The following is a 144,179-nucleotide window of genomic DNA, read 5'->3' as shown; positions in this document are numbered from 1 at the left end:
TGCGACAGATGGCGACTCCACTGGGGAATTTTTTTTAGAGAGTCAAGCCATTTAACTATATGTGCGAATTCAATGTGGTTTTTCTTTATGTTTTTCTTCCCTTTTTCTTTATCTATCTTTGATATTTGAATAATCGCATGTGAGTAAATAACTGTTGAATATTGAACCCTAGGGTAGACAATATGTTTATATCTGCCTGGGAATTTTTCTGGTTGTTTTGCAGGTGAGGGTTTGGGTGTGCATAATTTTCTCCCTTCACACACACACTTTCGGCATATCATGAGTGGGGCCCTATACCCGGGTCTGAGCGTAGCTTAGAATTAGAGGAGTTGTGTAGCGGTGTCACTCTGGGATGTACTTCCTGTTTGGCTATCGTAAGAACTCCAACTAGAGTCTGTTCTCTTCATTTGTGTCTTCACACCTAGTTGATTACTCGACTGTTGTGGAGATGCTATGAAGGGGGCCATAGCTCTAGTGACCGTCGACCTTTAAGTTTAGGGAACCATCCTGGTGAGATTGCATATGGTTGACCTCGAATCCGAAGCGTTGAACCTTATCTAGGGCACAAAGGGAGATGTGTGCAGCCTTATAATCCTCATTGTTTCTTAATAAAATCCAACACCTTGTACATATCTTTATACCGTTTTTATACACCTTTTTCTTTTCTTTCTTTCTTTTTCTCATGCATTTTTATGGTCTTGTCACTGGTTCTAGTCAGGAAATTATAAATTTGTGACTAAGCCTTTGAGATAAAATGGAAATTAACATGAGATCTGAAGTCAAGGGGGGTTCAAGTTCAGACATTTTAAAGGAAAGGATAGCCATTGAAGTAAAGGAGGGTAATATGGATGGCCTGAGAGAACTGCTGAAGAAAATGGAGACAACCCAAAAGGATGCATTCAGGAAGGAGTATGGGAATTTGTTGAGCCTGTTAGAGGTGGAAGTTCAAACACCGGCCATTACTCTTTTAGCCCAGTCTTATGAACCACCATTGAGATGTTTCACTTTCTGGGATTTCCAATTGGTGCCTATGGTAGAAGAATTCGAGCAAATCTTAGATATACCTCTTGAAGGAAAAATTCCCTACAACTACCTTAGGCAGTATATCCCTATCTTACAGATAGCGAGAATAATGAAAGTTCACCCTATGCAGTTGGAAATTGAGGTCACAATCAAGGGTAAAGTGAGGGGCGTTCCTGAGGGATACTTAGAGGGATACATGCATCGTTTGGATGAAGAGGAAAAGTAGGAAACATTTATGGATGTATTGGCTCTTGTCCTCTATGGTGTCATGCTTTTTCCCAACGTCAAGAATTTCATCGACTACGCCGCCATGAATGCATTTGTGGGATACAAAGTTCGCTCTAAGAATCCAGTCAGTATTGTCCTAACTGAAGTTTCCAGGACCCTTAGTCAAGGTTATGAGCCATGCAGAAAGAAGATCTCTCGCATAAGTAAGGCGATTTTGAATGCCACATGTCACATGGAGGAGTTATTGCGGTGTAAACCGAAGATGAAAGGGGCAAATGAATGAGTGCAACTTTATGCAAGCTTAGAGGAGGAAATTTTTAAATCGCGTGTTTTCTTGGCGGCAAAGATCGTGTATCACACACCGTTGAGGGAATTACCCTAATGTCCCCCTCATGGGTATCCGGTGTTGTGTGTTGCTTACATCCGTGTGTCAGTAAAAAAAAAATAATAAAAAAAAAAAAGAACTTTTGGGTATCCTGTGAGAGGATCGCTAACGCCTGCATCTCTGGCCACATTGCAAATCTTATGAGGAATAAACCTTTGCTAAAATGCTTCATCAAGTTAAGAACGCTTGGGGCAATGTTGTTCGCTTCAAGGGAGACCCAAGATAATGGACTTTTAATAAAGGTTCCCTTAGCCAATGGATCACAGAGAGGGTTAAGACAGTCAAGTTGTCATTCAATGTAATTTCTCCAGACCCGAATTGTGAAGAGCAATTTCACACTACTAAGCAACGTGTGAAAGCAGCAGTGGGAAAACTAAATAAGGAATGTTGACATCGAGCTAAAAAGGAGACATAAAGAATTGATAATTCAAATGAAGAGGCATATTGTTGAGCAAGGACAAGTTACAAAGAATTGGAAGAGAAGTCTCTCACAGCTAGCTTCCCTTGCCAATGAAGCCATTGAAAACGTCCCTAAGTTCTTAGCTGATGCTGAGTCTGTAATGTCAATCATCAACCCGCCTAAGGGGATTGAAACATTCCTCAATTGCTGCAAGAAACTGATAAGAGAAATGAAGAATGTGATGGCTAAAGCCTGAGGTGGTTGACCAAGACTTCTTGTGTCTCACGTTTTGGGAACTTCTGAATGATGAACCGCCTTATGGACTCCGTTTCGTGTTAATTTCCAAATTATACCAAGGCAAAATTTTCACAGCTTTATAATTTCTGACTAGAGTATTTGAACTACATTGTCTCTTCTTTTTCTTTTCATTTTCATTTTCATTTTCTTAAATTGTTTCATCTAAAAAAAAATATATACCTAAACATCCAAGATACCCTAAAGGACTTGAACCAGTTAATAAATCTTGGAGAACCAAGGAGAAATTCAAGATGGGATGAAAGTCGATATCCAACAACTGAAGGGATAAATAAGCCAAATCCTAGAGGCTCTGAATGCCTTACAAAGCCCTGGAGATTCGTGTGCACCACGACTACAATACAGAGTCCGAGAGGCCTAAATTTTCTCCTCATATGGTCTTCCCCTACATTACACTTCACCCTTGGGGGTGGAATTGAGGCATGTTCACACTCAAAAGGCAGAAAATAACGCAGTGGAAGGAAGAAACAAGCTTAGGGCAACCACTTTCATGGTCCCTGCAAAAATGATTCAGCCCAATGTAGTGAGCAAGACAATGACAAAGCAACCCGAGTTGAAATCTTCTCCTCATGTCGTTATGCCAATGGATGTTGAGGTTGACAAATGTAAATTGGAAATGCTGGAAAAGGGCAAGAGTCATAGAAGTTGGAGGAAGCCTTAACTTTGAAAATGTTGCAAGGCTATACTTAGTCTCAGAGGTGGTGATACCTCCCAAAGTTTAAATTACCTGGAGGGATCACTTGTCTTCAGAGCCATCTCATGATGTATGAAAAATTTTTTTCACGCATGTGAAGTTGCTAATTCATTTCTTCTAAGGTAGATTGGCTGGCATGACACCAAACTGGGGCACTCACCTTGAACAATCGTGCATCCGGTCTTGGGAGGATTTGGTGGATGCTTTCTTGAGGCAGTACAAATATATCAGGGATGGGGCACTTGATTGATTACAACTGCAGACCTTAATGAAGGAGTCTAAATTGTTCAAAGAATATGCCAAAGGTGGAAAGAGACTGTTGCTCAAATGAAGTTTCATGAGAGTGACAAGGAAATGGTTCCCATATTCCTCAATACTCTGTAATCACCCTTCTGTGAGACCGTGGTGAGCAGTGTTTCCATAAGCTTTACAAACTTGGTGATAATCAAATAAAGAATTAAAATTTGTGTGAATACTGAAGAGATCGCTCAAGGTCCTACCATGGCAGTAAATGTGAACAAGTCTGGTCTAAGCTTGGGATAAGGAGAGAAGAAAGAGCTCAATCACATCCCACCGCTCAAATACCGTTGGCCTACCCTTTGAAACCGTTTTGAGGAAGATTGGAGACTAGACCCAAACTCAACTTCCTACCAAGCTGTCAGGTAAAAAATGTTTGATCAAGAGAAAAGGCCTATGAGTTTCACTCCTATCCATATGACTTATGCAACATTTCTTCCATGTCTTCTGCATAAAAAGGCGTGGCCTCTACTTGTTACATGAAGCCTTTAAAGCCTCAATACCTCAAGACTCATGATACATCATACACAAAAGGTGATTACCATGGAGTGGCTATCGGTCATTCCACCAAAAATGATGGTGGTTCAAGCACAAAGGCAAACTTTGATTCATTCAAGACGATTAAATTGTGAAGAAAGTCAATCCAACATTGAGGCAAGGCTTGAGAATGCCTCCACAAATGCCATGAAGAAATGAAGTGGGCTTTAAGATCACACAAGAAATCATAAGTCATTGTACAAGTGAATTTGATGTTGTGGAGTGTCTTGCTACTGGGAAGTATGCTCATTGGTATCACGTCTTCATCCATGACTTTGGATGCGAGCATTCACTACAGGGTTTCTCCAAGTAGTGCTGGAAATCGAGTCCTGAAAGGGTATCGTGGAAAAAGGGAAAACAAAATTGAAAAAAAAATGAAATAAAGTCAATCTTGAGTCACTTATCTTTCTTGCAAATCGTCAAACTTTTGTTTTTCGAAAATAGAAAAGAAAAAAAAAATGATGGATAATCAAAAGGAAAATTGGGATGTCAAGTTTTTCTAAGGTCAAGTGTTTAATCAAAAAATAACAATTTGACGCTTTCTCCCGAGACGTTTGTGCGCATTTTGCTTGAAAACCTTCACCCTTCACTGTTCCAAAATAAAGGATGTTCCCCAACAAACACTGTCACTGCCCTTAGTAATGATGTAAACCTTTACACTGGGGCAGATTGGCCTGGCCAAAATTTTCCTTGCTTGTGCTAGTTGGGTGATCCCTGAACCCATTGAGACAAATAAAAGAATTTTCAAAAGGAGAATAAGTCCACTAGATTGAAAACCCAAAAGGGCGGTCTAGAAAGAAAAGGAAAGGGAAAAATCACTCATGTTGAGGTCATCTAGTCGTAGAATTAATCTTTTGAAAAGAAAGCAATCAGAGTTCAAAATGATGTGTGGCCTTCTTTCTTTATCTAAAAAGCAAAAAATATATCCATTGTCATCCCGTTTGAGCCAAAAATAAATCCTTTTTCAAAATTATTCCCAAGCAAGGGTTGTCATCAGTATGAGTCAACTTAGGAAGCAGTTGAAGAGCACTCAATGATCAAACGGAGGAATCCTTCAAAAGGGTAACCAAAAATAAAAAAAAAAAAGAACAAAAAATCACAAAGTGATGATGAAAAAATAAAAAAATGGAGTTCAAGAAAAGCAAAGTGCTCAAAATGTCAAATAGTTGACACAATGCCAGATGACAACCCTTGCTTCAAAAAATGTATCCGACAAACATTTATTTGGGCCTTTATACCCCTTCCTTTCAATACCTTCTAGCCCTAGCCACATTACAAGCCTAATAAAGTCCACGCAGATTGAATAATGTTTGCTCAAATTTTCATAAAGCTTAATTTTGCGATAAGACAAAATGACTTGCAATATAGCCAAAAAAAAAAAAAACAAAAACTTTGAAAATGAAAAAAAAGAGAAAAAGTAATGTCTCAGGAAGAAGGGATCTCTTTGCCAACTAAGGAAAAGCATGCAAAAGAAAATCAGACCAATTAGGGTCATCCTTTTAGCTTATCCTTTTCATGCCCACTACCTCTTCCAGGTAAGAACCCATACCCGAAAAACTGGGGCAGATTTGTGAATCTCACGCGAATTCTTCGCCTTGCAACTCATTGACCCATAATCCCAAGACTGGAACAGCTTTGCGGGTCTTACATGAATTTTTCACCTGAACCATCATGGATCTAAACTTAATGCTCATTTTCCCAAACACCAAACCGGGGCAACTTTTAGGTATCTCGTGTTTTGCTTTGGCACACACATACTACATATCCTTTGAGGATTGTAGAAGGTGACATGCTCGCATGGCTATCCCATTCTCTTCCAAATCATTCTAAACAGCTCTCATTCTTCACTTGCCAGTAAATTCAAGCATGTGTGCACTGAAGTCTCGAAAGAAAAGTCAAAATGTAATTATCTCAAACTTTAGACCTCGAGATATATGACATTCCTCTCTTTCACAAAATATTGAAAATAAGAATAAGTATGATGATTGCAAGAAAGATGACTGACTCAAGCAGAAAAAACAAACGAAACACAAAATAAAGCAAATGTTTTCCATATGTGTGCATTCATCCATCAAAAGAAAATCTTTTGGATCGAAACCCTCTTCATTCATATGAATGGTTGTCGAATCCTTCTTCAAAAATACAAAAAGAATAACATTATGGTCTTCTCTTCAAGTCATGCTCTTTCTTGTTGATCTTTTTTTTCTCTCATTTGGGGTTTTGACACCCACATCTATACACCCTGTTCACCGCTCTTAAGTTAGGGTTTCCACATTCTACCATGGTCTTTACACCTTGTTTCTCTTATCCTCATATCAGGATCCTTTCTTTGGGAATAATCACTGGTGCCTTTTCAAAAATCAAATTTCTGTCAAAAATTAAAAAAAAAAGAAAAAGAAAAAAGAAAAAAAACCATTTCACAAAATTACAAATTACTAGAATTTCAAAATTTGAAAGCCCAGTTCCCACACTGGCCCCCAAGCCCAGTTTCCATATTGGCCCCAAGCCCAGTTTCCACACTAACCCCCAAGCCCAGTTTTACCTGGCCCCCAAAGCCCAGTTCGCCTGGCCCCCAAAGCCCAGTTTCCACACTGGCCCCAAGCCTAGTTTCCATACTGGCCCCCAAGCCCAATTTCCATACCGGCCCACAAAGCCCAGCTTGCCTGGCCCCTTAAACCTAGTTTTGTCTGGCACCCTAACCTCAAGTTTTTCTTTTTGCATTTCGGCCCTCTGTAAGACAATGGTCGAACCCAATGATCACTCTCATTTCATTCATCCACAGGGTTTGTACACCCTCCACGAGGTTAGTACACCTCACATCATTCATCTATAGGGTTTGTACACCCTCCACGAGGTTAGTACACCTCACATCATTCATCCACAGGGTTTGTACACCCTCCACGAGGTTAGTACACCTCACATCATTCATCCACAGGGTTTGTACACCCTCCACGAGGTTAGTACACCTCATATCATTCATCTATAGGGTTAGTACACCTCATATCATTCATCCATAGGGTTTGTACACCCTCCACGAGGTGTGTACACCTCGTTCCCCTCAAGCACGGTTTTGGTTCAGCGTTTCAAGCCCAGTCTTGTCTGGCGCCTCTAGTTTTCTGTTATCGGCCCTCTGCGTGGCAATGGTCAGATTTTAAATTTCTATTCTGTGAGTTTGGCCCTCTGCGAGGCAATGGTCAAATCCAGGTTTTAGTTTTCTGTTATTGGCCCTCTGCGTGGCAATGGTCGGATTTAAATTTTCGTTCTGTGAGTTTGGCCCTCTGCGAGGCAATGGTCAAATCCAGGTTTTAATTTTCTGTTATCGACCCTCTGCATGGCAATGGTCGGGTTTAAATTTCTGTTCTGTGAGTTTGGCCCTCTGCGAGGCAATGGTCAAATCCAGGTTTTAATTTTCTGTTATCGACCCTCTGCATGGCAATGGTCGGATTTAAATTTTTGTTCTGTGAGTTTGGCCCTCTGCGAGGCAATGGTCAAATCCAGGTTTTAGTTTTCTGTTATTGGCCCTCTGCGTGGCAATGGTCGGATTTAAATTTTCGTTCTGTGAGTTTGGCCCTCTGCGAGGCAATGGTCAAATCCAGGTTTTAGTTTTCTGTTATCGGCCCTCTGCATGGCAATGGTCGGATTTAAATTTTTGTTCTGTGAGTTTGGCCCTCTGCGAGGCAATGGTCAAATCCAGATTTTAGTTTTTGTTACTGATACTTTACTTGGCATTGGTCATTTGGCATCGTGACTTGAATTATTTTGTTCGTTTTCTTTCATGATTGAAACCCGGACAAAATTAGTGTCTTTATCTTTACTTAGCTTTACTTAAATAATACGAAAAGATTAAATTTTCATATTATTTAGTAATATCTAAGTAAAGAGGGGCAGCTGTCAACACCCAATTTTGTCCGGGTTGAAAAAATGTGTTTTTATTGGCTTTTATTTTATTCTATTTTTTATGTATTTAGATTTTTTGCTTTTAATTTTTTCTATTTTATTTCTTATTTTCAATTTGTTTTAATAATGTTAATTAATCAAAATAATTGAAAAATTGAAAAATAAAATTAAAAATAAAAATAAAAATAAATAAATAAATAAATAAAATAAAATTGGAAAAAAGTAAAAAAATAGAAAAAAGGGAGAAAACGTGAAAAATGGTATAGGAGACGTGTCTCAGCAGGGGAGACCAGGTTGTTACAGGGGAATATTTTTCCAAGATTTTGGGGGAGGATTTTGTTGGATGAGAGGGAGAAAAACGGGGAAAAGGGGCACACGAGGAAGATCCATCATTGGGGAATCATCATCCAGATTGGCACAGGCAGAGAAAACAAAAGGCTAGAGAAGGTCACCGGATACAGAGCGATAGCAGCAGCCATAACTACAGGTAAGTCTCTGTTTCACCTGTGCATCCAGACTCATCATGTATGCTTACTGCATAAGCTCCATTCACCCTTATCCCGTCAGCCCATGCACCATTATCAGGATGATCTATCCCACTCATGCTCATATGCACACTGCACTCATCGTTTCCAATACCGAATAGACGGAAATCAATCAACATTAAACCAATCAGAAAATAATAAAAAAATTAGGGGAGGCCGAGAAGGAAAAATGGTGTTGCGGAGGGCTTTCGGCATTCGAGAAAATCCTCGAATGGGGAAGAAGAAGAGTAGTGTTGGTGGCACCGGTGAGGTTAGTGGCGCGATGGCGTTGAATCCCGGAGGCCTGGAACTGTTGAGAAGGAATCCGGTGACCGTGGAGGTGACTGAGGAGGTAGACGAGGGTAGGCATAAGGACATTATCGTGATAGTGGTTGTGTTGTCGTAGAGGTTTTAGCAATGGTGAAGTTGATGTTGATGGGTGATGATGGCGAATGGATCGGAGATGAAGGCTGAAGAAAACCCTCCCCGAGAATCGCTGATTTTCGAAGAAAGAAGATTGGAAACGGTGGCGTCGTGGCTGGCGGTGGTTCTGGTAGCGCGAGTGGTCGCCGGTGAGTCCAAGGCGTGATCTGGTTGAAGCGACGGTGACCGGCTCTGGCAGAGGTGGCAGTGAGTTCATGGTGCAGAGCAGGAGACCTTGGGTCTCTAGAGAGGTCATGAGCTAGAGAGTGGGAATGAGGATGAACCTCCTGAACCCCTAGAAAATTCTAGGTTAGAAATTGACCATGTGGGCTGGGCCCAGAATGGGCGTACGTCCGGGAGCCTTGGGCCTCTTTTGGAACGCTCGTTATATAGCGTCCGTTCGCCATCTCCCCAATACGAACGCCTCGTTATCAAAACCAACGAGTGCTCGTTATCCAAACGAGCGAACGCTCGTTATCCTTAAGCCTTTTTGACCGTTCGTTCAACATTCTCACCAATGAGCGCTCGTTCGCCATCTCCCCACAACGAATGCTCGTTACTTAGCGCTCGTTCGCCACTTCCACGGAGAACGCTCGTTACTTAGCGCTCGTTCGCCACTTCCACAGCGAACGCTCGTTACTTAGCGCTCGTTCCCCACTTCCACAGCGAACGCTCGTTACTTAGCGCTCGTTCGCCACTTCCACAGCGAACGCTCGTTACTTAGCGCTCGTTCACCACTTCCACAGCGAACGCTCGTTACTTAGCGCTCGTTCGTCACTTCCACAGCGAGCGCTCGTTACTTAGCGCTCGTTCGCCACTTCCATAGCGAACGTTCGTTACTTAGCGCTCGTTCGCCACTTCCACAGCGAACGTTCGTTACTTAGCGCTCGTTCGCCACTTCCACAGCGAACGCTCGTATTTTAGCGTCCGTTCACCATCTGCCCAATGAACGCTCGTCATTCAGCTCACATTTCTAAACGTCTGTCCGTTATGTTCCCCAATGGACGTTCGTCCTCTCCCCCAACGAACGTTCGTTGTTCTGAATCTCTTCCCAGCGTCCGTTCGGCATTTCCATTTCTTTTGTTTGTTCATTTTATTTTCTTTTATTTTTTTATTTTATTTTGTTTTATCTATTTATTTTAGACATTTACTTATCCTAAAATATATATTTAATAATACAATATTGATAGTTTAAATAAAAAGAATTTATAAGAATATTTTGAAAAGGTTTAAGCACACGTGCGACCGCTCGCGTAGGCCTTGTGCTGAAAATCTTTTCCTTTTATTTTATAAAAATTAAAAATCAAATAAAAATATTTTGAAAAGGTTTAAGCACACGTGCGACCGCTCGCGTAGGCCTTGTGCTGAAAATCTTTTCCTTTTCTTTTATAAAAATTAAAAATCAAATAAAAATATTTTGAAAAGGTTTAAGCACATGTGCGACCGCTCGCGTAGGCCTTGTGCTAAAAAACCTTTTCCTTTTCTTTTACAAAAGTTAAAAATCAAACAAAAATATTTGAAAAGGTTTTAAGCACACGTGCGACCGCTCGCGTAGGCCTTGTGCTAGAAAACCTTTTCCTTCTTTATTAAAAGTACTAAAATATTCTCAGCTACAAGTAATCTCTCTGAAAGAACTACGTAACCCTGATTTCTCATTTTGAATGAGAATACGTAGGAGCAAGGTCAATCCTTGTCGGGCCCAAAAAACTAAAAAATATATTTTGTTTATTTAGAATTTTATTTTAGGGACTAGTTAAACATTTTGAAAACCACATCATATTCGTGCATTTAGTTAAAGGTACTGCCTTCGGGCAGGCGTTGTAGGGTGCTAATACCTTCCCTACACGTAACCGACTCCCGAACCCAAAATCTGGTTTTCGTGGACCGTGTCTTATTATTTTATGGTTTTTCCGTAGTTTTCCAGAATAAACTATGGTGGCGACTCCAAATCTCTTTTCAAAACCCGTTTCTTTTTGGATCGTCGTCCCGTCGCGATTCCGGTTGCGACACTGTGCAACAAACAAAACCATATAATTTTACATTGTTTGGGAATGATGACTATCAGCTGCTAGTACGACCTATCACGAAGGACAAATAGTTATTTAACTTTAATAATGAACTTTTGCATATAACAACACCTACCCATCAATGTATGGCACAAGGTATACGTCTCTTTTTGACTCATCCATCCATGTTTACCAATAATGTTGCCTGTTTTCAAGTGTGTTACCAGAAGGTTGAATGGTTTGAGGTTCAACAAATCCGTACATGGAAGACCAACCTTGGTCTACAACGATTGTGTCCATGTACCTAAAACAACAAAGTTAAGTTGTTAGAAACTATAAGAATCTAAATAAAAGTAATATGAAAGAAAAAATTAACTATCTTACATGCACCACAGTTGAATAATGGAAATATTCAACATCCTGTCTCCCCCAATCACCTCCAATGCATCACACTATGTGATAAATACTGGCATAAGGGGGGAAGACCAAATACTCTCAAATCCCAGTATAGTTCTAATGGTGCTTTCTTGATCCTGGGTAATCTTGTCATTAGCTTTGATAGAGGATCATCCTCCGCTTCAGCCATGTCATCATCTTCATGTATGATTGTATCATGAATCGGCTGCTTCTAAGGACGTGTGAACTGAAGATAAGAATTTCATCAAAGACTTATCAACAAATATGTTTAAACTTCACATAGAAATACTAATAAAAAAGACATTATACCTATGGAGTAGCGATGTGTGACATGATCAATGCTCTAGGCCAGACTATAAATGATCCTATGGCCTCCCCCACAAAATTAATTTCTGGAGTGGGTACAGGCACCTGAGCTTGGGGATCCCGAATCTCGTCAATCGTCACACGCACGTGGTTGGTAATATGGGAACACCATGAATAGTCTGCCCTCCCTCAAGCACTCGTCCCACAGCCACAATGCGTGGGGGATCCCCATTAACCAACAGCTCATATTGACTGCTATACTGAGTAGGTTCTACAATAGAGCATGATCCTCTAGTTCTGAAACGAGGTGTTGTGGGAGTTTCAGCGGTCCCCATGTTGCCTTGCGTCATAGAATGCAGCTTCTCTTCAAGCGCTCTTTGTATTTCTTATAGCTGCTCCATGAATCGTTGCTCCATTGATCTCATGTTTTGGTTGAGTCTTTCCTCCTACTGAAGATCCATCTACCTCAGTGCCTCCTGACTCATTAATTGAGTGGTTTTCTGTGTAGGGCCAAAGTAGTCACGAAGACCAATCGCCCCAGGAACTCCACGTACACATCCTGGGTGCTCGGGCTTTCCAATGGTCGTTGTTAGAATGTCATCCCTACCTTGGCTAGCAAATGTTCCCTGAGTCTGCTGCTCAACCAACTCATCCTGCACATAAAAAAATTAAGTTACTTAGAAGACATGCTGTGATAGATACACAATCAAACAATGTTTAAAATTTGAACTTACAATTCTTTGTGAGATAAAGGCAGCTAGGAAGATGTCATGTTCCCATCAGATTTAGTCCGAGCAGCCTTCCACAGCTCGTACCTAGCAGGTGTAGGTGTAAGGTCTAACGACTCAAGTCCCAAGGCATCCGCTCTAGACTTTCTCATTTTCTTTTCCAGTTTTGCATAACCACCTCGTGATAACAAGTATGGTGCATCGTTTAGCCTTTGTCTTTCTTGGACGGCTAACCTTTTACCCTGTGAAATCATGCATATAAATAAGTGTAAAATCATAAAAACTCAATGAAAGACTTTTCAGATGTTAAGAAACTTACCTTCCATTCCTCAGACTCTCTAGATGCACGAAACTGTATCTGATCCTCCTCTGTGAAGGTATAATGCTGACATGGATTTCCATGTTGTCTGTCTCCAAAGACATATAGTCGTGTTAGCCTTGTCTTGAAATCCCTCCATCTTATCGCTATATGCGATAACACTTTCTTTCCAATTTGTATTGTGTTTGGAATATCATAATGTTGCTGTTTAAAACAAAAAACATGTTATTAATAAGAAAACATGAAAGAAATAAGTATATCAAAATTCTTTAAGTAAACATACCTGAATATCTTGCCATAAGAGGTTCTTGTCGACCTCTGGGACGTCATATCCCAAGTTGCATGAAGGATAGAGACATGGCTTTTTGCTAACTTACTTAGATAACTCCTAAACCTATCAGCATTTGGCCTTGATGCCTGACATGATCTGGGGTCAATGTCAACGTGTTTCCTCTGCCCATCCATGCGTCCGGATGTTACATCTGCCAATCATGTGACGCCTCGACCACGTCTGGTCTGTCTCGATCCTGAGTCTGAGGCTGACATACCTGAAAAATTATACAAGGTTAGTAATAATTCAATTATGATGAATATACATATAAAGTCAATACAAAAAATATCACAACTTATTAAGATATTGTTTTTTCCCAAATCCCTTCATTGTGATCACTACAAATTGCTTGGATGACATCGGCAACGTCATACTCTGGGTCTTCAATGGGTCTAGATGCAACAGATGTTGTCTCATGTATATCAAGAGAATCGTCATCATCATGTCCATGCATGCTTTTTCCTTCTAAAACCATTGACGATTTTTTATTCACTGGATCATTTACGTAGAATATTTATCTTGATTGACTAGCCATGATAAATGGTTCATCAATGTAATTCATCTTGTTCAAGTCTACCAATGTGAAACCAAAGTCATCTGTCATGACACCAGAATTTATATCAACCCATTTACACTTGAAAACTGGGATTCTAAAAGTGACATAATCAACTTCCCATATTTCTTGTATTATTCCAAAATAACTGATGGATGTTGTGATTGGATTTTTGTCTTTAGAACTAGCAAAGTGCACAGCCTCAGCTTGTAGTGTGACGCCACTATTTTGAACACTACTTTTGTCATCTTCTACCTTTGTCTGAAAAGAAATATTATTTATATAGTACCCACCATATATAATGACATTTGTGTTCGGCCCACGAGATAACCTCAATAAACTTTCAGAAACATGTGGAGTCGCATAAATCTTTTTCTTAAACCATTGTAAGAAGGTTTTCACATGTTTATTAAGATGCCATTTTTCACTAATTCTTGGGTTTGCTGCCTTTATTTCATTAACGTGGTCAGAAATGTAAGGAATCACATCAACAATGTTGTTTAAGATGTACAAATGATCTTGGTCAACTTTTTTTCTGCTAACACTTTGAATTCTCACACCTCGAACACCCTTATGTTCACATTTTCCTTCATATCTTCTCTTGGGAAGACCCACGGGTTCATAAGATGGCATATAACTTGAACAAAATTCAATGGCTTCTTCTGCAATGTATCGCTCTATGATTGAAGCTTCTGGTCTATACTGATTCTTGACATATCCCTTTAAGATCTTCATGTATCTTTCAACTGGGTACATCCACCTTAAGAAGACCGGCCCACATATTCGAATTTCTCTGACTAGATGAACAATCAAATGTACCATCATATCAAAAAAAGAAGGTGGAAATTACATCTCCAATTGACATAGTAGTCTTATTCCTTCATTTTCCAATTCATCTAAACCTCAAGGGTCAACAACTTTCTTGCAAATGGCATTAAAGAACAAACTCAAACGTGTCAGAATACCCCTAACAGAAGGATGTAATATGCCTCGAATAACAATAGGTAATAATTGTTGCATCAATACATGACAATCGTGAGACTTTAAACCAACTAACTTCAACTCTTGAATAGAAACAAGGTTACTAATATTTGAAGAATAACCTTGTGGAACCTTCACACTTCTTAAACAGTTACAAAAACTTTGTTTTTCTTTTTTAGAAAGTGTGTGACAGGCTGGGAGTAGATAGGTGCATCTTCCTATTATCTGTGGATGTAACTCAGACCGGATTCCCATGTCAGCCAAATCTTGTCGTGCTTTTATTCTGTCTTTGCGCTTCCCTTTGACGTTTAATAAAGTTCCGATAACAGTGTCACAAACATTTTTTTCAACGTGCATCACCTCAATACAATGTCTAACATCAAGTTCACATTAAGATGGAAGCTTAAAAAATATTGATCGTTTCTTCCAAATGTATTTTGGAAAGGTACTTTTATGATGTTTTCCAAACACAATGTCAATGTTTTTGACTTCGTTGTACACCTCTTCACCATTCTGGGGTCTGCACACAACCTCATCCTCAACACTTCCATTAAATGCTTTTGACCATGCTTACGAGGAAGAAATTTTCGATGTCTTGTATATACCGTCTTTTGACCATGCTTCAGTTGAAGGTAACTAGTGTTTTCTTCACATATGGGACATGCAAAATGACCTTTAACACTATAATCGCTCAAGTTTCCATATGCTGGGAAATCATTTATAGTGCAAAACAACATTGCACGCAAACAGAGTTGTTCCTCAACATGTGAATCAAACACGTCGACCCCTTCTTCCCACAACAATTTCAAATCATCAATTAAAGGTTTTAGTAAACATCAATGTCATTTCCAAGTTGTATAGGACCCGATATCATCATGGACATCAACATAATTGGCCATGAACTGTGTTTGCTACTTAAGTTTCCATAAGGATTCATACCATCAGTTGCAAGTGCAAGTCTTAAGTTTCTTGGATCTGCACCAAATTCTGGAAATTTTTCATCAATCTTTTTCCATTGTGGTGAATCAGCAGGGTGTCGAAGAAGATTATTGCACTTTCTTTCGTCAAAGTGCCATTTAAGGTTCTTTGCATCTTCTTTAACAAAGAACATACGTTTGAACCTAGGTATTATAGGCAAATACCACATCACCTTAGCAAGTGCACCATCATTATCTTCATTAGCAGTGTTTCTGTCAAATTTCTTTTTAAAATGGGAGAAAACACATATTGGACAATACTTTAGCGAAGCAAACTCCTTTGTGTACAAAACACAATCATTAGGACAAACATGTATCTTTTGATATTCAAGACCCATTGGACATAAAAATTTTTTTGCCTCGTAATTACGAATAGGTAGAGTATTATTTTCTGGAAGCATCTCCTTCAACAACTCCAACAACTCGATGAAACTTTTATCGGTCCATCCATTCCTTGCTTTTAAACTAAACAACTTTAACGTTGCAGACAGACATGTAAAGTTCGAGCATCCTGGGAACAACAGTTGCTCTGAATGATTTATAAGAGAATCATACAAATTAGCTCTTCCAAAATTATCTTCATCGACATCACGTATCATGTACTCTAAATGATCACTCATCCATTCTTCCACATTATAGACGTCCCCCCCCCCCCCCCACAACGGATGTTTAAAGGATTGACAGGGTGGTTGAAAAGTTAACTTTTTCAGCCACTTAAACGTCCGCTAGAGGGGCCCCGACGTTTATAATATTATAGACGTCCGACCCCCCCACAACGGACGTTTACAGAACTGACAGGGTAGTTGAAGAGTTAACTTTTTTAGCCACTTAAACGTCCGTTAGAGGGGCTCCGACGTTTATAATATTATAGACGTCGGGTGACTCCCACAACGGACGTCTACAGTCCCATTTATTTACGAATATGTCATCGGTCAATTATTTACGTTGGTGTTTTCGTGGACGGACGTCTATTGGATGACGTTAAAGGGCAATTCTGCACTAGTGTATAACTTTAATTTAAATTATTCTTGATCATTGGATTACTGAAGATAAGACATCATTAACTCAGACAAATTAACGTGTGTAATGATCTTTATTAGATAAAGATTAAAAGTTCACACTTTTTAAATTACACACATACAGAGAGATATATGATCAATGAAGTGACTCAAGGATAATTCCTAATGATTAATATTTATTTGAATTTTCCATAAAAAATAATTTTGAAGAAATATATAATTTCCTTGATTATCATTAAATTAACAAGTTATTTATTATACTTTAATTAATATAAAACATCTAATAATTATTCATTATGTAAATCAAAATGGTCAATATATTACTACAAATCCGTAGAAGTTGATACATTAACTGTTATCCTTCTTAAAAACAGAGAAACTTGATTGAATATTTTATCAATAGTGGAATCAAAAGAAAGAAATAAATAATAATATAACATTATCAAAACAAATATTAACATATATACAATAATATAAATTTATTATTCATATAATATCTAAACAATCTTGTAAATATACTATATTCAATTTTCTAAAGACTAATTACCACTTGTCTAACTTATGATTTGTCTTTTCTAATTATCTAAAGTGTCTTCTTATTGATAGCAGCTAACAACTTAAATTATGAACATGATAGCTTCTTAAACCCTCCCACAAAATTTGAGGATTGTCCCAATCTCACATGATTAACATAAACCTTCACTAATTTTTCATCACATAACAAAATCTTAGGGGAAATATAATTACTACAATATACTTGTTTTAGTTGGATTAAAACACTTAATATATTAAAAACATAATAACATTTCAATATAACTTGAGATATTTTAGAGATCAAAACAACGTCAATAACTTAATCTAAATTAGTGAAATCAATCAAATACACCTTTTCAATTTTAAATTTTATCATAAATTTTTTTATCACCTAAGTTTTATAAATAATCCATACAAAACAACGCTTCTCATTAAATCATCAGAATCCTCAAATAATCCAAAAAAACAAAACATTGAATAACTCAATTTAAACTTCATCAGCAAAAACAACTAACATTTTTAAAGTATTTATTATTGGCTTTTAGCTATTCAAAATTGTATTATCACAATATCTTTTTTTTTTTCAAAATACTTAATCAAGTTAACTTTTTCTTTACCTTAAAATTACGTCTTTTCATAAAAATTACTCCAAAGACTTAGAAAAGTAAAAAACATCCTAACTTTTTATATCATAATGAATCTAAAATAGTAGAAATTCATTTATTTGACCCATGTTTTAAATGCAACTACAAACATTATACACGGAAAAAAAATAGAAGACTAGAGATATTGTAAAAAAGAAAGACTTAAGACTAAAATTTGATCAAGTCAATTGTCATATATTTTATCTTCTTCTATTATGTGTGCTTAGATCCCAAAAAATATTAAGAGAAAATGACATAATTTTTTTAAAAAAGATAAATTTATTTTAATTATATACAATCTTCATAATTTTTAATAAGAGAAATATTTTTTATTCTTCTAATTTAAACTTCTTTCATTTAATTTATAAAAAATAGTCATCACAAATGGGACTAAAAAAGTAACATCTCTTCATTTTCTATTAAAATCTCATAAAATTTTAGACTTAAAAAAATATAAATATAAAATGATAATAATTATTTAATTTAGTATTTGAATATAATTTTCTTATACTTTAATGTTTGGAAGCACTTTTTTTTTTGCAAAAACTAAAATAATGAAAAATTAAAATATAAGAAAAATAATTAGCTGAATTTTCTTTTCCCTTAGCAATATAACTTCAAATTAATATAAACTATATTTATAAGTAGAATCAAAATTTGGGGATAATTTTAGATGAAATCAAAATTTAAAGCGAATATTTAAAAAAAAACTGTTAGCAAAATGATGAAGATGAAGTTTTGATGATGTCCAAATCAAGTCAAGACCAATCAAGAATCAAAATGATTTGAAGATTTGTATTGTGATGGAAAACTTTTGTAATACTCTTAGAAATATGTATAGGACTTAGATCAGAAAAAGAAAAGTGTTTTGTAAAATTACTATAGTAAATCATTGCAACAAAACACTATAGTACTATTCACATGAATAGTGACACTATTCACGTGAATAGTGACGATTAACGGTAAGAGTATCGCACTTAACACGGACGTTGGAGAAACTAGTAGTTGAAGAAACTAGCCGTTTATGACCATTGAAGAAACTAGCCATTTATGACCGTTGGACAAACTAGTCGTTTATGGCCGTTGGAGAAACTAGCCGTTAAGTTTGTCTTTTAGTGAATGGAAGAGCCTTTGGATGAGTCTATAAATAGACTCTCATTTCCTCTCAAGAAACAACTTGAGAAACTTAGAGAAACTCTTCCCTTGTGCTCAAATACTCAGAAACTCTTGAGAATTGTGTGCTCTTGCTCAGTTAAGGAAACTCTGTCTGTAGAGTTGGTGAAATACTGCTACGGTGATAGAGGAATAGCTGGTTCATCCTTGGGGTGTCTAAGGAAGTGTTCGGAAGAGGAAGTCATCCTTCGTGAAGTATTCGGAGGAAGTGTTTCATCCTTTGTGAAGATTCAAAGGAGGTGTTGGTTCATCTCTTGTCGCATCAAGAGAGGTGTTTTCTAAACTTTTATAAATTGTATCTGTGTGATTGTAGTTTGTAATTGTTTTGTGATTAGTGAATTGTTTATCTTGTTTTGAGATAAGCGACTGGACGTAAGATTGGTAAGATCCGAACCAGGATAAAATCATCTGTGCAAATTTCTCTCACCCTTACTCTATTTAATTGTTATTATTAATTGCTAAGTAAGTTTAATTGAGTAGAAATTTTTAAGGCACACGTTTTTAGTAAGAACCAATTCACCCCCCTCTTGGTTTGTTGTTCCACGCTAACCCATCCGCTGCAGCCACTTCTGACAAAAACAATATTGCCCAAATATTAATTAAGATGGAAGTAGAATTATAAAATTAACTCATATGATTAGTAAATAACTTCATTTCTTAATCACGTAGTTAGAGGTTTAATCTCTATTCTGTGTATATAAAAATAGTTTTATTTAGTTAAAAGAGGTATTCATATTTTTTTTAAAAATAGTTCTACAGTCTTCTTTGACCAACCGATATCCTAATTTCAAAGTTGAAATTTAAAGTTGACCTTCAAACTATTATAGCCATTAAGAAAGAATTAAATTATATTGTATGATTTAACAGTTGAATTTATAAATAATAACTTTAAGAAAAAAAAAAGGTGAGGGTGTGATGTTAATGGATCATTTACATATTCCAATTTATTAACTAATCACATTAATAATCACAATAATTACACCCGATAATGACCAAATTTAGACTTTTAAAAGTATTTGTGGGTATTAATATTAATTGATTTTTCTATTATTGCTAATCAAACCTAAATTGACTAACGAATACAATTTAAATTTATTTTACCACGAATATTGTTATATTTATAATCATTAAATATATGTAATTACTTATTATTAAGATTTGACTCAATAATAATTTGTATCTTTGTTTACCATTTTAAAACTTTAAGATAATTTTATTGATAAGTTTTTTAATTATTAATTAGCTTTTACTCTTAACTACCTTTTCAATTTTCAACTACCTTTCCAATTTTCAATTACCTTTCCAACTAATTTAAGAAAATATAATATAAGGAGAGTTGAAATGTCTACTATAACTAAACAGTGAAACTTATGGTTTATTATACAATTCTAAACATAATAATCACAAAAAACATACATAAAAAAAAGTTAATATTTACAATTTGAGAAATAATTATAATACATGTTTCAAACACTAAGAAAAATAATAATATATGAAATAATGACACCATTTATAAAGAACTATAAAACTTTTCAACTTGTTTAATGGAAATGATGCTTTAATATTTGCAAACTAATATTTAAAATAATTGATTAATAACATTTGTATTATTCTATATGAGGGAATACTATTATGAAGAGTTATTTATATATACAATTTTTGTTGCTATTTTAAAATTGATATATGTGTATGGGGTGAGAGACATGTTTATCATTTCACATGTACAACTTTCATTAACTTTAAACTTAATCTTTATTTTGTGCACCTTCTTTCTCTCTCATGTACTATTTATTTATTTGATGTTTTTATATATGAATTCATAAATTCTTCTATATTTTGGATGAAATTTGATGATTAGGTTAATGCATGTAAATTTATATAATTAAATATTTGTAGTAGAAAATGACACCTTGAACCTTTTAAACATAAAAAAAGATAATGAGAGATAAATTTGTTTAATTTTAAAAAATAAATAGAGAGAGATCTGATTACCTTTTTAATAAAAAAAATGCAATTACATGTTTTCTTTTATTATATTTTCTTTAACTAAATATCTCATCAAAATTATTTAGAAGACCCTTCCAAGACGTATTTGCCATTAATGGTTTCAAAATTACTAGTAAGATTGACTCATTATTGTATTGTTTTTTTTTCTTCAATATCTATGAAGATGTTATATTGGAAAAGTTTATACTTAATTTTCTTTTCAATATTTTTATTTTAGAAATCTTAAAAATATTGCTGAACAATAATTTGGAACTTGATAAACATTTTTATACTTTTAATCAATAATTAAACTTATTTAATTCACAATGTGCATAAAAATTCTTCTCAATCTTAAATTAATTTTTTAATTAAAATAATTTTAGGAGTTCACAAAATTAAGTTTTTAAATATTGTAAGAAACTATAAAATATAATATTAAAGTTGGTAGTGTATTAAAATAATGAGACCGAAAATTTTATTTTAAAATAATTCAATAATATAAATAGAATTTTTTAAATTCGTCTCATTATTTATAGTTGTCAAAACAGGTAACCCGGCTTGACCCACCATGGGTTGGTCACTTAGTGAGCCAACCCAACCCGGCTCATTTATTAGCGAGCTAAAAAAATTTGAATTCGGCTCGACCCACCACGGGTTGGTGGATTAAACGGGTTGACTCACTGGCTCACTCAATTATAAGATTTTTTAAAAATTAAAAAAAAATTATATTTCTTTTAAATTCAAATCTAAATAAATTTTTCTCTAAAATGATGTTAAACTTAAAAAACAATTGAAAAAAAAAGTATCATAAATCCAAGCGTAATCCAAAACCAAGCACAAAAGGCGAACAAATAAGATTTTAACATTGATAATTTTTGTATCACTTGTCCATTTATAATATTAAGGTCTTGAATAGATAAATCTATAATATTTTTCTCTCTTGAAACATCTTTTTCTTTATCCCCATCTACAATATAATAAAAAAAATGCTAACTAATAATATTGAAACATAAAATAATAAATAATTAAACTAAATTAAGTGGGTTGATGAGCCAACCTAGCTCATCATGAGTTCAACCCGGATGAGCCAGGTTCTAAATGAGTCGGGTTAAAAATTAACCCGCATAAAAAAATTACATTTTTTCAAACCCAACCTGGCTCGAACCCGTGGTGAGTCAGGTTGGCTCGCGGGTTACAACCCATTTTGATAGCACTACTTAAAATACAATTTATGTCTCTAAAACCCTTTCTCTTTGCTTTCTCTCACTTCTCTCTAAAAATCCTAACTCCTAAGTCATCCATTTGACAATCAGGAGGTGTCAAGACAATCACGGCGACGAGGTCTACATTTCTAGCCACTCAATTTCTGTTATAGAGTAAGTAAGTGATGAGTGAATATTTTATTCACTACACTTATCTTATTGTGCTAGAAATAATCAGGGAATTATGCTTAATTGTCCAATATTTTCCCGTTTTTCATAATTGTACTTAATTTGACAGATAATTCTTATTTTGATTAATTTGAATTATCTATGATTAATTATTTACATTATTAATTCTAGGGAAATTATTGGGTAATAATTTGTGGGACTAACTTCTTTTTTGAAGCAATTAATTAGAAGCTCTTGGATTTTAAGTTGGAATTAAAGGAATGGTGTCACTGTTTGAATGGTAACACTGAGTAAATTATTTTGAGAGTGAAAATCAAAAATAGAAGTATGCATCTCGGCTGAAATGACAATTAGACCAATAGTGAAGGTTTATTTTTAAGGTGCAGCCCAAGATTTTATTTTGTAAAAATGCACTTAATTTTAGACACAAAGTCCAAGATGCCACAGCTTACACTTATTCACTTTTTCATATTGATGTGCATTTTCTTCTGACAGCTCGCGGCCACCACCCAATTATAAAAGGCAATTGCATTAAAAATGACTAAATGGACCCACATGGATAGACGGCAAAGAAGAGAATATGGATGGTGGTTTGATTTCACACGCCACATGCATACACATGAGCTATCACATGGAAGCATTAAAACCGTAGAACTACTGATTTCATTGGACTGGAAAGAATCACACGCATAGCAGCTGCCACAACCAACACATCACACGGTCCAGCAGTTTGGATGAACACGATGGCTTCACGTGCACTGCCTGGAAGAAACGCTCCACTCTTGAACGTCCAGAGGCAGCAACAACAACGTCCAGCAGTTTGAGATGGTCCAACTTGGGAGAGCTCACGGCTGGGAAAGCCACCACATTCACGTTGATTCTAGAGAAGATGAGAGAAGGAAATGATGATGAGAATGGAGAAGACAGCAGCTGGAAATAAGGAGAGCTGCACCGTGAAGAAACTAGGAGAAAAGCAACTCACAACCAGCAAACAACACCCAAGGAAACGAGAAGCAAGGAGGAAGCTAGAGGTGTTGCGGTCTGCTCATTTGGAAGAAGCGCATGCTGGAGTGCTGCACGCCGCACACTCATCTCACGCACAACAGCTGGTCACAGCCTTGATCTAGCAAAGGAGCTCACGTCCAGGAAGAAACACACTACACATGCATGATGGAGGGGCCTACCTAAATATGAAAGAAAGAATAATTTAAAAAAAAAGTGTATTAGTGGGATATTCACGGATGGAAGGGCCAAATAGAGACAAACATCTCTAATTACGAAAAGGTGGTGTCGTGTGTGTATAAAGAGAGGGCCGAGAGTTGAAGCTAAGGAGGAGGGAGAGTAGGGGGCAGTAGCGTAGGAGTAGATTTAGGAATAGGAAATAGGGGTGCTTTCTGAGAAGTTCAATTTTCATTTTCTCCTCCCCTCTTGGGGAGGTTTTGCTTGTTTTAAATTTCACTTCAAGGATTGAATTTTCCATTCTGCATTTCTCAATCAATGTTAGTTGAATTTTATTTTCAAGTGTTGAAAGTTTGGGTGAATTTCATTTCCAGTTCAGTGCTTTTAATTTTATTGTCTCTTCTATTTTTACCGTTTAATATTTTCTAAAACGTTAAAATTCTATCAATGTATTTTTCTGGTCATCTTATTTTCAGACGTTGTTTTTACCGTTTATTTTTACGGATGCTTTTGGTAAATTTTAATTACAATGATTTTATCGTTTCTGCATAATTACTGTTCCGTTTTTACTGTCTTTCATTGTTCAGTTTTTATTGTCTTTTAAATTTATTTCAACATTTTTTAAATTCTGTGTTATTTAATTTCTAGTCAACTTTAATTTTCCGCACAAAACCTAAAACACAAACACCCCCCTCTTCGTGTTAAATCTAAGACTGAACCACATAAATTGGTCCTTGAGAGACGACCTAGGAGTCAAATCCTAGACTATACTGCATTAATTTCGTGTATCAAATTTGTATGACCGCGACAGTCGTATCAGTAAGTTTCGACTCCTTTTCCCTCTCTTTATCCTAATATGTTTTTTGAAGAAAGAATGGTCATTGCATGTGTGATTATGTTTCTCCTATCCATTCTTGGTTAATCTAGAGTTCTAAGGACTCTATCTACTTCCAATTTAATGTTTCATAGGTTCGTCTAGAGATTCTTTGCGTGTCAATCAATCGCCAGAACATTCTTTGAGTCAGGCAATTTATTATTAGGTGAGGGAAGCTATACTTTTTATTATAATTATGTTTGTAGCTTGAATTTAGTATTTATATGAATGATAAGATGAATTTTATGGAATTGGGTGATTGTTTGAGAATTATGCGTTTTGAACGAGGATAAATGATAATGTGATGTGTGTATATCGGGATGGTGTGACTTTGATGAATCATAATGTTATAATTGTGTGTGATGAAGATGTTTTGGTTTTGAAATTAAATTAAAAGTGTTTAGGTTAGAAATGGTCATATTATTGAGTTTTAAGGCTAAAAAGGGAGGTTTTGTTGGGTGAGTTTGAGAAAGAAAGGTTGAGGTGAGGAAGCATATATCTAAGATTTGTCATGAGGTAATTTGAGACTTGTTAAAAGTGTAGTTATGAGTGAAATTGAGGGTGCTAACAAGTGTATTTAGGCATGGTTAAGCAGTTTGTAAATTGATATGGAGATTAGAAAGTGTAAAATTGTGTTTGGGTTGCTTATAGGAGTGAAATTGGGTTTTAATAGGTCATTTGAGTTACAACAGTGTTTTATAGTTTTCTTAAGGTTTTGAGGGTCTTAGGGGTCTTTAGAAGTTGTAGGGTAAGTGGGAGAAGCAATCCAAAAAGAGTTAAATTCTGCTGATAGCGCTTGAGCGACCAAACTAGGCGCTAAGCGCCACCATTCCGAAGGCGTCAACGTTGAGCGTTAGTTTTCTGGCATTGGGCACCAACATTCCAGTGGCTCTAGCATTGAGGGGCAACTTTTGGGCGTTGAGTGCTACCACACTAGTTGTGGTCTTTTTTTTATAGGTTTTGGAAATATCAAATTTGGGGTTCTGGGTATCAATTTTAGACGTTCTTTAAGTCGTTTTAGAGGTTTTGAACCCTTCCAAAGCTGTTAGTGAGGGTTTCAAAGCTCTTTTCCTTGCCTAGTGAGATTATCAAGTTGCTATGAAGAAAATTGTGTTATTGTGTAATTTTAGTGACTTGTTTGGGTGTTTATGATATTTTAAAGTATGATTAATGTTTCTATATGGTGTTATACAATATGAAAGTGAAGGAATTTATATATATGGTTTCAAAGTGTTTCAAAGTTGTGAAAGTAAGTTCCAAGGTAGAATTTTTTGTTGCGGTTTCAAGTGTGGTTAGAATGAATGCAGGTAACTCAGTCTTGAGGATTTTCCTGACACTCTAGTGGTCATATATCTCAAATAGAGAGGTTTGACACATGTGGTGAGAATAGTAGGGGGTATTAGTCTTGGGTGCTTCCAGTATGATCCAAGGCGTGGAACAGACTAACCTTGTGAGTGTGGTAGGGTGAAACCTATTGACAATGGCTTTGCAAAACAGTAGAAGCCACCACAAGTGCATAACCTGTTATTGCTTGACATTCATTCTATGTTTGGATAGTCGGTATATATGTGTGTGTGATAAGTTATAAATGATTATTGTCTTATTTTGTAATATATCTTACCATTCTGCTTTTGTTTGTGTTTTGTATGTTTTGTGTTCTCTTCTTTGCTAGTTAGATAATTTGTAAATAGTTTTGTTTAGTTATTTTGCATATAAAACTTACTTTATAGTTATTTTGAGATGACTATAAATAATATTATTTCTTTTTTGTCAAATGATGTATTATATTAAATATGTGATGATTATTATACAGTATGAATTTATATTTTAGGAGCACTAGTACACTAAGAGGATACTGCACCGGTTACTTTTGCTTTTAGGCACCGGTTCTACAACCGAGGCATATACCGACAAGGTAAAAAGATTAAACTTTATGCCTCGGTTATAGACCGGGATAAAATGAGACAAGAATATGCCTCGGTTCTTAGATAACCGAGGCAGTAGAGTGTATTTTTTTTTTATTTTTCGTACTGACTCTCGTTCACGGTTCGTTCATTTCTCAGTTCATTCATTTCTCAGTCATTCTCTCATTCACGGTTCATTCATTTCTCAGTCATTCTCAGTTCATTCATTTCTCAGTTCATTCTTCCAATTTCAGCTCCCAAAATTTCTTCCAATTTCAGCTCAAAAATTTAAAACAAAGGAGAAAACTGTAACAGGAATCAATCAGTCCATACTCAATCAGCAACACAATATCATCAATGTCCAAAACCAGAGAAGCAATATCATCAATGTCCAAAACCAGAGAAGCAAAATGCACAAAGCAAAGGGCATACCCAAATCAATGTCCAAAGCCTTCTTCCCTTCCCTTTCCTTTCTCAGTTCTAATCAATCTATTTCCCTCTCCTCTCTCAGATCCCACTCGCAGTCCAACAATCACCCCTGTAATCCACCTGCGCCGCCGCAAGACCCTCCGCATGTTCCTCGCCCGACGCCGATTCCATCCCCCGCCGCAAGATCCCGCGCCCCTCCCCGAGGCCCGCGTCTGCTACAAGCTCAAAGACCTCTTCGTCTCCTCACCTCCGCCACCCCTTAACGAAGACAAAACAATCTTCCATCAGCAACAACAGCAAAGAAAAGAAGAAGAAGAAGAAGAAAACAAAGATCTACCTGTGGAACTCATCCCTAACCGCCCTGAGCCTCCGCCTCCGCACCGGATCTCCCTTCCGGGGCGCTCCGCCGCAGCTCTCCGCCCGGTATCCTTCGTCTTCCGCTACCGGTTGCTGAGAAGAGCGTGGCGCCGCAAGATCCCCCGCTCCTCCCCTCGCTGCAGCCACGTCCTCGCCGCAGCCTCGTCCTCGCCGCAGCCTCGTCCTCGCCGCCGCCGCGTCCTCGCCGCCGCGCGTCCTCGCGTCCACCGTCGTCGACGTTGTAGGAGAAGAGGAAGAGAAGAAGAGGTGGTCGCAGCAGGAGAAGAGAAGAGAAGAGGGGAATAGGAGGAGAATTTTGGGGAAAAGTTCTGATAAATCTCGATTTAAGGCCCGTAGTCGAAGCCAATATGCCTCGGTTCTATTTTCCAACCGAGTCCGTATCTTTCGTATGTGAGGATTAGGCCTCGGTTCACTCTGAAAACCGAATCAAATTCTTTTTCAGACACCGGTTATCTAATAACCGAGGCATATAATGCTTTTAAAATTACCAGAGTGCCACCGCGTTTTGATAGGCTTCGGTTCCGTAAAAACCGAGGCATAATGTCCGAGTTTAAAACGTCATTTTTTACTAGTGGAGGTTACAAATATAATTATGACATGAATTGAAATAATATTATTCAAACAAGTGAAAACAGATGTGTTGATTTTTTTATTTTATAAATAATTTATTAAAAATAATAGTAAAAATAAATAATTTATATACAATTTTATTATTAAATATTCTTTGTTGTAAATAATTATTTGAATTAAAGAAATAATTATGAAAAAGATAAAATAATAAAATATCTGTTTTAATTTATAACACAACTAAATTTAGATTAATAGTTATTTAAAGGATAAAAATAGTAATGTAATTATTTTAATTTAAACTAACGATTAATTAAGAGATAAGATTGAAAAAATATGTAAACAAAAAAAAACTTACAGATAATATAAAAGATAACGTAATTAATTTATATATATATATTTTTGCACTAATAGTTTATAATTAATATTACAAACATATATTTATTAATTTTTAGATAATTTATTAACAAAATTTAATTTACATTGTTATCAAATAATCACAAACTAATGCATTATTCTCCTTCTTTTATCGTAAGATACCTAATTCACCAACGGTCGACCGGTAACCCGGGCGACCTGGCGACAGTTAAAACTAACAGTAAGGGTACGCAATGACGAGCCCTCTTACGGTCGTAGTGTAACGATCATATGTACGTCGAACACATCGTGATGCCAGTCGTTAAGACGATCGCATCATAACTGTTACATGTTGATGTCGACCACTTGGTGATCGATAACCAAACAGTGATGTCGCGACATATAGCGCTCGCACGACATCTCGTATGTTTGTGTCGATGCACAAGACGGTCGATATATAATGAGCGATATTTAAATTAGCAGTTTTAACATAAATGGTTTAGCGGTTAGAAGTAAACAGTTACGAATATTGGTCAATGCCACGAATCACGGGAGTAACTGACCCAGTATCAAACACGATCTAGCAATTACAACTTCCAAATAGTCAACTTCGGTAACTGACCGAATTTTCAGGTAAACGGTTTATTTTACTGTTTTAAATGTGAAAAGCACAGAGGAAAAAAAGCTATGTTTTCCCTTAAGAGAAATTAAGAGAGAAATTATTCTTCTTCTTGATCACTTTTGAACTGAAAAGATTCAGTACATCCCTTGTCTGACTTGAGCGTCGGAGTGCCTTTGCAGGTACCCAACCCATTTTCCCCTCAAAGAGCATAACACATGAAGAGAGATATCACAGTAACACATCACAGGAAGGAGCAGTTGAGGTTTGTTAGGTTCGTATCTCGGTCTCCATATCCCTACTGAAACATTTTGGCGCCCACCGTAGGGCCCGAGATTTGATATCCCAACGATGACCACCGGAGCAATGGAAGACTTCAACACTCGCGATTTGATCAAGCAGCTGCAGACACAGATTGAGGCACAAGCACAAACTATACGGGAGCAGCAAGAACTCCAGCACAAGCAGGCTGAGGAGCTGGCGGCACTGAGGGCGTAGCGCCCACTGCCAGAATTGTCAGCCTCAAATCGGCAAGACGATAATGAAGGGAGCCACCATGGAGGACTGTCTGACCCTTTTGGCGGGGGGAGGAAGGGGCCTACTTCCATACGCCTCTCCAACATGCTCCCATTCACGGAAGCCATCATGCAACCGCATATGCCAGATAAACCTCCCCTAGCGTTAGAACGCTATGATGGCTCCGCCGATCCCGACAATCACCTACGCAACTTTATAGACGCCATGGCGTTCTACACAGACAATGACCCCGTCATTTGCAGAGCTTTCTCCTTATCCCTTAAGGATGAGGCCCTAGAGTGGTTCCACACTCTTCCACGGAATTCAATAGACTGTTTCACAACAATCGATACTTTATTCCGAAAGCAATACGCGACCAACAGAAGACCGGAGATGATTACTGCTGAGCTTGTGAATACCAAGCAGGAGAAGGATGAAACCCTAAAGGCTTTCATGCAACGCTACAACGAGACGGCCCGACGTGTGAAAGATATCAATCACACCTTCATCATCAGCAATCTACCTTCGTGCTTAAGGCCGAGGTATTTTGCGGAACAGTTATATGCTAACCCGCCAACATCTATGGAAGAACTGCAATCCACAATTACAAAGTTCATCCGCATCGAAGATCTCCGGAATTCTAGAAAGAAGCAGCAGCATGATAACCCCAATCACGATGCAAAGAAACCCGAAAAGCGATCGACCAACGACTATAAATCAGACCGAACACCCCGAAAAGAGTCAGGGTGGACGTCTAAGTACGATCGTTACACGACCCTCAATGCACTGAGAGCAAAGGTGCTCGAAGAGGCTTTGCACGCCGAACTTTTAACCGTGCGGCGAAAAGCTACTCCAAAGAACACGGACAGTAGCAAGGTCTGCCGGTTTCACATGAACCATGGGCATGACACGGAAGAATGCAACATGGTGAAGGACGAACTGGAGCGACTCATCCGAGCAGGCTACCTCCAGAACTACGTCAAGGATAGAATCTCCACTAGAGCTACAACTCCTCACCGTAAGGATCCCTCCAGACGGAGTCCCGAGCGATTGCCTCCTAGGGATGACCGACGCCGTAGGCGATCGCGCAACCAACCCCGGCGGACGGAGAGAGAACGTTCAGTCCGAGGCCGAATCGACACCATATCGGGTGGTTTCGCTAGGGGGAGTGTCATCTTCCGCCAGGAAACGACATCTGAGACAGCTAAAGGCGGTGCACATGGTCGATCGACAGCCTCGGTCGATCCCTGATATCACGTTCACCAATGCAGATTTCCATGTGCCCGACCCTGATCATGATGACCCCATGGTCATCACTGCCAATATAGCTCGGTACGACGTCAACAAGGTTCTCGTCGATCAGAGGAGTTCGGTCAACATCCTGTATTGGTCCACCTTCAAAAAGATGGATCTATCTGATGACCTCATCGCCCCTTTCAACGAACAAATCGTAGGCTTTTCAGGGGAAAGAGTCGACACCCGAGGGTATCTCGACCTACAAACGCGACTCGGAACAAGTCGGGAGGCACCAGAACTTAGAGTCTGTTTTCTGTTGGTCGAAGCCAATACATCATACAACGCCTTGTTGGGGCGGCCTTGTTTGAATGCATTTGGAGCTATCGTGTCCACCCCTCACCTGGCCATGAAGTTTCCTACGGAGCGCGACACTATTTGCACTGTAAGGGCGGATCAGCGAACGACTCGACAATGTCATGTTGTCGGGCTTAAAGTCACCCCTTTTGTATCAACCAGAAGGGCGAGAGGAGCTGAACTAACGGCGGTCGAATTGGACCCCCGAATCAATGTAGACGAACGTCTCCATCCGCAAGGCGATGTCAAACTCCTTTCATTGACAGCAGACGCGTCCAAAACCACAACCATTGGCGGGGACCTCGCTTTGAATGACGAAGAGGATCTGGGACGTATGCTACGAACCAACGCGGACTTGTTCGCGTGGACGGCCGCCGATATGCCAGGAATCCACCCCGGAGTCATGGTCCATAAATTGTCTATCTTCCGGGAGGCACGACCTGTCGCGCAAAAGAAGCGACGGTTCGAAGAAGAGAAGCACAAGGCCATTCAGGTCGAAGTCGAGAAGTTGATGAACGCCAGTTCATTAGGGAGTTAACTTACACTACGTGGTTGTCGAACGTAGTCATGGTCAAGAAGTCGAACGACCAGTGAAGAATGTGTGTCGACTTCACCGACCTCAATAAAGCGTGCCCTAAAGACTCGTATCCCTTGCCTAGCATCGATCGGTTGGTAGATGGAGCTTCCGGCCATGTTATACTTAGCTTCCTCGACGCATACTCGGGATACAACCAAATCCCCATGTACGCACCTGATCAGAGCAAGGCAACCTTCATTACCGAACGCGTTAATTACTGTTATGAAGTAATTTCGTTCGGCTTGAAGAATGCAGGGGCTACGTATCAACTCCTGATGGATAAAGTTTTCCACCATCAGATAGGACGATGCATGGATGTCTATGTCGACGACATAGTTATTCGGAGCCATTCTGTGGAGCAACATTTGTGGGATTTAAAGGAAGTGTTCGACCAAATCAGAAGGTACAACATGCACCTTAACCGTTCCAAATGTACCTTCGAAGTCCTGGCGGGTAAGTTTTTGGGTTTCATGCTTACGCGTCGAGGCATCGAAGCTAACCCAGACAAATGCAAAGCCATACTCGACATGGCTGCTCCAAAAACTCTAAGGGAGGTACAACGTCTAGTGGGTAGGCTCACAGCCCTGTCTCGCTTCATTCCGAAGATAGCCGAACACATCAAGCCCATCCTAAAGAACATGAAGAAGGGCACCACACGACACTGGGACGATGATTGTGAAACAACATTCAGCACTGTCAAGCACATTCTCACCAGCCCTCCAATTACGGCTAGGCCGGACGCTGGATCCGACTTACAGCTATATATTGTAGCATCCCACCAGGCTATCATTGCTGCCTTAATACAAGAGGCGCCTTCCCTCAAGCTTATATACTTCATCAGCCGTACGCTGCAGGGGGCGGAAGAAAGATATTCTCAAATTGTGAAAATTTCGTGTGAAGGCAAGAAGGTTGAGTGATTTCGCAAAAAGCAGGAAAACTAACACCAGCAGAAGGATGACACTCTTAGGTTTTGGTAAACACAACGCGTCTTTTCATCTTCGTTTCGTATTAAAGAAGCCAAGAAAGCAAGTGCATCAAGCGCCGTCAAATCAATTCCAATCCAGCGGCTCTAATTTCCTATCTCTTCGCTTCCCCAAAAAAGCGGGAAAACCCTAAAAATTTTAACGTCAAAATGGTGCGTATCGTTTCCCCAATAAAGACACTCAACGTCCTTTAGTAAACTCGCAAGCAAAAGCTACGCTCGTTTACTCGGACTCGGGGGGCATGTACCGTAGGATACCTAATTCACCAACGGTCGACCGGTAACCCAGGCGACCTGGCGACAGTTAAAACTAACAGTAAGGGTACGCAATGACGAGCCCTCTTACGGTCGTAGTGTCACGATCATATGTACGTCGAACACATCGTGACGCTAGTCGTTAAGACGATCGCATCATAAAGGTTACATGTTGATGTCGACCACTTGGTGATCGATAACCAAACAGTGATGTCGCGACATATAGCGCTCGCACGACATCTTGTATGTTTGTGTTAATGCAAAAGACGGTCGACATATAATGAGCGATGTCTAAATTAGCAGTTTTAACATAAACGGTTTAGCGGTTAGAAGTAAACAGTTACGAATATTGGTCAATGCCACGAATCACGGGAGTAACTGACCCAGTATCAAACACGATCTAGCAGTTACAACTTCCAAATAGTCAACTTCGGTAACTGACCGGATTTTCAGGTAAACGGTTTATTTTACTGTTTTAAATGTGAAAAGCACAAAGGAAAAAAAAGGTACGTTTTCCCTTAAGAGAAATTAAGAGAGAAATTGTTCTTCTTCTTGATCACTTTTGAACTGAAAAGATTCAGTACATCCCTTGTCTGACTTGAGCATCGGAGTGCCTTTGCAGGTACCCAGCCCATTTTCTCCTCAGAGAGCATAACACAGGAAGAGAGATATCACAGTAACAGCATCACATGAAGGAGCAGTTGAGGTTTGTTAGATTCGTATCTCGATCTCCACATCCCTACTGAAACATTTCTTTAAAAGTAAATTGGAAGACATATTTTTTTTTGGAAAAGTATGAATGACACAACGTATATCCTATCTCATAAATGTTAAAGAAATCCTTCTAAACACTCTATATCTTATAATTAAGTTCCACTTTTAATTCTATTTAACATGTAACATCAGTAATAATCGAGTATGTCAAATCTCATAAATTTTAAAGAAACCCTTCAAAATTTTGTATCTTCAGTAATAATCGAGTATGTCAAATCTCATAAATTTTAGGTTTAATCATTCACTAAGTCCCTATTTTCGCATGGAATCTCAATTTCATCCCTTTCTTTCTGAAAATATCAATTGGGTCCCAATTTTATGAAAATTACAACAAATCGATCCTTTCCGTTAATTTGGCTGGACGGCGTTAAAAAATTTGATGAGTGAATGCTGAGATGACGAACGAGCGCTTGTCCACCAGCGAACGAACGCTCGTCCAGCAGCGAACGAACGCTCGTCGACCACCGAACGAACGGTCGTCCAGTGTGGAACGAACGGTTGTCCAGCAGTAAGAGGTCGACGAGCGTTCGTTCTCTGGTGGACGAGCGTTCGTTCGCTGCTGGACGAGCGTTCGTTCGGTGGAGGACGAGCGCTCGTTCGTCATCTCAGCATTCACTCATCAATTTTTTTAACGCCGTCCAGCCAAATTAACGGAAAGGATCGATTTGTTGCAATTTTCATAAAATTGGGACCCAATTGATATTTTCAGAAAGAAAGGCACGAAATTGAGATTCCATGCGAAAATAGGAACTTAGTAAATGATTAAACCTAAATTTTAAAGAAACCCTTCCAAATTTTGTATCTTATAATTAAGTTTGACTTATAATTCTCTTTAAGTTATAACATCAGACTTTACATAAATTTGAAATATAGTATAAAAGTAAAATAATTATAAAGAAATAAACTTTTATATTATTTGAAAAAAAATAAAATAAAAAATATAGTGTCAAATAAATATAAAATTTCATGTGTGTTAAAATATTATTTCTCTTATAAGATTAAGACAAGTTTACGCTATGATATTTTTCCATGATCTTAGCCAAATGATACTTTCATCATTTATTTTCCTTTTATATTGTAGTCCTTATCTGCGAGAAAAAAAAAATAAAATAAAATAATTATAAATTATAAAGTGTTTGGATCATCAATCCAAAGAGATATACTTTCAACATTTATGAATATCTAACCAAAACATGATGAAGACATTGGATGGTGCCTCTAACATCCCGATTATTTAATAACCAATATTATATAATATAGACGTCAACATCTAAATAACGAGAACAGTCGGAGTATGACGTGTAATTAAATGCGAAATTACAGTCATCCAATTAAAAAGGAATGAAAATTTAAACTTAACAGTTTAAATTATTGAACACTACAAGTGTTTGATTAGAAAAGTTCCTAGCAAACTAAACCGCAACCTCGGTATCTGCTAGCTCTTGCTCCAAAGGAATCTCCTCTACCACCCCTGCTCCCATCCAAGTGGATGATCATCGCCAAAGAAACATACCCAAACAGCACACTGATAATGCTAAATTATACCATATTTTAAGCATCATTTTAATGGCAAAATCAACTCCTTTCTTATTTATAACTTGCTTAATCCTCTTGTTTTGTCTTATTTTCTAAATAATTGTGTTTTTGGCTACTTTGATGTACTTTCATCAATAATCCCTTATTTTGTAGCTAAAAATGAGCTTGGAAGACTCTCCAACAATGTCCAAGGCTGAACCAACCACAGAAGCAAGCAGATCTGCACAAAATAGAAGAAAACACAATGCTGCTGCAGAGACTCACGCCGGGCGCCTACTGACCTGGGCGGCGCCGGGCGTGAGGTAGCTGACCCATGGCGCGCCGGGCGTGACAGAGGGGCGCCGGGCGCGACTTTTTGCGAGAAGCTCGCGCCCGGGCGTGAGAAATGGGGCTTGGGCGCAACATTTTCCGAGAGGCTCGCGCCCGGGCGCGACTGACAGCGGGCTCCCGGGCGCGACTTTTGCTGATGTGTCAGATCCAGCTTATTTAACCCAGAAACGCGAAGGGGTTTGGGTCTTTGGTTCTTTGGAGGTGCGATTTCACGGCTGGAGCTCATGGAGGGCGTGAGGAGCTTGTGGGAACATCTCCTCCTCTTCCTTTGGGTCTCCTTCTTCTTCCATCTTCCATGTTGTAAGCTTTAGGGTTCTCCATGGAAATGGAGAACCAAATTCATCTTTGTTGGGATTAGTTGTAGCCTTTGAATTCTTGTGTAATTGTTGAATGATTTGAATATATATATGCCTTTTCTATCAATTGCTAGTATTCTTGTTTCCTATCTTAAAGCTTACATGTAATGGGAACGTTCATGGCTTGATTTTGGGGTTTTATGGATTATGGGAACGTAAGATGAAACCCGGAATTGAAATAGGAGTCCTTGTGGGTCATTGATTCTAGGAATGGAAGATGATTCACATGTTGTCTTAGATCCCAGCTCTTTAATGCGGGTTTTGCTTGTTAGATTGCCAAGGAATTGGGGTTTGATAAGGAAAACCTAGGCTTTTTCACCTAAGGAATTAGGGCTAGAGTGTTTTAGTGGATTGACTTTAGTAAATTGATAGAGAGGAGATAAAATTGGTCATACACAAGAGTGCATTGGTGAAAACTAACCTTAGCAATGTCATTTCATACCATTTCTTGTCTTTTCCATTTCCAAGTGCCTTCAATACCAAAGTCCAACCTTGTAATTATGTATGAATTTAACATTTCTGCACTTGTTTGTAAATTGATGTTATGTTCTTGAGTCTATATGAGTTATTAATCGCACAATTCTCTAGTATTACGAGTCTCTTGGGAAAACGATACCCGGTCTTACCGGTTTATTACTTGAACGATTCAGTGCACTTGCCGAAATTGAGCCCAACAAGTATTTTTTGAGCTAACAAGTTTTTAGTGCCGTTGCCAAGGATTTGGGGATTGAACCCGAGTCCTAGCAACGGCTAACAAGTTAAATTGGGCCTCATCACACACAACACAAACAATGCAAGGGTGAGCTAGATATAAAAAACATGTTAAACAAATAGCACAGTTAATTCATGTTATCATACATAGATTCATATAAAATAACAATTAAAGCATACTCATTAAACCACAATTCACACACTCACACGACATGTAACATGGTAAACTGACATCACAAGACTTGTTACTTTATACCCCGACTTGTTCCTTTATAGACCGACTCGTCCGGATTAGAATGATTACCGAGCTATGGCGGGTCTTGCACTCGTGGTGGCTTTATGAAATTTGGGCACTCCCGCCCTGGCACTACCGCCTTATGAAACTTTGGGCACTCCCGCCCTGGCACTACTGCCTTGTGAAACTTGGGCACTACCGCTCGATGGAACTTTGGGCACTCCCGCCTGGCCACAGTCACGAGGTTAATCCGTTATCACTCACCTTGGATCATATGGAAGCATCCAAGACTAGGACCTCCTGCTACTCCTCACCACATGTTCAATCCATTCTACATGAGAAGAAAGACAATTGGAGTTTCAAGATGACCCCCAAAACTGAGCTACCATGTAATCATTCTATACAACCCCAAAACACCACCATGTATCCTCTCCTTGAGGATCATGGAATTACGTCCATGAATCATACTGTTACTTTGAAACTTAACCCAAGTCATGAATAACCAGATATCACCATACCATATCATTAATAACCTCAATTCTTCATTTAGCATGAAACTCATAATCAAATCATATACAACCATGATTTCAACAGTAATTAACCATCCAAACATCATTCTCATATCAATTTGCAATGTCAAACCAATCACACAACATTTCCATATCAAATAGATATATCTAACAACTCAAAACAATGTACACATAACACATTTTCTTTATAACACTTTATTACCCACATAAATATAACTCAAACAGCTTTGAAACCATCACCAACAGCTCCGGAAGGGTCAAAACCCCCAAAACAAACTAAAGAACGTCCAAAACGGACATCCAGAACCCCCAAAACTCCCAAAAACAAAATCTGCAGCATGCTGCTGCGTTCAGTGGCACCCGGCGCGAACTGCACCAGACCGAGGTGCGCCCGGCGCGACCAAACGGCGCCCGGCCCCATATCAGTTGACAGTTTCGGCCAAAACTGTCCAGATCTGATTTCCAGCAAAGATTTGATAGTTCTAACATGTTTTCAAACATATTTGGAGTCTAATATCACTCCACAATCAACCATAAACATCATAAACATCAAACCATCCATTTACTCATGCAAAATCAACTCTTTAAGTGCATAGCCTCATATTTTTCTGCATAATTTCTACCAACTTTTAATCACTCAAACAACTCCCAAACTGAGTTCAATCCATCCCAAAACAGTTTACACACATCACCAATTCATCAATCATCACAAACAGATTTGAATTTGCACTATGCTTAAGTGAGTCTCCCAAAACTCATCACTCATACTACTCATCAAACCATACTTATAAATTCCATCATTTTCCACAACATAAAACTTTTATAACATCAACATCTTAAATCCTAACTCACCATACTTTCATCTTATTAAAGATTTCCACACAAACCATCAATTCATCCATCCAAAATTCATCAACCAACCAAAATCCCCAATTTTCGTATTTGATCAAAAGGAAGGTAAAACCATCATGTTTCTCATCCCATTTCACAACCCAATCCACCAAAAACTTCATATACATGTATATCAACATGCTAGAACGAAAATCCACCATTAATCCAATATATTCATCAATTTTTCATCATAAAGTTCATACAAATTTCATATATCAAAGTTATAGCAAAAACCCATTTGATTCATCTTTTTACCATCAAAACATACTCAAAAACCATCATCTAAGAATAGGACATTTCCAATCCAAGATCTCACAACAAACATTCACATCCATCCCATTCAAACTAATCATTTGTTCAAGAAGTATGATTTTCGGATTAGGAAAAAGCTAAGGGAAAACCACCATGTTCTTCATCCCATTTCAAGAACCAATTCATCCAAAACTTCATATATATATATATATATATATATATATATATATATATATATATATATATATATATATATATATATATATATATATATATATATATATATATATATATATATATATATATATATATATATATATATATATATATATATATATATATATATATATATATATATATATATACAAACACATTAGAACGAATTCTCATCATAACTCCCATCATTCAATCCATTAAAACTCATCACATTTCGCAGAACTTTCATCAAACAACACATGTGCATTTTTTTTCCAAATCAAAGTTAGCTCCCCTTACCTCTTGAAGACTTTCATGGAACACCTTGAATCCATCTCCAAAGGATTTGTAGCACCTTGGCCTCCTTGCAACTCCAGAAACTTTGAACTCCACCTCTCTCACGGATTCTGCAGCAAGGACTTCACTCACACAAGTGCAGAACCCATTTCCTCCCTTCCCACACTTGTAGATCTAGATCTGCCCAAGAGACATCATGGCCCCCTTGATCCACAAAGAACCACTTAAACAATGCAAAAGAGATCTGCCCACGCTCCTCTCGGACCCAAGGGACCAACATTATGGGTCTGGAGCATATACCCTAACTTTCCACGTAATCCCCACATGTTTTAGATCCAAAACGTGCAAACTGACAACGCTCGCGCCGGGCGCCCCACAGAAAACGGCGCCGGGCGCCATCCCCCGAGACAACACATCTGTCACAACTTTGACAGTTTGGTTGAACCCCTTCCCAAAGTCAGAATTAGGCATATGAGTACTCGAATCGAAGCTCTTTGAGTCTACTATCCAATAAAAGAAGAATCAACTCAATTGATATTTTCTACAAAACGTTATAATTAAAATAGTAAACCATGTCAAACTTTGACAGCATTCTATTTTACATTATAACTTAAATTTTTTACAATTCGGTAAATTCTTAAACTTCTAGGTCTTACAGTGCCTTACCTCAATTATTTGCATGCCAAACCATGACTGTGCTTTTAAAGTAAAAACGAAATATAATTTTAATCAATAATTTAGGAAAAAAAACAGATTTAAACAATTTTTTATTATATTAAATTTATTAATAAAAGTATATATATTTTTTAATTTATATAATTGTATCTCTTTGAATTAATTTTAAACTTTGATATTATAATTTTTTGTTATTCAGAACTCAATTATTTGGATTTTATTTAATTAATACTCTTTATAATATGTCCTCCACTGTTAATATTCTTTTATATCCTAACATATTTGCAATCAAGTGGACATAAAATAATTTTTCATGACCATTTAACAATAACTTTTAATTGTGATTGACGATTTACAAGTTGTTAATATAATAATCTACTTCATTTTTATCATAATATTCTACCCCATGTCTGTTTTCCTTTCAAACATTTATTTTAACAATATAAAACATTTATATATAGGAAACTAAAATAGTTTTGAACTAAGAAAATCCAAAAACAATTATTAAAATGCTCAAAGCACATTTAAATCTTCAATAAAGGTTGAACATATTCTTTATTCTTATATATATATATATATATAATGTATAATGTAGAAAATATGTAACCACATAGGATTTCATAATCAACAGAAGATTCATCTACTCAAGTTAATAGTTCAATATTTCATTTGAATTCAAAATGGTTCTTCCCTTCAATTAGCTCAACTTCTTAGCCAATGACTTATGATGCTTTCGTATTCTAGAAAGTTAACTTTGATTTGAAATCAGAAAACAAATATTCTAATACATGTTACAGTTTAAATTAAAAGGAGTTCTTTTCTTCAAGTAACTCAAAATTTTGGCAATTGACTTTGAACAATTATATGTACATAATAAACACATATGATATGTATAATATTATCATAAGTTCCTCTCACTCACAATCTCCATACCTTGGGGCCTTGAATTCTGCACTATGATTACTTTTTTTATTCAAAAATTGCAACCCTAAATTGTCCTATATGACTATAGTTGACATATCATTTCATTACTCAACAACCCTAAATGTCTTCTTATTGATAACTTAAATTAATCAACATGATAATTACTACAATATATTTTTTATCATCATACTTGTTCTATAGTTGGATTAAAACACTTAATATATTAACAACATAATAACATTTCAATATAACTTGAGATATTTTAGAGATCAAAACAACGTCAATAACATAATCTTAATTAGTGACATCAATCAAATACACCTTTTCAATTTTAATTTTTATCACCTAATTTTTGTAAATAATCCATACAAACAACACATCTCATTTAATCATTAGAATCCACAAATAATCCAAAAAAACAAAACATTGAATAACTCAATTTAAATTTCATCAGCAAAAACAGCTAACATTTTTTAAGTATTTATTATTGGGTTTTAGCTATTCAAAATTGTATTATCACAATATTTTTTTTTCCAAAATAGTTAATCAAGTTAACTTTTTCTTTACCTTAAAATTAGGTGTTTACATAAAAATTACTCCAAAGACTTAGAAAATTAAAAAAATCCTAACTTTTTTTATCATAATGAATCTAAAATAGTAGAAATTCATTTACTTGACTGTTTGCCTGCAGTTTCGCAGCAATTTCTGCTTTCATTAATGAGCTATGAAGCACAGACCTGTTATACCTTATGCATTATAATATGAAGATATTGTGTAATAATAATAATAATAATACCTTATGCATTAGAATATGAAGATATTGTGTAATAATAATAGTAAAATAATAATAATAATAATAATAATAATAATAATAAATAATAATAATAATAAATAATAATAATAAATAATAATAAAAATAATAATAATAATAATAATAATAATAGTTTAAAAAAATCTTTAACTCATTATTGTCCGTGGAGAAACTCGATAAAGAGACAAGGCTTTAATTAGAGGGAATAAATAAGAAGTTGTAAATAGGATTTCGTGATTATAATAATCACAATTCTTAGAAAACATTTTTGTAAGAAGCTTCAACGAAAAAATCACAGAAAGAGACTGCAAAAACGAAACGCGTTAACTTTAGAATTCCACACAATAATATGAAGACACTGTGTTTAATATTATTTGATGTTTGTCTTACTTCATTTTATCTCTCTTTCCTTTCTCCATAAAGTCAGGCCACTCCCTTACTTGCCCTAATAACAACTATCTCTCACTTTCCCACTAAAATCTCAAATTCCTTATCATGTCCGAGGGTATGACCGTGTCTGACCCAACAGCCCCTATCGGACCTTCCGTCGTGTCCGACGCCATCATCCATCACACCCCTTCTTCGTCTCATTCATACGATGTATTTGTGAGCTTCCGTGGTGAAGACACGCGCAACAACTTCACTAGTTTTCTCTTTGGAGATCTCCATCGAGCAGGCATTGTTGCCTTCAGAGATGACGAATGTATCAAAAAAGGTGATTTCATAGCACCCGAGCTTCTACAAGCCATTCAGGGCTCTCGACTTTTCGTTGTTGTCTTATCAAAGAACTATGCTTCCTCCACTTGGTGCTTACGTGAACTCGTAGAGATATTTAATTGCTGTGAAACTTCACCAAGACCTGTTATACCTATATTTTATGATGTTGAGCCTACGACGGTGCGCAACCAGAAAGGATGTTATGAGAAAGCATTTGCAGAACACGAAAACAGATTCAGAGAAGACAAGGTAAAGATGGAGGAAGTTCAAAGATGGAAAGAAGCTCTCAGAAAACTGGCCAATATCTCTGGTTCGGATATCGGAAATAAGTGAGCACTCTTCTCTCTCAATTCAATAATTAGTAACAATTGATTTGGTGACAAATCTATCTTTATTGATATTTGGAAGTGCTTCACAAAAATTAAACTGCGGTGTATTCTGCATCTTTTTAGCTATTTTTCTTATAGACTAATCACAATATCTTATAGTTTTCTAAGACTTTCTTTATGGTAATTATGATTTGTGTTGTCATTATATAAAAACAGAGGTAATTAAGTCCAAATATATACTAATTTAATGAACATAATAGTTTGACAGTTAAAATTTTTTACGTTATTATGTTATCCTAAAAATGTATATACTCTTTTTCATGTTCTGTTCATGATGTCTTGCCTTCGTTTCATTTAAATTTTCAGGCCACAAAATGAACAGATTGAAAAAATTGTTCAAGAGATAATAAATAATTTGAGACCAAAATTTTTAAATCTTCCAAGGGATCAACTAGTTGGGATAGAGGATCGAGTTCAAGACTTAGGAAATATTTTGCGTTTCGACCTCAATGATGTTCGAGTTGTCGGAATAAGTGGGATGGGTGGCATAGGAAAGACAACTCTTGCTCGGGCTTTATACGAAAGAATTTGTCATCAATATAAATATCGTTGTTTTATTGACGATGTAAGCAAAATATTTCTAGATTCTCGTTCGATGGGCTTACAAAAGCAATTAATTTCTCAGACTCTAAATGAGAAAAGTGTAAAGATTTGCAATGTTACTGAGGGAACATGTTTGGTGCAGTCCAAACTGAACAATGCTAAGGCACTCATAGTTTTTGACAACGTTGATCAAGTTCAACAACTGAGGATATTTAGCGGAAATAGAGACAATTTGTTGCGAGAATGCTTAGGTGGAGGGAGCAGAATCATCATAGTTTCTAGGGATGAACAAATATTGAAGATACACGGAGTGGATGATATTTATCAAGTTGGACCGTTGGAACGGAATGATGCTATCCAACTATTTTGTAGAAATGCTTTCAAAGTTAATTACATTTTGAGCGATTATGAAAAGTTGGCAGATAAGATACTATCACATGTTGAAGGCCATCCCTTGGCAATTGAAACAATTGGATCATCTTTGTTTGGCCGAAGTTTGTCACAATGGAAAAGTGTATTGGAAGGGCTGAAAGAAAATAAAAGTAAAAATATTATGGATATTTTGCGCATAAGTTATATTCAACTGGAAGAAAAATACAAACAAACTTTTTTAGATATTGCTTGCTTCTTCAATTCTTATGATGAAGAATGTGTGAAGGAAATTCTAAATTTCCGTGGATTTCATCCTGAAGATAGCATACAAGTTCTCATTGATAAATCACTCATTACCAGAGATTTCTATGATGGGATGACAATAAAAATGCATAGCTTGCTAGTGGATTTGGGCAGGTGTATTGTTCGGGAAGTATCACCTAAAGAGCCTATAAAGTGGAGTAGGTTGTGGACACGCAAAGATCTCCATGATGCTATGTCAGAGAACGAGGTAAAATTTACGTGTTTGATTATAAATTTTAGATTGCAATTATTTTAGAATTTGTAAATACTTCAAAACATACATCTAACAATGTGCCATGTTATAGGCAACTCGAAACCTTGAGGCAATAGTTCTTGAAGATGACCAGGAGAGGGATGATGTTGAAATCCCAGGTATGTAAACGTTGTATTGTGAAAGAAGAAATTCCTCTGTTTTATTGAATGAGAAACTGCCTAATATTATCATAGACTATTCCACAATTACAAAACTGCTTCTAAATTTACGGAATGATGCAACTGATTTACAGATGAAACAATCAAGGCGGATGGTTTATCAAAAATTAAACACCTGAAATTGCTTTCTGTTCGGTACGTGAACTTTTCGGGAAGTCTCAGTCATCTTTCGAATGAGCTAGGATATCTTGTTTGGTACGAATATCCGTTTGAGTGTTTGCCTCAAAGTTTTCAGCCACACAAACTAGTTGAGTTAAGTCTGAATGGGAGAAGTATTCAACGACTGTGGGAAGGCACAAAGGTAGTGTAAATTAATTTTTTATTTGTACTTCTTTTAAAAATAAAGAAAATAAATGACAAACTTTTTATTTTTAATTCCTTTATTCTTTGATTAATTTTTGGAGAAAAGAAATTAAAGAAAACCCAAGTGTCATTATTAATTTTGTTTTCTTTTTTTCTTTGCCCATCTATGTAGCCGTTACCCAATTTGAAGCGTTTGGATCTCGCTTTTTGCGAAAGTTTAGTTGAGATGCCAGATGTAGCAGAGGCCCTAAATCTTGAATGGATAAATCTTGAAGGATGCGTAAAGCTCCAAAAACTCAATCCATCGATTGGGAGTCTGAGAAAGCTTGTTCTTTTGAATTTGAGACACTGCAAAAAACTAGTAATCTTATCCAATACTATATTGGGCCTGAGTTCTATTAAATATCTGGATGTCTGTGGTTGTTCAATAATAGATAGTATTTGTTTACTAGATGAAACAAGGAACACAGAGCCCTCCTCTCCTCTCTCTTATTTGTGTGAACTCGATCTAAGCTTCTGTAACTTAGTTGAAATTCCTGATTACATTGGAAAGTTACGTTGCTTAGAGAGCCTAAATTTAGAGGGAAACAATTTTGTTAAATTGCCTAACCTCAAGGACCTTTTGAGACTGTATTATTTAAACTTACAGGATTGCAAGCTATTGAAATACTTGCCTGATCTCCCTTCACGAACTGTCTTGCCCTTAGAACCTTCCACGCTGTCGAGATTCTCATCTTCAATACTTGGTTGGCCTGATTTATTATTCAGTTCGAATAGAACAGGATTAATCATTATCGGCTGCCCAGAATTAGTTGAGATTGAACAGTGCACTACAAAGAGTTTTTCATGGGCAATTCAAATTCTTGAGGTGTGGATGCTCTTTCCTTCCTCTTGCTTTTTAATTTTTCTTTTATCTAGGAGAACAACTACTAACCAATAACTCTGCTGGTACCAGGCGACCTACCACCACGGGACCGACAAATGTCTATTCCCAGAAAGTATCATACCTGGAAGTCAAATACCGAGCTTGTTCAACAATGAGTTTGTGAACGTGGACATAGAATACCTGGACAAAGAAAACGTAACCGTTGATCCACCTCCCGTTCCGCATGACAATAATTTTATTGGTGTTTTGTGTTGCGTAATATTTCGTCTAGACCATAAACAAAATCCAATGAATTTTAGAAGAGATCACATGTGGTTACATTATGAAAACGTTTCTATTCATATTCATCCTTATCCTCCTTTCCTTTTGAGGTCGATTATCTCATTGTTGGGTTACAAGGGTTTTGTTACGGTGGATGTGAAGAAAGTTCAGTATCGCTGGGTAAATGAACAAGACCTAATTAACCTCAAAATGACGCATTGTGCAAATTTGACAGCTCGGAAGCGCAAGATTTCCGTAATTGAGGAAAACGGTTAGGTACCGTATTTAAGTTGCAACCCATCATAATGAAGAATTGAAGACTTTATTGAACGTGGAATGTGGAAGTATGATTTGCTACCATCTAACCAGAGAGGCACAGTAGAAGCAGAAGTAGCACTGAGTTCAAATTTTCCTTGAATGGAAAATGATACTTTAACTACCAGTTTAACAACATTTTATGTCAGTGATCCACATGGAAATTAAATTAGAAAAAAAAAATGACGTGGAAAGAAAAATGGTGACAGAGTTTCAAGTATTAGGGTTTCATTTGTCATTTAAAATTGGATTATGAGACAACCTTATAAAGAGAACCCTAGAGAAAAGGACTTCCTCTCACCAGTGCCGCTCACCGGGTGAACATTGTTCGACCTTTGAAGATTTGATTGCAATGACCACCTAAAAAGTGAGCGTTTTCACCGTTTCGTAGTCGTTTGACAGTTCATTTGGAACTCTTTAGTTGTTGTTCGGTATGTGTTATTTTTGTTCTACTTTTTTCCACCATTTATTGGTTTTATTATTTTATGGGTGTTATTGATATATTTTTTATCCTTGTTTGGTTTTGGTGTAGTGTCATGGAGGAACTTGGTGAAGCTTCTCATACGAGGAAGAAGGTACGTAGGGTTTTGTTAATTTTGATGTGTTATCATAAATATTTTTACTTTAATGGACTTGTCTGAATGTATTAACACTGATCTCTCATGTTTTTCAGCTTGTGGATCTTTCATTATTATCCAATTGATTAGTATAAGTATGCATATATAAGTGTTTGATTATGTTTATTTAGTTTTTTCTGCCCTCATTCTCTGGTTTTATATCTTTCTCTGGAAATTCAAATGTTAATTTTTTTATTTTATAGGTGTGTTCTTAGTCACCCTGATGTTGTTGCCCTTGAAGAATGGATTAGCACAAAAGGTTTTTTCTCTAAGGAAAGCTTTATCCCAAAATTGCATATTCCATGTGATGAAGAAATTCATTTTGCAAATGAGCTAATAGACATTAACTTCCAGTGAGCTTTGGATGATCAGTTGAAAATATGTCAGTCTAAAATCCATGCAGACCAAGGTATGAGAAATACCCATGTCTCAAGTAGTTTATAATTTCTTGCTGATAAAAAACGTAGTTTATACTTTACCTCGTCATCCTGAGCAAGATAAATTATCTGAGTTCCCTTTTGACATGACATAGTTAAAATCTGGTGATCATGATGCAGACATATTGGGATGGTAGTGTTGCGTAAGGAAGTTCTTAATTGTTATATTGAATGTGATTTGTCACGCAGGGATGGGAAAGAGCACTTGAAAGTGACTCTTCTACGTATTGAATCAACATTGCAAGGACTTTTTTCATGTTTGCCTGACTTTGTTCCAAACTCTAGAAATGGAATGAATGAAGATTCAAAGAATCTATTTTTAATTGTTGGGGCAACAGGTTGTACTGTTGGCAGTATTGCTATGAGAGAAAAGACTGTTGAGATTATACATATAGCCTGCAAGTAAGGATTATGCTATGCTGACGTACATTGTTTCTTTAACTTATGTTGATGTTCACAAATCCTGATAATTTTTTTTTATTAAGAGATATGTCCATGGAGAAAAAAAATCAGATGACAACATTCTGTTGATACTAATTATTCGCATCATTGATGCTTTAGGAAACTATGGTACCAACTTCTGTGTCTGAATAAGTTCAAATATTACTCTGTATAGTTTTGTATATGCACCGGCTAATTTTGTTTCATTCCCTTTTCTTCCGCAGAGTTTGGAATTTGTTGATCAACACTACTTTGGCTTGCAATAATTCGGTATATTATTCACTTATTATTATTATTATTTTATTTCATTGTCTATTTATTTGATTCTTTCTAATTTTTCATTAGTATACTAAGTTTATTTATTTTTATTATTTACCACTCAATTCATAGCTATTGAAAATTTGTTGGAAACACATATTTTAAAGTTATGCTTTTTAATTTTAAGATCTATTTGCTTCTTCTTTTGTTTTACATTTTCACTTATTATTAGAATAAAAGTTATAATTAATAATAACTACAAAAACACATTTTTCCAAAACTGTTACCGTCCAAATATTATAACGTAATGGTATATTAGTCGATTTAACTTCTATCCCTAAAATAATTAATATACAATACAAATTCATTATCACATCACATGCAATTATTTTTTCGAAAAGATATAGTTTATGAAGTGATGTTCTTTAGTTTGAGGATCTTAGTAACATATTTTTTTCGTAGATTTAGATTCGTATTTGTGTTCTGATGATGTAGAGTAAGTTATGCAATAGTTAAAAATATGATATGACATCAAACAACTTGACCCATAAAAGTACGCATGTGATAGTTTTATTAATTTAATTAAAAATGAATAGCAAAATTGGATACTAGATGAAATAATACACTCAAGTAACCAGGGATAAATACGTGGATTTAATTTAAAACTGTATATTTATTATAGTGCTATCAAAATAGATTGGAATCCATCAATCTGACCCATCACGAGTTTGGAACGGGTTGGTTTGAAAAAAAAACGAACTTTTGATACAAGTCAATTTTGAGTTTGATCCACTAGAACCTGACTCACCCAGGATGTATTTGTGGTGTGCCGAATTGGCTCGTCAACCCTCCTAATTTTGCTTTTTTGTATTTATTTTATTATATTTGAAGTTTAAAATAATTTTGAATTGTATTATAATTTTTTATTTTGAATTGTTTTTGGAATTTAACTTATTTTAGATTGAAATTTATTTGTTGTGTTCTTCAAATGCAATTATATGTTTTACTTTTTTATCAGTTTTGATGTGAATTTTTTTTATATTTTGCAGGTTTGGTCTTGTCATCATTTTGTGACATCAAACTCAAGGTACAATAGTCAGGTAACAAAATTCTCAAGGGTGTTAAATTGGATTGATATCAATATTGGTGAGAATTTCATCAGAAGTGTTTTGGCTAAGGTGGTGAGTAGTTGGTTATTTGAGGAATGTGTTTGTCGAATGTATTGTATATCATTTCCTTTTTTAAGTAATGAAATTTGTTCATTTGTTGAGGTTGTTGTTGATGTTGGGGTCTCCAAAGAAGGGCTTTCTTATGTTATGGTGAAAGAAGTAGTTCAAAAATATGGTGTACAATTTAAGAAGCAAAATACAGTACAGAAGTAGTATTCATAATGTAAGAAAGTTGCTTGAAGAGAAACATGAAAATCTGGGTACAAAAGGTGTGGACAAAGCGTTTTATGAAAATGAAGATCCTTGTCAAAGTATGTCGATTCAACATGATTACCAAAGTTCGGGGTTTGAAGGTCACATTGAAATGAAGGAAAACACAGCTATAAAAAAGAAGGGCATTACCGAAGGTCATAATCTCTCAAAAATAGCCAAAAACCGTCGATAATGACCTTTTACCGACGGTTTATTGACGGTCAGATTACCGTCGGTAAATCCCTTGTCGTTAACATTTATCGACGGTCTTTGCCCCTAAGCCTTCGGTAATTACTAAAGGACAAAAGCCTGTGCTGAAAAAAAAGTATAAACTCAATCTAGAACCATGGATCTAGCAACAAACTTACATTTTAAATGTTACTTACTAACAACCATGTCTACACTCCATTCATACAAATGACGATCCATTCCCATTTTTCAATAACTTTAATTAGAAGAGAATATTGAAGGCAAACCTCCGGGGCCATCTAGAATGTTGTTCCCTTGCATGATTTAACATCATTCAATTTGATTTCCTGAAAAACAATAAGAATAACACAATATTAGAAAATGGAAAGATAAACAACAGAAGATTGTTCATAAATGAAAGCTCGATAGGAACAAAGCCAAGTCATGAACTGAGAGCTACCTTCGCTAATCCAAAATCTGAAGCTTTCGCATCCACCAATATATTTGCACATTTAATATCCCTATAATCAATGGAAATAATTAGGTAATATATACAAAGATTTTTCATGACATTACATTAATGAAATAGAAATACAGAAAACAAAGTTATAGAAAATATGAGCATACTGCAGAACCCCCAGAAAAGAAAACACTGATAGTTAAATTTCCAATACCAAACCCATATGTGACATGTACACATTCAACCTCTCGATCTTAATCTTGTGCAATATCGATTTCTGATATAATATATAAACATCCATCCTTAAAAGCTACTCCACAACAAAAATATCAAGATACATAATGGCACTAAATGGTGTTAATTTGAGGCAAGAAAAGAATAGACATGACAATAGTTGGGTGAGAAATACTCTCATTTTTCATTAAGGGGGTATAAATTGTCATGTATATATTCTAAGGGATATATCTCTAGTAGAGATTTCTCGAAGAGTATATCTCTGGATATTTCTAAGGGATCCTTTAGTTACAAGCTCAATAAAGATATACAGATTTGATGCGTCCTGCAATAGAAAACATAGTTTAAATTACAAATACAGATTTCACTAGCCATCATATAGAATCAAATATAATTAATCAACTCTCAAAAATATATTGTACGGATAAGTAAATTGAGAAAGAAATCTAGAAGAAAAATATTGACATGAGGTTAATAAACTGATAAAGTTAATCAACTCTCAAAAATATATTGTACGTCATTGCAAAAGATAGCACTATATTTGGGTAAGAGAACCTTTTTCATTTCAGCAAAGGATTTTCATTAATGGAAAATGATTGAGGTCATTTGATTCAACAAAATGTTTTAAGTTTTCATTTTCTTTCCTATTGTCAAAGTTTGTACAGGAAACAATGTAAACAGATAACAATTAAATGTTGCTTCCACTTTCATATCGCAACTTTTGGAAAGAATAAACAAAATGAAAACAAGGTGTTACTTTGTAATTAAAAGTGAAAGAACTAAACAAAAATAAGAAACATTTTTCACAAACCAAAGCAATATAGAGAAGAGAGAAATCCCTTCTCACTTGTTCCAATTGATATACATTTTGCCTTCCCTGATTCCCCTAATCAAGTAGTGAAACTTGTTTTACATCAAAAAAGAATCCATCTCTGCAGTGGAAATCAGAACATATAAACAAATTAACAAAAGGAATGCACGAGCAGTTAACACTTAAGTAACTTCTAAAAGACACCATAATGGGATCAAATATCAAACCCTATGAACTTCAATTAATTTAGAGTTTTGCAATAGGTGCTTTGCTGGGAAACCAACCCATATAATGAAGCAATTTGAACGCAAGATATACAAAAGGTAGTAGATGATAACTTAACTAAGTGGCCTAATAAACTTAGTTTGACCATTCTATGACAAAAAAAATAGTCATATAATGCTTATGGGTATTTCCCAATCCGGAAGAGCAACAAAACAAATATGTTTTAGCATCAAAGAGTTATGACAGTTTAGGAAAGTCCCAACAAGGGCTCCATATTAGAGGAAAACTTAAACCATAAAAGCCACATACGTAAAATAATATAATCTAGAATATTTGGCAAAGAAAAAAGTTAAATCAATACTAACTATGTTTTCCATTGCTTAAAAATCAACAACCCAAGGAGTAATGGCACGAGCCAACACATGCAAGAAAGGGATGCACTAATCATAGTCTTTTTCAATAGATTGTTAAGCAAAAGTACAAGATAGTTTAAAAGTTCTATTATATATGTTCATATATCATCCTGATTCTATTTGCATGTTTCCTTATTTCCTTAATTTATTTAGTTTCCTTAGATAGCTTGGTCATAATTCCTGAATATTTATGTATAGAAATAACTTAGCAAAACACAAGAAATCATCTTTCCTTTCATCTTAATAGATCTGATCACTTCTTCACTATAAAAAAATTACTGTTTTGAAAAGAAAGGAAATGATTGATTATATTATTTAAGGAACAAGACATTTTCCCAACAACACGACTATGCTTCAGTCCACAAACTGAAAACAATGATAAATATTGGCCAAAAGAATTCAAGGTTCATCCCATTTCCTAATCTACCCATCATAACAAGTAGTTACTATTTATGTTGACAACAAAAACTGAAAACAATAACTGATCCTCCTCAATTAGACAAATAAAAATTTGTTAGGAGTGGCATCAATTGTTCAAGGTGAAATTAGGTGAGCCAAGTCACAATAGGACCGTGATGTTTGGGCTGAGATTAAGTAGAAAGAGTTATCCTTACTATCAGTTATAGCGTACTGGTAAGCACTCTCCAACAAAATTGACATTCACATACTGTCATATGCTTTTCCAACATATTCTTATATCCAAACCTTCTACAACTAGCCAATCTCATTCTAACACTAACATTCCATCACATAGTATCGTACAAAGATTTCAGTAGAAAGAGAGGAATAAAATAGATGAATCGAATCCCTGAAATTTTTCTCACTAGCCCTACTATAATTGTTTCTCTTTCTCTTTCTCTTAGCCAAACAAACCACGCCCCAAAAGCTAACCCTTCTGCCAGTTACCCGCGTAAATCACACGCTTGATTCTCCCATTAAGAGATATATTACTAGAATTAAGACCCATGGTAGTTAGAAGAATCATCTTCGTTCGAAGTAGAAAACCCAGAAAACTCATCCACAATATCTGCAATCCTCGTCGCGTTTTCCTCCTCTTCTCTCTCCACCCTCACTCCACCAACTTCCCCTTCTTCCTCATCCTCCTCTTCCTTTACTTCTTCGTCCTCATCTTCATCAAAAGCATTCAACTCCACGTAAGTCTCCTTCCCTCCCTCCCCTTTCGGCGCAAAATCCCACAACAAATCCCATGTCGAACACCTGCAGCCCCTAGATTGGCCTCGCCCTGCGATAGTGGAAGCCCTGGTCAGGCCGCCACAACACTATCGTCACACTGCCACAACAATGTCGACACGCTGCCACAACAATGTCGACACACCGCCACAACAACCACATCAAGAAACACCTTCCAACAGCCCCCTCGCAACAATGTAATATGTGAATGACCATCCTCCTCACCGGCAATCTCCTCACGTTGACACAACGATTGAAGAAAAGAGAGTTAGGGTTCTGAACAAGGGAGTAGATGAAGTCTATGATACTTGGGGTAGAGGGAGAGAGGAAGACTTGGGGGAAGTTGTGCGAAAACAATTTGGGAGAATGGGTTAGGGAAATCCCAAATTCGCATTTCTTTAGGTCAAAGGTGGTAATCCTTCGATAAATTTACTACGTCATTATCTACTGTCATAATCCTTATGTAATCACCACCTCAACATGCCCTTTGGTAAATCCTTCGGTAAATTGATATTATTGACGGCGAAAAGGCCGTCGGCATTTGACCTTCGGTAATTAGCACATTTCCTGTAGTAATGTATGATCGAATGAAGGCTGGACCGCGAATACGATTCAAAAATCAAACGACTAGAATTCCATTTACCGGAGATGGCAGAAGTAAACAATGAGTAGTACAATAAATTGTACTGATATTTAAATGTTTACCATTTCAGATGACTATGTTCAAGTAGAATAGCAAATGTAATTTTTACTTAATGTTGATGTACATTGTTGGAAATTGGTTGAATGAGATTTCTTTTAAGTTTTTTGGTTGTCCACATTGATTGAAGTTGGTACCGAGTTTAATGGAAAAGATTTATTTACAAGTAAGTATATCTTGTTATGCAAAACTATACTAAGTCTCCAATTATTTGAACATTAGTCCCTAAGGAGTATTGGAGGTTTATATTTTATTTTTGAAGGTCATTTTGTGATTTGGGTCTATGTTTTGTTCATGATAGAGCAACCTGGTTGAAATTAATGGATTATGGACATGAATGTGGCCATCATTGCCTTAACATGACTTGTATGTCCATTATTTTTTAAAACAAGAATTATTTTTTCATTAAAAAATTGATGTCATGAGTTGTGTTGATCTTGCTGTGCAAAACATTATAATTAGCCTTAGGTCCCCTCTTAATTTGCCTTTTGCCCCAATCCATTTTTGCTTGGTGATGCACTAGTGCAAAAAAATTTTTTTATACCTGTTAAAAAAAGTTTTTCATACTTGTTTTCGAGTAGGTATAGAAGCAGGGGGTATAAAACGTTTTTTTTTCACACCGGTTCTTGAACCAGTGTAAAAAGTTCATCTTTTGACATGGGTTCTGTCTATAACAGATACAAAAGTTGGTATTCATACCAACCATTTTGGGAGTAGGTATAAAAAAGCATTAGGAAAAGATTCATTTTTATATCTGATAGGTCCATAACAGGTATAAAAGAATCTTACTTTTATACATACCGTTATTATAACAGGTATGAAAAATAAGACTTTTTATTGTTGTTGTGCTTTAACAGGTATAAAAGTGACATTTTGTTTTTGAATATTTGATTTGTATGTGCTATTATCCATATTTAAACCGGTATAAAATTCAATTCTATAATACAGTCTAAATAATTAATAACTTGAAACGGTTATACATAGAAATAGAAAATTACATTGTTTGTAATCCAACTTAAAAAATTAACAATTACATTGTCTATAATTCAATAACTTGTCTTTCTAACAATTAATCACTTGGAGAATTTGATAAGCAATTTATTACCTAGACTCAGCTTCTTAAAGCGTGAATCATATTCTTCTAGTAGATCAAGCTCAAATGTAGTCATGTCAATAGCTCGAACCAGGCTCTTATCACCCACTTTTCCACTTCCATTAGACCTTTAAATTGGAGGTAGAAATAGAATTATAAAAAAGCACCAACTGTTGATTCTATATATGCAAAAGGGTTAGAGTAATAAAACAAAACAATAGAACGTGGATAGTATCAATATCAATAAACACCAAGAGAAAAGGGGAAGTAACATTATCATATTACTAATCAACCATAAAAAGATTGGTTTAAATCATGAAAAGGATTATGAATAGATATAGAGAATAAAAAGTTAATTAATGAGAGTGGTCTCTAACCAGGAAAGTGAAGGTGGATAGACCTCAATTTTGATTGAAGTGTACTTGGCACGTGGCACAGCCGTGTGAAGCATGCAAGTGAGTGATTGCCATTGATTCAAACTCAAGGAGTCCCCCACAAACAAAATACTCTTCCCTCTCCACAAATCTTCACCATTGAATTTGTACACACCATGCACCAAATTGCATTCAACTCTAAGGTGGGTTCATCACCATAATGATAATTGAAATAGTATTTTCTGTGAACCAATCTTGCATCTATGCATTTCATTATAACATAACAGGTGAAAACATCACAACCACATGCTCTTAATTTAAGATTGGGAAAAACTCCCTATGGAATAGTGCATTAAATTGTATGTTAGTGGAAACATATATTAAGCCTGACATCTGAAGCAGTACATTTGGTGTTTGACATTTTTTTTAAACTTTTAGAGATTGAACACATATATACACGGTTTAACTATCACAATTCACCTTGAGGAAGAAGAAAGCAATTCACCTTGCTTGGCTGGTGTAACAATTTGATTATTTTAGTCCATCCACATCCTAGCAATGAGGAACCGAGGCCTATAGTCATTTCAGATTTTTTTTATCCGTGATGTATTGTGCATGTCTTCTAGGATACAACAAAAACTTCTAGAAATGTATTCAAGGGTCATAGAACTAACAAGAAACTCTATAAAGTATATATCACGATACGTTAGGAAAGAAAATGAGAGAATGAGTGAAGAGAATTTTATGATGATGAATTTTTATCAACCTGGGAATGAGCAAAGAGTCCATTTATAGGTGGCAAAAACCAAATCGTTGCACTGAATGTTGCTATAGAACGTTGGCCAAAATATTAACGTTGCGAAAGTTTATGGACGTTGCACAACTTATGGACGTTGCACAAATTTAAATTGCAATAAAATAAAATTTTATAACAGAGCCCAGGTTGTATTGCCTTACATAGGTTAAAAATTTTACCATACGAAAGTCTTCTTCTTCCTCGCAGTTTTCGAAAGGGTTCCTCTTCCTCGCAAGTTTCGAAAGCGCAACCTCTGCAGCTCTTCTTCCCTGGCGCAACATTCTCCGTCGCGACAAAGCTTTTCTCTCACCGGTGGTCCAAGGTGCGTCCTGCATTGGTGCCTTTGCCTCCGTTGCTGTCGTGTTGGTGCCTCCATTTGACTCGTTGACGTCGCCGCTGCACCAGCCCCGCCGAACCTCCCCCGCTGCACCATCCCCACTGCTCCTCTCCCGCTCCATCACTTTCCTTGGCCGCTTCCTCCACGCCATTCATCTTTCTCTTTGCGGCGGCTTCTTCTTCTTCGAGGTAAGTATTTTGAAAACATGCAATATCCCTGGTACGACCTCATTTGTTTCTCCTCTCTTGGGCATTGTCTTCATTCAGCAGTTCCTATAACTGATACTTAGTCTAAACTAAGTTTATGCTTCTAATTTTGTATCTGAAACCCACCTATTAGTGTTCGGATACTCTAAGTTTGGTGTGGCCTTACAGTCATTTAAAAATGTGAATTCTTTTTTCAAATTTATATTTTAGTCTTTTTGGCTCATTCCCATGTAGATATGCATGCTCAATTGCATCTTTGGTATTTTGACTGAAATAAGTGTCTGCAGTGCGCTAGTGTTTGATGAGTGTAAAGTTATTAGCTGTTCTATGACAATATCTTAATTGTTTATTTTTATATGTTCTTTGCTGTTATTGGAATTGAAGCTAAAACTGGGTATATTGAATCTTGGACTAATTTCAATATAACAGTGGAAATTTAAACGGGTATGAAAGGAAAACATGTCAAAGATATCTAGTGATTATTGATTTAGCCAAACAAATGAGTATCTACAATGTTGGATGACTTATTTGTTGTTCTATTACTGTATTGTAGTTGTTTAATTATTTTAATGTTCTTTTCTGACATTGAAATTGAAGCTAGAGAAAGTTGACCATGTTGGATCTTGGACTTTCAATGTTTATGGTGGAAATGTAAAGGGTTGTGAAGGAGAACATGACAAGGATAGCTATTGATTTTGTATTGAGAACATATTCGAGACTTACCATTTAGGAGCTAATTCAGTAATTTACCTTGGATTGATTAAAAGATAACTTTTGCTATGTCTTTCGCATTTCTAGCTCTAGGGAAAATATATCCGTCAATCTGATTATATGATCATAGAAATAGAACTGGGAAAAAAATATATCCCTCAATCTGATTATGTACTCAAAGAAATAGAACTGCTGCTTGAACAAAATTTACTTACTTAAAGCCGAAAGTGAAATTTGAGAGGGGAAAGGGGAGATCCTGTTTTCATTCACCAAACACGAGGGTTTTTTTTCGTTTATCTTCTTCGAAACCTAGGGACGTGAGAGAGAAAAGTAAACTTCTTTTCTAATTTGGAACCAAATTCAATGTTATCCAAAATTTCAGAAAATTAAAGCATAATTAAAGATTTAAAGAATATTATAAAAGATTGAAAAACCTGAGAAATAGTCAATGTGGGTCAAAAGAGGATAAAAGTCAAGACGTGGTTTTCGAAACTAGGTGGTTTTAATTCTTTTCATGTGTTAATATATATAACAACAAAGATCCCGGTATTAAAATATTTAAAGCATTTTTAAATAATTTAAAGTATTTAAATATGTACTGGTATAAAATATCATGTAAAGCATTTTTAAATAATTTAAAATATTTAAATAGAAGACAAATTAAGTAATTTAATTATATATCTAAAATTACAAATCTCAACACATAAACTTTAAGGTTAGAAATCATGAAACTAATTAATGTGTTGTTTGTTTTTGTTTAAATATTATATTTTTGTGGTGAGTTATACGCAAACATTCTCGATAGTTGATAGACTTTCAAGCTGGAAATGTATATGATTCCACCATGAATATAGAAGATCGACCGAAAGAAGACAATTTAGAGGACATGATCCACGATGTTGGTGCAGAAGCTTTTGCCCAAGCACATGTGTATGAAACGATGTACAGAGAAGACACTTAAACTCGTGAGGAAAACACTGACTAAATATGTAATTCAATTATATAATAGTATGTAGTAGATATTAGGATATAGTAAATTCTAACTTTATGCTTCTAAGTTGTTTTATGCTTTTGTACATTATTATTAGTTTAACTTTGTACATTGGATTGATTTATATTTCAAAGTTGATTTATGATTACATTGGATTGATTTATGCTTTAAGAAGTTGATTTATGATTACATTGAATGTATTTATGTTTTAATATAATTTTTATTCAAAATATATGCTTATGGATTGTTCTGGACTGTCATGGCTGTAAAATTATATACAGGTCTGTTTCTACAGTTGGGAATGTTGCAGAAACAGACCTGTTTATAAAAAAAACAGGGAAATATGCCTCGGTTGTGGCCATAACCATGGCAGAAAACCCACCTACGGCATCGGTTCAGGTCCCAACCGAGACATAAAGGCTGGCGAAAAAAAAAAAACACCCTACTGCCTCGGTTCAGGTCCCAACCGAGGCAGTAGAGGTGGACGTACTGCCTCGGTTCAAAAGGAACTGAGGCATAAAGTCCTGCGAAAAAAAATTGAAAAAAAAGATATACTGCTTCGGTTGACTTTGAACCGAAGAGAAATTGTCCACCTTTTTGTCTCGGTTAAGAACTGAGGCATAAAAGTCTAGACTTTTTGCCTCACCTGTATATGCCTCGGTTCAAGAACCGTTGCCAAAGGACAAAAATAACCGTTGTCGTTTCTCGTGACTATACTAGTGGTAGCAATGGTAGCAATAACAATGAAGGTGTCAACATAATGATGGTTGTTGTAATGATAACGGTGATGATGATAGTTTATGAGTATATTATAAACACAGCAGTTATTAACAGCCTCTTACAGAGTAGATCGTTAGATTGTGCACAGCTGTCACTAAAGCAACTCTTATAAATAGATTTCTATAACTCTCATTAAGAAAAAATATAATTCAGTTAATCTCTTTTGTCCTTTTCCTGCTTTTCAGTTTTCTACATAGTATCAGTGCATAGTGATTCTTATGGCTGACTCGAACCCTAATTCTATCTTATCAAAGATAGCAGCAACAGTAACTACACCAATTTCACAAATATTTTTCCCTGTTTTTTGAAAATAAATGCAAAATAGATTCCTAATCAAGATAAAAACCATTCCAGCTGCTTTTTTTTTGTTGAACACATTTTTGTTTTGAAAATTGCATTTTAAAACCAGAAACTCTACCACACAATACCGTCTCCTAACTTAAAGTATCTAGTCAGTAGAAAGAAAACTATAAGAAACTATAAAACATTTGAAATGATACAATATAGGAAATTATTTTATATATTCAAACTATTGATATCAGTTTCACTCCATCATCAATGCTGAGCATAACTAGTTACAAAATAAGAACCAAATGTATATAGTTCAACATAAATGAAAATATGAGATATCAGAGTTCGAAATAATTAACAGATTTTGGGCTAAGAAGAAGGGAGTATTGCACATGCTAAAAATGTTGAACATTAATAATTTTAGCTGTACATACTTGCATGTAACTGTCGGGGTAATACCAAAAGCTATCATTAAACACAATACAGCTTTGAATGTTGGAATTCCTGAAACGCGCATAAGAAAAATAAAAATCAAGTTACTTATCCAAAACAACTATATCTAAACCAACAATTTTTATTACAATATACAAGACAAGCAAATGGAACCCACTTTGATATTTGAACCAAACAACCTTTACTTCATTACACCATATTTATTAGACAAGTACGCAAAAATGAATAGATATGATTCTGATTGCCTAGCTTCTTTTGTCAGTTTCAATTTATATGCTTGAGTTATTAATAAAGAAAGTCCATTTTAATTTCAATTTGTTTCTTGTTTCTAAAATTTTGCAGAGGAGATGGAGAAACAAGATTTTGTTATTTTCACCATTTCCTTAGCAATTTCCTGAAAGTAGAAAACAAAGTGAAAAAAAAAAGTAAATAATTTTTTAGTAGTAATAAAAACATATAAACTGAAAATGAAAACTAAAAAATAGAGATGCACCCCACTTACTATTAAGTCTTACTAAGCAAAGAATGATCTACTCAGAACTATTGATTTATGACACAGATAAAAATACAACATGTTTATCTGATGAGAGAGGAAGAGCTAAACTGCTCTAAAATACAAAAAATCTATAGTTAAAAAGACTGAAAGGTAACGTTAACAGTTTTCCCCCTTTCCATAGGTAAGAAGAGAAAAAGATTGCATAATTGCATTTATATGACCTAAACATGTAATAAGGCTTAACAATACCCTTATTATTCCAATATATTTCACGCAGCCTGACAAAATCAGTTCCCTCTAGTTGGGTTTTCAAATGACATCCTTTAAAACCTATCCTTTCTCATTATCTAGAAATCTCCATTTGCTCCTCTATAATAATAGATTTAGAATCTCCGTATTTCGGGGATTGAACTTATCTTATAACCAAATTACAGCTACGATACTTGTGAGCATCAGACCATCTATATTTTTAAGTTTGAGAAGCAAGAGGTACTACAAGAGAGTTAACATGGTACTGTTTGAAAGCACTGACACCCAATGCTGCTGGAATTGTCTGTATCCTCGAATTATTAGACAATAAATATTTAAAATATATTGATAAACAAACCAAGTGCATCAGAATTCGAACTCAAAAAATATGAAATGCCAAAATAACTCACCTTGAACATAAGCCCATTTGTATCTTGGAAAAATAGAACCCATTTCAGAGTATTCTTTAAATTATTTAGAAACATGTATTGAAAAGATTTTCAAATGTACAATATAGAAAATAAGAAATTGACACATAAGATGATCCTAAAAGATAAATGTACTGTTTTAGTCATACCATACTTTTAGAATCCCGTTTGAATAAAGAAGTGAATGCACGTCACCATGGCCATGAGGTTTTGTCTACATAAAGAGAAATGGTCATTAAATTAATATTAGTTTCAAAATATAACTATTAATAGAATGTACTACATTCATTACTTTTTGCTAAATAATACTACCCTGTATATTACACCTCTATCACTACAAAAAAAAGGAAGGCATTATCAAAGGCCAGAATCCTTTGATAACATCCAAAAGCCATGGATAATAACAATTTATCGAGGGATTAGCCACGGCTATTAGATCGTCCTTAAACATGTTGTCGCTAACCAATCCTCGGTAATTATCGAAAGACAGAAGCTTTCGATAATTACCGAAGGACAGAAGCCTTCGGTAAACCTTCGCTAATTACCAAAGGCCATAAACCTTCGGTAATTACCGAAGGGTATAAGCTTTCGATAAGTTCCACGCAAATGTCAAGCAAAATTGGATTGGTTATCAAACCAAACACACTTGTATAAATTTTTTCATAACACAAACAGACCTGCATAACATTTTCTAACAACATACGGACATGCATAATGTGCATCTCAATCATCCAATCATTGATTAAAAAAACAATATAACATCTGAATCATCCAATTATCCATAGAACATGTATTTATAAATAAAACATAAAACATAAAACAAAAAACAATCTAACATAATGTTTTAACATCCAATTGATCTAAGATCCAAATGATCTAACATCTAAATGTTCTAATATCCAAATGTTTCTGTAACAACTATGTTCAATAACAAAATAAAACTAATAATGTACATAGTTATCATCATAATGATCTTCATCATCCTGCTCCTAATATAGATGGTTGGACTGGTGTGAGTTGGACTGATGTGGGCTACTGAGGAACGGTGGGTGACGAGGAGGGTCATGGTTGGGTCGCAGGCATAATGAACGAATCTTGTGAAGTTTCAGGTAATAGTCTCATGACCAGGGCCTTAAAATTTCTAAACTCTGATCTCAAATCAGTGATTTCCTGGTCACGTTGCTCCACTGCCTACGCGAGGCGAACAACGGCCTCGTCAGCAATAGTGGTGGAAGAAGAAGATTGATGCTTCAGAGTACCTCCTCTCGATGTTGTATAGTTTGCAGCAAGTTGACCTGCACCGTACACTCGTCCATTTTTCTTCCCACCAACAATGTCGACCCAGCACTGTGTCCTACGGATGTCGTCTTCTGCATTACTCGCATCATCCGGTGTATGAGTTAACCCATGTTCAAATCTAACCTGTGAAAGTCTTGTAGAAAATTCTTCCTATTCAAACATTAAAAGCAATGTTAGGGAATGATAGAATAACATAAATGAAAAATTACTAATAGTAATAATGTTAGTTGCTTACATGAGTCTTCCAAGATCTTTCATCAACGAATTCATTAGTGCCCTTCTGAACATGAGTTTGTGCAAAGACCTCGTCAACATGGACCGTCCGTCCTAGAGCTTATGCCTGTAACATAATTTAGAGTTAGAAGTGTACATATGAAATAAAAAATACATAAGTTATATATGAAAGAAATAGAAAAGTAATGAAAGTTTACCATACGAATGACATGCTCATGAATTGTGATCGAACCACCAGTATGCAAGGTGTCACCCTTTTCAGAAGCTCTGTTCCTTTGGGCTTTGGCGCACTTATTGCGAAACTCTACTGAATTCCAATGAGCCAATAAAGAGTTTCAAATGTGCTCGCCCAACCAGTAAGAGTGCTCTGCTGCATTACGAGCATCCCTAAACATCTCTGACAGCCGATGAGATGCTTTCATGTGGAAATTTCTTTTTATTTGTGTTTCATGTTCAGGTTTCCACTGCACCTTCATCTGTAAAATTAAACAAAACAAACATTGATTAATCATCACACTAAAAACACTAAATCAAGTTGCTAGAGTGATTAGTTTAAGAGATGATTCTACATATGTAGGCATAAAAATGACTATTTGAACTGTGCAAGTGTTATAAGATGGAGGGTATACTAGAGAAGGAATAAGACTGTGAATGCATAACTGCCTTAACAGTTATGAAGGGCGAGAATTCAATTGTATAAATAGCTATTGAATAGTTTTGTAGAGTTAGTTGGTTGTTTGTAGATTTCTAACAAGAAACCATTATTCTTGTGGGGGGAGTTAGGAAGGGCGAGAATTCAATTGTATAAATAGCTATTGAATAGTTTTGTAGAGTTAGTTGGTTGTTTGTAGATTTCTAACAAGAAACCATTATTCTTGTGGGGGAGGTTAAGCTCTCAGTTGCTCATTATACATTGTCTTCTTGCTGTTGGTAATACATAGAAGAGTTATACAGTCTTTCTGGTGTGATATTCTGAGTTTGATAAGAATGGGTTTCTTTAGGTTTCTTGATCAGAAACCTAACATCAAGCAACTTTAAAATGGTAACTCAACTATGCTTTTTGCACTTTAGTGATTAATACAGGTTGCTACTACTTGGAACATGTTTAATATCATTAAACAAACTTGCACATTGCTTAAGAAACATAAAACTTCCACTGAAACAATTTATGAGATTGCACCAGATTTATTCCTTTTTGTGCAGAATTTTTTAAACAAAATCATGTTTTAATTGATGTAGCACATATAATCAAGGCTAGACATTGTCTCATTGCTTTATATGATTCATAAATGGCTACAAATGCATTGCAACTAGAGAAAAGAATCAAACCTTAGCTGGCAAACAAATTTTGCACTAAAGAAAGTCCCTACTTTGGTGGTTTGATACTAAAAAGCATATGGAAGTGATTTAAACACACAACTTAATGTTCAAGCAACTTTGTTTGATGATTTTAATTGTCTTTAAACTCTAAAATGAGTTATAAACAGCTTGCAACTCAAAATCACTACTCCGCTTCCATTTTAACTTAAAAAGTGATAGTTTAGAAAGAAAGTCTTCATTTAAGACAAACTATGACCAAATGAACAATACTACCAACTTTCAAACACCAATTTGAACTTGTTCAAGATTTCTAATAGCATAGAAAAAGCATAAACCGAAAATCAACCCTTGCTATTGCCAAGAAGGAAGAATTCAAATGGAACAGAGATGGAAGAACAACAATCACTTAAAAGGAACTGAATAAAGACTCTATGAATGAATTAAAAGATGTCTACAAGTGAATTCTAAGCTGGACAGATTAAAAAAAATAGACAATTCAGCAATCACTACTGTAGATCGGTCCAAACTGCTGGAAAAGAAATAATGATGCAACCAGAAAATTGGAAAATGATGCAACCTCAATTTTGTACCAACTAATAGTCTCAAGGTATGAAAAGAAATATCTAACCTTATAAATATATCAAACAATGAAGCACAAGCTGCTACCCTTACTAGATGTGAATCTGCTGGTGACTGTTTCAAACAAAGACCAAGGAGCTAGTCACAATTGACCATACAAAAATACAAAATTCATTTCAGAGATTTGTACAAAGAGGAATGCAAACAAGGACATCTTGTTTGAGTGTGCTCGTACTTTAAAAGATTCAAAAGAAAGTCAAAGGAAAAAGACAATATCACATAACAGCTCATTTATTTCTCTTTATTTCTCTATAAAAGCTCATTTATCACAAGACAAATTCTAATTCACTATAACAGCTCATTTATTTCTCTGAAAAATCTGCACTTATCCAATTAAAAAAGAACACAATTTGTGAATGCACTATAACAAGTTCACCGACCAGCTTAAGCAGACAGACCAATTTGACCGAATAATAGCAACATGCAAAATTGAATTCCTAATGCAAAATTGAATTCCCAATGCACTAGACCTACAATTAACCAAACGAATCTGATACATACTGCATGATATGACAAAACAAACAACAATTGCACTACTTTCACCCAACAGAAGTGCATCAACATCTCAAAACACTGCATGAAAGTAAGCACTTAGGTGATTAATTAAGTTAACCTAAGCACACAGGTCAAATATTCAAGCAAAATTGAGTACAAAATTAGAAGTGCTACTGCAAGAATATTAAAGTTCATTCTGAGGTGAATGAACGAACTAAAGCAACAAAGATATGAGTGGATAATGGAATTGTAATCACTTTAATTTTGCTATTTAAGGTTAAATAACTCATTCACAAAAAGAATCCTTACATTTGTTTCTGTTCACTATGGAGATAAGACTTTTCATAGTATTTCTGCAATAGAATATAGTTGAGGTCTTAGGTTCTTAAGTTCCTGAAATGATCACATATGAAGATTATATTAGTATTTATGCATGTTAAAACAATAACCACAACAACTGAAGAGAAACTAATCAAGCATTCCACTAGAAGATCCTCGGCTATGTTAATCTAAAAAAAAGATAAGTATTTGCTAGACTTTAACTTAATTAACCGCATAAAGTGGTAACATTCATATATACAACTAACCACCTTTAGACTTGACTCATTGGCTTTAGTTCAAGCCATTGACCCCAATTCATTTTCCCTTCTAAGACTCCCATGTAGGCATTGAAACATATTCATTGACCATTTGATCCAACCAACACACTTTCACCCAACCAACGCACATAATCATTCAAACCGTGCAACAAAATAAATAGTACAGAAAAGACAAATAACACATCACGACCAAAAGTAACACTTAATAAATTTCAAACTTTTCCTTTCAATAAAAACAATTAGTTAGGATGTCCATCCACATCCAGACTAGTTATTTTGGAAACAAAGTTCTATTTCAAAGCTGAAATAATTTAAACAACAAACATCAGCATTGCATCACACCATCAGAGTTTCACAATTGTTAAAAGTTCATTTTCTCCTCAATATCATGCTATCTTACTATTTTATTATTATCTCCAACATAGATATGTATCTTTCAAATAAGGCTACCCCATTAACCCCTATATCCAGACATTACATCACCCTTATTTCTTTACGTACTTACCTAGGCCTTTTTATTAATTACATTAAACCTATATCATCATAAGTACACAAAGGGTCCCACCCCTTATTAATTCCAATGTACCAAAATCCCTCCCCTGTCAACGTCCTATTAATCCCACCATATGGCCAACATCATCTAGGCTAATTCAATTTTTTTTTAACACAAACCAGTTACTAATTCTCAAAGATACCTCTACACCTAGTATCTACCATTCAACTACTGGAATAATTTTCAACAAGTTATTAATCACCCCCAAATTCATTTCCACTTCCAAATGAAATAACCTTCAAATTCCATGGTCAACATTATCCTATTCAGCAACAGAGTTCATGCAATCACAATAACTGATGTGTAGCATCTAATATGAAATCCAAAGATTAGCCATTCATGTCATATTATAGCACTCACAACATTTATGATTGGACCGATCACACACAACCAAAGCATCCATAGCCAACTTATATTAACTATACATAAAAAGAGACACAGTAGATGGATCATGCAACTTTATTCAGACTTACCTACAACTCAGTTTTATTTACCTATACTACAACATTTATCATTTGATCATCATCCATCAATTGATTTAATGCATTTAAAAGTGACAGGACAACATTCCAATCACGCAATATTGCTCACGGCACCATGCTCTTTTCACAGCCAATACATTATTACAATAGACGTGGATTAAATCTTGGCATGTATCACTTCCACATTTAAAACAGAGTATCTTACCACATCTATTTCATGACTCAAGCAACAATTTTACACGATTTAATCCAATCATTCCACATTCTATCATCACTGTACATGTAGAACAGAGTACAGATATTCACTTTTATATTTCTTATCTCTAAGAAACAGGAAAAAAAATACATCAGTCACCAATCAAAATTGTACCAGTCTCCAAAAAACTGCCTAAGATAGCACTAGTTAATTTCAGTCAACTTTAATCCATAAATACATAAAGTATTAACCCATAAATAACCACCAAAAGGATTCAAGAGAATAGACAAGAAGGATTCAAAACAGAGACACCCTTAATACGTTAACGAGGCACCACGACAACTACAAATGCACTTTATAATATCATATACGAGAATCATCTCATCAACTAACATTTACTCACTACTAAAGCATTCATACCCAAGATGAAGTACACACCAGCCAAAACACAGCCTTTTGTTGTGGCATTTGAGCACTACGCATCAGCCAACACCACTTCACTGCAACGCTTTCGACACGCCAACCTCCAACAACCCCTACCCCTGTCACAACACTTACAAGGACCAAAACAAGAACCCTAGCCGCAAACCAGCCACCAACGAACCGCCATCAGCGTCTGCAACAGCAACCACTTCAAACCGCCTTAGGGCGACAACCTCACACTTCAAACCAACGAACCGCTTCGAACAGAGAGTAGGGAATGGAAGAGCGCCACCCAGCAACGAACCTCCGTCAGCATCCAGACCACTAAACTCGCACTATCAAATCGCAGTGTCGAACGGACTGACCGCCACCACCCCTAACGCAAACGCCAACTTCCACGAGTCACCACCCTCCAAAGTAATAGCCACCAGCGAACCCACCTCTGCGTTAGCAACACGACAATGGCTTAGGGTGACAAACTTCAGCTTACGGTAATGACGAACAAACCATGGAAGGGGAGAGAGGGATTTCTGACATTGAAGAGTCGTGGGAATGGGAGACGAGGGAATTCTGAAATTGGGGAATTCGGGGAAAAAAAACCAAATTTCTAATCGCTGACATTACTGAAGGCCTACATGCCTTCGGTATATTATGTGACCAACACTTTACAGAAGGCCTAAAGGTCGTCAGTAAATTCCCGTCGGTAATTACGCTCTTTCCTGTAGTGAATTTTGTACTTTTTATTGGTTTCAATGCAAGTCTGGCATCATTATCTTCTAAGCATGCCACTCTTTCTTGAATTACAAAAGTTAAGAATTAATTAAAAAAATATCAAAATAAAATTTTGGTCCCCGCATCAAATATTATTTTTTCAATTTAGTTCCTAAATGAAAAATCTATTTATTTAGTTACAATATGAAAAAACATTTACCAATTCATCCCTAAGTTTCTCAAAGTTACAATATAATATTTACATTTAACCACTGTACTTGACACCATTTTTAAGTTTATCAAAGTTATAATAATCTCATTGGTTCAATCCCTAATATGAAATTAAAACTTCCTATCAGGCCATCTATATTTTTAAGTTCAAATAAATTTGATGGAAAAGTTCCATTATTTGAACAACCTAATTGCTTAAGACACGTGCACTCTACACTTTCAAACAATGAAGGTTGAGAAAAACCTCACATCAACTAAATCAAATTAATTATCAGCTTGCACTAGTACAATAAAGAGTAAAGACACCGGTTCTATATGTTTATAGGCATCGATTCTACAACCGAAGCATATGCGGAAGAGGTAAAAAGGTTAAGTTTTATGCTTCGGTTACTGACCGAGATAAAACGTAATAAGAATATGCCTCAGTTCTTAGATAACCGAGGCAATTGCGTGTGTGTTTTTTTTGGATTCAGACTAGGTTCACGGTTCATTCATCGTGCTAAGTAAACTCAAGATTTCCCAATGCTCAATAATCTAAAACAAACAAGAAAACGCTAACAGGAATCAATCAACACACAATATTCAAACAATCAATATCTACAACAATCAATATCAAAAATCTGTACAGAGAAGCAACAAATGAGCTCATACATATAAACAACCAGTGTCAAAATTACAACCCAGTGATAATAGCAATGAGCAGAAACTCAGAAGCAGAAACTCAGAAGCAGAAACTCAGAAGCAGAAACTCAGAAGCAGAAACTCAGAAGCAGGAACTCAGAAGCAGAAACTCAGAAGCAGAAACTCAGAAGCAGAAACTCAGAAGCAGCGATGAACATGGACTTAAGTTGAAGCGTTTTAGATCAAATTTCTTCCTCTTCGCACATGGGTTTCTCTGTTCTTCCCCCAACAGAAGCATCTCCGACCACCACCATCTCCCCCACGAAGCTTGCCAGCATCCACCATCACTCCCCTGCTCCCCCTCCGTCATCCCCACGAAGCTTGCCAGCATATCCTCCGTCGTTCCCACCCTCCTCGCCACCGTCACTGACTTCCTCTGCTCCCCCTCCGCCGTCCCCTCGGGTGGTTCTCCGCTCATCACAGATCTACCCGTCGCCCCTCCATGTGCCCAGATCTGACCTCCACCCGCCCAGATCTACCCTCTGCGTCCTCGCCGCTGCGTCCTCGCCGCTGCGTCCTAGCCGCTGTGTCCTTGCTACCGCTGCGTCCACCGTTGGTGTTGCCTCGCCGCGTCCACCGTCGTCGCACATCGCATGAGAAGGGGAGAAGAGGAGGTCGTCGCGCTGGAGAAGATCGCAAGAGAAGAGGAGAGGTGTTTTGGGGAAATGATTTGGCTACCCAACTTTTTCACGATTTAAGTCCAGCCCAATATGCCTCGGGCTCTATGTCAACCGATGCCATATCTATGTTACGTGAAGATTATGCCTCGGTTCACTCTGGGAACCGAACCAGTATTCTTTTTAGACACCGGTTATTAATCAACCGAGGCATATAATGCTTTTTAAAATTACGAACCTGCCACCGCGTTTAATATGCTTCGGTTCAACAAAAACCAAGTCATAATATACGAGTTAAAAACCTCATTTTTTACTAGTGTTGCATCACATCCTTCCTCCACCAATCAAATCTTACAAGCATCCAAACAATCGAAGAAGAAGAAAAAAAAAAGGAAACGAGACATGGTCGAGCGACAGAGAAAATATGAACTTTCTGCTTGTGAAGATTATAACTGTTTATGCATTCTACAAAAGCCTTTACAAGTTAATTACAAGACCCAAATTTCCCATAACCACTTTACAGAACATGACACGAGCTGAAATTTGATGTGGAAAACTGAAATTGTACTAAAAAGAGAAATAATATTGGGCAATTGTGTCATATTGTCTCTAATCATGTGATGGTAAAACATTATGATCCTTTTATAAATGTTCTCCACCCAAATCTTATTTCTCTACATATTTTATTATCTCTTTGATCAAGAAATATTCATGGTTGTTGAAACTATGAGATTGGAGGAAGTAAAAGCCTAAAATAAATAAACTAAAACATAGAAGCAATCATGGTTTCACTGTGAAGAGAAATGTAAAGAAAGAAAAAATGAAACCTCATGATATTGACGCGGAGGAAAAAAAGAATCCAATCTTGTTCCCACCCTTCGTCTCCAGTACGTGAGCCTTCAAGTTCTTGTCCCTGCTCACATCAGAAATCACCACCCTCCCGCCCTGTTCCGCGAAATCTAAATTTTATTAGGTATTTTCCAATCAAAAATTAAGTATATCAAGTATAACAACAGGAAATGTAATGATAAATATAAACTTCAATTTTGATTGAAAAGTAGGAATCGAAAATAGTAACAGAAATGAATCGAAGTTTGTTGATAGTTAGAAATGTAATGATAAATATAAACAAAATTTTTAAAAATTATATATAAAATAGGCGTTATCATCAAATTTAAATCCCAAATCACTCAAACAATATAGAACCAGAAGCAAATGTCCAAAAAATACACAATGTACACGTGAACGTGGGATCAAATTAGGCAAAAATGAAAAAAATGTTGGTAAAAAACATAGAACGCGTACAGATCGGGGAATCAATGAAGCAACAAGAACGAAAAGCAAATAATAGACGCAAACAACAAAAACGCGATTGAGATACAGAGGAAAAGCTAACAGCGAAAACAGATCGAGATTGAGCATGAGAGGAGATAATGTATAAAGAAATGGAGGGATTAGGGTTGAGAAATGAGACCTGAATGTCGTGTTGAAGACAATAAAGCTCCTAGCAGGCGTTTCCGATCTGAATGCCAGCCTGGCCAATGGGGATTGAGATTCACTCTCTCACTGTTGCTAGCGAAGAAGGAAGATCGAAATGGAAAAGAAGGAAGAGTGAAACCCTAAACAAACCTTCGAGAATGGAGTCTTTGTCACTCGTGCTTATCAAAATCTAAACAAATAACAGTGAGTGTTTCATTGAGCAACAACCCACAAGAGCAGCAAACGCGTACAAACATTATGCTATAGAAGAGAGAGAGGGGTTGAAGAGAGAAAGATGCAAAAGAGAAAAGTAACCCGAGAAAAGGGATCTAGGGTATCAAAATTTTTACACCGGTTAGAGTGTCCAACCAGTGTTGAAAAAGTTTTTTCAGCATCACATTTTTGTGGTCACATTATTTTTATAAGTTTATTAGAAAACATATTTTTTTACACATGTTTTAAGTATAATCGGTATGAAACTTTTTATTATTGTCCTAACGTCATTTTTATACCTGTTTTTTTTTAAAAGATGCTATAAGAAAGATATTTTACACTAGTGTGGACTTAGAAATAAATGTGGTCATCATTACTTGATGACTTGTATGTCTATTAATTTTTAAAAAATTATTTTTCCACTTAAAAATTCATGTCTTGAGCTATTTTGATCTCGTTGTGCAAAACATTAGCCTCCCACTTATTTGGCCTTCAATCCCAACCCATTTCTGTAGCAATAGTTATACAAAACTTGGTTCGTTGGTGATAGAATTGGATATTAATGTGGTCATGATTGCCTTAAGATGACTTATATGTCAAAATTAATTTTTATAAATTTATTTTTCCACTTAAAAATGGATGTCATGAGTTGTGTTGATCTCGGTGTGCAAAACATTAATCTTAGGTCCCCATTTATTTGGCCTTTGGTCCCAACCCATTTTTGTAGCAAGATCTATACAAAACTTGGTTCCTAAGTGATGGAGTTGGATATAAATGTAGTCATCGTTGCCTTAAGATGACTTGTATGTCCATTAATTTTTAAAAGATTATTTTTTCCACTTAAATATTGATGTCATAAGTTGTTTTGACCTCGCTGTGCAAAACATTAGCCTTAGGTCTCCACTTAAATATTTCTATTGTTGTTAAATTCTAGACGCAAGTGATTAAGCTAATAGTAAAATGGAAATCTGAAATATGTCATTTTTATGGCCTTACACATGCAGCATATTCGAATAAGAATTTGGTCAGTAGTTATGGAGTGATATTCTCTCAAAAAGCATGGTCAAAGGCACCATAAAAAGGTGTAACTAGTGGTACTGAGTAACAACAACATTATTAGAGTTATCAATTTGGCCCCTCTTACATGGTTTGGCCCTGGCCTCCATGGGTTGGAGTTAGAAAAATCAATAGGGCCAAAAAGTCCTTTATAAAAAAAGCCCACGAGGCCAAAATATCTACAAAAATCACATGGGTCCCATAATTGATTCATGTGTAATTATATTTTTTTTCCAATAAAATTAATTTTCTACTTCATAACTATTTCTATATTAATTAGTTTAATAATAATGTTTTTATACAATTATTCCTTAATTTCCAAATTTTGTTTTAATTATTTTTTTATCTTAATTTTGGTTTTTAAATTTGACGGTTTAGAGATATGAACATAAAATAGGTTTGAAAGTTAAAAAATTTAATTTAATTTGTAAAATTTTGATGGACTGACGAATTTATTTATAAATGGTAGTCTATTTTGTCATTAGTTTAAATCAATATCATTCGATTAAGATTTGTGATCAAAATTACATTTTTTTTAATTGGTGTGAACATGTTGAAATTTTGACTTAATAACTTTTTAACTTTTTTGATTTTCCAAATTTAATAAAATTAATATTTATTATTTATAAAGTTGTATAACTCTTTTAGAATTTTTTTTATGAAATATATAATTTAGTCATTTACATCAATTTATATATTTTTATGTTTTTCATATATTTTATATTATATTTATTTGTCTTTTTTATTAGTTTCTTATTAAGAGACATTAATGTAATATATTTATTATTATAATTTTTATTTATTTTATATGTTAATAATTAAATACAATGATAATTTTAATTTTAGTGTTATAAATTATAATGTTATATTTATTTAAAAATATTGTATCTATTGTTTAATTTTTTTTTATTACAATCGGCTTAATTATGATAAATAATTCAATAAAAATCATCTGTGTTGGGTAAAGATAGGTCTGATTTTAAAATATTAATTTACTCTAAAAGGTTAGAAAAAAAATCTGATTTTATAACCGGTAGGATTACATCTAGATCTTGTATACTAACATATATCATATTTATAATAGTTTTATAAAGTTTGTGGTTTAATTTTTTAAAGGATATATATATTTATACAAAACATTCAACAAAAGAATTTTATATCACAAACTATAAAAAATAAAAATTTTACACCTCATTCAAATAGTAAATTTGAATTTAAAATCTATCCATAATTAATATTTCAAACATTTATATAAATATCAGAATTCGATTATTGAAAATTGGTTACTTTTATAATTTCTTTTTTCAAATTTTTTCATTTTCTTTTAAATAAAAATAATAATAAAAATTTTCTTTTTTAACTTTCCAAAAATAATAAAATTATATATTTAAAATGTACTTATAATTAAAAAATTATTTTAAATAATTTTTTATAAAATCAATAATTATATATTTATATTTAATTAAAAATATATTAAATATAATGTAAAATTTGGGAATTATTGAAGTTGTAAAGTAAATAAAAGAAATAACTAAAAAAACATTAAAAGTGAATTAGTTTAGTTTGGGGGCTAGCCCCATCCTAACCATACCCTCAACCCACTCTATGTGGGATTTTGGGGGTTTAGGCTTTTAAAAATCCCCCTATTAAGTGGGCTAGAAAATTGGGGCTTGATTTTAGAAGGGGTGAGGGTCAATGTGATGTCCCAAAATATATATAAAAGCATATATAATAAAGACGTCATCATGCATAATATAGGAAAATAGTCAAGAGTAATTAAGGATTTTAGTCATCCTCAAAGTAACTTCAGAAATTAAACTTCAACTCCAAAGAGATTTAAACTGTAAACTTAAAGGGAAACCGTATTTCAAAATACAGATAATAATCGATAACCTCCTAAGGAGACTAGGCAGCAACATTGTCCTCAACTTCCAAGGTCGTCTCCAAAAGAACCTCCTCGCCATCTGCTCCCACCCAAGTGGATGATCATCGCAAAAAAAATATACACAAGCAACACAAACAAGCAAGGGTGAGCTAGATATAAAAAACATGTTATTCAACCTCACACGACTTGCAAAAGTCACTAAAACATGGTAAAATGACATCACAAGACTTGTTACTTTATAAACCGACTTGTCCGGACTAGAATGATTGTTGAGCTATGGCGGCTTATGCACTCGTGGTGGCCTCTACTGCTTTGCAAAGCCATTGCCAATGGATTTCACCCTACCACACTCACGAGGTTAGTCCGTTATCACTCACCTTGGGCCGTACTGGAAGCACCCAAGACTAGGACCTTCTGCTACTCCTCACCACATGAATCAATCCTCTCTACTTGAGAATGAAAGACCATTGGAGCGTCAGGAAAACCCCCAAGACTGAGCTACCATGCAATTCATTCTAAACATTACTAGGGCACCACCATGTCTCACCCCTTGAGGATCATGGAATTAGGTCCAATAGGGATACTTTTCACTTTAACACCAACATGATAATGCATACATAAGCACTCAAAGCAACTTAAACAATTAATTAAAATAACATTGGAATAAAAGAAAACAAGGACGAACAAAAAACATCAATAGATGATGAGCAAGACCGAACACCCTGTGAATAGTGAAGACAGAACGGTTTCTCACTCCCCCTAGTACATGACCGAACGGTCCATAACATACAAGACTGAAGAAGTGGCCAAACACTATTTAGGATCGACCATTAAGAGGGATCAAACGCTACCTAGATCAACACATGACCAAACAATACCAAATCAACACCTGACCGAATGGTACCAAATCAACACCTAATCAAACGGTACCAAATCAACACCTGACCAAACGGTACCAAATCAACACCTAACCGAACGGTACCAAATCAACACCTGACCGAATAGTACCAAATCAACACCTGACCGAACGGTAACAACTCAACACCTGACCGAACGATACCAAATCAACACATGACCGAACGGTACCAAATCAACACCCGACCAAACGGTCCAAATCTACACTTGACCGAACTGTACCAAATCAACACCTGACTAAACGGTAACAACTCAACACCTGACCGAACGGTACCAAATCAACACATGACCGAACGATACCAAATCAACACCCAACCGAACGGTACCAAATCTACACCTGACCGAGTAGTAACAAATCAACACCTGACCGAACGGTACCAAATCAACACCTGACCGAACATGTTCAAGACCGAATGCTAGTGGTTTTGGCCGAGCATGTAGAGCTTTGGCCGAACGGTATGAGCTTTGGCCGAACACTAAGAGCTTTGGTCGAACGGTTTGATCTTTGGCTGAACTCTAAGAGCTTTGCCCGAACGATTTAATCTTTGGCTGAACTCTAAGAGCTTTGGCCGAACGATTTAATCTTTGGCTGAGCTCTAAGAGATTTGGCCGAACGGTATGAGCTTTGGTCGAGCACTAAGACCTTTGGCCGAACGCTATGAGGCTGAACGCTATGAGGCCGAACGCTACCCAAATATAGGGTAACTAAGACCGAACGGTACTGACCGAGAGCAGCACCAGACCGAACGGTTTAAGACTGAAAACAGCACAAGACCGAACGGTCAGTTGTAGCATTCTGCATAATTATGCAGAATCGTGACAGAACTTCCCTTGACCATTTGTAACCATTTTTATCAACTTCTAACACTCCCAGATTGTATTATATGCCTAATTAGACTTGTCTAAGTGATTCTAAATCTTTCTAAAACCAATCTAAAGTGATTAGGAACCAAATCCTACTCTAAAACATCAAATTTCTCGACTTAAGGACCCAAATTCAATTCTACCACTTTGCACAGGTTTTTGACTAATTTAGTGGCTCAAACAAGTCACAATACAGTGCCTAAGACTGCCCCAACAGTCAAATTTCGCATTAGGCCCCAATTGCTCAAAATCACTACCTCACTTCCTCTCAAGTGACCCAATTCACTAACAAATCCTCTTAACTTTCACCATACAGCTGCTACCTCAGATTTTTCTCATCTAACATCCTCCATTGCAGTCACACAACACGTTTAAATCAGCTCACAGCCCGAAAATCATCAGCACACAATTCATCATTCAAGAGGCACTAAATTTCAACATGCATCAACTAATTTCTAGCAAAATCAGTGGCACAACACAGAGTTCATTGCACATACATATATATACATATATTAAGCTATCAAACAACAAAAATCTAGCTCCCTTTACCTGGGTTTCTCCAAGCACAACTATTGAAACTGCCCTAGCAGTACGCTTGACAGCACAAGAACTCAACCTGCCCCGATCGGAAAGAAGAGGACATTCGGTAGAAATGAAGCCCTCTACTCTACGGACGCTTGGTAGCACCAAAATCAAATTCCTATGGTTCAAGGAACTGGGAATCTAGAGAGAAGTCGGAGAAAACCTTTAGACAAGGGTTTTAGAGAGAGAAAGGGAAAGAGCTCAGGAAAGTGAAAAAGAACTCTGAGAAGCCCTTCCTAAGGTTAAGCTGGCCTTAGGCTGATGGGCTTGGCTGCCCCACATAAGGCCCAATGGCCCCTTATTCATTTACAGTCCCTTATAGAGCAAACCGAGATCTATACATTAGACACATACATTGAAATGTCTAGCGAGAAACTATATTAGCAATCAAGTTTTCCTTTCTCTCTAAATTCAGATTTACAATTTATTTGAAATCCATACTATTCGGTCATCATCTCCTAGATCACAATTATAAGTGAGTTTCAATAAGTTCATGAGCCAAAAATAGAACACGAGCCAATCAACGAAATCAACATACATAAAGTATTTAAAATAAAGTATTACAAAGTATTCATGGATTAGCTCCTTACCTCATTTTCCAGGAAAGAAAACTTGAACTCTTGGTGCTCTAAATTCCAAGCCTCCTCTTGCTTGCTTTCACTTTCATACAGGTTCACAAAAATTCTAAAGCACACCTACATCTCCTATCTTAACCTTACATTCTGGTCTTCCTACTATGAGAAGTTTCACTCTATTGGCAAAATTCCTCCATTACACTACATCAAATAAGATTAAACAATATCTCAATAAGACCAATAAAACAAAAAAGCCCGTATAAAGTCCAAAAAAAATTAAAATAACTCAAACCCACCGAACAAAAACAAACGATTGTCCAAAGGAACGGTCCAAGACATTTTCTTTCCCTATTTTGTTCATTGTCAATTAATTCACAATTAAGGGCAAAAATACCATAATATTACAATGTGTGTGTGTATAAATACACACCCTGTCATAGAAAAAAGGGGGACGAAAAATAGAGAGAGACACTTTGAAGGATACACATCTCTTAAATTCAAAGTACAATCTCTAATTGATGCAGGATGGCTGAAGTCAATCCTACTGTTGAAGACAAACCTAGTGTTGAATTCAATCCCCTTGCCAAGCATGGAAATACCTCAACAAATGACATCGAAGTTGGACGACACAAGCTAGTGAGTGATGTTAGTGAAATTCAGAGTTCTAAAAAGGTCATTTCTAAAACGCTGATAAGATTAGGTTTGTTAAGGGGTGGAGATGGCCTCGAGGAGACATGTGGAATCTGTCCAGGAGCCGAACATATCATTAATGAGTGTACCAGGTTCAGGAGCTTTCTCCAAGATCTGATTGACAGAAGTTTCCTACAAATATACTACGAGATTAAAGAAGAAGAACTATTTGCAAACCCAAGAACTAGAAGATAAAGAATTTGCCTGTGGTGCTTATTGAAATGTAATCGTTTTTAATTAACCTCACTGCTTTGCCCAGAGCCTTGGGGTTCGTGCTTTACGGGTTGACACTTTCTTTTGCATTTGGTTTAACATTAAATCATGTTTTTTTCGTTTTTTTTCATCATTTCGTGTCTTAAATTTTTTTTAACTCGAATAATACGAATATGACAATGAATTTGTTGAAAACAATAATGTTAATTTTCCTAATTTTGAGCATCCTATCAATAACATGAAAGATGATTATGACTGACCCGGAACCCTCTCCAAAGTTAATGAGATTTGTGAAGCAAGATTCTATAGAAATAAAACCCCATCAAGGAGAGGTTGAAATCTTTAGTGTAAGAGAAGAAAGCGAGAGAAAAGAGGTAAAGGTCGACACTAGCATGAAGAAAGAGTTCAACATGAGTTACTACTCAACCCATAATGTGTTCAGAATCAAAGATGAAGTACGAAAGCAGTTCGATGAGAGATTCTTAGCTGGGGCAAAATACTCCCAATAGGTGGCAAGTATCGTGTCGAAGAAGGACGATAATGAGCAAATGCATGTCGACTATCGTGATTTAAAGACAATTTCTCATTGCCGCAAACTTGAACAATCAAACTTCACATCGTCGTCCAAAGATGAATGGGGTAGTCAAGGTTGCTAATAAAAAATATCAATAGGATTGTACCTTCGCTTTACACGGTTACCGCACATCGGTACGCACATCGACTAGGGCAACACCTTTTTCTTTGGTATATGGAATGGAAGCAATACTACCCTTTGAGGTAGAAATCCCATGATTACGAGTGTTAATGGAAACCCAGTTAGAAGAAGCATATTAGATTCAAACCCAATTTCATCAACTCAATCTCATTGAGGAGAAAAGATGGACCGCCGCATGCCATGGGCAACTATACCAACAAAGAATGAAAAAGGAATTTGACAAGAAAGTAAATCCTAGGGAATTCCAAGAAGGTGAATTGGTCCTAAAAAAGATTTTGCCAATGCAAAAGGATCACAGGGGCAAGTGGACTCCAAATTATGAAGGCACGTATGTGGTAAAGAAGGCTTTTGGTGGTGGTGCACTTATTCTAACAAGAATGGATGGAGAGGAGTTACCTTTGCCAGTTAATTCTGACGCAGTTAGAAAATTCTATGCATAATGATTCCATGATAAGGAATGCTTTTAAAGTGGAATTGACAATATTGTATTATGTTTTATACAATAAATATTTTTTCATCTCTTTCATAAGGTCACTCTTAACTTTCAAAATGCCTCCCAAAAATGATGAGCATCACAGACAGATTCATTGGGTGCGAGTGTATTCTTAAAGGATGTCGTGCAATTAGTTAAAGCGAAACGGGAAAGGTAATAAAAATATTTGGGTCTCACATGAATTTTCACTCATACATTCATACATGCATCATCATGCCATGCATCATCATGCCATGCATCATCATACATGCATCATCATAGAGGTTCAAAGAAAAGAGAAGAAAAATATAGCACACCATGCATCGCCAACTCCAAAGAGAATTCATGGATTCGATGCAAATCAAATCAAGAAGTACATTAGTAAAAAGTTCAGAATTTTTAGAAAAAAGGGCGACAAGGGTCTCACACGAATTTCCACTCATACATCGGTACATCAACAAGATTCAAAGGAGAAAGTCCAGAGCTATATAAGAAGAAAAAAAAAGCATCTGTTTCGAGCTTGTCAAAGCCCAGTTTTCATCCTAGCACCAAAGCCCAGTTTTCATCCTGGCACCCAAGCCGAGTTTTCATCCTGGCACTCAAGCCCAGTTTTCTTCATATAAAGAAAACGAGGTTTATACACCTCTCTAGCAAAATTCATAGGGCAAGTACACCTCTTAAGTGAAATCAAAGGTGATACCCCCTTAACGAGGTTCATACACCTCTCAAGCGAACTTCATAGGGTAAGTACACCTCTTAAGCGAAATCAAAGGTGATATCCCCTCCACGAGGTTCATACACCTCTCCAGCAAAATTCATAGGGCAAGTACACCTCTTAAGCGAAATCAAAGGTGATACCCCCTCCATAAGGTTCATACACCTCTCTAGCAAAATTCATAGGGCAAGTACACCTCTTAAGCGAAATCAAAGGTGATACCCTCTTAACGAGGTTCATACACCTCTCAAGCAAAATTCATAAGGTAAGTACACCTCTTAAGCGAAATCAAATGTGATACTCCCTCTACGAGGTTCATACACCTCTCCAGCAAAATTCATGGGGCAAGTACACATTTTAAGCGAAATCAAAGGTGATACCCCCTCCACGAGGTTCATACACATCTCCAGTGAAATTTATAGGATATGTTCACCTCTTAAGCGAAATCAAAGGTGACACGCCCTCTACAAGTTTCATGCACCTCTTCAACTAGTTCCATAGGGTTGCTACACTCTCTACGAGGTACACATCGAGGTAATCTCTTTCCTTTTCTTTTGACCCAAACGAAATTAGTGTCTTTATCTTTATTTAGCTTTTACTATGATAACACAAAAACTCTAAGGTTCATGTTATCTAGCAAAATCTAAATAAAGAGGGGCAGTTGTCAACACCCAATTTTGTCCGGGTAAGTAAATAAATAAAAATAGAGAATAAGGGAATAATAATTAATGATAGGTAAAAAAAAGGAAAAAAAGAAAATAATAAAATAAATTTCCTTAATGCAGGACACATCACTAGAAAATATTTTTTGAAATATTAGTTTGATGTGGTAATAATTTGAATCAACATTATGCCAATAATTATAAGCAGTAATTAAAATAGTATATTTTGTTGCGTCAAGTGCTTTTAAAGAGGAAAAAATGATTTTAAAAATGGACAAATTTTCTGACAATAATAATAATCAATGTCTTGAATATTATTTGATTTCTTTTTTTTGGAACCAAGACATTTTCTTTTCCTATTTTGTTCATTGTCAATTAATTTACAATCAAGGGCAAAAATACCATAATATTACAATGTGTGTATATAAATACGCATCCTGTCATAGAAAAAAGGGGGACGAAAAATAGAGAGAGACACTATGAAATAATAGAGATAGAAAGAGTATGAGATAGTATAGAGAAAAGTAAGTTCTCACGCTAGAGGGACTTTGCCAACAGAAACTATCAAGGAAGAACTAGAGGAGTATTGAAAGATGAAAAGGTATGTCATCTCTGCACCCTCCTTATTCTCTTTTCATTGAACTTCTTTCTAAAGGTATTATTATTTTTACTACACACCAATAATGTTTTTTTCAAAAAAAAGAATATATTCTCTCGTCTCTTTTGACATTGGTTATATTTCCTACATCACATGATATTTATTTTTAATAAAAATAAATAAAAAAGTATTTCTTATCACGTATTTTCCTATAAAAAAATAATGATAAGTCATAAAATAAATTTTATAAGTACTCGTCGACCTATGGTCGGGTTCTTTCCTTTTTCCCACCATTTTTAAAATAAAAGAATTTCTTCAAAATAAAAAAAACGATGTCAATCCTTGTCGGATTCACTTTTTTTAAAAATCTAAATCAATCCATAGTCATTTTTAAACAAACTCACAAACCTTTTTCTAGATAAAGAACTACGTGATCCCTGATTTTCCATTAACTAGATATACGTAGGAGTAAGGTCAATCCTTGTCGGGTTCATAAAACAAAAAAATATTTTTTGTTTCTTAATAATTTCTTTTATTCTTTTTATTTTTGGGGAAAATTAAATATTTGGGAAAATCACGTGAACTTTATACATTTAATTAAAGGTACTACCTTTGGGCAGGTGCGGTAGGGTGCTAACACCTTCCTTACGCGTAACCGATTCCTGAACCTAAAATCTAGTTTTCTTAGACCATGTCTTATTTTATGGTTTTCCATAGTTTTTCCATAATAAATTATGGTGGCGACTTTCAAAATATTTTTTTAAATCCGTTTGTTTTTCGGCTCGCCATCCCGTCGTGATCCCGGTTGCGACATGATCTATATTTCTTGGTTGTTTGTCTGCATTTTCGTAGGCAAACAATACAGTTATAACCAATGATTTTTCTCATAAGCTTCTACGAAAAAATGCAAAAAAGAAACGCGTTAATTGCACTGCGAACCTCAGGATTCAAGTTTATATTTCTTGACTTTTGCTTACATTTTCACAGCAATTTCTACTTTCACTATTGAACACAGACTAAGAGTCATCTTGACTTGTTACATCCTAAAACTATTTATCGTAGGATGTAATGATTAAGTTCATATTGATTAATGCTTCTCATTTCTCAATTTTGTTTTTTAGGTTTCATCTCTAAAAAGACTTTGTTCACTTGAATAGAGTTGGAGGAGAGTGATTGAATGGATTTGAAGGTAAATTTTTTATTATTTATTTGAGTGAATTTTGGAGGTAAGTGGGAGTGGATTTGAAAGTAAAGTTTGTAAGAATTAGTGTAGAATTTGATTGATGTGACATATTAAAAAAATTTACTTCCAAATCTACTCTCACTTACCTCCAAAATCCACTCAAATAAACAACAAAAAATTTACTTTCAAATCTTCTCAAATTCATTCAATCACTCTCTTCCAAATCCATTCAAGTGAACAAAGTGTAAATCTACTTTTTTTTTAATATGGTCTCTATATAGTGTAATTAGTGTTATCACCCCGTTCTACCTAATTTTGTTTACTTTTTAATTTTTATTACGAGTAAAAAAATTAATAAATTACTAAAATTGAAAACAAAAGATATTTAAAGACTCAATAAGCTGTTTTGTCCCATAACTTTTAATTTAATTTCAATATCGTTTTACTAATTTTAGAATTCTCTATTAAATTTCATTTCTTTTTGAAACGTAATAATTAATCTCTTTCATTAATTGATAAAAAGATAATCATGAAAGAATAGATGCCATAAGTATTCTTAATAAAGAAGTTTTATTATTTTATCTTTCATTTTCTTCTCTTACAAGTTCTCATTATTAAGTGTATCCAAACAAGGCCTAAGACTCAAGACATAACACTTAGAAGGGAAAAAAGGAAAGGAAAACAACTTTGTTTTTTTCTTCAGATAAGAACAAGAGATTATTACATTAAGTTTATGCTAATTTATCATTATAGTTCTTTTTAAAAATGACCAAATTAAAGTATATCTACAAGAAATGAAAACGTTACCCTTCCTTACCCTCCAAAACTTAAGTCATATATATACCCAAAGTAACATATTCTCCAGCAATTTGATAATTATGTCTCTTTCATTGCTTTTGGATGTAGTTGACATCCATTGAGATTCTTCTCTCCAATTGAGGAACAAAAACCAGAAAACTATTCTATCAGTTAACAAATATCTTGAACAATCCAACATAAAGAAATCAACTAGTAACTCAGATATACCAAGAGTTTGATCCTGAACTAGCACTGCGGTTGTCAACTAAAAACATTCATTTAAATCCTAAAAGTTCATGATGCTAGCATTACAATTAAGGAAAAAAAAAATCTATATCTGCTACACAAGATCAGATACATATCAGAATAGATAAAGAGAGGAATCATCAGAAATGGGTCATCACATTAGCATGGGACACATACAGTGATTACTAGAAGATAGTGATCATAGTGCTAGCAGTAAGTGGTTATTCTTCTGTTACCATGAGCTTCCTGCAAAGGTGCATGTTATTTACCCTTCCTCATCATAATCTTCATCATCCTCTTCTAGTCTACTAGCGAGGGTTGCCAGTTGCATAGTGTCAATGGCCATCTTGTCGGCATCCGATAGGGACCAGCCTGGAATTTCTTCATGTTTAATGTCCATGTCAGCAGGCTCAGGCAATGGAGCTTCAACAGCTGCACTGGCATTTTTGTCTCCATTTTCGTTTAAGTTAGCATTCAGATCAATGTTACGGAAAGATTGAGCACTTTCCTCATGAGCTGCAGAAGTCTCCTTTGTATACTCCTTGGATTGCACACCATTATCTATTGGCAGACTTGTGTTAGGCATATCATTGCTAATTTGTTGAATAGAGGAGCAAGGCTCAGATTCAACCTGCTGATGAATGATGTCTCTTTCAACAGTTCGAACCCCTCGTCCACGGCCTCTTCCTTTACCTCGGCCTCTTCCCCTACTAGTTGTGCTGGTGTGGCCCAACTCGCGCTGCAATGAACACAACAAATGTTATTGACCAAAACAATACAAGTCCAAGATTAGGCCGTTTTACACACAACACAACTTCCCTTCCTAACACGAACAACTTCTAATGAAAAATATTACTCTAAAAACAAAGCAAAACAAATATATCCACTTGATAACACATGCTTTTGCTTTAAACATTAAAAAGATTTAGAATGAAGTGAAACTTCAACATGATAACTAGATATAATTCAATGGTAGAATTAAGAAAATATTATGAGACAGTATAAATGTAACGACTTTTGCACCATTGTCAGTGTGTGTGACACTTTACCATTATTTAAGAAATATAATTATGTATTATCACGGATTTTCATGAAAACGCAATTACCATCTTACTCCTCTTGGCCTCTTCATCACTTTCATTGCCCTCAACACCAGCAGCTTTCCTGATAGATATAGCATTCTTAAATGTTTCAATTGCTAATATGGATGGTTAAATCAAACACCATAAGAAAAAATATAACGGTTACTGAACTTCAAACCTTCTCTTTGAAAGGGCACGATCATCAGCTCCAGCCTCGGAATGGCCATGTCCATGCCCATAGTCAGGAACCCTGCTGACAATGTCTCTCAGAAAGTCGAAGACGTTATAACTTTGTACACAATATTTCCTGCAATTTACATTTGCCATTGGTTAGACTAGACTTGTAATGTACTCAAGATATAATTCTGATGGACAAACTGGAAAGAGAAGTGGTATTATGTCATAAATAAACAGGACCTGACTCTTATATAGTTTAATTTAACAATTTGAAAGAGATATCAGAGAAATAGAACTTGTAACTCCTAGGGTTGGTTACAGTGCTATCATACAATCTTATTCAGGGTTTTCAGTTTAAAAGGAGTTACAGACAAGTAAGTCAACTTATGTTCAAACATAGCAAAAGATACAAAAAAAAGCACAAAATCTTAATTATATTTGAAATCTTAATGATGAAGTCACCAGTTTTACAAGGAAAGGACGTTATTTTTGTACTAGTGGACAGAGTAACAGATTTTGTACATTTTTCCCTTTACCTCATCCATGTTCAGCTGAGGAGGTGGTTCATTGGATGGATTTCCGTTCTCAGTTTTCTCTGATAATGACCCAATTTTCTTGAATCATTTTTGGAAAGAATTGTTTCGGAGGAAAGACACCAAACTTCATATGAGCACCACTTATAATCCCCAAATGGATGTAGCCAACCAATGTCTAGCATAGTTACAGCGCTTGACTGGAACAAAGCCAAAATGGCCCCCTTCACTTAGCTGGGCTTAATTTTGGCTCACGAACTAAACTTTTTCAAGAAAAATGTGCACTTTTCATGCTATGTGTGGTCAAGAAAACTCCATTATTGCTAAAAGGAGCAACTATTCCATCCAAAGATGATTATGTTAATTGGTTGACCCAACAAAGGGTTGAATTGCTTCATGAGCTACGGCCTATGAGCCTATTTACTAAACACACAAAAACAAATGAGAAATTATGCTCATCAACATAGGACAAACATGTGATTTTTTTTTGGTTGAACTAAAGGCTCGAGTTAAATGACTTTTTCCAGTCAAAAAGAAGATTTCAAAGGAGTTACCAAAATCAATAAATTATCACATGAAATCAGTTAAGAAATATATAAATATATAGTATGATTTTATCATACGTAAAATGGAACTTGACCATCTTTAACCAAGTGATGAGGACTGGTATTTGCTACCTCAGGTGTTTAATAATTTAAACACACCTTAAAAAAATTAAAATAAATTTCAGCACAGGGTAAAATACGCCCAAAAATGAACACACTTCAGTTCAAAAGGTTCATTAATGAAGAAGAAACTTTAAATAAAAAATATTCATTGACTTACAAATGCAATGCATTCATGGTCTTAGCTCCTCTCTGAAGAGTTATTTCATAAGTGCGGTCACAGAGATCTTGCAAAAATAACTCCAGAGCTTTAGCTGTAAAAAAGCCAAGAGTGACATCAACAATGAGGAAAATGACGAAACTGTGGGAAGGTACTGACTAGGTAGTATGTAAAAGCAACTTACATACTAAAACAGGAACTGCCAATGCTATCTTTCCGACATCCTCATCTGCTTGCATTATCTTCTTTATCCGAGCCTGAAAATTATAGTTTCCATCAGATAAAGCATTCTTTAAAAATATCTCTTTCCTTTAAATTAAATAATGGAACAGAAAAGTGGAAGAATTGAATCTGAATAACACTCCAATTTGTTAAGAGAATTATAGTTCAACTGAAAACTTAGTTCCCATTTCATAGAATCTAATTCCCACCCCATCCCCTCCCCCTTCTGCATGCTTCAAATTTGATGATATGGAGATTGGTATCTCTGTCAGCTACCTAACAAAATAAAGGGTACAAGAAGAGAGAAAAATCATGTAAGGACAAGAAGCAAGGCAAGGTAAACAATGCAAGTACCAGAGGCAAGGCAAACAATGTAATCAAAAGTATTATTAATCAGACATTACTTCTGTGTTGGGAAAGTATAATGGTTAAAACTGATGGATAGAACTTAGCAGTAATGCTATTGTGTCTCTCCCTAATTATAATGACAAGTGTATTTCCTAAAACAATAATTGCATTATGATCATTGTTTTAAAAATTGACCAGTCGTCAACTCAGTAGAGGTACAAAGTTAATGGGTTACAGGTGAAACCAGTGGATAGTGGAACCGCAAGAACAGATGAAAGGCACATAATATTTGTATATAGTAGATATATTATTTGCACATTTTCCAAACAATTAGTGTCATGGTGGTAAATTGAGAAGTTGTAAATATCCCAGCTCTTTGGTTCGATACCTAAAGTGTGAAGTTTAGCCTTTATTTTCCTTAAACTTGAAGTAACAAGTGAGAAGCTGTTGGAGAAAGCTGCTGCCAGCTAGCCAGCATGAGAAGTTGTGCGGATAGGCGCTCGAGAAAGCCATTCATGAAGTAGGTGCTCAAGGTTATATCCACAGATCAAGACCGGGTTATAACACAAAAGTAGTAAATTCAAATATGTTGTTCCATTAGACCAATTGTCTTCAAGTCGGGTTTTAAAACACTGATTATCATATATCATGTTATCAGAGGTTATCATATCAGCGTACACATTAAAAGCTTGAGAAATTAGCTAGGTAAGAAAAGTGAATCAAGACTTAAAATATCATGCTATATATTGAACAATAATGTACTTGTCACCTAATCCGAGAATTGAGAGATAAAACAGCAAATACATGGTAGCAGAAAACAATAAAAGGTATAAACATTTAGATAAATCTTCTAGAGCACTTAAAGTCGTTATGATTATAGAGAACATATCCATGGACGATCATTAACCTATAAATAGAGTATAAACTTGAAGTAAAAAATCATGTTCCTGTACATGTGTACAAATATACTTTACAGTCTATATAATATCTTTGCTTCAGAAAAAATCATCAAAGAAACCATCATATTTCTAAACCCATTCCATCAAAGATTCACAAAAAAGGTATTAAATTTCAGCTTCATAAGAACAATTCAAAGGGAAAGAACATTACAACCATCAAATCCAAACCCGCTACACATGAAATGAACCTTTCATCATAAATCTCCTCAACAGTCTCAACACATGCATCCATCAATAACTAAACACACAGAACCCAAATTACGCCAAGCACCCAAAATTAGCATCACAATCTCCAAACCACCCTCATGAGTATGAATCCATTTTTAGTACGTCGCCACGGGCATTCTCCACAAGAGACAATTCTGCTCAAGTCGTGTAGGAGTATTACAATCGACAAAACTCTCCCTCCTAGTTTTAAACACGACCACATGCCCAGAACTCCAACTCAAAGTATACTAAATTACCAAATTCAATTACCAACCACAAACAAACAACTTCCTAGAATTAAACCTGGCAGAACTCTTCCTCCAAGTATTAAACTCGGCCACATACCCAAAACTCCAACTCGAAGAGTACTGATTACCAAATCCAATTACCAACCACAAACAAAGAAATTCCCAGAAATTACACTGAATTACACTTTAACCAATGAATTCAACCCCCCTCCCCCGTCCCAGAAACTCCCAATAACCATAAACCCAAATGAGAAACACTCAATTAAAGTCGGAAAAAACATTCCTTTCACTTTCCACAGTTTTCTGAGACCCCAAATAGCAGAGTTACGCGCAAAGAATAAACTTTGATAGCTGAAAAACGAATTTTTACTTACAGCGGGGAAACGGGTGTCGAGCTTCTTCCTCATTGTATCGAATCAGGGGTCACACGAAGAGGAACGAAACTTCCAACAAAAAGAACGAGAAGAAGAAGAAAATCAGGAAGCTGAGAATAGGAAACTACGAAGCAGTAGACAAAATCAAAGGAAGCGAAACGATCTGGTCTCGTCTCAGATCCGAAGGTGGCTGTCTCTGATTCGGAATACCCGTCCGTACGAGTTTGACGATAGAAGGAACCTGCAACGTCACACAGCTGTGAGGGAAGGGTTCCGATGGACCAATCGTTGCACAACACCTGACAACAAAAGTTATGATGCAAAACATCATAGGTTGTTAAAGAATGTTTTTAAAAAAAAAAAACAACTATTCGAAATTTTTATTTATTTATTGAATAGAAAGTAGTCCTTTATATTTTTTAAAAAAGTTTAATAAGATTTTTTTATTAATTTACTCTTATTCAAAAGAGGAATTAACATATCCTAATATAATAATCAATTCTTTTTATATATTTATTTTGTAATTTTTACATAAACAAAAAAATAATAACGTTGATTTAACCAAATAAATTATATTGAAGTTTTAAAAAAAATATATAAGAATTACATTAAATTTAAAATAATAAATCATTATTATAAATATAAAAAAAAAAAGATGTTAATATTTTTTTAATGACAATTGATTTTAAAGAATGCTACAAATTTATAATATAATAATAGTTATTATTATTATTATTATTATTATTATTATTATTATAGGCTTTATATTTATTCAATGTTTGAAATATCATTGGAATATGCTAAAAATAATTATTGTAAAAATATGTATATTCTACATCCAATTATCATACTTATGTTTGATGTTTTCATAAGACAATCTAGTACAAAATAATGAGTTGTTTATAAGACACCTATCACAAAGTAAATTTTATACTTTTTTAATTTGAATTTGTTACCTAAACAAATCTTTAAAAAAAAATTGTAAAGGCATGGTTACTTATGTATATTAATTAATTCCATAATATTTTTAATTAACATAGAATCTTTAATATAAAAGTAATATTAGATAAAGTAGTTAGAATTATTTCAGAAAATATAGCCAGTTAATGAGCCTAATAATTTTATTTTCATGAGTAATTCGAATCAATAATTTTGTTACTCTAAAAAAAAATTGGAGTTGATCATGGAATAATTTGAAATATGGGAGTAATTAAATACATCATACAACCTAGTAAAAAATATATTTAAAATTAGTCTGTATAAACTTACTCGTAAGTCTTCAATCTTTATAACTTAATGAAAAATAACATTACAAAGAACGTGAATAATAATATTTTAAAAAAATATTATTATATATATGTAACTTATTTTATAGAATAATAAATAAGAAAGAAATGATAACTTAATATAATACGCTTTATTTATGGTAATTTTTAATGGCAGTTACATATGTTTATTAAAGAGTAAATCAATCAAAAGTTATATACAATTAAATTTAAAAGAGATACCGAAGATTTTAAATTTACAAAGTAAAAACAAAAAATATAAAGCTCTGTTTATTAAAGTTAATGTACTAAAACTACTTTTTCTTTTTTATTTTATTGCAATATAAACCAACTATATCAATATTGATAATAATGAACCAATTATATGTAAGAACAATTTTTTGTGTCATCATAACTTCTTCTTTTACGGTCATATGATATAAAATGATAGTTAACATGATAAACGGTTATTATATTGTCATTTAATACATTTAAATTTATAGCTAGAATATTTTTTAATTATCTTAATCTTATCCATAATGTAAATTAGCGTCTATTTAAAAGTAACTAATCTCACAATCCTATATATTATTTTTGTATGCAATTTCAACAAATTAAAATATATAATATTTAAATTGTTTGCAATGAATTATTTTTATTTTTTAAATATTTTATTAAGATAAAATAATTAAAATATCTTACATTTTTTTTATAAATTAGTAACACAAAATTTCATTTTGCAAACATTCATTTTAAAATTAAACTTTACAAAATAATATTATAATAAAATTTAAATATTTAAATAATATTTAACAGTTCTATTTTTTAATATATATATATATATATATATATATATATTTTAAATTTCATTGTTTTAATTTTTTGAAATACTTTTTAGATATTCCAAAATTTCAATCCTTTTCAATATTATCATCCAAGCAACTTATTTTATTTTAAGAAGTAGAGTTGTCAAAATGGGTTACAACCCGCGAGTTAACCCGGTCCACCATGGGTTTGAGCCAGGTTAGGTTAGAAAAAATTGTATTTTTTTTATGCGGGTCAGATTTCAACCCGGCTCGTTTAAACCCGGCTCATGCGGGTTGAACCCGTGGTGGGCCGGGTTGGCCCACCAACCCACCTACATAATTTTATTTTATTAAGATTTAATTTTAATTTTATAAAAAATATTTATTATTTTGTTTTTGCTTGAAAAAATTATTTAAGTTCCTTATTTTCAAAATTAATTAAACACTTGAGAGTGAAATTTGTTTAGATTTGTATTATAAAAAGTTTGTAATTTTTTTTATTTAAAAAAATTGTAATTAAGTGAGCCAGTGAGCCAACCCGTTTACCCACCTACCCGTGGTGGGTCGAGCCGGGTTCGAATTTTTCTGATTCGCTAATAAATGAGTCGGGTTGAGTTGGTTCACTAAGTGACGAACCCGTGATGGATCGAGTTGGGTCGGGCCGGATGGCCTGTTTTGACAGCTCTACCAAAAAGTTTTTAAATTCACCAAATACATAAATTATTCTCTTAAAGTAACTCAACCAAAATAATCATTATTAGAATAAATTATGAAAAATAATAAGATATATTTTTAATTGTTGTAATTTTTATCCTTAAAATATTCATTATTCAATAGCGTAGTATTCATAATTAATGATTTGTATGCCTAACCCAAATCAATGTTATTAGTATAAATTGATAATGTAGTGAGTATTTAAAAAATATCATAATTATATTTATGTAAAAAAAAATTTAATGATAACCATCAATATTAAAATAAACTATGAATTAATATTTGGTAATATAATATTTAAAATAGTTATTATAAAATTAAAACTTACCATGTATATACGAACTTGTATGTGATGATATGAAAACATTTTATTGTAAATATATATATATATATATATATATATATATATATATATATATATATATATATATATATATATATATATATATATATATATATATATATATATATATATTACTATTTATGCTAACACACTACAAAATTAACGTATTTTAGAAGGGGTTTATTACTGGGGGTTTTGAAAACCTCTCTTAATTCCTACGGTTTTTGTCGAAAACCGCAGATAAATTGTAATTTTTTTTAATAAAATAAATTCCATGGTTTAATAAGAAACTGCCATAAAAGTATTTTTTCGTTTTGCCGCGCTCATAATTTACATTTCGTCTTTCTCGAAAATAACTTTCATTCTCACACCGTGCCCATGTTTCATCTTCTTCTTGACCAGAATCACTGCGAGCATGGTGGCGACGGTACTGGTGCGGCCAGCTCCACTCTCCACTCCTTCTTCTTCTTCTGCACCTTCGTCAAACGGTTGAAGCTGTCGTCATCCAGCTCTCCTTCATCGACGACAGTAGTTGCTTCTGGCCTGACCGGCATCGTTGTGAGCTCCCTCCCTTTCTTCATTCGATTTTTTCATCTGGTGGGAGGGGTTTTGCTCTTCCTTCTTCATTCTTCCCAAATCTGGTTCCCTATGAAGGATCTAGCGAGGCGTGTCACCGCATTCGGTATCGGTCAGAGTAATCGTCGTGCGATGCAACATAGGGTTTTCATCCTCCCTTTCTTGTGCTAGTAAATTTAAATTTGATTTGAGTATAATGTGATGGTGAAAAGGATATATATTTGGTAATGGAGACAGAGAGAAAAGAAAACCTTGTTCCTTTTGTGATGTCCTCTGTCATGGCTTCCTTGGTTTTCTTGTTGAGCATTCTAATTTTTTTTTTTTACATTCTTCCATATATTTTAGAGTATGAATGAATTCATAAACTTGGTTTTGTTTTTTGCAGCTCAACATCAATCACGGTATTGAATAATAATTCTTATTAGATAAAAAGAGCTAAGGTATTGAATAATAATGCTTATCAGATAAAAAGAGCTAAGGTATACTAATTATTATTATGCAAGACATATTGACAAACAGGTTGTGTTCAAACCATGTGGTTAATCTCATTTTACAATGGTAGTTTAAAAAAAGACTGAGAGTTTTTCCTGATGCCAGTGGGAAAGTGAAGATAAAGATATCAAAGAAGGAGTTGGCATAACTTTATGAGAAGCAACACCCGAGAGCTTCTGCAGAACAAGTTCTGCTTCGCTTGATAAAAGCCAGAAATGATGTTAAAGTAAAGGCCCTGTATAACGAGCTTAATCTTAAGGTTTGAACTTCATCTACATCTACCCCATTAATAATTCCATAGCCTTCTTCTCTTTGCATCACTTGGTTTCTGTCTTTTCAAAAGTTTGTTTTAAAGAATATTTTTTTTTAACATCAGTCAGTATTTTATTTTAAAATGTACATTAATTATATCAGTAATATGAACCTAAGGATAGTGATGCTGATAGAGAATTTGAGGTGATGGTCCTTTAGAATTATACTTGAACATGTATTTCCTGGGATATGATATTTCTCTATATTGTATTTCCTGGGATATGATATGATATTTCTCTTTATTGTATTTCCTGGTATATGATATGATATGATATTTCTCTTGATTCTCTTGATCACTTTCAAGATTAATTGTTACAAGCCCTGGAACTAACAAATAAGATAATTTCTGAATGCTTGTTGTGCTTGTCTTGTTTCTCCTATACACACTTCTCTTCAGTGGAAATCATGCTGAAACTGGTATTTATATGAGAGCTGGAGGGGAGCTGGTAATCCAATGGAATCTTGGATAGAACCAATAGAAAACCCAACTTAATCCTTGTGCGGTGACCTGAAAATTAGATATTATTCTTTCTTACTTTTGTTCACCAGTGGACCCCATTTTCTAGTTCCATTTTCCATTCTCAGATAGTACTTTCCATTTGAGTTCCACAGCAGTAATAAAACTTCGGAAATAGTCTACTTTTATTTCCATGCACAACCTTTTTTCCACACACATCATGGGTTTCCTGTGCAGGAATTGCATATAGATCAAAACATTTTTAACATTTAGATATGTAAAAAAAGTTATGTGAAAATATCAATTTCTAAACTGCATTAGGTTCCAGAATTGATCCTTCAAATTTTAACCCAATATGCATTTTTATTCGTTTGCCAGGTAAAAGTGGGAATCATATGCTCACATTTGAAGGAGTATTTCCTTTTTTTTTCTGACTTGGTTCTGGAGAATCTGATATCCCTCTCGACTTGGAACAACCATTATTTTTGTTTTAGAGGAAGATTCTTAGAACTTAGAAGCCTAAATTTGTTTGTTTTCATAAGGCTTAACTAGTTATTCTAACTTTTAAGATGTATGTTTCCAAAAATTTAATTGAGAGCCATTATTATCGAAAAACTATAACTTTACAAATTTGTTTTTAGTGTGAATCATATAAATTTTCATTTTCATTTGAGATTTTTGTTATATTAAAATAAATATTAGATGTGTCCTATACTTTGGACATTAGCCATATCCTGATGTCCATGTTAGTTTGTGTCTGGTGTCTAGATCAGAGTTGGTACTTCATTATAGTTGTACCAGCTTTAAATTTATTCCCTACATGAGAGAATATTAAGTACTAGTCCCTACATTTGTATAAAAGATAAGTTTTTGCCTTGTACCCAAAACTAGAGATTTTTCTTGCAGTGTAAATCTGCTACTAAGCCTTGCATTGTTTAATTTTCTTCAAAATTTTATTAGGGACTAAAAATTACAATTTTCTCGTATAGACTTAAACTTAAAATGAGGAAACGGTTGAGACCCAATGAATAGTTTAAATTATTCTTTACTGATATTTGCTTTCCTATTTTCTATTATTTAATTTCTTACATGTATTTCATGTGTCTCCTTTAATAGAGATAAGGCGTTTCTATGGGGTGGAGCATGGTGGGGGATATGATGCTTGGAGAAAAACTTCAGCTTTAGCTACCCCTTTTGATTTTGACAAAGCACAATCCACAAAGCCAAAAGGTCATTGTGTGGCTGTGCGAGTGACTAGTGAGGACCCCGATGATGGCTTTAAGCCTACGAGTGGCAAAGTGCAGGTTAACTACCAAGTCCAACATCAATATCATCTGTTGCTTCATTCATCTTGTAACATGTACTAAGTTCAAGTATTTGTGCAGGAGCTTAGCTTTAAAAGCAAGCCAAATGTGTGGGCATACTTCTCTGTCAAGGTAAGCCAAATGAGTTCATTCTTTTATATTCATCATTAGATATTGAAGCCGCGTTTTAAAATATTAACTAATTATTGTTTTATATTTTAGGTATTTGAAAAAGGAAGCATATCAAATGATGGAAAAAATGAAGAAGTACCAAATGACGAAGACAATGAAAAAGTATCAAATGATGAAGACAATTGAAGAAGTACAAAACTATAATTATTATTCATAACATGTTAATTTTAAATTTTAAGAAACATTAATTGTATTTCTAATGTTTACAATTTATATAATAATATTTTGGTTTATATTTAATGTTTACATTTAATTTTGGTTTCATATTATTTAATTTTGGTTTATTAATGATAATCAAGTCATTTGAATAATAAAAAAAATTAAATTATTTACATTTCCGGCGGTTTTGGAAAACCCTCAAAAGTACCGGCGGTTTTCATAAACCCTCAAAATTACCGGCGGTTTTTTTAAAAACCCCCACTACTACCGGCGGTTTTACAAAACCCCCGCTAATTGCGGCGGTTTTTAAAAAAACCGCCGGTAATTACTTAGCGACGCAGGTTTTCCCAACGGTTTTCCTAACCGCGGGTAACATATTTTCCGGGGGTTAAAACCGCCGGAAACGGAAAAAATAACCCCCGGTAAAAATCTAATTTTTTGTATTGACAATATATAACAAAAAAAAAACATGTGCAATATTGGGTGTAAAACCTAGCTATAAATAAAATTCACTTGTTGAATCATCTTTCAATTATTTCTCATTAAAAAAAAAACTCTCCTTAGTTATCAGTACTTAAATAGAAAACATTCCTCAAGTTTTAGCATTATTTACTTGTGTGGTATACTTTATTAATTATACAAAATTTTACAAATTTCTATTGTCTCAATTTTTTAATGTTACAAAACTGTGCCCTTCATACAAATGAACATCCACAAATGTAATTGAAATTAAAAAAAAATATGGATTATTTACAAATTAGAGCCACTAAAATTGTCATAAGTTCTTCTTTGAAAATCAATGACATGAATATTATTGTAATTAAAATAGGAATTTGTGTGAGTCATTGGAACTAAAATCTACAAATTATTAGGACCATTGAAATTTTGTTCATTAGTCCTTAATAATGAACTTGACAAGAATTTTACTGATTTTTTTTTTTTAAAAAAGGGGTTAATTCTTGAAACTAAGCCTAAGTAATTACATGTTATGAAATTGTGGTTTAATTGAAACTAAAACAAAAAGATGCATGTTTATTAAAAGAATTAGTAGTATAATATGTTATTTAATAGTTTGATATATATGGCTTAGGTAATCATTCAAAATTATGTAAATTAGGGGTTACAAAAATATTTGAAATATTTAAACTTGCTAGGAAATCAAGGGATTGTGTTTATGACAATATCAAGCATTAATGAAGCTAAAATTACATCACAGAATTACTTCCATTAATTTCTCCACCAAAGGAGCTTTTTTGAATGCCCAAGTAATTTTAATTCAGCAAGTAAATTCAAAGTTTCCATTTTTGCTTTTGACATCAAATTTGAACTACATAGAAGTAGAGATGGTATATTATTTGAGTAATTAGCCACATTCTTGTCCCTAAAAGATTTGAACCATTTAAGTAATTATTCATCATATTAGACTGTGTAATTAAAATCATTAAGCCAAAATTATATCCCAAAATTTTTTCCATATATTCATCTCTTTAAATGGAAACTTCCCAAGTAATTTTATACTTTAAAACAAGTAATTTGCAATTTGGTTTGACTTAAAATTTGAACTACACTGAAGCTATTTCAACAATTAACCACATGTCAATTATATCCTGATTTAAACTACTTGAGTAAATAACACATTACAAGGTGCAGTTAAATCCAATTTAGGAATTTTCTGTGTGCAAAGATCATGCACAAATTACTCAAAACCTTGTTTAAACCTGTTCAAACTTTTTATGCTAAATAGTAACTGCAAAACACATGAGATCTCATTCCTTATTCATTAAAGATATTTGCATTAACACATATATGTTTAAATAAATAACCATAGTCATGTTTCTCTCTATTCAATCACTTCCACAAATTTCAAAAAGATTCAAAAAAAATATTTCTTTTCCTATGGCATCTTCACGGGATTTGGAAGATTATTCATCTGAAGCCTCAAGCACCTCACAAGACATTCATAAATCTAATGTTGAAGAAGGGAAGAAGCATGAGGTGACAACAATGAAGGAGAAAGGTATCAAATTTGAAGAAAGTAAGGTTTCCAATTCCAAAACTCACATGGTGTTAGATTTTGTTAAGTTTTCCAATGATCAAACACTTTGTGGGTCAAAAGTGGAATTGGATTTTTTCAATGCCAAGGGTTCATCTTCTAGGGCAAATCACACTCAAGGAAGAGATGAACACAATAAAGAGGAGAAGCCATCATCAGAAACCAACAAGACCTTTTCCTGCAACTTCTGTCAGAAAGAGTTTTCTTCTTCACAAGCATTGGGAGGACACCAAAATGCCCATAAACAAGAACGTGCTCTAGCAAAACGAAGACAAGGGATTGATGGTGGTGCTTTTGGAAACCCTCATTTTCTCTATTACCCTTATAATCCCACACACTCTTTCTATGGATCTTACAATAGGGCACTTGGGGTTCGAATGGAGTCAATGATTCACAAACCTATGTATCCTTCATCTTCTTCACTAGGTTTAAGGTTTGGTCAAGGGTTGTTGAGACAAGAGACGATGAACTCTTCTTCTTGTTCTTCTTCTGCTGTTGGTTTGCAAGCAAATGCTGGAATCAAGATTATGGGGAGAGACACAACTTTTAGGGCACAACGTGATCATGGTAATATCAGACACAGTATTCCATTCCTTGCAGAATCTTCTGCAAATGTTACTGCCAAAACAAATTTGACTCCATTGAATCATGTGGAAGACAATGATAATGATCGCACCAAGAAAGAAGGAACTTCAAATCCTAGTTCTTCTGATGAAATTGATTTGTCACTTAAACTTTAGTTTGATCTTATTTTATTGTGAGTAATCATGGGGGTTACTCTTTTATTTTAATTGCCTTAGTACTATGATGTTTTAGTGTCAAATTATATTTTTAAAAACTTTATAGATGGGTGTATGAGTTTATTGACTCATTAGTTATGATTTTCTGATTTTTCACAATGACTTTTGATCATTATTAAAAGGACCAAACACTCTTGATTTATGAAATTTTAATTTGTCATTTGAACATGTGATCATGGTTATGAAAGGAAAAAGTTGAAGTAATAAGGTCAATAATTCAATGAAAAATGGCAATTGGGTGGGAAGGAAGTAATTTATGTTAATTTTCTACTCTTCTTTTAGCCCCTTGTTAAAAATTCTTTTTAATTATTTTTAAAACGTTATAGTGACATATTTATATAATATATCTTAATTAATTGAACAATATTCGTATGTATCATGTAAATATTATTGTTATAAAAATTAGAAATAATCATGAGTATATATGCTATCTTAAAAACATTACTAGACACTAGTTTACTTATTTTACATATATTTTTACACGTAGGCAATGAGTATTCGTATATATTTGATAAAGTATACAATTTTAAACAGTTATTTCTTTTCCATTGTCAGATTTTTGGACATATTGTTTCCTATATTACTCTTTAATTTGTAAAGTTCAATATTACATTGATTATTTTTGCTTATTTACCAACGAAATCATACGTGAAAAATATATATGTATTTACATTTTCATTGCATAAAAAATATGTAATTTTATTAATTTTAAAATATATATAATTTTATGAAAAGAGTGTTAAAGAATTATGTGGCCGTTATTTTTGAAAAAATATTGAATTATTTTAAATTAAAGACAAGTTATTCAATAACTTATTTTAGTAATTAATATATAAATTATTCTTTATTTATTTATGGGTTAAAATGTTCTATTAAAAAATGATACCAAAAGAAGTTATCAAATGATGTACTTTCTTTATATATTGGTATGAATTATATCTTTATATCTTTTTAAATATTCTATATATTTTCTGATCCGTAAATAATTTATATATTTAAAGAGGAGTCAAATAATAAATTCTATGACTATTTTATTAAAATAAAAAACTTATTATATTTCTTAATTCATTCAAAGAAGATTATAAAAAGGAAGGAAAATATTAAAATATCGCACTTAATTGTGGTTCTCTTAATTAGCATTTCATTTAATTATTTAGTTTTAACCTATGGAGGTTCTATTTTTTACTTCCAGCCCTGGACCTCTCCTAAACTCAATTAACTCTTAATCAAATTACTAATGTTTGATTTGTTCGAATCTGATTGAAAACAGTTATTTTTATAAATTAAAAAATAACGCAAGACCAAATAAATGTCATGTACTCTTCTCATTCATTAATTTGTTTTGAAGAGTTCCTTTAGGAGGGAAAACTGAAAATATTCGGATTACTTTTTGTGTTATATTAAATAAAGGATAATAACTACGTATCCTTTTATAAAATAAATGAGAAAATATTGGAAAAAATATAGAAACATATTTCATGAACTGTAAAAACATTAGTTTCACTTTAGGGTAATACTAACTCTCAGTTACTAGACATAAAAACACACACAAAAAAAAAATCATAATATCAAAAAATAAACACTACCATATAATTTATTGTTCATAATATTTACAAAAATTATTTTCAGTATACTCCATTAAAATAAAAATAGTTTTTAAAAAGTATACAAAGATATATATATATGGACAACTTTTCTATATATTAATTAATATTTTTACATTAGTAAAAAAAAAATTTATAGCAACTATTTATACTATAATTCATCATATATAAAAAGTGACGCGGTGGCATAAGTGTAAATATGATAATATTTTTATATCAATTGTAATTATAAATCAGGATAGAAAGTGATTGTGGTGACATTTTTGTAATAAAGAAAAAAACTTTTTATACCAGTTTTAGATATAAACTGTATAGACGTGGTGAAATTTTGTAATAAAAATGAAAACTTTCTATACCAATTTAGAACCACTATAAAAAGTGAACATGTTGATATTTTTGTAATAAATAAAAAAAACTTCATATACTGAATCTAATTATAACAGATATAGAAAGTGAACACTGATATTTTAATAATAAAGAAAAAGACTTTCTATATTGATTTTAATTATAATTCTTATAAAAAAATTATTGCAGCGACATTTTTGTAATAAAGAAGAAAATTTATATATCGGTTCTAATTAATAGTTTCTTATTTTTTTATTTCTAAACAAAGGGATTCCAAAATCTTTAACCCTTATTCTCCACTTTTCCTTTTATCGGTCTCGCCTCCTTCATAATCATTTGCAAAAGTGTTCATCCAACACCATGGTCGTTTTGATCAAAGTAATGTAGTGGGAAGATTGAAGCTTTGTCCCATGCTAGCCACCAAAGGAACGAGAAGTGTAGACTACATGCATGAAAGGGTTTCCCTCAATAGTGGCGGGGACTATGAGTTTGGTCACGAAATTTAAGGTGCGACACTAGAGCTCGAATAGGTAAAGGTGGTGGTAATCAACAACGATGTTGTTGATAAGGAAGAAGTCGACGTCAACGCCGTCGAAGAAGGTGAGGTGACGAGTAGGAACGTGAATGTGGTAGATTTGGACCACCATCACTTTATTCTTCATCCATAATAACCAGCATATGCAAGTTTTTTATCCTATTCTACATTAAAGTAAATTGTAAAGAGGTTCTCGAAACTCATACCTCTACTCCTTGTTGATTTGTGGAAAGTATTTCATAGTGGCATTGAGTGATTCATGGATGGGTGAACCCCTGTAGTATCTGTGTTTGTTGTTTGAAAGATTGAGGAAATGTTTTCGCTAGAGCTGTCAAAACGGATAACACGACTCAACCCAGTCCGACCTACCACGGGTTGATCACTCAATGAGCCAATCCAACCCGACTCACTTATTAGTGAGCTGAAAAAATTCGAACCCGGTCCGACCCACCACGAGTTGGTGGGTTAAATGGGTTGGCTCACTAACTAGCTCACTAAATTTTAAGTTTTTTTAAAATAAAACGAATTATAATTTTTTTTAATTATCAAATCTAAATAAATTTCACTCTAAAATGGTGTTAAACTCCAAAGACAATTCAAAATATATAAAAAAAATCATACAATCCAAACGTAATCTAAAAACAAGCACAAAAGGCGAACAAATAAGTTTTTAATATTGATAATTTTTGTATCACTTGTCCATTTATAATATTAGAGTCTTGAATAGATAAATCTATAATATTTTTAACTCTTGAAACATCTTTTTTTTATCCCCATCTACAATATAATAAAAAAAATGTTAACTAATAATATTGAAACACAAAATAATAAATAATTAAATTAAATTAGGTGAGTTGGTGAGCCAACTCGGCTCACCACGGATTCAACCCAGTAAGCCAGGTTCTAAGTGAGCCGGGTTGAAAACTAACCCGCATAAAAAAATTACAACCAATTTTGACAGCACTAGTTTTCGCTGTGGTGGGCTAGGTTGGTTCGCGAATTACAACCAATTTTGACAGCACTAGTTTTCGCTGTTTAAAATATTTTTTTATACTGGTTGTGTGTTTAACCAATATAAAATGTAGGTTTAATACCCAATTTTGTCCCTAGTTTGATTGGAAAATCTCAATTTAGTTTGTCGTTAGAAAAGTGTTTGAAATAGGTCCTTACTTGTAAATTTGTGAGTCAAGTTACTCCCTTCTGTTAAATATAACCAAATGGAGTTAATGGGATGATGATGTGGCAGTAGTTAGTGGTTACGTGTCAAAATGTAGTTGTGTACGTGCTTACGTGTTGGTTAATTAGAGAAGAAAGAGTTTTATTAAGAAATTGAGTTTTTTTTAATTAGGGATAAATTGGCAGCAGTTAGGGTTTTTTTAACTAATTTTGTGCAATTCAATAGAAACAAAGTTAGGAAAGCTGGAGTTCTTCACGTACTATGCAAACACGGTACAGTGGTGGGTGTTCTTCTTCTTGTTGGTCTTCTTCTCATTTTTGTTGTTGTTGTTTACGGGTCCTGCTTAGATTAGTGCTTGACGAGTTGGTCTTCCCTCTTTCGCAATTGCTTGGCTTAGTGCTTCGTGGTTCGTGGTTGTCTCGCTTTGGGCTTCGCTTTTAATTCGCAATATCTTCGAATCAAGGTTGTTCGTCTTGCTCATGGGGGAGCTCTCGTGGTGGTTCATCCAGAGGACTGGTTGGAAGCCAAATATGCCATTGTGGGGAGATTGTTGTGTTGAGAGTGGCAAAAGCAGTTAAGAACAAGGGAAAGCAATTTTGCGGCTACCCTAATTACAAGGTTTGTAGTTTAATGTTTGTGATGAATATTTTTTGTTGATTAATGAAATTTTTGTGGTTGGATACTTTGAACAACGGACAAGAAATGAAGAACTTCAAGGATGCAATTTCTTTAAATGGTGTAATGAAGATTATGTAGATGATGCTGCTAGTACTATTGCTAGGCAAAGGAGAAAGATTAATAACCTGGAGAAATGTGTTATGGATTGTTAGAAAAGGGAGAAGATGTTAATATCGATGATATGTTTTATAGGGTTCATTAACATCATTCTTGTATGTATTTTGTTTAAAAGTCTATGACGTGTTCTATTAGACAGTTTATGTGAAGAGCATTTTGGGCTTATTGTAATATGATGTTTTGAAATGAATGTGAAATCTGAATTGAAGCATCTGAAATCCTTTTCAAATCTTTTTTTAATCTTTGGGCAAAGACTACCTTCATATGTAGTTATTTTCTGTCTATTTGTTGCCCATCGCTTCGTAAGGTACATACGAATGTCTTACATCATAGTGATGATGGACTTACCTCTTACATGTAATATTACACTATTAAATACTTCAGACATATTATTGACTAAGGTGTCACAAACAACATTACTCGTAAACCTTGACCGTGACCAAAATCTACTTATACAAATAAGAAGTGAAATATATCAGCTACGAAAACACACAAAAGTAAATAGGAACAATGGATTTAAAGGCATCTGGATTGACATACCTTGGTGGAATGGCTAGCAAGTATTTAAAGGCATATGGATTCACATCTTTAATTTCTCTCATTACTGCCTCCCATGTTTGAGGGTGTGTTGATGCAGTTGCCTTCCATAATAGACATTTTAGAATTTGGCCAGGAAACCTCTTCTTGAAATTAGCATAAATGTGACGCACACAAAACCTTTGCTCCACACTAGGGATAAATTCTTGTAATGCTGGTAAAAGTCCCTATCCAAGTAAAACATAAAGGTTTACAAGTTAAAATAAAACACATGAAGGCTTAAAAGATAAATAAAAAAAAAGCAATGGGCTACGTTACTCACTTTTTGTTGATCTGAAATATATGTAATGTTGGAGAAAGCTCCACACCACCAAGATCATTAATGAGCAATTGTAAAAACCAACCTCAACTATCCTTATTCTCCACCTCCACAACAACATATGCTAAAGGACACATTTGGTCATTCTCATCTCTTGCTATTGTAGTTAACAACTCACCTCCATATTTTCCTTTTAAGAAACAATCATCCAAACCTATAATAGGCCTACATGACATGAATTTTTCCTTACAAGCCTTCAAACACACATATAGTCTCTTGAATATTTGAGAGTCCTCATTAGGTTCAACATTAACTTTGACATATGAACCAAGATTTGACCGAAGCAACTCATTGGCATAGTCATAGACTCTTTTATATTGTTCTTTAAAATCACCTTCTATTTGTTTAAAAGTCATTGAATTTGCCCTACATGTTGTAGACCGAGAAACACCAATGTTCCACTTCTTAGAAACTTTGTTATGGAGGTTATACAGATTAATATTGGGATTCTCTTTTATAGTCTTCTCTAACCTCCCACTCAACCATTTTGAAGTCATTAAACGAATGTTAAATTCTCTATTGCATGTGTGCTTGTCTATAATTTTCCTTAGCTGCCATGTATTTTCAACTGCCTTATATGCACAATATGCATTCCATGGACATTTCCCTTTTGCCCCACAACATCTGACACGCACTCTTCTTTTGTCATTTTTATAAACTTTTAATTTTCTACCATTCTCTACTCCATACGATCTTATAGCTTTTGTAAAATCTTTTTTCTCAAGGAAGTACATGCCCACTTCCCATTTATATTGTTCCATAGTTTTGGGCATTGAAAAAACAACAAAATCCCCATACCCATCCCTATCATCATCTGTGTTATCACTTTCCAGAACAATGTTCAAACTCTCGGATTCCCAATCACTGTCAGATAAACCCCTAGGTCCACCAAATTGGACTTGGTTAGTAGCTTCAAATATATCAAATCCCACTTCATCTCCATGGTCAGTCAATACATCCTCTTCGGACCCATTCCAACTTCTAACACCATACTCATAAGCTTCTACATCACCCTCACCCTGTCCCTACACACCATTACCCTCTACCTCACCCTCTACTTCTACCCGCCCCTCTAGATCAACTTGCCCCTCTGCATCACCAACATGCATGTCTCCCTCACCATTTGACTCACTCTCTGCTTGACCCTGTGCCTCCACACCATCATCCTCTACATTAACTTCTACCTGAGGATGTACATCAACCACTGCCTCTTCTGTACTTCTACCACAACCTTTACATCAGCCATTACATCAGCCACTATATCAACCTCAACTTCTATCTCACCTTGTACTTGTAATTCAGCTTCTACCTAAGGTTGTACATCAACCATTGTCTTTGTCTGAACTTCTACCACAGCCTCTACATCAGCCATTACATCAACCTCAATTTCTATCTCACCTACTACTTCTAATTCAGCTTCTTCTTGAGGCTCTACATGACCCACTATCTGAACCTCTGCTTCACCCATTGCCTCAACATCTGCTTCACCAACTCTATCTCAACTTGTTTTTCAGCACTCTCTCTCAACTTGTCCTTCACCACTAGGTCTATCAATTTGGGGTTAAGAAAAGTATTCCAACTCTAGAAGATATTGAGGTTCACACACCATGTGTATAACATAAAGGTGAGTTTCACCATTCAACATAGCAATATTGATCAGATGACAAGGACCTTTGTCATCAAATAAAGGTTCAAAACAATCTTCAAATACAGGAGCACGACCCAATGAATACTGATGGGTGTCGCACCCCATACAAATTTGATTGCATTAAGAATGCAGTATAGACTAGGAAGTGACTCCTAGGTCGTCTCTCAAAGACCAAATGTGGTTCGAGAATTAGGTCAAACACGCAGTGGAAGGGTTTGAAAGTGTTTTTGTGATTAGAAATTAACTAAACTAAAACTGGAAATTAAATACAACCAAACATAATTGAAAACATTGTCATAAATGAACAAAGCATGAAGACCGAACGACCCTACAGATGACCGAACAGTTCTACATTGAGACTGAATGGTCTCTAAAGCAAGTGAGGAAATTGGAAATGCAGGAAGATAAAGAAGCCGAACATAATAGACAACATTAAAGTAAATGAAAACAGTAACTAAACGGTCTTAAAACAAGGTGTGTGAACTAATTTAAATGCACTAGAGAAATCTGAAAACTCATCTAACACTATTGAATTGCAAAGCGTCGCCCTTTGAAGCCCAATGCAGCGGGAATAAAATGGAATGCTCAAGGTGCGTGACAAATTGAAATACATGAAATAAATAACAAAACGCATCAATGCTAATGTTGAGCTAACAAATTAAATGCACATTGAAATAAAGCCGGAATAAGAAAGCAATGCGCCGTGCAGCTCCAAAAATAAATCACCGTGAACAACTTGAAGGCAATGAATAAGACATGTATCCAATGCTATTAGCTTGCAACGTATGAGCTCAAAGTGTTAGGAAGTGAAATGAAATGCATAAGGTGCGTGATTCAATTGAATGGCAGTGGACAAATCAACACACGCATCTTCCCTTAAATAAAAGGGATGCGTTAGCATAATCACTATGCGGCTGGAATTAAAGAAGCAATGTAAAAGTGTACTTCTGTGATGATGAGCATTGAAAGACGCAAATGAAGAATCAGAAAAAATCAAATAAAAAGTGCTTCTAACATTCCATAAGGTTCAGCCCGTAAACATTCAAAGAAAGCTCTTAAAATGAGTGTGGCGGCTGCTGCTCACAATGTGCTGGATGCAGCAGCTCAAGCCAAGAAAAGGAAAATGAATCCCTAACCGTAACCCTCCATCATCCACGTCCGTGTGCTTCTTTCTTTCTCTCGACGTCAGCCTCCCCTCTCCGCCTGACTGCCCTCAAAAAATGAATGATCAATCACCTCTTCACGTGTGTTGGAATAAAACAAAGAAGGGACCCATCCACCACTTGCTGAACAAAATATAGTGCACCGAAAGTTGGAGAAAATGTCTCCCATTTCTCCTTGTTTCACGGAAATGAAGTGCTCCACTACACCAACCATTTCTTGTTTTCTTGCATCTTTCTTCCTTCATAAATAAGGAATGCAGCGTGAAGATTCATGAAGCAGAGAGCAAGGGAAGAACCACCGAGAATCAAAACCGGTGAAGAGAGAAGTGAAGCCATATTAGTGTGAGTGAAAAACAGAGAGAGTCTGTTTTGTGAGTGTGTTAAAGTGAGAGTTTTGTATACCATCCGAGAGGGTGAGATTAATTGTGAGATCCTCAGAGAGTGAGAGAAACACTGTAATCCTACTTTCATAGTGGAGATATTTTTCTGGACTAGGTCCCGTGGTTTTTTCCGAGAAGATTTTCCACGTTAAAATTTTCAGTGTTAATTTTCTCTTTCCTTACGCTTTCATTTTTACGTTTCCGCACAGTGCCCATTTTGGGGTTTACAGAGGAGGGAACAAGTACCGCTGTTTCCCAACAGTGGTATCAGAGCTACCGGTTCGAAAAAGTCAGAATCCTGTAAAACTCAAGATGGAAGGAGACATGTTCAAGCTAACTGCAGATAATTATTCCTACTGGAAGCCGATGATGGAAGATCATCTATACTGCAAGGATTTGTATGAGCCGATCACAAATCTGGAAATTCCGGAAGGGAAGACCGAAAAAGACTAGGAGATTCTGAATCGTAAAACAGTGGCTATGATTCGGAAATACATCGACAGAAGTCTCTTTGAGCATGTATCGACTTATACCAATGCGTATGAGTTATGGACAAAGCTTGAATCAATGATTCAAAAGAAGACTCCCAGGAACAAAGCTCACCTAGTCAGATGACTCGTAAAGTTGGAGTACACTGACGACCAGAATATGATCGAGCACCTCAACACCTTCAAAGGTATTGTGAATCAATTAATGAAGGCGGATATGAAGATTGATGACGAGCTACAAGCTCTTCTACTCCTTAGTTCTCTACCGGAGAGTTGGGACACGTTGGTGGTCACTCTCAGTAACTCAGCACCAGATGGAAAGCTCAGTCTGGATAACATCACAGACAGTTTACTGAATGAAAAATCCAGAAGGAAAGAAAGGGGATCGAGTAGTCACTCAGAAGCCAATGTTGTTGAGAATAGATGAAGGAGTGAAAACAGAAGCAAAGGAAAACGTGAAAAGTCACGAGGAAGATTCAAGTCTCGTTCCAAAGGTCTGACATGCTTCTATTGTGGAAAAGATGGTCACAAGAAGCAAGAATGTAGATTCCTGAAAAGAGATCAGAAGAATGGAACTGTACACCCTGATGTGGTAGATCCCAAAAAGAAGTTGGAGGAAAAGACTACAACAGCGGTGGTATCAAATGATGAGAATGTATTCCTTATCACTGAGGTAAACTATCTAAATATTGCTTTTGATGACTGCACTTGGATAGTAGATACCGGAGCATCTTTCCATGTTACTCCTCATGAGGGATTCTTCTCATCCTATAAAAAAGGAGACTTTGGAACAGTGAAGATGGGTAATCATGTCACAAGCAAAATTGTGGGCATAGGAGAAGTGACTTTGACGACAGAAAATGGAAACAAACTTGTGCTGAAGGAGGTAAGACATGTACCAGAGATACGTCTAAACCTTATCTCAGTCGGTAAGCTAGATGATGCTGGAATGAACAACCAATTCAGCGATGGAAGATGGAAACTCTGTCAAGGAAGCATGATTGTTGCTCGAGGCAAGAAGGAAGGCTCCTTGTACTGCATGCAAGGAAAAATATACAAAGGAGAGACGAATGTTGCTCAAGAAGAAAGTAAGGAGTTGTGGCATAAAAGACTGGGCCACATGAGCGAGAAGGGATTAGAGATCCTCGCAAAAGATCATCTCCAAAGTATAAAAGGACAACCACTTGAATTATGTGAAGACTGCCTAGCAGGTAAGCAGCACAGAGTATCTTTCCATAAATCTGATAATAGAAGTAGAAGAGAGCATATTTTGGATCTTGTGTATTCAGATGTCTGTTCAACATCCGAAAGGTCCCTTGGTGGTGCTCAATATTTTGTTACCTTCATTGATGACCACTCTAGAAGATTGTGGGTCTATCCATTGAAAAGAAAAGATGAAGTTCTACGAATCTTCAAAGAGTTTCACGCCTCAATTGAACGTGAAACTGGTAGAAAGTTGAAATGCTTGAGAAGTGATAATGGTGGAGAGTACAGAGGTCCATTCGAGCACTATTGCAAGACTCATGGGATCAGACATGAGAAAGTACCTCCCAAAACACCTCAAATGAACGGTGTGGCTGAAAGATTCAACAGAACGATTGTCGAGAAGGTCAGGAGCATGTTGTCTCACGCAAAACTTCCCAAAACATTCTGGGGGGAGGCAGTGGTGACAGCAGCTGATTTGATCAACTTATCACCGTCAAGACCATTAAACGGTAAGATACCAGAAGAAGTATGGTCCGGTAAAAAGGCCTCATATCGCAACTTGAAAGTCTTCGGATGTAAGGCATCTGTTCACATTCCGAAAGATGAAATAGCAAAGCTCGATGCTAAAGCGAAAGAGTGCATATACCTTGGTTCTCCAAGAGATGAATTTGGTTTCAGATTATGGGATCCTGCAAACAGAAAGATTGTTCGAAGCAGAGATGTGGTGTTCTTTGAAGAACAGACAATCCAAGACATCAAGAAAGTGGAGAAACCAACACTTAAGATGATAAGTGATCAAAGCCCTATTGTGATGAACAACTCAGGGGGAGAGTCTCATCAAGCCGAACCAGAGTTACAACTTGATGAAATGGCTGAAGAAGCTGATCAACCTAATCTGACGGAAGAAGATCAACCAATTGAGGATGCTCCGCAAGAACCCCAATTGAGACGATCAACAAGGCAGAAGCAACCGTCAAGAAGGTATTTTTCAGATGAATATGTTAATTTTACTGATGAAGGTGAACCTCAAAGCTTTGTAGAAGCAATGGAGACGGAAGACAAAGGCAAATGGTTGCAAGCCATGGAAGAAGAAATGCAATCCTTAAAGGAAAATGAGACTTATGATTTGGTAGAACTACCAAAAGAAAGGAGAGCATTGCAGAACAAATGGGTGTTCAAGCTCAAGAATGAAGAGAACAACCCAAGCCCAAGGTACAAAGCACGAATTGTCGTGAAGGGATGCAACCAGAAGAAAGGAATAGACTTTGATGAAATTTTCTCACCAGTGGTGAAGATGACATCCATTAGAGCGATTCTCGGTCTGGCAGCAACACTAGACCTGGAGATTGAACAACTGGACGTCAAGACAACATTCTTACATGGAGACCTAGAAGAAGAAATTTACATGAAGCAACCAGAGGGTTTTGAAGAACCAGGCAAAGAACACTTGGTGTGTCATCTGAAGAAAAGCCTCTATGGTCTGAAGCAAGCTCCAAGACAATGGTACAAGAAATTTGATTCCTTCATGATCCAACATAATTTCAAGAAGACCTCCGCAGACCATTGCGTGTTTGTGAAGCATTATGAAAATGGTGAGTCCATCATACTTCTCTTGTATGTTGATGATATGTTGATTGTAGGAAAGGACAAAATTAAAATAGCTGCTCTCAAGAAAGCATTGAGCAAGTCTTTTGCCATGAAAGACCTGGGTGCAGTAAAGAAGATACTTGGAATGAAAATCTCCAGAGATCGTTCTAGAAGAATGCTATGGGTATCTCAAGAAGATTACATCGAGAAGATTCTAAAAAGGTTCAACATGCACAATGCCAAATCTGCTCGTGTTCCAATTGCTGGACATTTCAAACTCAGCAAGTCTCAATGTCCAAAGAATGAAGAAGAAAAGGAAGAAATGAACAAGGTATCCTACTCTTCTGATGTGGGTAGCCTTATGTATGCAATGGTTTGTACAAGGCCAGATATTGGCTATGCTGTAGGAGTTGTGAGCAGATTCCTGTCTAATCCAGGAAAAGAGCATTGGGAAGCTGTTAAGTGGATACTGAGGTATCTAAGAGGATCTGCCAAAAGAAGCTTGTGTTTTGGCAATGGAGATCTAAAGCTAATCGGATATTCAGACTCAGACATGGCTGGAGATGTCGATTCAAGGAAGTCAACATCAGGTTATCTGATTACTTTTGTAGGGGGAGCTATTTCTTGGCAGTCAAAACTACAGAAATGTGTGACATTGTCTACTGCTGAAGCAGAGTATGTAGCGGTGACTGAAGCCTCTAAAGAGATGCTATGGATGAAGAATTTCCTAAGTGAATTAGGACATAATCAAGACGATTATGTGGTGAACTGTGATAATCAAAGTACCATCCATCTGACCAAGAATCCCATGTTCCATTCACGCTCGAAGCACATCGACGTGCGGTATCATTGGATACGAGAAGCGCTGGATGAGAAGAAATTGAAGATTGAGAAAATCCATACAGACTTGAATTGGTCTGATATGATGACTAAGTCAATTCCAACCAAGAAGGTTGAAGATTGTTGCCAAGGTGTTGGTCTGGTGGTATCTTCCAGATAGAAGACCCATTTTTTGTTTTATGGGGGAGTTTTGTTGGAATAAAACAAAGAAGGGACCCATCCACCACTTGCTGAACAAAATATAGTGCACCGAAAGTTGGAGAAAATGTCTCCCATTTCTCCTTGTTTCACGGAAATGAAGTGCTCCACTACACCAATCATTTCTTGTTTTCTTGCATCTTTCTTCCTTCATAAATAAGGAATGCAGCGTGAAGATTCATGAAGCAGAGAGCAAGGGAAGAACCACCGAGAATCAAAACCGGTGAAGAGAGAAGTGAAGCCATATTAGTGTGAGTGAAAAACAGAGAGAGTCTGTTTTGTGAGTGTGTTAAAGTGAGAGTTTTGTATACCATCCGAGAGGGTGAGATTAATTGTGAGATCCTCAGAGAGTGAGAGAAACACTGTAATCCTACTTTCATAGTGGAGATATTTTTCTGGACTAGGTCCCGTGGTTTTTTCCGAGAGGATTTTCCACGTTAAAATTTTCAGTGTTAATTTTCTCTTTCCTTACGCTTTCATTTTTACGCTTCCGCACAGTGCCCATTTTGGGGTTTACAAAGGAGGGAACAAGTACCGCTGTTTCCCAACAACGTGCTGCTGGATGCTCCAAGAATGATTTACCCATGGGCCGCTTCCTCCTTCTGAACCAGCTGCTGCCTCTGCTGGACGTAGCACGCCAAAGCTTCTCCCCCTTTTATATGAAGCCCCATGGACGCTACATTGTGGATTCCCTCTTCTCCACGTGCAGCAACTCCTTTTTCTTTTGGGCCGTGTGCTTTCCCTCCAGCCCGGTCGTGACAGCACTTCTTCCTTCTCTCCGTGCGTTACATTCCTTTTATCCAAAAAAATGCTTCCTAGGTGGCTACTACTTAAAATCCCCATCCAGCACTTTTTATTCTCCAAGCCAACCTATCAATTCGCGCCTCTTTTCTCACGGGCCGTGACGCCACTTCAATTTGCTTGTGCCAGCAGCAGGACCGTGAAGCACCTCCTTCCTTCCAGCCAGCAGCGTTTCCTAATGTCCCTTGCTGGACCAGGTCATGTGCACAAGCCTATTTCTCCCAACACTGAAAAAAATTAGGGTGTTGCTTCCTCCATCACCACACATTTCTCCCTCCACCTCCCCTTTACTATTTTGCTTCTCAGTAAAATTTTATTTTTCGGGTTATTATTTTTTAATTTTACCCATTCATAACCTATTTCACTAATAACCTATTCTAGTCCTGTATGAGTAAAATACTTTTCTTTTATTTTAACATTATATTTCTTCTTCTATTTCTTTCGTCGTTGTGAGATACTACAAGTTGCAAAGATTGGTGGTAGTGGAAAGAATTATCAAGTAGTGTCATTCTCGTGGTGCAGTGTCGCTCTCGTGGTGTAGTGCGTGGAGTGGTGCAGTACGTGCCGTGCTTCCTCCATGTGCGAATAAACCTTGAAATAAAACCCTAAAATAAAAAGCGTAACCTTTAAACGGAGGTGACATCCTTCAACGGATGTCGACATCCGTTGAAGATGTCACCGGTTACGTTTTTTATTTTAGGGTTTGTTTTATTAGGGGACATCCGTTGATGTATACTTCCTCACACTGGTTGATGCTCTGGACACTCCTCGATGTTCCTCCACACCACGGCGGCGACGCTCCTTCACACTACGACGACAATGGAAGCTTTCAAACCAAAAAATTAAACTGGGAAGAAAAAGGAATGGAAGTGCGGGAGGTGGGGAGGTGAAACGAAAATGGAGAAAGGGGAAGAGAGTTCCGTGGGTGGGTGCTGGAAAAGTAAAATTAGGGTTTCAAATTATTTAAAATAGGATAAAAGTAAAAATCTTTTTAACTTAAGGATATATTTGTATTTAAAATAGTATGGGGAGGTGGAGGAAGTATAGGGTGGTGGTGGAGGGAGAAACACCCAAAAAATCAATGTGTGTAGGCCGTGGCAGCAATTTGCTTTATGTCACCACATGCCTTGCTGGACGCTCCAAGTGTGGACCGTGTGGGGACGGCTGCCCACTTCTCATTCCATTCGCTTCTTCATTTAAACCAAATAAAATGCCTCCTAGGTGGCAGCTGGTGGACGTGTTTGTGCTCCTCCTTCCAGCACCCCCTTCTTCATCTTAAAAGAAAAGAAAAGAAGCTTCTCCAATCAAGTCTATCTCCGTGTTCACTCCCATAATTGAAATTTGCACCTCCTCACTCAATTTAGCTTAAAATATAATTGACGTGACATTTTTCTTTGAGTCTCAAAATATTATCCAACAATTTCCCTACAATTGATAATGCAAATAATTAGTCTCAGATAATTCAAATTAATTAAAATAAGAATATCTGGTCAAATTAAGCAACATTAGCAAAAGTGGGGAAATACTGGACATTTAAGCACAATTCCCTAATTAAATCTGGGACAATAAACTAAGTGAAGTCAAGAAAATATTGACTCATCAAATACCATAACTCCTTTACATTCCTATAACCCATCTCCTTTAGAATGCTTAATATTTCAAAATAACTCCATCGATCAGGGTCTATTTTTAAAGTTGTGGTTTGACCATAGTGGTATCTGAATATCCCATTATTCTTAAATTTACCCCCATGGTGAAACACGACTTCAATGTCTGAGTTGGCCATATTATCTAATATGAAAATTGTTCACAGTTAATCCAAATGTTATCTAAGCAAAAAATAAAGCATAAACATACCACTATATAGACCATAAACAAGTCAAACAAAGCAAAAACACAATTACCACAATAAACAAAGCAAATGGCGCAACACAATACCACACACTATTAGGGGGGACCACAACCACAATGTCGCAATAGAAACAAAGCAAATGCACTGACAATGGGGGACACTAAATAAACAAACCATACAAAAATAAAAAGTTATGGGGGGACCACACCGAAAGCAACCAAACACAAAACAAAACCTACCATAAACACACCTTCGAATGCGACTTTTTGTAGTTTACCCCACCAACACGATCTCCGCGAATATGCGTCCAAATCCCCTCTAGAACGATGTCTACATGATCTGTGTCTTCGCGATAATGATTCTCGCGATAACAATTCTCTCTTCTTTCGCACAAACAAAAATGCCCTAATCTGGCACAATTCACTCCTAAATCAATTTATCCCAATTAAAAAAACTCAATTTCTTAATAAAACCCTTTCTTCTCTAATTAACCAATACGTAAGCACGCACACAATTGCAATTTGACACGTAACCACTAACTACTGCCACATCATCATCTTATTAACCTCGTTTGGTTATATTTAACGGAAGGAACTAACTTGACTCACAAATTTACAAGTAAGGACCCATTTCAAACATTTTTCTAACGAGGGACTAAATTGAGATTTTCCAACCAAACTGGGGACAAAATTGGGTATTAAACCTAAAATGTAACACTTTTTACACTGATTCTTGAACTAGTATAGAAACTAGAAACTTTTTATGTCAACTGTATCTATACCAGTTCTAGAACTTGTATAAATATCCCTGTTTAACCAGTATGAAAAGCATTTTCTGCATTAGTGTTAATGTGTGATGAGTTAATATTTTCTCAATTTCATTTAGTTTACTGTACCGAATTTGATCAGGGAATTGTGCTAAAATGTCCGGTATTATTCCATTTTTGTTAATTGTGCGTAATTTGGTCGGAAATTCTTATTTTAATTAATTTGAATTATCTGAGCTTATTATTTTAATTAATGATTGCAGGAAAATTTTGAATTACATTCGTGGACATTTGGAAGAGCATTCTTTTGTACACGGTGCTATTTAATTGGGAGAAGCTAGTTCCATTGATTTATTTCCGTGTGTTGAAGTGGAAAAAAATGAAGATGTTTGGCTCATGAAGGAAGTTTCGGTTTGTTGTTTTTGGATGCAAAGTAGTCCACGACATTGTGCTTACCATAGCTGGAATACCACACATACGTGGCCCCTCTTTTATTCCTTTTGCCTAAATTGATTGCAAAGAAATACTGAAAAGTGCAGCTGCACACGGCCCCCCCATCACAGCCCTATGACAATTCATTTTGTCAAGCACATCAACACATGCCACGGAAAACTTATTCTCCACTACGGATGTGGTGGCTTCACCTGGATTCGGTTTTTGCACGAAAGTAGGCAAATATGCCCTATTTATTACCAAAATGGGAAAATTTTGACCCAAAGTGAAGTCGTGGGGGGTCAAAACGACTTCAATTGAAGAAGTCGTTCCCCCCTGCACGCCTTCACACTGTTCATATGTACAGTGTTGAAGTCGTGCACCCCAAAAACGACTTCTGGGTCCTGTAATCGATTACATTGATTTGGTAATCGATTATAGAGTGTTGAAATCGTGACCCCTGCAGGACTTGAAATGAGTAGGCACAAAACGTACTGGTAATCGATTACGACATTTCGGTAATCGATTACCAGGTTTGTTGTGTTGCAAGAAGCGTTCGGTCTTGATGATGTTTATTCTCAGTTAGTGATCGTTCATAGGGAACGTTCGTTCTCGATGATGTTTATCCTCAGGAAGTACTCGTCAAAGGTAGTGTTCGGACTTGATGAGGCTTGATCTTTATAAGCATTCACCCAAACAGTAGTCGATTCAATATGATGTTTGGTTTTAGCGTTCGGCCTAATAGTATTTAATCCAAGATGGTGTTCGGTTTTGGCGTTCGGCCTAATAGTGTTGAATTCAATATGGTGCTCGGTTTTAGCGTTCGGCCTAATAGCGTTGAATCCAATATAGTGCTCGGTTATAGCGTTCGACAAATAGTGTTCGACCAAATAGTGTTCGACCGATTAGTGTTCGGCCAAGTAGTGATCGCCCAAATAGTGTGTTGAGTCTCTGCGGATACTGAGGTTTGAGTGTGATGGTAATTGATTACACAAGTCTGGTAATCGATTACCAGTGCGATTTTGGCATACTGATTTGAAGTCGTGCAGGGGGTCACGATTTCAACACTCTGTAATCGATTACCATTACATTATAATCGATTACGATTATCAAAAGTCGTTTTTGGAGTGCACGACTTCACCACTGTAGATATGAACAGTGTGAAGTCGTGCAGAGGGGCACGACTTCTTCAATTGAAGTCATTTGGGCCCCCCACGACTTCTCCATTTTCGTAATTTTGGTTGAATTTGCCCATTTTAATAATATTAAAGGCAAATATGCCTAGTTTGGTGCAAAAACCCCTGGTTTCATTAAGAAAACAACCGTTAAATTAGAGAAGTCTTGGTATACAGCAACTCACGGTTCCAGCCGTGATAAGCATGCACACTTGGCAACACCCAACAGCACTGTGGGCAGCAGCTTGGAGAATTAAAATAGAAGTGAGCAGTCCAGCAGCAAGCAAGAAAGCTTGGACGTGTTGGAGCAGCTGCAACGTGTGGAAGAGAAGCAATACTCGGTCTGCTGATTGGAGGGCCCCTCATGGTTTTGCTACGTTAACATTAGCTTGCTATAATTGCTACAAAACTAAAAGCACACGGCCTAGGACCCATGAAGAAGCCAATTTGGAAAAGCAATCAGCAAAGTTGGAATCAAAGTGGGAGCCACCATGGAGAGTTTTCTTTGGTTTAAGAAATGTAAACCCGTGAAGCTGCATGGAGAAGGGACTAGCTCACGGTTTTCTCCATTCTTTTTGCTGCAGCTCACGTAAAGAAGGGAGAGGGAAGTATAGTTGATTACTTGGCATGCAAAGTGCTGAACTTCTTGAAGTGAGATTGCTTAAAAAATAATAATAGTATGGCCCATGGACAATTCACGTTGATCAAAGAAGTAGAACCACTCACGGTTTTATTCCCCACTCAAGGTTTTATTTTGGCATGTAGTTGATACCTTGGGAGCAATTCACGTACACTTGGGAAGAGCTCCATGATGCAAGATTCTGATCTCTCTGCTTTGTCCACTCCACACATAAGCTTTTATCCTTCCATTGGTAAAAGAATTCACGGACCCAAGTAAATCCCAGCTGGAAAAAGTAGTGCAAATGAGATACAACCCTTTCATTGTATAAGTCACGGTGCAGCAAAGATAAAAAAACACACGGCCCATGGACAACTAAGCATTCAGCAAAAATATATGTTCGGATAAAAAGAGGGAGCAGCTACAATATTATCCTCAATGGAAAAGCTTGCACACGGAGAGGGGGGGGCGGGGGGGGGGGGGGGGGGGGGGGGGGGGGGGGGGGGGGGGGGGGCACGAGTGAACGGAAGAGATGGCTCATAGCTGGCTGGTTTTCCCTTTAAAAATGAAGAGACACACAAGAGGGGGCTACTTGGAGTCTGGACGCGAGAGAGAAGTTTTTCTTTTGGCTGGAGTTCTCTGGAAAAATTGGTTAGAGGGCAAGGAGCAAGGATGAATGCGTTTAGCTGCCACCAAGCAAGAACTTCCGGTTGAGTTTCTGTGAGCACGAAGGAATGGAGCTTAGCTTCAATAGGTTTTGCTTGTATCTTAATGCTTGAACCAAGAATCATTTTATTATTCGGCACATTGAAAAGCATTAACGGAAGAAGCTTTGTTCCCTCACTGTCAACGTTTTTATTCAATACCATTTCCACCAAAAATTGTATTTAAATGCTTAGTTCACTTGTTGCATATCTATTTTATTCCATGAGCTTTGTCACTGCATGCACGGCCACAATCAATTATTTGCTTGTGTGAGAAGAGTATGATATTTGTTTAATTGCTTTTAGGGAGGAATAAGTCTTTGGTTTTGCTAGAATGAAGTGTAGTATGGGGAGTGGTCATGGCATATTTAATCAAGAGCACATTTCATTGTATTAAAATGAGAAAAAGAGTTGTCTGGAAAGAATAGCATATGCGGTGATGGATAAAAAAATGAAGATGGAAACTAGATTGGATGGATGTACCAGCTGCAACGTTATGGTTGAAGAAGAGAAACTTTTGAGGTGCTGATTTATTATTTTGCTGGACGGTAGAGAAGCACACCACACACACGCTGACTTGCTTTGCTGCATGTAAGCATACGTAGAGAGGAAGAGAAGGATTTGCTACGGAGGAGAAGTGGTTTTTGGTGAGAATGGAATGGTGATTGAACATGGAGAAAAGGAGGACATGGCTGGAAGGAAGGCAGCAAGGAGTTAAAGTGGACGGTCCAGCAGCACATTGGAAGGGGGCGTGAGTTGGTTTATAGCAGCAAAAGAAGCACATCTTTCATTTAGTTAAGAGATAAATTGAATTATTTATGTGGAGAATGCAGCTGCCATGTGGAGAAGAAGTCATCCATTCTAGAAAGCAAGAATAGTGAACCGTGAAAGTTGATTCACGTGAAAGGAAGAAGTGGCCCAAGGCCATTTGAAGCATTTCTTTTATTTGTTTATGAATTGACAACTTGAAGTAGTAGTTGCACGGTGATAGGTATCAAGTAAAGTCTTTTCAATTGCTTTTTGGTTATGGGTGGAGCATGTGGTGATTAAAATAAGATAGATGTTGGAAGTGCACCATTCACGTAAGGAAGAGGCATTACCATTGTTTTAATATTTCTTTGGATGCAACTCATAGAATTGCCACGGCCAAGGAGTAACCAAAGGAAGCATTTGACTTGTCTTAATTTTCTTTGAATGGAACACATGAAAGTGCACGGTCAAGGAGATTTTTTAGAAGCATTTGCAAATTTTAAATTCTCTTGGTACAGTAGTAAAAATATGGATTTTTAACGCGCTATATACGTCTCGGTTTTACTGAAACCGAAGCGTATAAAAGCGCGGTGACATAATTGTAAATTTGGGGAAGGAGATATGCCTCGGTTAAGATGGAACCGAAGCCCAAGAGGTCTACTACCTCGGCTGAGTCAGAAACCGATGCCTAAAGCATTGCCATGTTGCCCCTGCTCTAATGTAAATCAACTGACAACATTTTTAAATTCAGCTTACTGCCTCGGTTACAGTCAGAACCGAGGCGTAAACGTTGCCACGTACCTTACTTCTCTGCTGCTCCTCTGCACATCCACTACAGCAGTTGATTGACAACTATACTGCTTCGGTTATCAGCAGAACTGAGGCAGAAAGGTTAAGCTATGGCATCGTTGGGTTCCAACCGAGGCATATAGCTATTATATTTTTTATTTTTTGTTATTTTCTGCTAGTATAGGCACCGGTTAGTATTAAAAACCGAAGCAGTATACCTTTATCAGCCCCTCCCTCTGCGACTGTTCCATTCATAAAAGTCTCTGATTTTCTTCTGACTGCAGCATAGACTACCTCGGTTAGGTTAGACTCGGTGCCGAAATTCGATACAACCTCGGCCTTAAATGAAACCGAAGCATATATAATTTTTTTGAATTTTTTTAAAGATGTTTAGGCATCGGGTTTTCGTAGAACCGCTTTAGTAGCTCGCATACGGCTTCGGGTTTCTATGAAACCGAGGTAATATCGTTTGGTTTATTTTTACCAAAGCGATTTATAGTTCTTAGTCTTCCACCAGAGTTTTCTCTTCCACCAGCCCTTCTTTCTCTTTCACCAGAGTTCGGTTTCGATTTCTCTTCGACCAAAGACCAAACGTGAACTGCTGCCCGGCGAACCTCGGTTTCGATTTTTGTCACGGGTGGCCTTTGTCGTCTTCTCCGTGCATCCACCGCCGTGCCGCTACAATTCCACCCCCTCCTTCACCTCCATTGTCTCCGGCGAAGCGCTGTCCAGGTTGGGTGGCTCTATTTCTCTCGCGAACAGTAGGAGTATTCTCTCCGAGCGTTGCTTCTGCCATCGTTCCCGCCTCTCCACCGTCGCTCCACTACCTTTGCTGTTGTTGTTTACCTGCTCCAGTAGGTAAGTTCTTTACAATTTCATTTGTCTGTGGTTTGATATTTGTTTGAATGAAGAAAGAAATGTCTGTGGTTATTGATATTGGTTTATTTTCCTGATTTTTTGCCCTTGATTGGAATTAATTTTCCCCACATTGAAGCACGAATTAGTGATTTTGTAATTACTGCACCAGATTTTCGATTCATGCTTGGCTTATTTGTTATTGTATGGAGACAATGGTGGTAGTATCTCTGTTGTGGATGTTGCCCTTGGTGTGTACGTTGGGTGGTGGAAGGTGACGATTCACGAAATGGGACCCAAACTTGGAACAGCGTCTCGATGATATCTTTTCTTTGTTTTTTATTTTTTTTACCTGCCTTTGCTGTCAAGACAAAAATGATAAGCTTTGAAATTTGTATTCTCCGACAACAGTTATTCTCTTTTGTGTATGAGATATCCTTCTGTTTTGGAAAATAATGCAAAATGTGTAGCAGGCAAATCATATACAGTGGAGAAACCGGATAGAGAGAAATTGAATATTCTTCTATTTTTTCTTCTCACCATTTCCTTCTAAATCAAGAGCCCCATTTCTCCAACCATTTTAGGGTGTTTCGCATGTGGAACTTGGAATATTGCTTGAGAACCTCACATGCCCAGTTGGTCGGCTATCACATAATTCACAAAAAATGAAACAAAATGGGACTTACTCTCTACAATTTTAAAAAATAGAACCATATTGGACGAAAATGGAATGAACATTGGCATGCAGATATAGAAGAGAAATACCCTATTACATTAAAATACCTTATGCAGATATTCTGAATACACTATTTAAAATTTACAAAAATAAAAATATGAATTAAAAATAAAAATATGAATCACTACAAGAAATGTTAAAATTACTGGCGGGTATTTACCGAAGGCCTATAGGCCATCGGTAATCTTTTTTTTATCGAAGGATCTTCCGAAGGATGTGGGCCGCCGGTAAAGGGCTCAAGAAATTGGATTAAAGGGTTTAGTTTCCCTCTTCGAATGAAACATTCCGTGAGCGTTTCCTCTTCTCTTCTTCCTTTTCCCCCATTTTCTTACTCTCATTCCCAACAACACCGTTTCCAAATACACAATCCTCCCCCAGCTTCCAGAGCTTTCTGCGTTTTCGAATTTCCACCGCATCGGCGCAGCCTCCAGTGAAGTCCCAGCCTCTGCACAAGTTCGCCCTTCCCTTCTTGAAATGGGGAGCCAGCGGCAAGAACCACCACACCAACGCAGCGCATCACCACCGCTACCGCCGCCCCTCCTCCTACCCCTCCGATCACGCCTCCGAACCTGATTCCGACCTCGACTCCCGCCCCCACCGCCTTGGATCCAGGACCAATCGCAACCGATTCGCACTCCCCACCTGCTCCCTCAAGCCGCTAGCTCCACCACCACAACCACTTCAGGCGCCGTCGTGCAACGATGAAACTAACGACGAAGCTGTGAAGCGCGACATCGAGGATGCCGAGGAGGCTGTGCAAAAGCCGTGGAACTTGCGACCCCGCAAACCCGCGCTCCCCAAGCCTGCGCTCGAGATCGGAACTGGTCCTTCACGGAACCACGCCAACAACAGCGCGGGAGAGTTTCACGACGCCGTTTCGAACCACGGCGAGAACCCCGCTCCGAAGTCCCTCCGGCTACGAGGGTTCGCGGACACTCAGTGCGCCAAGAAGAAGGAGAAGAGGAAATTCTGGATCACTCATGCATCATCCAATAGTTTTTGGTGCCTTTGCCTTCTCCACCTTGTGAGTACAGTAGTTTGTCTATGCCGGTTGCTTTGCAGAACCCAGACCCAGTCATTCTATCAGGCCTGATGCTATTCCTATACTTCCTTCCTTTTCTGCAGAAAAAGTACTCCTTCTGTCTTGCACTCCCGTGGTCCCTTCATTGTCATGCTTTTCACTTTTTAAGAATAATATTCTCTTAGTGGCAACCCATATTTTTGTCATATGCGTGCTTTTCAATTTGGATTTGGACCGTGCACATTGTGCCAAGAAAACTAAATGCTCTGAACCAAAACCGTGGGTGGTGGCCCCTCTTTTCTATTTGATTTATTTCTTGAAAGATTCCAACCAATGGCCGTGGCATTTACTTAGAAAATGTGCAGCTGCACTTCATTTTTCACCCATAAAGGGGGGAACGAGTTGTATGTGAGGGAGTTTTTGGAGTGTTGTTGATTGTGCAAGAACTGTTCTAGTTCTTTGGTGAGAGGTTAAGCTCTCTGAGTACCTTGTATTCACCTTTTTCTTGATTCTTTTGCAATAAAAGGAGAAGGAGGCTGTATAATTCAGAGGATCTGTTCTGTGTCATGTTTCTAGTGCTACTCACAGGTTCTTGATTAAAAGAACCTATGAAAAGGTAGCTCAAATGTAAGGATTTTCATTACGCTTACTGTCCTGTGTGAGACCAACTATGGTAAGACTTGAAAATCAAAACATCAACTCCTCTCCCAGGCCGTCACCCCCTCTCTACTGGAACACCCCTATTTCACGGCCTCTACTTTTTAAATACCATCCACTCCTTCTTTTCCACTTGAAGCCAAATCATGGTAGTGCGATTTGCCCATACAGCTGCTGCTGTCTGTGTGTGGGACGTGCTGCTCCCCTTCTTTTCCCCACACCATGCTTCAATATTTTAAAAGCAAGAAAGTGGTGCTGCCCAAGTTTTGTCTTACTCCAATGCACCTCCTGTAGGTACCAAAACTAAGCAAGGGACTCTCCATTTTCATCCTTCCCTCTGCACACGCCTCTCCGCTGATCACGTGAACACCAACTCTGGACATGTATCTTGAATGTTGCTGCTTGACGCTTGAAGTGTAGCAGGGAGCAGCTGCTGGATCCATCATCAAACACTGTGCTTCCTTCTCCATTCCAGCCAGCTAATGAATCAATTACAGCAGTATCTTGGAGCTCTCTCTTCACGGCCTTGCTGCAGGTGGCTGCCTCCATCCGTTTGTGTTTTTCTTCATCACCGTGCAGCTTTCCTGCTGGACCAAGGCTGCAATTGGGTGTTGCTGCCAATTCTGGACGGTGTGCAGCCTCAAGCATGCCGTAATACCTCTTCTCATTTGCGAACGTGGAAGTGCAGCCTCTTCACAAGTGCACCACCAAAATTAATTCCTTTGTGGGTCATATAATATTTGGACTTGTATAAGTACCGTGAGCTCTTCCCTTCACGTGACCCCTCATCTTTATGAGAATATTATTCCCTTTTCTAGTGGAGATCCCCACTTTTATTCCATTTGTTTGCTGCAATTTAATGGCCAATTGGAAATCACGTTCCAAGCCAACAAGGGTGCGGCTCCCACTTCCAAAGAGAAAGAAGATTCCCCATTTTTGTGTACTGGTTGCCGTGCTTGGTTCATTCACGTGGTCCCCTCCATTATGCTTCACGGCCACATTCATTTCTCATAAGCAAAAATTGAAGGCTTTTGAGTTTATACTTTTTTTTTTCAGCTATTCGGTAATTACCGAAGGCTTTTGTCCTTCGGTAATTACCGAAGGCTTTTGGCCCTCGGTAATTACCGAAGGCTTTTGGCCCTCGGTAATTACCGAAGGGCAAAAGCCCTCGGTAAATGTTAGCGACAAGGGATTTACCGATGGCTCTTTGGCCGTCGGTAATTACCGAAGGCTTTTGGCCCTCGGTAATTACCGAAGGGCAAAAGCCCTCGGTAAATGTTAGCGACAAGGGATTTACCGATGGCTCTTTGGCCGTCGATAAGCCTTCGGTAATTACCTTTTACCGACGGTTTTGGGTTGTTTCCGAGGGCTTCTGGCCTTCGGTAATGCCCTTCTTTTTTGTAGTGAATTAAAAATTTTACATTAAATAAAAATAAATTAAATAACATATAAGGAAAAAAATACTTTTAAGTCTTAAAGTTATATTTACCAATTCACTTATATGAGTCATTCTAATTACTTCTAATTATAATTAAATAAAAAAACTACTCTGAGAGTGGTTAAGAAAATTAGGTAAAGAAGTAAGAGGTTAATTTAAGAGGTTGGAACGAAAATGCACATTATCAAAGAGAATAAAAGAGATGAGAATTTTACTTTTTAAATGGGGTAATGCAATTTATAATATGAAAAACTCTAAATTAACTCGTGACTAAATTTAAAGTTTTAATACTTATGAAAAACATTTCATAGTTGCTTTTAATAGTATTTGACTGATATTTGTCTGTGGTGATTTTAATAGTCCTTTGCTTTTATTTGATGTTGTATGTAGCATATGTAATTCTTTGTTTGTTTGGATATATTCTTGTTTTTAATTAGCCTTAGATTCCCGTTTGAGATTCAATACAGAAATTATTTACTATCTCCAGATTTTTTTAAACAAATGTACTTTTTAAAAATGAATACAAAGGAGATGGTAATAATAATTTATAAGTATTGAATCTTGAATTGTCCGGCTGGACAGTTTAAGAAGAGTAATAACTTTTTATAGTTTATTATAACATATCAATTTTAATATACATATCTTAAATTCATGAAAATTTACTGTTGTGTTTTGTATTGATCTTCGGGTGCATATTTGATTGTGATTTATAATCACTTTCATTTCGTGTAACCTGAAGACCAATGCGAAATGCTGGCAAAATTTCGTGAAATTTAAGATATGTCGTTTAAAATTGATATGTTTAATAAACTAAAAAAAGTTAATCTTCTTGAATGGGATAGGGTCACACCTTGAATACAAACACGATCAAAGTGATCATTCAAGATTATTGAAATTGTGTAAACAATTTCAGTAAACATGCGTACCGATAGAGGGTGGATTAATTTACCACGCATCAGCACTGAGTACGAGAGAGGGGTAGAAGAATTTATAGAGTTTGCGCAACGTAATGCGAGTACAAGTGGTGATGATGAAGTCAAGTTCAGATGTCCCTGTGTGAACTGTTTGAATGGGAGGAAGTTGAACGCAACTGATATTAGGGAACATCTTATTTGTGATGGTTTCATACGAAGTTATACAACATGGATATGGCACGGCGAATTAAAAGACTTTCCAACTGTCTCTACAACTGAAAATGTTTATGATTCCACAATGGATATGGAAGATCAAGCAGAAGAAGACAACTTAGAGGACATGATCCGCGATGTTGGCGCAGAAGCTTTTGCCCAAGCGCATGTGTATGAAACGATGTCCACTGATGCGAAGACTCCTTTGTATGCGGGTTCAACTAAGTTCACACGGTTTTAATATTTACTTCTAATTGACGTTATAACATAACCATTTTTGCATTTAACAGCAGATAGGTCAAGAGGGAAGTCCTACACCGAAGAAGACTCATTTATCTAAGGATGACCCTCTTGGTGCGTTAGACGAGCTTGCTAAAATCATTTCAGATGCGCCGATGAAGGTACACTGGGATTGTACTACATTTGGATGAGAAGCTCAGATTCCATTGTACTTGCATCATCAAGATGTTAGGGAGCTTGCGTCGGGTAGAGAAGAAATTAATATTACACTCATTCAGTTGTGGATGATGTAAGTTTATGGAAACTTTTTTATATAATTCTATTTCATCAACTTACTTATATCGGATTATTTCTTCATTTTAGGTATATGTTTGATGTTAGTAACAAGAAGGGGTTCAACGATGTATATGGGTTCATTGACCCCTCTATGACTCATGAAAGAAATAAATTTGATGATATCCAAACATACATCACCACCTGCTTTGGAATGGGGAAGGAGATATATTTTCTCCCTTATATACATGGGTAAGTGAAGTTTGTTAACTTCAACACATTCATTTATTAATTTTGGTATATGATTCATAAGTTATTACCAATTTCAGGTGTCATTGGCAGCTACTTGTGATCTCCATACCGGAGAACACTGCTGTCTGGTTTTGTTCATTGCAGAAGTCTCCTCCCAGCCCTCTTAGACATGTAGTAGATTGGTAAGAATCTCAATGTTTCGACTTTTTTTTTATATAAATGTATGCTAAAGGAATTGTTTTTAATAGTTCCCTTGCAACACATATGATGTTATCTGGGAGATCTACTGCTACAGCTAAAAAGCTTGCATGGGTTGCCCTTAAGGTTTGGTTTTTTAGTCCATACTTTGTTACATTTGGTTCCATTCAATTGATGTTACTTAACATTTTATAATTATGATGATATATTGTAGTGCAATATACAAACGAGGTCATATGAATGTGGTTACTACGTCATGTTTTGGATGATGACCATTATTCGTGCACATTACACCAGTGGATGGGAAACGATATTATTTAGGTTTCAATTTTATTTTCCTTATAGTTTAGATTTCAAATACACTAAGTTAAATCATTGTATTTTATGCAGAGATTCAATAGGACTGCTCCAATTCCAGAGAAGTCACTTCAACTAGTGAGGAAAGCACTGGCTAAATATGTAATTCATTTATATAATAGTATATAGTAGATATTAGGATATAGTAAGTTTTAAGTTTATGTTTCTAAGTTGTTTGATGCTTATCTACATTACTATTAGTTTAACTTTGTACATTACATTGATTTAGGCTTCAAACTTGATTTATGATTATAATTGGATTGATTTATGCTTATAAGAAGTTGATTTATGATTCAATTGAATGTATTTATGTTTTATTATAATTTTCATCAAAAATATGCGTTTTTGGATTATTTTCGACTGTTCTGGCTGTAAATATATATGCAGGTCTGTTTCTGTTGTTGGGAATGTTGCAGAAACAGACCTGATTTTTAAAAAAAAACAAGCACATATGCCTCGGTTAGTGTCAAAACCGAGGTAAAAAAGCAACTTATGCCTCGATTATGATCACATCAGAGGCAGAAAGTTCTGCGTAAAAAAAAAAGACCTCTACTGCCTCGGTTCAAGCTACAACCGAGGCAGTAGGGTGGAACATGCGGCCTCGGTTCCCCTAACCCGAGGCCCTTTGGCATATTTTACATCATATGTTGAAATGATTTTCTGTATTTTTGTTTTTCTGTTCTGGATTTGTTTTTATTGTTTCATGTTACTGTAATCTCGTTTTTCTTTTACCAATTTCGTTTTTACTATTTTGATTTCGTTTTACTGTTTTGAATTTTATTTCGATGCTTTTTAATTTATCCGCAACCAAAAACATTTTCAAAACACCCCCATTTGGTGTAGCCTGAGACTGAACCACATTTGGTCCTTGTGAGATGACCTAGGAGTCACTTCCTAGCACTGTACTGCATTTTAGTTGCAATCAAATTTGTATGCGGTGCGACCCGTATCAATGTGCATTATCATATTTTTTTTATCTAACAAAAAATTAAATAAGTTTTCTAACTCTTATTACATCTAAAATATATGATTTATAAATAGTTTAAAAAACTAAAATAAGAGCTCCAAAAGTAACAAATAGTTTCATAACTTTACAAGAACTTATAGCATGCTACTATCATATATATGTTTGGTTACATTAAGTAAAACACCTCATATCTATATTAAACAATATTAAAAATCTAAGTATAATTTTAAGTCTCTTATTAAATAAAGATGAGAAAAATGAACACTACCTTACATTATAAGAATGTGGAGATTTAGTCACCATATCATTACATCAATTTAAAAAAATTAATATTTACATATTTTGAATTAAAAGTAATATAATTCTTTTATGTGAATTTAACTCAGATCTTATTATTATTATTATTTCTCCTTTGAATTTTATCAAAGATCCTTAAACAGCGTAATCGATCAAAATCAGTTTAGCCTCTTTACAAAAAAGAAAATAGTATTCTTTCTTAGATTTGTTATAATTCCTGATTTTATCCATTCCAAGTGTTAGCAAGTAATATATACATTCTTTCTTTGACTATTCAAGACTTATAATATGTATTACTTATGTTTTAATGTTAAAACACTATTATAACATATCAAAAGATAACAATCAAGTACACTAATTCAAATCAATTAATGTAAAAGAAAAATCATTTTAATGCATTCCATAAATAACAATTATCCAACACATTTTGTTAGAACCCTTAAATTCAGCAGTGATAGTGGAAGCCAAGTATTGGTGCAAGGAATTTGAAATTTCAGAAAATGGAAGGCAGGTGTGGACTGTTCGGTTTTAACGGTGGTATTTAAAGAAAATTTTCAAATCACGCTCCACTTTCTGCATGCACCATTTCTTCTCCAACTTTCTGAAAATCTCATTTTCTCCTCCTTCTCTCTAGCTTCTCTCTAAATTTCTTCTTCTCTCTACCACTACAAAAAAGAAGAGCATTACCGAAGGCCAGAAGCCCTCGGAAACAGCCCAAAACCGTCGGTAAAAGGTAATTACCGAAGGCTTATCGACGACCAAAGAGCCCTCGGTAAATCCCTTGTCGCTAACATTTACCGAGGGCTTTTGCCCTTCGGTAATTACCGAGGGCCAAAAGCCTTCGGTAATTACCGAATGGCAAAAGCCTTCGGTAATTACCGAAGGACAAAAGCCTTCGGTAATTATCGAATAGCTGGAAAAAAAAGTATAAACTCAATTTTCGCATAATGCTGCGTGAATGTTGTGTCAACTTGTGTGTCTTCGTTCGAGTTCAATTCTTATCCGTTTTCCATGCAATTTTTTTTCATAGTTTCGTCTGGATGTCTATTTTAATGTATAGTTTTTATTTTGCTCAAATTCTTTCTGTGCTGTTCCCAGTATTTTTTTTCCTCCCCTATGTCAGCTTAGTGCTTACTGTTTGAGTTACTTCTAATTTATTTGCATTGTTTGTAATACTTGTCATAGTTGGAATAACACACGGACCACATGTGCAAGTGTTCACGGTTTCTTAAATTATTTGGAAGATAGTTGATAGTTTGTTACATACATGCCACAGGAAAATGTATTTTGGCAAAGCATGTAGCAAAGCTACGTTGGAAATCACTCAAAGAGTTGAAGTGAAATGATGGAGGGACCACTTTGCAAGTGTTCACGGTTTTATTGAGAAGCTTATATGATGATTGGCAAAACAAATTCAGAAGAGTAGCTTGCATATGCACGTCCAAACCAAATTGAAAAGAATCCACATGAACAATTCTTTTGGCAAACATGGGAGCCACCACCTAGCATTGGATAACTTTTCTTTGGCATAAGGAAGTTGTAAAATAAAATTGGGGTCAGCACTTATTAGAACCTCACCATTTTATAGCTAGAAGAAAACAAATGTGCTGCCACATGAGAATGAAGTGTATACGTGAAAATGGATGGAAAAGAGGGGACCACATGTTGAAATCTCACATCCAAAAGAAGCTACAAAGTGCTGAATTTTATTCAATGTTTCACGGCTGCAACTCCAACTCCTTTCTTTCAGAATTTTGCAGAGGACAAAGCTAAACACATGGAACAAAAGTTGGGGCCACCACATTCTATTGTTGGCTGGAAACGTGGTTTTCAATTGGTTTGGGAGAAAGCATTTCATTCTCTTTGGTGCTGTTACGAAAAGAGAGAAAGCTGCCACATCCTTCTTTGCTGGAACAAAAATAAATAAATGGCAGCAGAGAGCACATCCAGCTTGGTTAAAGACGGTCCAACACCTTGCAAGAAGCAGCTAGCTGCGTGAAGAGAAGCCACTTGCAGCGTGAATGAAGTGAAGACAATTCCACCAGCAGCTGCAACTACCTACACGGTCCAGTTTGCAGCAGTCCAGCCACGTAGAGAAGCTTCACTCACGGCCTTGGAAGGAGGGGAAACATGTCCAGCAGCTGTAGCTACCATCACATCCAGTTGGGAAGAAGAAGGAAGCTCACGGTTTCTTTGAGAAGCATGGCAGCAGCTCACGTTCAAAAGAAAGGCTTCTATGGAGTGGAAGAGCTAAGAGAGAAAAGGAGATGAGTTCACGGCTGAATGGAGTTGGACGTGTGAAAGAAGTGGAATAGGGAAGGAAAGTCCAGCAACCACTCATGGTTGGCAAAGCTCACGGACATTAGAATTTTGCAAGGGAAAACACATGGAAAAACATTCACGGTCCAGCAGCTTGGAGTTGGAACAACTACAGCCACTTCTTGTTTGAGAATTGACTCTTGAACATTTTTATGGTAGAGAGTTGGATGTAAAGAAGAAGCATAACCCGTGAGTAGTGGAAGCACAACCAGCAGCAAAGAGTTGAACGAAGCAACAAGCAACCGTGTGCAAAAGGGCTAAATGGTGTGCAACGTGATTCAAGAAGATAAAAATTGGAGGGCCCCCACCTATTTTCTTGGCACATCTAGGAGGGAGGAAGTCAGCAAGCTAGGGGAACAAAAACAAAACGTGAAGGAATTTAGGCTGCCAGACAAGAAACTGGAATACGACTGAAAGCAGGAGTGGCCACGGGAGAAGACAAAATCTTTGGCATATAAATGGGCACCAGCAGCAGAGTAGATTTCAGTAGATTTTAGAGTAAACTTTAGGAGTATCCACTCACGGCTAGAGGAGGCTCTGGCCTCTTTCCATTTTCCAGTAGCAAGCTCTCTTAGTTTCCATTATACAAGATCAGGCAAATCAAATGAAAGAAGATAAATGGAACATAATCTCATGTTTCTCATTATACAATTACAAATTCATCAATTCAATAATCACAACAATACATAATCACACACCACACCACATTTCCAACACATGTATATCATATCTGTAGGGTTTCAGGTGGGGAACGAAGGAATATTACCTCGCGAGTGAAGTGTCCCGAGCATGAGTCCTCAAACCGGAAGTGAAGTTCAGGCTAATACAGGTTTGCAGAGGCACGATTGAACTGCAATGGCGGTTCACGACCTGACGTTGCAGTTGAAGCACAATGGAGGGAGGCGAACTCCAGCACCCTGCGCCTACGGCCCTTGGAACAAATAATTGTGACCATTTTTAGAGTGGGGAAATCAGAGAAGGGAGGGCAAAAGTGTTTGAATGCGAAATGAAAATGTGAGAGGGAATACCTGATTTTCGCCCTAATGATAATGTGAGCGGCGAACTCCGGCAGCTAACGCAGGCGAACACCGGTAGCCAACGACCAATACCCTTCGAGAAGATGACTCTAAGGACGTTCTTCGAATGGTCGGTCGAATGACGAAGATGGCTTCCTTGAGTGAACCACGAGGCTGGACCGCAATAATGGTGGAGGGAACATTGTGCAGAAGTAGTACAGGGAGTTGGGAGAAGGACTTAGGGGAAGAAAGAGTTGGGAGATTCTGAATATTGGGGGAAGAAGAGCTTTCGCGAAATGAGGGGGAGGGAAAAATTTTCTTATACACCACCCACTTACCGAAGGTCAAGTTCCTTCGGTAATGTCCCATGTCGATTATCGAAGGCCAAAATCCTCCAATTATGTACTACTTTACAGACCCTCGGAAAATCCTTCGGTAAATAAAGTTTACCGAAGGCCTAGGGGCCGTCGCTAATAGCCCGCCGGTAAACAGTGAATTTCCTGTAGTGTACAAAACTCTTATCTTTTCTTCTTCCGATCATCAATCAGGCAACGCCTGAGTACTCCTGGGGTCAAGGACTTCATTTTGCACCGATTAATTTGTGATTCTGAGCTGGTAAGTTCCTTCTCTTTCTAAGAAAACTGGTTTCGGGCACATGCAAGCCAAAAGTTCTGGTTGCATGTATTCATCAGCTTCATCTTCACAAATCCTGATAATATTTTGGTCTTTTAATTGATCTGTCCTTATTATTTGGTGGGTTTTAGGCATTCTAGAAAAGTTGGTGTTTAATGGACGTATTTCTACTGTTGATTAAGTAGCTGGTCTGTTAAAAAGGTAAGAGAAGCTTGTATAATTTAATTATGATTCTCTGTTTTGAATGGTTGTATGTTGAATGATACTTTGTTTAATTATTTGATGAATATGAAATATTGGTGTTACTGTATGTTTGTCTGTATGGGTTGATGATTGATAAATGGCGTGAACTAGGTAGGAATAGGGTCTGATCATAATTCTGTAGTATTTTACTTTTCGTCGAGAGTCATTCGTGACCGCTTGGTTTCTTCCTAGTGTGCCCGGTCTTAACTGAATTCTTCTTTGGTAGAGTTTCAGTTAATGACCGATCGGTTCTATATTTGGTATAAGTGAATACAGTGCTCGGTCTAAGTATAATTTTCTATTTTTCCACACATAAATTAGCCTAGATAAAAGTATTCATTTAATTTAAGCTCTCAGTATTACAATCGTACTTAGCTTGTAATTTGGGTTCAGTAACTTCGATGATCGGGTATACTTATACATTTTGTACAAGTTCAGAGTGTTCGGTCTTAACTAAGTTTTACTTTTGTGGATCCTTAGTTAACGACCGATCGGTCCTATGTTGATATTCAAGTGAATATAACAGTCGGTCTAGACATAACATTTGATTGTAAACAACATTCGGTCTATCATAGGCTTTAACTATTATTGATCGCTCTGTCATATACTATTTTGGTAATGCTCGGTCCGTTGCCAACACTCGATCTATCCTTAGTACTCAGTCTTGTTCTTATATCTTATTTCAATAGAGTTCGGACTAAGCCAATAGTGTTTGGTCTAAGCCAATAGTGTTCGGCCTAAGTCTTTAATGTTCTATTTTAGCCTTAGAATCCTGTTGTAATGGTGTTCAGCTTCAAAGACGTTCGGCTCATGGTTGAATATCACATTTTCTAAATGACTGTTTGGTCATGTTCACCTTTAGGGAACAGTATCTCGTTCGGTCTTGTTCATAGGAGTTGTTAAGCTCTTTCGTTTGGTTGTATTCGATGTTGGTGATTATTTTACTGTTCTGTTTAATTTTACTTAAATATATTATGGATGAGGAATTATGCTGGTATTATTAAAGTTGGTATGGAAGAGAATTCGAAGGAGGAATGTCTCGGTGAATGGTTATTGAAATGGTAAGGTATGAATATGGATAGTGAAATTCACGGCGTTCATCTTGAAATTCTAATGATTACTAGTTCTCAAGTAGAGATGAGTAAGTCATGTGGTGAGAATGACAAGAGGTCCTAGTCTAGAGGGGATCTGGGTGAGGTATGACGGACTAACTGATTAAGGCTGTCGCGGCCCATCAAAAGTTGATTGCAGATATTAATGCAATACAGTATAACTAGGATTTGACTCCTAGGTCGTCTCTCAAGGATCAATTTTATTGTGGTTCAGTTTTAGATCTTAACACGAAGTGGGGGGGTTTGATTATTATTTTTTTTTTTGCAGAAAATTAATTTTAAATTAAAATCAAAATTTAAAAACAGCAAACAGAATTTAAAAGCTGAAGGCAATAAAATCAACATATTGTAAAAGTAAAAACGAAATTTAAAATAGTGTGCAGAAAACATAAATATAGTAAATCCTGAAAAATACAAAATACAGTAAAAACTAAAAGCAATAAATTCTGAAAATGGTAAAAACAAAATTTGACTTTTGTAAACATGACAGGAAAACGAAAATCACCGGGCAGTACAAAATAAACAGAGAAACTTAAATTGCAGTTGAAAATGTAAATTGGAAATGAAAACCGACAGGATTAAAGTTTAAAATAGGAAACATCGATGAAATGAGTTGAGCAGAAACGTGAAATGCAACAATTTGAAGTGAATTGGAAAATGGCAGTGATTAGATTAAAGATTTAAACTTCAAAAACAGAATTATAATTGACGCAGATGAAAATGAAAATTAAACATCAACTGAAAACGCAGACTGAAAATTACATTAACAATGGAAATAAACATCAACAACACTGAAAAACGCAGACTGGAAAATTAAGATTCAGTACATCATCAAACTGGAAAATGAAAATAAACCCAAAACCTCCCCAAGGAGGAGGGGGAAAAATGAACTCCAGACTACACTACTCCTACGCTACTGGAATCTGTCTGCTACCCCTACTCCTACTCCTACTACCGTTTCTTCTGTCCAAAGCTCTCCTTTTATTGTGGTAAGAGCTGTATCTGTGTGCTCTTTAATGGTCCAAAACAAAATGTAAGGCCCCTCCATTTCTGGTTTCACCACTTCACAGATGATTGAAATTTTGTCATCACGTACTCCGTGTGTGATTGCTCCTTCTTTTCCGTCTGGTGTGCCCAACTTCTTCCACTCTTCTTCAATCCAAACAAGAGAATAAGGACCCTCCACTTGTGCAGCTGTGTGAACAATGGATGTCCGTGACTGTTTCTTCTTTCCAGCTCAACAAGTGATGGAAATCCTTGCTGGATGATGGATGTTTGCCGGATGGTTAGGAGGTAGTGAAGAATGGATCCGTGAGCTGCTCCCACAGAAACCATGCATGTGTGTGGTTCCCACTTCCCATCAAGAAGTTGGCCGTGAATATGGAGCTATGCTTCAGATAATTGAAATGAACGTGTATGTGCTTCCAGTAGCTTTGCTGACCTTACTCATTTTCCAAGCCGTGACAAACATCTTTGGTGTGCAAGGACATCCTTCTTTATCTAATGTCCACATACATACTTCCTTGTCAACAAATTGGTTTGGACGTTTACTCTTTTCCTTTTTGCACATTTTCAAAGAAACCAAATTCCTTTTGCCTTGCTGACCATACCTTCCCACGTGAAACTTAGTGTACCATGGACAGCTTAAGTGTGTGGACAGCTTACAAGAATTAAGTAAGTGGTGGCCTTTCCTTCTAGGAGCGTGTGGAATATAAAATTCTGAAAGACTTAGCTCCTTTTGCACGTGAAAGCCATCTTTCCTCTCCATACTTTGAGTGCATGTGGGACATGGTGTCCCCCATATTTTTCCACGAAATATTCCACTCCAAAGTGCTGCAGTATGCGTCTTGGAGCTGCTTCCATGAGCTGGCCATGACTTTCTCTCCCTCTCGGTGGTTGCATGGAATGCTGCCAAATGAGGCTGTAAAAACTCCATAGCAGCTGCAACATGAAGGTGTGCTGGATGCGTGAGAAGTGGTGGAGTTGGACGTGTTGGAGCTGCTGGACGTGAAAGCTTGGCAGCACCGTTGGCATTCTCTTCATCCTAGACCAAGCCATCTTCTCTCCATACTCATATAATGCACGTGCAGGGACAAATCTTAGTGGAAAATTCAGTCATTTAAATGCTCCCCTTGACGCATGCTTTGGAGCCATTATCTTCAATAAAAGAATGTGATGTGCTACTCCAAGTTTCTAGCTTACTCCCATGCTGGTTCCCCACGTGAAGACTGCAAAGCCATCAGCTTCTCTTTTCTTGCCATCCTCTTCTCCACAAATCCCAACACTTCTCTTCAATTTTTATTATTGGATTCAGATGCCCATGCTTCATCATTCTGCTGTCCATACATTCATTCTCGGACCTTGCTGCTGGAATTGGTCCAGACGTGTTGAAGTTGGAGCTTGGACAGTGGAAGGTGCTGCTGGTTTTTCTCTCCGTCTCCAGCCATCAACGTGTTCCTCCAAGCTGCTGGAACGCTTCTCAAGGGTTGCTTGCTGCCAACGTTTCTCCAAACAGAAAATGAAATGGTGTAGCCCCTCGCTGGACAATCTCCTTCACGTGCTTAGATGTGCATGTTGCTTGGACAAGGAATGGATGAGCGTGAAGAAAGCTAGGCCTAGCTGCTGTCATGGCCGTTTGGAGCAAGGTGTTTGGACAGTGAAGTGTTGGTCGTTGCTCCTTGCTTCCGTGAAGCATGCTGGCTTCTTTCTCCTCCACTCTCCCATGTGGCAATCTGTTGTGTTTTCTCCTAGGCCGTGGCAGGTTGAAGCTGCTGGAACGTGTTGATGATGCGGCTGGACATGGATGAAAACCGAGAGCTGCTGGATGTCACCCTTTTCCAATAATCAAGCACCCCTTTAACAAATTAAAATGACCAAAATGCCCTCTAAATATGACAAATTATTACTCAATAATTTCCCAAAGAATTAATAACGTAAATACTTAATCATAGACAATCCAAATTAATCAAAATAAGAATTATCGTTCAAATTAAGTACAATTATGAAAAACGGAAAAATACTGAACATTTAAGCATGATTCCCTGACTAAATTTGGTACAATAGACTAAGTGAAGTAAACAAAATATTGACTCATCACTAACCTCGGGTGTAGGGATGGCAAAAAAATTCGCGTCCGTGGATATCCGCGGATAAAATCCGCGACGGATAGTTGATACCTGCGGATATTTACTACCCGCAACCCGCGGATAGCGGATATTTTAATACCCGCTTATAAACGGGTCGGGTGCGGGAATTATACTATCTGTACCCGCGGATACCCGCTACCCGCAAAAAATAAAATTAAAAATTTAATTTATATTTTATTAAGTTAAATTTAATTAAAATTAACATTAATTTATATTTTACAAGATTAAATTTAATTAAAATTGAATTTAAATTTAAATTTAATTTAATTTATATTATATTTTATATATTTTTTGTAATTCTATTTAAATTTTATTTTAATAATTTATTAAAATATATATTTTTTAAATATTTGCGGGTATCCGCGGATATCCACGGGTATCCGCGGGTTTTAAAATAGCCGCGGATATTTTTTAAACGGGTATCCGTGCGGGTAGCGGGTCGGGTTGCGGGTGAATTTTTTTTTGTCGGATCGGGTTGCGGGTAGGCACTATCCGTGCCCAACCCGACCCATTGCCATTCCTACTCAGGTGGCAACTGAGGGGTTTCCAGTTACTACACCACCTGGGTGCAACGCCTCAAGCTACATATTCATACAATCTTGATGGTCAAGTCAAGTGGTCGCTCTTTGCATGCATGATATGTTCGGTTTTTGCCTGAAATGCTGGATGATGATTGTTTAAATACTTGATTTAATATGATTGTCTATAATGTTATGATTAATTAAATTACACTAGCTTACCCTACATTTTTTGTCTTGTCTTATGTTTCCCGTTCAGTTGTCTTTTATCTTGCAATGATCATTTTGTGGATGTGAGCAGAGGTTGAAGAGTGTTCGCTGGAAGAAGCATTGGAAGACAAGGACCCGGTAGTTTAATTTAAGATCGTTCGGTCAGTAGGATTAGTATCTTTTGTATGAACCGTTCGGACAAAAAAAGATAGTATTGTCCAGTATAACCGTTCGGTCTAAGCTTTTAATTTTGGAACCGTTTGGTTAATATCAGACTTTGTCTTAAAATCTGTTTTAATGTAAAATATTAAATATTTTAGTCTTTTAGAGCATCTAGAACTCATATTGTTTATCTTCTAACTGTCCTATAATATTATTATATGTTAACTCCATTATATAGTTTTAAGCTATATTTTTGGGACTTTACACATTTCATTAATTTAACGGTATTGATATATAGATGACTTTTGAAATGCTCCACTGGATTAATATTTATAAAATACAAAATTCTTATAAAATATATTATTAAAAAAATTATTTTTTTTCAAACAAATATAAGAAGATATTATATCTTAGATATGTAAATATATAGACAACTAGTACTCTACATATTTATTCATATTCTTGATTCTATAGTTTCATATGCTATAATTCTCATTCTCATTTCTTATAAATTAGTAAAAACTCGTATAAAACATTAAGAGGAGTGTGGCCATGTTTTTTTATTTAAAAACTTGATTTCATGTACGTATCTTTCACAAACAAGAAAAAAATCTCATAGATTATTTACAAATATTATTTTTCTTCATGCTAGCAAAAGAGTGAAAATATGAACAAACTTTGAACTGATTTGTCAAAGATCTTTGCATAAAGAACATATTCCAAAAATGATTTTAACTACAAGGTATAATTAATGAGTCTAATAGCTCAAAGGGTTCAAATATTTCCATAAACAGAATGTAACTAATTATTAAATTGAAGTAATGTTGAACATATATTTTTTGTCCAATTTAATCGTCTATATTTTACAAGCATATTATTTTCATCCACAGCAGGAGTTCCAAAATATCAAATAATATTTTCTATAATTTTTGTATTAATAGACTTTTTCTTTTTTGAATTACAAAAACTAAAAAACAAATACATCTAAAAAATGTACTTCTAATTTTAAGAGTGGTAAGTTGGAACGAGAAGCATCCTCGCTTTAAAGCCTTCACTATTTGGTTTCAACAAACTTAAGATATTACAAAGGAGGAGTGGCTCGCTACTTGAGATATTACAAACTTAAGATTATTCACGCATTTTGTATTCAATCAAAAGTTTCCAAAATGAGTACATGAGCTCTCCTCATATAGAGAGCACGTTGAGAAGAGATCACTCTATCAAAATTGATGTTTAGAAAAGAAAAAACTTAAAACCTATCAAAATAATCAGTAACAATTTTTTGAGAAAATTGAATAGTTTTTCTTACTAAGAATAGAATGATTAGTTTGATTTCCAATTTCAACTTTCAAAATTATCTAAGATCGAATTAAACATTTTAATATAATTGTCTTGTAGAGTTGTGGTTTTTTATTGTGTCTACTCTTGTGCCACTATGCTATTGTCATTGATTTTTAACAGACTATAGACCTCTACACTAAGAGTTGTTTAGTTCTTACAAACACCCAAAATCATAATTATTCATTCATTTTTATTAAAATCGAACAACAATAATAAAATGATGAATAATTCATATTTTTTTAGTATATTTTAAATATATATTACATAAGTTTTTATTTAAACAAATAGTGATGAATATTTCAACTTGAGAGATCACTTAGAAGACTCAACACCGATAAAACATTAGTCCAACCCACATAAAATGATTGATCTTACCTCTAACCCAAAACCTTAAGGCAATAACTTTAGGTAAAAGCCCACAAAATTGTATTTTATAATTGATAGTATGTTTAAAATAGAAAGACTCAATTATTTTAATAATAAAAGTTTAAAGTATAAATATAATTTTTATAAACGAGTTTCATTACTTTAAAAGCACATTATCTCTCTAAACCTTTTTCTTCTAGATTTTTATTCCTCTTTCTAGATTTTTCTTACTATTAATTCATCTGTTTGAAGATTGGAGACCATTAGAGTGATCCATTAGGTGAGCTTTCCACTTCTACTCAATCAATTTCTTTAATAAAGTAAGTTGGTTTTCTGCCTTTTTCTTAGTCTGTATGTTTTTTTCTACATGTGGACCATCTTAATTTGCATGTAATATTTGAGCTTTCTATAAGATTCTTTGTTGATCAATGGTCCTAATGGTGTGTCCTCATCTTGTTTGTTGTATTAATAGGAGCAGATAGATCTTCCTATGCATTTGGAGGTGTATAAGGATTCTTGAACAATTCTTTTTATCTCTCAGGTAAGGAAAGTTAATTGCATTGTTTTATTGTTAGATATATCATGAAATCTATAGCGTCATCTTTCACTATAGGTCTGAAACACTTTAGCTCTAGGGTGTTGAGTGTCAGGAAGTGTTGTTGAGCACCCACTTTTGTGAGAAGAATGATGCTAAGTGCGAGGAATGTTGTTGAGCGTCACCTTTTGCAAAAGGTTTGGTTTTAAGCACCACCATTGAGCATCAATGTGTATGTTGGAATTTTCTTCTGGTTTGAATTGTTTGAGATAGATTTACCATGGTTTTTATGTATGTTTAAGAGTATTATGGTGTTTATGGAGTTGTAATATTGTTGTAGATATATGTGGTAAATGTTGTTGAAGGAATTTCATGGAGAAGTTTCTTGTAGTGATTTCATATGTATTGATATATGGATTCCATATTGGGAGTTATCATGTCATTCTAATAATCATCCAATCTCAAGTAGAGAAGGGTGTGGTATGTGGTGAGAAGAGTGAGAGGTCTTAGTCTAGGGGTTTTACCTTGGCCAAATATTTTAACGAATTAATCTTGTGTGTGGTAGGGTGAAACCCATTGGCAATGACTATGTAGAGCAGTAGAAGTCACCACAAGTGCATAACTAGCCAAAGTGTGATATCAATCAATGTATTTAGATTGTCGAGTCTAGTATGAGTATTTGTATGCGCTATGGTTGTTGATATGAATGACTTACATTTGATAATATATTTATACATGTTGTAGGATTACTCTTTTGCACATTAGCTAACCCTTTCTACTGTATTTGTTTATGTATGCGTGTTTTTTTTGTTTGCAATGATCACCTTAATGGTGTGAGTAGATGAGAAAGTAACAATTGCTCCAATACAGGACAAGGGTGGTGCAATGGTGTAGTGTTAGGATGATCTAGACATGTATAAGTTTTCTTTAAAAAAACCTTATTATGCTTTTAATTAATGTAATATCATCTTAGTTGTATACAATCGTTGTGTATATATATTTTTGGTATTATAGTTATATTTTAAATAACTATAATAACATTATATATGTATATAGCTATGAGTTATCTATTCCTAATATTGGATGTGTGATATTTCTTTTAGTAGTTGTATACTATTAAAATGGGATGTTACATTTTTTTGTATAAGAGTAGTTGTTCCTTAGAAAACCTGTAGGTTTATGCTTGCTTAGTTTTTGTTGTTTGCTCTTGGTTATGTTTGCTAGTATCTCAGTTTCTTTAAATTAGACTGATGACTTTTATTTGTGTGGTTAGCATTATGGAACTTAGGCCACCTCCTTCTTTCCTCCAACTTTAGATTTGCTGAATTTGTCTAGGGCAATTAAGTTTATGGCAACAACCCTATAGTAGTAGAGTGATGTCGTGATGCAACAACATCATATGGCCTTGTACCAAATGGAAACTACTAGGTTTTCAGAAACTACCCAACAACAACATATGGATGCTTTGAGGCAGTTGGGAGAGAATAAGACATCAGTTGATCCTTCGGATGTTACACCCCCTCAAGTTCAAGAGTGGAGTTTTAAGAACTTTCTACAACACCATCCAACAAAGTTTGATGGGAATACAAGCCCAAATGGGGTAGATCATTTGCTAGGAGATATGGAGAGAATCTTTGATGCCAAGAGGTGTCTAGCATAAAATAGGTTGGCATATTCCATGTATCAGCTCTCTAAAGAAACGATACATTAGTGGGCTAGTATGAAACTGATGTGAGAAGAAGGCAAGGAGAATATAACCTGGGAGCTCTTTAAAAAAAAGTTCTATGTTGAGTACTTCCCTAACAGTATGAGATATGTTAAAAAGGTGGAGTTCTTGCCACTAATGTAAGGAAGTATGTTAGTGCTAGAGTATGCAAATAAGTTCAAGCATTTGGGGTGTTTCCACACCTTACTATTAATGAATAATGAAGGTGTAGGAAGTTTGAGAATGGGTTGAGAGGTGACATCAAGATCGTGATAATGCCACTCTTTATTAATGAGTTTCCTGTTTTAATAAATAAAGCTAGAGAAGTGGAAAAGTTAAAGGCTAAGATTGAAGTTCAGTAGAGACAACCATAGAGTGTGGCAGGACTATCTAGGTCAAGAGGTGGACAAGATGAGAGGCAAAAATCTTACTCTAGACCTCAATCTCAAGGGTTAAAAAGGAGTTCTTCCCAATAGTAGTTTCAACAGGGCAAAATGTAATGATATATCTGTGGAGGACCACATCTAAGGAGTGTTTGTTCTTAGAAGGTTGGTTACAAGAGATGTAACCTTTGTAGTGGAAGGGACATTTTGCTAGGGATTATCCTTCTAGTAGAAGAGTTGTAGCTCAACCTTAGCAGGCATCTCAAGAAGAGATGATGAATGATAAACCCCAAGCTATAGGGAGCTAGAGCATAGGCACCTGGATCGGGTAACCTTATCATTGATGGTTGTTTGATAGCAAGTAGGAATGTGTGGGGTTTTTGTGATTCTAGAGAGACACACTCCTTTGTGTCAAAAACTTGTGTGAAAGAGCTGAATTTACTTGTAAGGGAGTTGTAGTATAATCTTGTGGTATCTACTCCAACATTCAGTTTGGTTAAGATGTTTGTGTAATGTTCTAGATGTCTAATAGTAGCAGAGGGGTGTAAGTTTAAGGTCAACCTTATATTCCTATCTCTATAGGGTTTGGATGTGATCTTAGGAATTGATTGACTATCTACCAATAATATTCTTATTGATTGTAGTGAGAAGAAGTTATTGTTTCCTAGCTCAAAGGAGTTACTATTGTTGTCTTCTCATCAGGTGTTGCAAGAAGTCAAGGAAGGGTCTTAGTGTTTTATAATCTTAACTAATTGGAATTTTGAGAAAGATGATATAAGTTTGAATATCTCTATTGTGAATAAGTTTGGGGATGTTTTTCCTGGAAAAGTGCCAGGGTTGCCTCCTCAAAAGGAAGTGGAGTTTTCAATTGATACTGTGCCAAGGGAAAAGCCTGTATCAATAGCTTCGTTTCGGATGGCTACAACAAAGTTGGTTGAACTAAAGAAAAGCATATTGAAGAGTTGTTGGAAAACCAGGTCATTAGACCTAGTGTGTCACACCGATGTTGTTTGTGAAGAAGAATGATGGTAACTTTAGGTTGCTTGTGGATTACTATTAACACCTCGGCAAGTTACCGAATCGTATCAGGTAATAATAAATGGTAAGACCAAGTATCATTTCCCAAGAGACTCAAGACCTAAACAATTATGTGATTTCTTGATTAAATAAGACTTGTAAACGAAATCGTTGTGTTTATATTACGAAAAAATAAACATGAATGCAAGTATTGATCAATTGGATCGAAAGATGTAAAATTGATTGATGTAAAATATGGAATGATTATGTTGTTGGGGTTTCCGACTTATCTTATCCACTCTCATGTATTTATGAATTCATCTTTCTTCATTAATGTTAATGTCACTTTCTAATTTACCTTAAACCTGATGTCTCGGTGAAGAAAGCCTAATCCTAATTACTAGTTCACAATGTCTTGTCTCCCTAGCAATTAATCATGCATTACATTCGCACAGAAGCTTAAAGGTAACCGATCCTCCTATTCCTATGTCTAGGTAATATTGTTTTCGGGAGAATTTCCCCAATTCTAGACTTACCTATATGTGTCCATATCGATAACATCAATGATCATGCAATTGAATGAGTTAAACAAAGCATGCAAAGAGCATAGAGGAAAAACCCTAACAATTAATGAAGTAAAACATATATAATTAAGAATCAATTCAATACATGAGAGTTTCAAAGGATTACATCGTTTCCCCAACAACAATGGAGGTGATGGAATCCTCCTTGACGTAGTCCTCCTTTTATATTTTTACTGTTCCTAGCTTAGCTCTTAAGGAGCATGGGTTACTATAAATACCCATCTCCTCTCTTGTATTAGGACCTTTGATTTGAATGAAGAATTGTTTTCTGTTGATGCTGTCCAGAAAGTTCTTCTTATTCTTCTTATTGAAGGTCACCGAGAGAGAGCTTGAGAGTTTCCTCTAGCCTCTCTCCCTAGCTAGGCTCCATTACTAGCATATCTCCACCCATCCGCATCACATTTCAACACCTAAAACACTTCCTTCATTTCAGTTTCTCCTTCACTGAACCATTGTTTCATTCCAACCTTATCTTCATCACCGAGTCATTATATCTTCTCCAATCCAACCACCGAACACCTCTTCAGAGTGACTTCCACACTTTTCTGTTCCTCCAATCATCTTCAACCCATTCCGCTGCATTGCCAAAGCACCTCTTCCATTGCTGGGTGCTTCTATGGTCCAAGTCATAGGTGAGCTTGGTTGATTTGTTCCTCCATCCGAATCAGCCAATTCATTCTTCCATCAACAAGGGATCTAGAACAGATTCATAAAACAAGAAAATGACAGCAAGTTGAATCATACATGACCAAACAGATTTGCAAATGAAACAGAATAATGCATTGCCAATTGCTCTAAAATGTTCACTCCAATCCAATTATATGATGAACCAGAAAAAGGAGAGAAACATTAAGAGTGAAACTGTGTTGTGAATTGCACTTGCCACTTGACTCTTTATGTGGCTCAATCAATACTTCTTTTCTAATTGCTTTTTCTTTTTTTTCAAATCACCAGAACTCATGCTTTTATACTTTAACTTTCTTTTGCTACAATTCACAACATATAATTTGACTCTATTTCAATTCAACTTCACAAGATATGAGTCATGATAGAAACAAATGATTCAACTAAAAAAATATCCAAAGGAAAACAAGAGGCTAATCACTCTCAGCCACAATTATAGTTTCAATATCACTGGTTTAGGCTTCCTTGAGTGACCAAAAAAATGTATTCTCAATTGCAGAATTGATAGCAAAGTGAAAACAGTGAATACACACTATGGATCACAAACTCAGAAGTTCAAACTAAGTTCAATCACTGTTGTAAACAGTTTTAAGGCAATTCTGCAGATTCAAATACCTCAATAGATGCCAACGAAACAAGGACAATACTGGAAAAAATTTGAATCAGAACTTGGCAAAGAATTTAAAACCAAGTATGAATGACTCAGTCTCTGCAAAGAAAATCCAGTTCGGTGTAGCTGGCCAAATAACAAATCTGCTAATTAATCAATGTGCAACTGAGCTAGGCTGAGCCTTTCATTGCTCACTTGGTATGAACTTGTTACTGATTAGGCAGAAACCAAGCAAAGCTATCATTAAACAGATTCACGAACATGAGATTCATTATCTCCACCACTGAAATCTGTCACCAAGCTCATTTATCCAAATATCATAGCTTATTTAAGGTGAACAGAACTTACTCAGTGCAAGAACTTAATTGAATCAGTTAAACTCAGATTTAATTGACAATTAAAACAAAGTAACATGACATAGACAAAACAGAAATAGATTTAGAAATTAAAGACTCAAATAAAGTGAAATCACCGAATAAAATGAAAATAAAACTCAAAGTAATGACTCAAGGCACAGAACAAGTCAAATTAAGAAAATGAGTTTAACATCAAACCAGAAAACACCTGGAATTGATTCAATGAAGACACAAACCAGATCACAAGACAGTAATAGAAAATGATGAACAACTCAGAATCAAATGAAACAAAACTCAAAACAGAAATAATGAACGAAACGGAAACGCGAGTTTGAAAGAATAAACTCAGAATCAAAATCACACCGAGACATAACTAGAAACAAAAAACAGAGACGCGAATCAAACACAAGAACAGAAGAATCGAAACAACTCAATAATGGAAGAAAACTCAGAACAGAGACGAACCGAGATACTTACCTCTGAAGCGTGCTCGAACCTGAGCTCTGAATACCACTTGATGGACGAATGCCCGAGAAGCTGACGACCGAAGCTGTGCGAGCTCGATTCGGACTCCTCGAAGCTTCCTCCAGAGAGATGACGCAGCGGAAAAAGGACAAAAACTCGAAGAAGAACAAGAACAGAAGGTTAAACTTGAATAGAAAACCCTAAAATCATGAATGAACACTAGAAAAGAGGGAAAACTCAAAATGAACCGATTAATCGGTTCGAAATGAAGATTAAACGGTGGAAAAGGTTTGGAATGGATCAAAAGTGTTTTTAATCGGCTAAAATCAGAGAAAATAATGAAAGATGAAGAAACCCTAGTGGAGAAGAAAATATTCGGTGGAAAATGGTGGAGATGAATGGAAACACTAGAAGAAGATGAGGGAGTGTGGTGAACGAAGAGAAGATACCTTCGTGTACGGAGTGTGGATCTGTGGTCGGAGATAAGGAACTCTCGAGAGCGAGAATGAGATGCTCGGAGATGTGAATGGATGCGTCGAGAGAAAGAAATGAGAGGCGCGGTTCTGCGAGAGTGAAGGAGGATGACGCGTGGCTAAGGAGACTGACGCGTGCCAGAAGCAGATTGGAGAAGAAGTGATTATGCGTGGATGGTGAGAGAGAAGCACCGTGAGAATGGAATATGGAAGGGAAAGAGTGTGCTTGGAAGGTGGCTAGAGGGAGTCTTTGGACTCTCTAGCCTGACTTTCAAGAGAGAATTGTTTCTATTTCAGAAAACTTAATTCTCATTAATCTCAAAAGTCCTAATACAAGAGAGGAGATGGGTATTTATAGTAACCCATGCT

The 144,179-nt window shown here is 35.9% G+C and overlaps 4 protein-coding genes and 2 long non-coding RNA genes across 27 annotated transcripts; 4 read left to right on the top strand and 2 right to left on the bottom strand.

Moving 5' to 3' along the window:
- Positions 1 to 29,052: 29,052 nt before the first annotated feature.
- On the top strand, positions 29,053 to 30,162 carry LOC108332675 (uncharacterized). Its single transcript, XM_017567991.2, has one exon. The coding sequence runs from the start codon at positions 29,053 to 29,055 to the stop codon at positions 30,160 to 30,162; it is 1,110 nt and encodes a 369-aa protein (XP_017423480.2).
- An 11,044-nt stretch (positions 30,163 to 41,206) lies between these two features.
- LOC108334123 (disease resistance protein Roq1) lies at positions 41,207 to 57,301 on the top strand. Of its 13 annotated transcripts, XM_052870610.1 has the most exons (14): positions 41,207 to 41,878; positions 42,245 to 43,364; positions 43,462 to 43,528; positions 43,663 to 43,889; positions 44,064 to 44,759; positions 44,847 to 45,784; positions 45,886 to 45,928; positions 46,174 to 46,379; positions 46,597 to 46,809; positions 46,893 to 46,977; positions 47,073 to 47,118; positions 48,156 to 48,206; positions 55,221 to 55,538; positions 56,154 to 57,300. In XM_052870610.1, exons 1-6 carry the CDS (start codon positions 41,328 to 41,330, stop codon positions 45,312 to 45,314), a joined length of 3,129 nt encoding a protein of 1,042 aa, XP_052726570.1. In that variant the 5' UTR covers positions 41,207 to 41,327; the 3' UTR covers positions 45,315 to 45,784; positions 45,886 to 45,928; positions 46,174 to 46,379; positions 46,597 to 46,809; positions 46,893 to 46,977; positions 47,073 to 47,118; positions 48,156 to 48,206; positions 55,221 to 55,538; positions 56,154 to 57,300. The 13 variants fall into 13 exon arrangements, with proteins under 13 accessions (XP_052726570.1, XP_052726568.1, XP_052726565.1 ...); XM_052870608.1 differs by having other exon boundaries at positions 55,221 to 57,301; XM_052870605.1 differs by lacking the exons at positions 55,221 to 55,538; positions 56,154 to 57,300 and adding an exon at positions 48,378 to 54,227 and having other exon boundaries at positions 48,156 to 48,287.
- Positions 57,302 to 60,787: 3,486 nt separating this feature from the next.
- On the bottom strand, positions 60,788 to 70,291 carry LOC108334235 (uncharacterized). Of its 5 annotated transcripts, none has more exons than XR_008246117.1 (8): positions 69,910 to 70,291; positions 69,263 to 69,380; positions 66,211 to 66,637; positions 64,252 to 64,335; positions 63,437 to 63,501; positions 61,686 to 61,964; positions 61,490 to 61,594; positions 60,788 to 61,404 (listed from the first exon to the last, which is right to left on the bottom strand). It is a non-coding gene; the product is annotated as an uncharacterized LOC108334235 (long non-coding RNA). The 5 variants fall into 5 exon arrangements; XR_008246118.1 differs by lacking the exon at positions 66,211 to 66,637 and having other exon boundaries at positions 69,263 to 69,394; positions 69,910 to 69,969; positions 70,065 to 70,290; XR_001832662.2 differs by lacking the exon at positions 66,211 to 66,637 and having other exon boundaries at positions 69,910 to 69,969; positions 70,065 to 70,289.
- An 11,942-nt stretch (positions 70,292 to 82,233) lies between these two features.
- LOC108334344 (uncharacterized) lies at positions 82,234 to 116,735 on the bottom strand. Of its 5 annotated transcripts, none has more exons than XM_052871178.1 (9): positions 116,459 to 116,735; positions 115,425 to 115,557; positions 101,741 to 101,964; positions 87,272 to 87,570; positions 85,098 to 85,170; positions 84,914 to 85,007; positions 83,557 to 83,685; positions 83,403 to 83,460; positions 82,234 to 83,035 (listed from the first exon to the last, which is right to left on the bottom strand). In XM_052871178.1, the coding sequence occupies exons 4-9, from the start codon at positions 87,302 to 87,304 to the stop codon at positions 82,562 to 82,564; spliced, it is 861 nt and encodes a 286-aa protein (XP_052727138.1). In that variant the 5' UTR covers positions 87,305 to 87,570; positions 101,741 to 101,964; positions 115,425 to 115,557; positions 116,459 to 116,735; the 3' UTR covers positions 82,234 to 82,561. The 5 variants fall into 5 exon arrangements, with proteins under 5 accessions (XP_052727138.1, XP_052727139.1, XP_052727140.1 ...); XM_052871179.1 differs by lacking the exons at positions 115,425 to 115,557; positions 116,459 to 116,735 and adding exons at positions 85,872 to 86,115; positions 102,060 to 108,027; XM_052871180.1 differs by lacking the exons at positions 115,425 to 115,557; positions 116,459 to 116,735 and adding exons at positions 85,345 to 85,411; positions 102,060 to 108,027.
- Positions 90,739 to 93,891, top strand: LOC128194828 (uncharacterized). Of its 2 annotated transcripts, XR_008246240.1 has the most exons (6): positions 90,739 to 91,119; positions 91,361 to 91,376; positions 91,573 to 91,726; positions 93,353 to 93,540; positions 93,622 to 93,672; positions 93,763 to 93,891. It is a non-coding gene; the product is annotated as an uncharacterized LOC128194828 (long non-coding RNA). The 2 variants fall into 2 exon arrangements; XR_008246239.1 differs by lacking the exon at positions 91,361 to 91,376 and having other exon boundaries at positions 90,740 to 91,119.
- Positions 95,788 to 96,684, top strand: LOC108332691 (uncharacterized). Its single transcript, XM_017568004.2, has one exon. It carries the CDS (start codon positions 95,788 to 95,790, stop codon positions 96,682 to 96,684), a length of 897 nt encoding a protein of 298 aa, XP_017423493.2.
- Positions 116,736 to 144,179: the final 27,444 nt, after the last annotated feature.

Source organism: Vigna angularis, chromosome 11, assembly GCF_016808095.1.
Source record: "Vigna angularis cultivar LongXiaoDou No.4 chromosome 11, ASM1680809v1, whole genome shotgun sequence".
NCBI lineage: Eukaryota > Viridiplantae > Streptophyta > Magnoliopsida > Fabales > Fabaceae > Vigna > Vigna angularis.
Note: the sequence above shows the minus strand (reverse complement) of the source record. Positions and strands in the feature narration are given on the sequence as shown.

Coding starts and splice junctions, on each gene's coding strand:
- LOC108332675 (XM_017567991.2), top strand. CDS start 29,053: ATGCCAGATAAACCTCCCCTAGCGTTAGAACGCTATGATGGCTCCGCC.
- LOC108334123 (XM_052870611.1), top strand. CDS start 41,328: ATGTCCGAGGGTATGACCGTGTCTGACCCAACAGCCCCTATCGGACCT. Junction 41,879..42,244: donor GGTTCGGATATCGGAAATAA/GTGAGCACTCTT, acceptor TTAAATTTTCAG/GCCACAAAATGAACAGATTG. Junction 43,529..43,662: donor GGATGATGTTGAAATCCCAG/GTATGTAAACGT, acceptor ACTGATTTACAG/ATGAAACAATCAAGGCGGAT.
- LOC108334344 (XM_052871178.1), bottom strand. CDS start 87,304: ATGAGGAAGAAGCTCGACACCCGTTTCCCCGCT. Junction 85,008..85,097: donor GGCAGTTCCTGTTTTAGTAT/GTAAGTTGCTTT, acceptor GCTTTTTTACAG/CTAAAGCTCTGGAGTTATTT. Junction 83,036..83,402: donor AGGCCAAGAGGAGTAAGATG/GTAATTGCGTTT, acceptor TGTTCATTGCAG/CGCGAGTTGGGCCACACCAG.
- LOC108332691 (XM_017568004.2), top strand. CDS start 95,788: ATGGCATCTTCACGGGATTTGGAAGATTATTCATCTGAAGCCTCAAGC.